The sequence below is a fragment of the Hemitrygon akajei genome, chromosome 5 (assembly GCF_048418815.1).
Source record: "Hemitrygon akajei chromosome 5, sHemAka1.3, whole genome shotgun sequence".
Lineage (NCBI taxonomy): Eukaryota > Metazoa > Chordata > Chondrichthyes > Myliobatiformes > Dasyatidae > Hemitrygon > Hemitrygon akajei.
In genome coordinates, this window is record NC_133128.1 from 86149027 (window position 1) to 86293205 (window position 144179).

Below are 144179 nucleotides of genomic sequence, written 5' to 3' on the forward strand. Positions count from 1 at the left end.
CCCAATGACCTCTACAATTTCTTCCCCTGGGTTCCAATAGCTTTACCCAAACAGTGCTATTCCCTTTATCCCCCAACTACCACTAACTTAATACTAAGTTATATCCTCTCCCTCCCATTTCTGAACCTTCGACCTGAAATATTTAACTTCTCTCCACAGGCCGTTTCCGTTTTAATTCCCGTTTTTTCTAAGTTCTTTTCAACTGGTCCCAATGAAAACTCGTCAACCAAACTTTTGACTCAGATTCTCTGCCTGAGCTGGTATTTAAATTAAAAAACGTTTCTGTTAAAATATATCTAACACCTTGTTTCTGATTGACACTCCTCGCAGCCTGGCTTTCCCGCCGTGGCCGGAGCGCCAGTCACCGGCCAGCGCATGCGCGTCCCTGGGAAAGCCGTCGCGCGGAGATGACGTCGTGACCGAACCGGGAGCTGGATGGCGTCGCGTTGGGCCGCGCGAGCCTGAGGCGGCGAGGCGGCGGCGGATTTCCCTCAGCCAAGAGGCGATCTCAACGCTCAAGGTATTACGGTTACCCGTTTCGCAGCTGTGTGCCCAGGCCGATGGCGGCACGGACAGGAGGGATGCCTCATTGCAGCATCTGCAAGGCCTGGCCGACCAATGAACCTCGGCCCTCGGTTCCGGGTCGCCAGCTGCGTCTCTCTCGGGATTGACGTGGTCGGATGGCCCCCTCAGGACAAAAGGGCAGGCCTCGATTGTTTAGATCCTCTTTGGCCAGTCAACAGCGTATGTTAACGGGAACCGGCCGAGTGTGTGTGTGTTAAAGGGAATCCAGACTCTGCTTGTGTGTGCGTTTTAATGCCAACTAGTAAACCCTCCTTCCGTTCATGCTCAAGAGAACAAGATTCCAAGAATCGTATAATTTGTCCATATTTATTGCTGGGCAGTTCTATAAGATCCGCTCGAAATACGTCTCTAAGGACACAGAACTGCTTTCCGAGTGTTTAAATCGCACTGCTGCATAATCACTGTCATTTTTATGCTACAGCTGAAGAGCTACCTCTTGTCTTCCTGAAATAAGAATATAAAATGTTGGAATTACCAAGCAGGACAGACTGTGTCTATGGAGGCAGATCGACAGCTTATTGAGTTTCTGTGAGTTTTGAATTAGTTGAAAAATTTGAGAGGCACATATTTGAACTGGTACAGAATGCTTTGTCTAAAAATCGCAGTAGCAGTTGGGGGAGTGGAGTACTCTCTTTGAGTATCAGTGTGCTGAATGAACTCAGTTGGGTTTTCCATTATTGAAATCATGCAATGATGAATACCCAACTGGATGAATTTGGATCATTTCCCCAGATTTTGGATCTGTGAACTTTTATTTCCTAAAGGAAAACACGCACCCTTCATTAGCCAGTGGCATTTGATGGATGTGTTGTAGGTTGGCTTCCTTCTGTGATACTTGTTATAGAAGCCATTTCTCAGCCAATTTGCTTCACTCAAGAAATGGCTGAGAACACAGTATTCAGCCAAGATAATGAGACTAGACTACATGATATTAAATATTTCAAAGTTCAAAATAAATTTTATTATCAAATTACATACAGTGGCATGCAAAAGTTTGGGCACTCCTGGTCAAAATTTCTGTTACTGTGAATAGCTAAGTGAGTAAAAAATGACCTGATTTCCAAAAGGAATAAAGTTAAAGATGACACATTTCTTTAATATTTTAAGCAAGATTATTTTTTTATTTCCATCCTTTACAGTTTCAAAATAAAAAAGGAAAAGGGCCCAAAGCAAAAGTTTGGGCACCATGCATGGTCAGTACTTAGTAACACCTCCTTTAGCAAACGCTTTCTGTAGCCAGCTACAGAATTCTTGTTTGGGGGATTTTTGCCCATTCTTCCTTGCAAAAGGCTTCTAGTTCTGTGAGATTCTTGGGCCGTCTTGCATGCACTGCTCTTTTGAGATCCATCCACAAATTTTTTTAGGTCGGGGGACTGTGAAGGCCATGGCAAAACCTTCAGCTTGCGCCTCTTGAGGTAGTCCATTGTGGATTTTGAGGTGTGTTTAGGATCCTTATCCTGTTGTAGAAGCCATCCTCTTTTCATCTTCAGCTTTTTTACAGACAGTGTGATGTTTGCTTCCAGAATTTTCTGGTATTTAATTGATTCATTCTTCCCTCTACCAGTGAAATGTTCCCCATGCCACTGGCTGCAACACAAGCCCAAAGCATGATCGATCCATCCCCGTGCTTAACAGTTGGAGAGGTGTTCTTTTCATGAAATTTTGCACCCTTTTTCCTCCAAACATACCTTTGCTCATTGCGGCCAAAAAGTTCTATTTTAACTTCATCAGTCTACAGGACTTGTTTCCAAAATGTATTAGGCTTGTTTAGATTTTCCTTTGCAAACTTCTCATGCTGAATTTTGTGGTGAGGATGCAGGAAATGTTTTCTTCTGATGACTCTTCCATGAAGGTCATATTTTGTGCAGTGCACCACCACTCCAGAGTCTGCTAAATCTTCCTGAAAATCTTTTGCAGTCAAACAGGGGTTTTGATTTGCCTTTCTAGCAATCCTACAGGCAGTTCTCTCGGAAAGTTTTCTTGGTCTTCCAAACCTTAACTTGACCTCCACCATTCCTGTTAACTGCCATTTCTTAATTACAGTCGGCCCTCCTTATCCGCAAATTCCGCACCCGCGAATTCAACCAACCACGAATCATGAAAACCCGTAAGTGCTCTTCCAGCACTTGTTGTTCGAGTACGTGCAGACCTTTTTTCTTGTCATTATTCCCTAAACAATGCAGTATAACAACTATTTTACATAGCATTTACATTGTATTAGGTATTATAAGTAATCTAGAGATGATTTAAAGTACAGTATACGGGACGATGTGCGTAGGTTATCATGGATCGGGATCGAAAAATATTGGAAGTCCTCTTACTAAGTAAGTCGGAACAGGTACATCCAGTATTATTTAGCGTCAGTTAGTCAAACATTTGCATTCATATATAGTATATATTTTACCTTTCTATGCATATAAAACACTTAACGTATGTTTCAGTGCCCGGCTCGGGAAGTTCCTGAGTTCGATCTAGTGACAGATCGCTATGGAGTGTGCTCTCCACCGTGCCGAGTTGATATGGAGGATCAAAAACCCAAAACCCAATAATTAATCCACTGCGTTGCTTAGTAATAATTGTAGCTTTCATCGGGGCATGGCCTTTTTCACTTTATCCTTTAAAATTGTTCTGATCGTTGACCGACTGTATCCTAACGCTTTTCCAATGTCCGATGGCGTTTCACCTCTTTCCGATCACTTTATTATTTCCACTTTATTTTCAATCGTTATCGTGACTATTTTCGTGAACAGAAACACTGGGGATTCAGATGTCTGCCGCTGGGTCCTAATGTCCACCGCACTGAACCAGGTTAAATAAGGTCTTGGGTTCTGCTGGGTACTAAGGTCCACTGCATTGATACAGGTTGAATAAGGGACTTGAGCATCCGCGAATTTTGGTATCCGCAAGGGGTCCCAGAACCAATCCCTCGCAGATAAGGAGGGCCGACTGTACATTACAAACTGAGTAAACAGCAACCTGAAAACACTTTGCTATCTTCTTATAGCCTTCTCCTGCTTTGTGGGCATCATTTATTTTAATATTCAGAGCGCTAGGCAGCTGCTGATTGTTGGATAAGGTTTGAGGAGTCATGGTATTGATAAAGCTCTGAAATTTGTATCACCTGGCCTTTCCTAACAATGACTGTGAACAAGCCATAGCCCTAACAAGCTAATTAAGGTCTGAGACCTTGGTAAAAGTTATCTGAGAGCTCAAATCTCTTGGGATGCCCAAACTTTTGCATGGTGCTCCTTTCCTTTTTTTCACTCTAAAATTGTACAAAACAAAAATAATACACCAATCTTGCTTAAAATGTTGAAAAGAATGTTTCATCTTAAACTTTATAACTTTTGGAGATCAGTTCATCTTCTACTCACTTAACTATTCACAGTAACAGAAATTTTGACCAGGGGTGCCCAAACTTTTGTATGGCACTGTATATGTCACCATATACAACCCTGAGATTCATTTTCCTGTGGGCATACTCAGTAAATGTATAGAATAGTAACTATAACAAGATCAATGAAAGATCAACCAGAGTACAGAAGACAACAAACTGCAAATGCAAATATAAATCAAAAGCAATAAATAATGAGAACGTGAGATAAAGAGTCCTTGAAGTGTGGTCATTGGTTGTGGGAACATTTCAATAATGGGGCAAGTGAGTGTAGTTAACCCCTTTTATTCAATAGCCGGATGGTTGAAGGGTAGTAACTGTTCTTGAACCTGGTGATGCAAGTCCTGAGGCTCTTGTACTTTCTACCTGATGGCAGCAGCAAGAAGAGAGCAAGATCTGGGTGGTGGGGATCTCTGATGATGGATGCTGCTTTCCTACAGCAGCATTTCATGTAGATGTGCTTAGTGGTTGGGAGGGTTTTACTCTTGATGTACGGGGCCGAATCCATTATCTTTTGTGGGATTTTCCATTCAACGGCATTGGTGCTTCCATACTGGCCATGATTCAGCAGTCAATACACTCTCCACGACACATATAGAGAAGTTTGCCAAAGTTCTAGGGGGAAAATTAGCAAATACTGGGATTCTGAAATACAAATAGAATTCTGGGAATGCTGAACAGGTCACACACTCTATGGAGTGAGTATGTCTAGCATATTTTGCTCTTTGCTTCCACTTTAGAACTAGAAAACCTTGTCCAATTCAGTTATCACTGTTACTCAATAGTGTAAAAAATTACCTTGGTATGCCCTGTCCACAAAACAGAACAAATTCAATACATCCAAATGCATTTCTGTTCATTTTCTCACTGTGATCAGCAAAGTGGTAGAATGTGTTACTGGTTTCACAGTACTGTTGTCATGAACTTACCAGTAACAGATTCTTCAGTGCTCATTTGAATCTTGCAAGGCTTCTTGGCTCCAAACCTCATTGCGCTCTTAATCGTAACAAGGGTAAGAGAGCTGAATTTCTGAGGTGAAATGTGAACTGTTGTTCTTCATATTAGTGCAGTATTTGACTCTGGCATCGAAAGGCACTGTTAAAATTAAAGTCAATGGGAAATCTCTGCTGAATTTCCTCAAGGCTTGGCCCATGTCCTAACCATCTTCAGCTGCTTCATCATTGACCTTCTATCAGTCATGGAGTTGAAAGTCAGATTGATTACTGATGAGTGCAGGAAGTACAATTCCATTCATATATCCTCAAAAAAAATGAAACAGCCCATGTCTGCATGCAACATGATCTTACAACATTAAGGCATAAACACACAATGTTCAGCAGATGCCTGAAATCCAGGGTAACACACACAAGATGCTAGAGGAACTCAGCAAGTTAGACAGCATCTACGGAGAGGAATGAAGAGTCAACATTGCGGGTCGATACCCTTCATCGGAATTCGGTCATTAAGGCATGATCTGATTTAGCAATATTTTCATTATGTATGAATTAGGTAGCAGCCACTACCAACCAGAGGGAGTCCAGCCTCCTACTCTTAACAATCATGCATTCCAGTTCTGAGGATCGCCATTGGACCAGATTTAACTTGACCAACCATACAAATACCGTTGCTATAAGTACATAGCAAATTTTGGAGATCCTGAGGAGTCACCCAGTTCCAATTCCACCCCTGCCCCCTCTTTATCATTCACAAAGCTTGTCAGAAGTGTAATAGACTATATTACATAGTGCAATTGTGACAATACTCAAGAAGCACCAGCCTGTTTAACTGACACTCTGTGTTCCAGCCTAAATATTAATTGCTTCCATGAAAACATCGTAGCATCTACAAAATGCATTTCAACTACTCAGTAGAGCTACCCACAACTGCTACCACTAAGAACTACTGTAATATTGGGAGTACTGTCACTGACAGCACAAAAAAGAGATCCTTTTGGAGACAGCTTTTACCAGTTTAAAGAGGCAGCATCATCGCAGCTCAGTTGAAGATGGACAATACTGGTTCAGTAATTTTTTTCATGAAAGTGATTGGCAAAAGGCAAACCTATGTTGTTTAAAATGGAAAAAAGAAAAAAGACACTATTTTCTTATACTGTATCTCGTGCTTTCTTTTGGTTTGTATAGCTTACAGAATTTAAAAATAGAAAGTAGCTATTGATCTTTTCAGAAACATGTTCTACAGTGTAAAACAACCATTTGGTCCATTGTGCCTGTGTTATGAGAATGTTAGATTTATTATGGTTTTCTTACTGATTCAAATATAATTCAGGCTCTTTGTTAAAGAAAAATGTTGCCATAGTGCTTGTTTTTAAGCATTTTATTCTACATAGCTATCTGAATTTTTCTTTCTTTCAACCTCTTCTACATTTAATAAATCTTTCCAGATTTGCTCCATAATTCTTTACAAAGAGAAGGCACATAAAGAAAGCTTCCCAGTGGATTAGCTGATGATAAGAGTGAATTGAAAAGTAAATAAGTTGCTGGAGAAACAGGCAGTAGCTGTTGAAGGAAATGGGCAGTTGACATTTTGGGGTTGAGACACTTCATTTAGACAAGGATCAGAATCAGGTTTATTATCACTGATGTGTATGTTGTGAAATTGGTTTTGTGACAGAAGTATGGTGCAACACAAAATATACTATAACTTATTAAAAAGTATATATAAAAAGTACATGTAGTGCAAAAAAAAAGAGCAAAAGTAGTGAGGTAGTCTTCATGGGTTCATTGTCCATTCAGAAATCTGAAACATTGAGGCTTCTGTACCTCCTCTCTGATGGTGATGGTGAGAAGAGGGCACCTGGGTGGAGGGTGTTCTGACTGATGGATGCTGCCTTTTGAAGCTGTCCTCGATAGTAGGGAGGCTGGTGCCCATGGTGAAACTGGCTGAGTGTTCAACTTTTTTCAGCTTTTTCTGATATTGTGCAGTGGCCCAGCCATACCAGGCAGTTAGACTGCTCTCCATGATATATTTGATAGTGACATCAAAATCTCAAGCACCTAATGATATATAGCCACTGACATGCTGTCTTCATAATTGCATTAATATGTTGGGCCCAGAATAGATCTTCAGAGGTGTTGACATCAAGGATCTTGAAACTGCTCACCCTTTCCACCACCGATCCCTCGATGAGGACTGGTGTGTGTTCCTTCAACTCCCCCTCCTGAAGTTCACAATCAGTTTCTTGGTCTTCCTGACATGGAGTGCAAGGTTATTGTTGCAGCACAACTCAACCAGCTGATTTGTCTCAATCCTGTGCACCTCCTCATCACCATCTGAGATTCTGCCGACAACAGTTGTGATGTCAGCAAATTTACAGATGGTGTTTACGCTGTGCCTAGCCACACAGTCATGGGTGTAGAGAGATTAGAGCAGTGGGCTAAGCTCACATCCTTGAGGTGTGCCAGTGAGGAGGAGATGTTATTTCCAATCTGCATTGACTGGACTACCAGTTAGGAAGTCAAGGATCCAGTTGCAGAGGGAGGCACAGAGGCCTAGGAGTTGAGGCTTATTTATTAGTGCTGAGGAGATGATTGTGTTGAATGTTGAGTTGTAATCAATAAGCAAAGTACAAATAAATTTATTATCAAAGAACATATATGTCACCATATAGAACCCTGAGATTCATTTTCTTGTGCGTATACACAGAAAATTCAAGAAACACAATGAAAGACTGCACCCAGTAGGACAGAAAAACAACCAATGTACAAAAGACAACAAACTGTGCAAGTACAAAAGGGGAAAGTATGATAAATAAACAAAAAAATAAATAAACTCTTCATGAGATGAAGAGTCCTTGAAACTGAGTGGAAACCGTTTAGAGTTAGGACAAGTGAAATTATTCCCTCTGTTTCAAGAGCCTGATGGTTGAGGGGTAATAAATATTCCATAACCTGGTGGTATGGGTCTTGAGGGTCCTGTACCTTCTTCCTGATGGCAGCAGTGAGTAGAGAGCAAGGCCTGTGTGGTGGACGTCCTTGATGATAGACCCCCATCACTGCAGCCTGATATAGAGTCATCCAAGTCTGAGTGTAGACCCAGTGAAATTACACCTACCGTAGACCTATTGTGGTAGTAGGCAGATTGTAGTGGGTCCAGGTCCTTGCTTTGGCAGGAGTTAATTCTAACCATGATCAACATCTCAAAGCACTTCATCACAGTAGATGTAAATGCAACTGGGTAATAGACATTGAGGCAGCTCACTCAGCTCTTCTTGGCACTGGTATAATTGAAGCTTTTTTGAAAAAGGAGGACCCCTGACTGCAGCAGTGAGAGATTGAAGATGTCCTTTGATACTCTCATCCTTTGCTTAGCTCAGGTTTTCAGTGCCCTCTTGAAAGGTGTCCTGACGTTGGCCTCTGAGGCAGATATAACAGGGTCATAGATATTGTATGGACTGGCATTGGTGTAGCTTTATTATTCCTTTCAAAGAGTGCATAAAAGGTACTGCTCATTTGGGAATCATTAAAGAGTTACTCGTGTCTGCATAAAAAATGAATAGGTTATATTCTACCTGATTTTATTTAGTGTGGTGTTAATGAAGAAACAATTGCTTTTGATATCCTGGATTGAAAGGGAAATTGGCTAGGTTATATGATAAATAAATCAATTTTCAGTTAAAATACATGTGTATGCACATGATGTGGAGGTAGGAACAGGTTAGGTTTCTGTTGTGTTTAAATAGCCTACTGACAATCTTACGATCACAAGTAGAATACAAATAAGGATAAGCCATCAGAGGGCAACAGGTGTTGTGGAGCTGCACCTCAAGAAAGTTTCATCCTGTTATAAGGAAGAAAACTTTTAAGAAAAGCAGGATTAAAATAAACTGTTGAAAAATTGGTAATTTTACTTATGCTTCTTGTAGTGTGTAAATGTTATAAAAGAAATGCAAATGCAGATGGTGATTCATGACCCACACAGTACATTCTTCAAAAAAAACCTCTCCAGCATCCCAACTATTTATTGATTCTCAGGCTTTTGTCTTGTAACTTTATTTTACAAGCTTTGTGTGGAAAAACTTGAGTTTTTAATGATTTACATGTATACTTTTATCTTGCAGATGTATTTTAATTTGAGGCTGTGTTCTGGTTTTATATTTGTCATTCATCTTTCTGGTATCATTTGTAATGCATTGCTTCTGAGATTTAATGTAATCAGACCATTTGAGTGGTCTATAAAATTAATTTGAATTGTTGATTTACCTCTACATGAAAAAAGTTGATTTAATTGATCTATAATTTGTCATTTTGATGACAGATGCAATATTTTCCTTTCTCTAATACTTTTCCACAACTCTTGTTATTTATAATTTTCCAAAACATGGACCATAATGAAGTTATGTATTGTTTGAATTGTTGAAATTAAACGAAAGGGGGAGATGTGGGAATCCGCTGTGAACAAATTTCTCTCATGAGGTGTTTGAAGCAAAACAGACTATTTTGAAAGATTTTGGTAAAATATTACAATTCACCATACTAAAAGTAAATGTTTTGCTGTTCCTTGGTTCTGAGAGCATCTTCATGGTGATCTGCCTGTAGCATGATGAAAAAATAAGATAATGGGTGTGAATATTTCATTTAAAATCTGGCACTTCTACTTGAAGCTGGTTAGAAAAACAGAACTCTGAATTTAGACTGAAATCCTGCCTTTCTGTTATGCTGTTCAACAATTCTAGACACCTTTCCTAAGTCCAACAGGCCCATAGGTTTCAATGGGAAGAAATGGCTGCAAGTACAAGTTGACTTCCTTCTTATTTGGTATTATTGAGTTGACTTAAGTAGACTTAAATGTTTTAGTTGTTCTACTATTATGTTGTTTATTTTTTTCAAAATTATTTAAATGAATTATAGTTTTTGAGTTGTTGCATGCTTATTAATCTCAAAGTTTGTCACAAACATCTAAACTCAATAACAGCTTTAAATTTTAGTCTGAAATGTGCTTTTACCAGCTGTTAAGACCATTTTGGAGCAATGTCTTCCACTGAAATGCTGGCTGTCAACTGACAGGTGAGCTCAATACAACACAAGGTATCTCTGCTTCTGGTCTCACCAGGCAACTGAGAGCCAGCTTTCCTATAGGAAGTTGTGGCCATCTGCATGAAGGGAAAAAATTGTAGACAGGTGAATGGTGAACTTGTGTGGTTTGCCAGTCATTGAAAGTTTCAGCTCTCTTTAATATGCTGTATTTTGTAAGTGAATGAGTTTCTTCACATACTGATCTACAAAATAATTATATCCTTTGTTTTGTTCTGTTGCAAAGGTTTGTAATTAATATTTTGGAACTATTTTTCTGAGAGAACAAAAGGAATCTATCATGTTCCAGACTTTTATGCAAATAAAGAATAGAACTTGATTCATAGTTTTGACAAATGTAACCTTGATAACAATCTTGTGTACTCTTTTACCTTTTGAGTTGGAGAGCTTGCCTTTCAGTTTGATAAAGGAAGAAAATTTTAATCTCTTGTTGATTGTAAATTTGAATAATGCCATCCAAACTCTACACACAAACTGTACTTATGTGAAGGGCTGGTAGAGTAGTTGTGGATAGTGTTCATGATAATAAGACACCATTCTTAAATACTTCTTGAAAGCATTTATTGAAATAAATATGTTTTAATTCTGTCATGGTATCCACTGAAGCCATCAAATTAGTCAAAGCAGTTTTCAGTCAGGACATGGTGAATACTAAGTAAAGAATGTTGCATGAGAAGAAATTGATTTTTCTCAACGTATCTTCAATACTGACACAATATTGAAAAGTACCATGAGTGGGCAAAGTTCAAATTAATCATGCATGATCCCAGTTTAGAACATCACAGAATTTTGATTTCTTTGGGTACAAATGATGGCAATTCAGTGGTAAAATTTAACTGGGTGCTTCCAAGTTCAAGTAGGTTGCTTTAGGCCTTAGCCCTAACCTTAGCTCTGACTGCAATCGATAATATTTTTGTGTAGGATGAATGGCACAAAACAAAGCTAAGTAATGTATAGGGCTACATTCCATCAGTAGAAATGTAGTCCTATACAGACTCAGAATGACAAATACTTTGTTCATTCATTAAGTACTGATTGAAATGCGTGCATGTTCATATCACAATATTTCAGTGAGGTATGGGAACGTTCAGTTATCTTGGAAAAAGAAGTAGAATACTACAATTTTTGTAACAAAGTGCAAAAAACATGATGCTGCCATTCTCCAAGTGCAGATTTTATGACATTGCTGCTGATATATTATCAGGAAATTGAACTTCAACCCAGATTCTTCCCCCTTGCCCTTGAATCTCATTTTCTTCACTTCTGTTTCTAGTGCTGTGATTGCTGAAATATCTGTTTTTCAGGTACAAGCCTGGATTATGACTAATGGTAGAAAGCTGATTACAGTAAAATGTAATGCTGCACTCGGTGACTTAGTGTTCACTTTGCTGCAGAGATCACTGGATATTAATCGAGACATCTTTCAAACTGACTCCCATACCTTTCTGCCTCAAGAGTGCTAAGGTCCATTAGATCAGTGCAGATCATAAACTAGGCCTGGGACTGTCTAGCTTGAATAGCTGAGTTAAATTTTACTTTTGGAAAAATTGAACCAGTGCACATTAATAAAGTGGTAGCATAAGTCATGTATGAGGCTCTTAAATCTGGCTTTATGATTATTACCACTACTGACAAAACTCATTACCAGAGCTTTGCCTTTGTCTGTTGCTCTAAGTGCACTATGTCGAGACCACTTTGTTTTACTTTCTAAACTAGGCATTTGTACTGATATAGGCAGTTCAGTTTGTGAACGTAACATAACTGTTTCAAGCTCTCATCAAGTTGACAAAGTAACCAATCACATTTTAAAAATGCTCTTGTAAATCAAGTGGCAAAGTGCATGATTAACTTTTCAGCATAATTAACTTTTCAACAATAAAGGTAATTAGCTGTATTCATATGATTAAAACCATGAGATGAAGATTGGCAAATATGCCAGATTCAAGATATAACTTGAAATATAGTAAATTTGATTTTTAATCCATTAAAGCATGAAATATTAATGAGGGAAAGACAATAAAAATGTGTGCCTTTTTAATGGACAAGGAATTTGGTAATCGTAATTATGGTGTAATGCACCATTTAGAAACTCGCATAGGCCTTGTGACAAAGAATGTACTAATTACATCGGTTTAAAAGATGAAACGGTTAGAATAGATTGGATAATTAGATTGAATAGTATATCAGAGATAAGCAGTGATACAAATTTAAATTAAAACACTGAACAAAGTGATATTCCATGGGGAGGGGAAATAAAAGTTCAATCGGAAATTGTTTCATCCTATCATTGCAAAGTGAAAGTGTAAGGCTAAAAGATTGAAGTATTTCAAAGATTGAAACCTGATACATTAATCAAATACTCCGTGCCTGGCTTCACAAAGGACCATCCCAGATATAGTGAAGAACCAAAGAAAGGACTGATCTTTCTCTCCATTACTCCTAAAAAACCTGTATTCTCACTGATTTGTATTCTGATTTCTCAAAGAGATGGCTACAATGATCTAGGATGGAAAATCAATTAAAGTCTCCACAGTTGCAAAACAGCAAATGATGCAGGACTACTTAAGAATACGAGAGAATGCTTAGTCTGAGTTGTTTGAAAGTGCGGAGTCTATTATTAAGAAAGCCTTAGCAGGACACTTAGAATGGAATAACATGATTAGACGTTACTTGCCTTGTACATTGTGATTATTTACAAGACAAATTATGTTTGGCCACTTGGAATCTTATCAGGATGTAACTAGGAGCATTGTTAAAGGGGAACCGGAGGATAAAGTATTTTGATTTTCAGGGTCTGCTTCTTGAGGTGACACAAGCTAAGATGTTCTGGGATTTGGGATGATACATTAGCACTGACAAGGTTTGACTAGCCAACAGAGTAGAAATAGTCATGTTCCAGTTGAGGGGTGATTAACTAGTGGAATGCCTAAGTGATCATTGCTTGTTTTTAGTTTATATTAATGACCTTGGAGTTATCAAGCATTGAGTGTATTGCGACCAAATTTGTGAATAACTGTGGAAGGGAAAGTAAAGCATCTGGTGTGCAAAGAGATACAGATAAGAAAGAAGGTGGCATGTGGAATACTGTGTAGACAAGTGAAAGAGAAACAAATTTGGATTGAGGCAGGGTCTTGATCCAAATGTTGACCATCCCTTTGCCTCCAAATATGCCTCCTGATCTACTGAGCTCCTTCAGCTGTTTCCTGACTTACAGAAAATTAGTATGCAAGCCAGTTGGAGTGCAAAATTGCATCAATAAAATAATAATTAAAACATTACAATAGTTACAATAGTTCAGGGTTTATTATTTCAGTAAAGATATACTTGGTGGTATATAGTGTTGTGGTTAAATTACTAGATTTGTGGTTGGAAACCTAGAGCTATGAATTCAAATCACACTACCACAGTTGTGGATAAGAATTTGAATTAAAGTATAATACTGTGTAGAAGTCTTAAAAATCTGTAAAGCAAAGATGCTTTCAAAATAATCAAATGAAAAGTTTCTAAATATCAAAACAATTACTATGAAGAGCAGTAAACAGTAAAAAAAAAAATGAAATCAAATCAATATTTGGTGTGACCATCCTTTGCCTTTAAAACTGCATCAATTCTCTTATGTACACCGTTGTGCAGTTTTATACGAAAGTCGACTGGTAGGTTGTTCCAAACATCTTAGAGAACTTGCCACAGTTCTTCTACAGACTTTGGCTTTTTTGCTAGTTTCTGTCTCTCCAAGTAATCCCAGACAGTTTCGATGATGTTGAGATCAGGCCTCTATCATCTAAAACCATTTAGAATCTAGGGTGCCAAAGACTTTTGCATAGCTCTGTAAATAAACAACTTATTGTGAAAATGTAATTTTGGCAATGGTATTATCATAAACTTACTATGATTCACTGATCACTTTTGAAAGATTTCTCTGCCTTTACTGATCAGACCTGAGTGTGACTAGTGCATCAATGTGGTCAAGTCTTAACTTAAAATTGTTCATCAGTTCATGAGGCAATTAGAGATGAACGTACAATTTTTTGCCCTTCGTGTGCAGTATCTATATCTTAAAAAAGAGACAAAATCTCTTTATAGCACTCTGCAAAGATTTACTAAATTGATTTATTTGATGACAGGATTGATTTGTGATGAAAGTGTGAAGAATGAACTGACAATCACTGGAGATCAGAAGAATAGAATTAAACTAATTGAAACCTGTGTAAGATTCTAAAGAGCCTTGACAGGCAGTTTTAAAAATTGTTCCCTTTAGCTGGCGAGTTGAGCGCTAGAAATTTCTTCACTTAGAGGTTTGGGAATCTTAGGAATTCCAATTTAGTTATATTTAAAGCTGAGATCAATCAGTGGTAAATTGGAGTTAAGGTGGAAGAAAATGAATGAAGAATAGCAGAACACACTTGAAGGGCCAAGAGGTCAGTCATTATTTCTTGTACTTGTCATCACTATTGTAGAAAATATGTGAGCTAGTTTCTAAAAACAGCACACTTATCAACAGATAAACTATTACAATGATGTTGGGTGAAAGATTTTAGGAAGCAAAAATCAGAGCGGGCTCCTGAGAGTTACAAAGTAGCCAGGACTTAAGAGAGCTAGATGGGGGCATGAGAAGGCCTTAGTGAGTGGGATTAAGGAAAATACTAAGGCATTCTACACATATATAAAGAACAGAAGGAAAACAAGAATGAGGATAGAACCGATCAGGGATAGAAAAGGAAAATATACCTGGAGTCGGAGGAACTAGAGAAAGTCCTTAATGAATAGTTGGCTTCAGGATTCACCATTAAAAGGGACCTTGATGTTGGTGAGGCCAACTTAAGGCAGACTGAAATGCTAGACCATGTTGAAATTAAACAGAGGATGTACAGGAACCTTTAAAAAACATTAGGATAGATAAGCCCCCGGGGCCAGATGAGATAAACCCCAGGTTACCACGGGAAGTGAGGGAAGAGGTTGCTGCATCTTTGGCATTAACCTTTGCATCCTTACTGGCCACAGATGATCAGAGAGTGGCAAATGTTATTCCCTTGTTCATGCAAGGCTGTAGTGATAACCCTGGGAATTATATATCAATAAGTCTTACTTCAGTGATGGGCAAATTACTGGAGAATTTTGTTAAAGACAGGATCTATGATCATTTGTAGAAGCGTAGTCTGATCAGGGATAGTGAACATAGCTTTGTGAGGAGTCACTAATGAGCCTGATTGAATTCTTCAAAGATGTAACAAAGCACATTGATGAAGGTAGAGCAATGGATGTGGTGTATATGGATTTCAGTAAGGTGCTTGACGAGGTTCCCCATGGTAGGTTCATTCAGAAAGTCAACATGCATGGGATCCAGGGAAAACTGGCCGCATGGATTCTGAATTGACTTGCCTATAAAAGGTGGTGGGGAGGGGGTGGGTTGTAGATGGAGTATATTCTGCCTGGAGGCCTGTGAACTGTGTGCTGTTCTGCAGGGATCTGTCTTGGTCCCTTGCTCTTTGTGAATTTTATAAATCCCATGGATGAGGAAGTGGAAGGGAGTGTTAGAAAGTTTGGAAATGACACAGAAGTTTTGTGATGTGGATATTGTAGAAAGTTGTCATAAGTTACAATAGGACATTGGCAGGATACAGAACTGGGTTAAGAGGTGACAAATGGAATTCAACCCGGAAAAGTGTGAAGTGATTCACTTTGGAAGGTTGAATTGGAAGCCAGAATACAAGGTTAATGACAAGATTCTTAGCAGCATGGAGGAACAGAGATTTCTTGGGATCTATGTCCATTAACTCCTCAAAGTTGTCACACAAGTTGAAAGAGTTGTTAAAAGTGCAGATGGCGTGTTGGCCTTCATTAGTTGACAGGTTTAGTTCAAGAGCCGTGAGATACTGTTGAAGCTCTATAAAGCCCTGGTTAGACCACACTTGGAATATTGAGTTCAGTTCTGGTTGCCTCATTATAGGAAGCCTTAGAGAGGATTCCAGATGCTGCCTGGATTAGTGAGGATAGGTTGAACAAGCCAGGGCTTTTCTCTTTGGAGCAAAGGGAAGATTAGAAGTGACTTGATAGAGGTGTACAAGGTGATAAGAGGCAGAGATCGAGTGGACAGCCAGAGGCTTTTTCCCAGAGTGAAACATATATTAACATATATGGCTTATATATGGCATAAAGTTAAGGTGATTTGAGGAAAGGATGGGGGAGATGTCAGAGATAACTTTTTACACAGAGTGGTGGGTGCATGGAACATGCTGCTGCTGCAGTGGTGGTAAAGTCAAATACATTAGAGACATTTAAGAAACATTTAGAGAGAAAATGGAAGGCTATATAGGAGTGAAGCGTTAGATTAATCATAGAGTAGGTTAAAAGGTGAGCACATCATCAAGATCCAAAGAGTCAGTACTGTACTGTGCTGTTTTGTAAGGTTCCATGTGCTATGTTGCCCAGAACCCTATTCCTCTTTGAAATTGAACCATGAAATCTTTTACATTTTCTTGAAGAGCAAATAAGCCCTTGGTTTAATGTTACAGGATTTCAATGGTCCTTTAATACCATGTTGGATTATCAGTTTTGTGCCAGCATCTCTTGAATTCGATATGAATGCACAACCTGCTGAACTAGAGGCTTTGCATTGATGTTTAACTTTCTTCTCCCACACCCTCACCCATCCTCCTCAATCCTCCACACCACATAGGCCCTTCTCAAATTGAACCAACATTAGAATCTGGAAGCATATCTGACCCCCAAAGGTCAACTGTCATCTACACTCATATGATGTTACAGTTCTTTGTTTACAGAATGAAACTTAATTTGCAACAAGTACTGAATATACAATACTCAAATGATAAAATACATACATGGAGACAGACTTAAACCCTGGAGTCAGTTTTAGTCTATATTCCTTGACGTTTAGAAGAAGGAAGGTGACTTATAAATGCATAGATATACAAATATTAGAAGAGAAGTAAGAAAGAATAAAGAATGTTACCTCAAATTGTCGTAACAGGAAGTGGGGGGGGGGGGTCATCAACCTTCCTCAGCAGGTTGGCTCATTGTGGAGCTTAATGGCATAGCACTCTTTGGAGCAGTGTGGTTGTCTGAGTCTATTACTAAAAGTGCTCCTCCGTTCAGCCAAGGTGGCAGGCAAAGGATGAAAAAGTTTGTCCAAAATTGCCAGGATTTTCGGTAGGATTCTTTGTTCTACACCAGCCTCCAATGTGCCCAGTTTGGCTCCTATAACAAAGCCAGCCTTTCTAATCAGTTTATTGAGTCTGTTGGCATCACCCATGTTGATGCCAGTGCTGCAGCACGCTACTGCATAGAAGATTGTGGTGGTGACAACAGACTGGTAGAACGTATGAAGGAGAGGCCTGCATATTCCAAAGGACCTCAGTCTCCTGAAGAAGTAGAGGTGACTCTGGCTCTTCTTGTACATAGCCTCTATGTTGGTGCTCCACCCAAGTCTGTCATCCGGGTGTACCCCCAGGTACTTGTAGGTCTTCACTACATCCACATCCTCACCATCAGTAGTAACAAGGAGCAGTACAGGCTTGATCTTCCTGAAGTTCATCATCATCTCCTTTGTCTTACTGATGTTGAACTGCAGATGATTCAACTTGCACCATTTGGCAGTCCTCCACCAGGGTCCTGTATTCATCCTTCCATCTGCCCTTTATACACCCAACTATTGCTGAGTCATCAGAGAATTTCTGCAGATGACATGACTCAGTGTTGTATCAAAAGTTCGAGGTATACAGGGTAAACAGGAAGGGAGCCAATACAGTCCCCTGTGGGGCCCTGGTGATCCTTATAACCATGTCTGACACACAGCTCTGAAGTCACACAAACTGTGGTCTGCCAGTCAGGTAGTTCATTATCCAGGATACAATGGAAGTGCCAACTTGCATTGAACGGAGCTTTTTCCCCCAGCAATGAGGACTGCATGGTATTGAAGGCGCTTGAGAAATAAAAAAAATATGATCCTCACAGTGCTGCCTTGTTTATCCAAATGGGAGTAGGCTCTGTTCAGCAGGTAGATGACAGTATCGCCAACTCCAATGTGCTCCTGGTAGGCAAACTGGTGAGCTGACCTGACCAGGGCTCGGAGGTGAGTCAGGACCAGCCTCTCTAGGGTCTTCATGTTGTGTGACGTCAAGACCACTGGATGGTAGTCATTCAAGACCCTTCTTGGGTATTGGAACCACACATGATGTTTTCCACACAGTCGGGACCCTTTCCAGGGTGAGGAGAACTCCACACAGCTGCTCAGCACACTCCTTCAGGACCTTTGGGTTCACACCATTCGGTCCCAATGCTTTGCCATGTCTGAGTTTCCCAGAGCCCTTCTCACCTGAAGGTGAGTCTGTGATGACTGGGGAATTGGTGGAAAGTGGGGGGCTGGGGGAGGTGAATATCAGGATCCGTTTCTGTAAAACTGAGGTGTATAGAATATCTGGAATTGTCTGCCCCCAAAGGGTGGTGGAGGTCATATAATAAAATAACTTTTTAAGTTGAAGATTAAATATTTGAATATTAGAGGAACTGAGAGTTACGGGAATGGCACTGAAGTGGAGCTGAGGCCAATATAAATCATTTATAATCTGTGATCAATAAATAATTTCAAGACAAATCCTAATAGATTTTTGTTATGTAAAAGTATTAAGTTTAGTTTCATATCCTGCACTCCAACAAAACAGGCATACCTTTATTGACCTTCCTTTACAAGCAGTGTTACAGTGGTGCTAGAAAGTTTGTGAGCCCTGTAGAATTTTCCCTATTTCTGCAGAAAGAGAACCCAATTAAACATATAATACAAAACATTATACTTGTTCCTTTATTTATTGAGAAAAATGATCCAACATTACATGTATTTGTTGGAAAAAGTATGTGAACCTTTGCTTTTGGTAACTGGTGTGACCCTCCCTTGTATAGCAATAATTTCAGTCAGACGTTTCTGGTAACTGTTGACCAGTCTTGCATATCAGCTTGTAGGAATTTTAGACCATTCCTCCATATTAACTTTTCAGTTCATCAATATTTCTGGGATACCTTGCCACAGCATCTCAATTTGGTTAAGGTCTGGACAAATTTTCTTCTTTTTATGCCATTCTGTTGTTGATTTACTCCTGTGTTTTGGGTCATTGTCTTGTTGCATCATCCATCTTCTATTAATCTTCAGGTAATGGATGGCTACCCTGACATTCTCCTGTAAAATTAAGTTAAAGTTACAGTCTGTCCCGAGCCTTATAGGCTCATCAGGCCGGTGCTTATCCCGGTTTCCATGGCGTGATCTCCTGTAAAATGTCTTGGTAAAATTTTGAATTCAAGCTGTCCAGGCCCTGAAGCAGCAAAGCAGCTCCCAAAGCATGCTCCTTCCACCATGCTTCACAGTTGGGATGACGTTTTGATGTTGGTGTACAATGCCCTTTTTCTTTCAAACATAGCAGTATGTATTTCTGCCAGAAAGTTCAACTTTTGTCTCATCTGTCCACAGAACATTGCCCCAGGAATGTGTTTTGGAACATCCATGTAGTCTTTTGAAAATTTGAGACGTGCAGCAATGTTTTTTTTTTGGAGAACAGTGGTTTCCATGAACACCATTCTTGTTTAGTGTTTTTCTTATAGTGGACACATGAACAGAGACTAGCAAATTTTAGAGATTTCTGCAAGTATTTTGCTGTTACCCTTGGGTTCTTTTTCATCTCTTTCAGCATTGCACGTCGTGCTCCTGGTGTTATCTTTACAGGACACCCACTCCTGGGGACAGTAGCAACAGTACTGAATTTCCTCCATTATCTACAGATGATTTACTGTGGACTGATGAACACTCGTCTTTAGATATGCTTTTGTAGCCTTTTCCAGCTCCATGCATCTCTACAATTCCTCTAAGGTCCTCTGAAAGTTGTTTTAATCGAGACATGGTGCACAAAAAGAGAAGAGCAGGCTTTGTCAGTAACCTGACTTTTTTTTATAAGGCAAGGCGCCTCTACAACCAACACAATCTACAGCCAACACAGATGCCTTGTGCAGGAAGGCACAGAGTCGACTGTACTTCCTAAGAAGGTTGGCGTCATTCAATGTCTGTAGTGAGATGCTGAAGATGTTCTATAGGTCAGTTGTGGAGAGCGCCCTCTTCTTTGTGGTGGCGTGTTGGGGAGGAAGCATTAAGAAGAGGGACGCCTCACGTCTTAATAAGCTGGTAAGGAAGGCGGGCTCTGTCGTGGGCAAAGTACTGGAGAGTTTAACATCGGTAGCTGAGCGAAGGGCGCTGAGTAGGCTACGGTCAATTATGGATAACTCTGAACATCCTCTACATAGCACCATCCAGAGACAGAGAAGCAGTTTCAGCGACAGGTTACTATCGATGCAATGCTCCTCAGACAGGATGAAGAGGTCAATACTCCCCAATGCCATTAGGCTTTACAATTCTACCGCCAGGACTTAAGAACTTTTTAAAAGCTATTATTAATGCTTTTTGAGATAGTGATTTAGATGCATATCATATTTTTTACTGAGTTAAGTATTGTATGTAATTAGTTTTGCTACAACAAGTGTATGGGACATTGGAAAAAAAAGTTGAATTTCCCCATGGGGATGAATAAAGTATCTATCTATCTATCTATCTATCTATCTACCTCCAATCTCATGTGACTGATTGGAACACCAGACTCCAAATAGCTTTTTAGAAAGCATTACCCTTAAAGTTCACATACTTATTTTGAACCTAGACTGATTGTTCAAATGGTGTAGTCAGTAATGACAAGAAGAAATACAATTGTTTATGTGTTATTAGTTTAGGCAGATAGTTATTGTCTATTGTTGTGACTTAGATGAATATTAGACCACATTTTATGAGTAATTAATGCAGAAAACTGGGTAATTACAAAGGGTTCACAAACTTTTTCATGCAACTGTGTATCCATATCTGTGGGCCTGTTGTTATGCCTTTTTGTTAAGAGGTAGTCCTTAGGCAGTCCTTTGAGATTGAAGATGACTTGCTTCCACTCCAGCTTTGTGGATGAGGCCAATATGTGAACCACAGTCTCTTCTACAGATAGGACAGGAGGTGGCTAATAGGGTGGGTGGAGAACCTCAGGGTCTTGCTTCAGGAGCGCGCCATATCTCTACATAAATGGTTGTGAAATGATGTGCTTCTGTTGCTTATGTAGAGATACTGCGTGCTTCTGAAGCAAGGCCTTGCAGTTCTCCACACCTTCACAATTGCCCCTTTTTCGCTTTGAGCTGTTAGAGGTTTCCAGGGGATCTTTGGATGTTGCACTTCAAGGTTTCTTCCCATGACAGAACACAGAATAAATAACCTGTCTCAGGAATCTGATATAGTGGAAGAGTACAGTGTAGCCTATCCAATGCAGCCAAGTGATTAAGGCCTCACTGCTAGGGTGTTAACTGCATTGTTCACTTTCAGGCATTTTCTGCATCGGCAAGATTGACAATATCACATGCATTTACTGCCATCACAGACACAATGGCGGCATGCATTTGCTGAACGTAACATCCAGTCCCGGTACTGACGCTTGCAAGTTGTTTCTAAAATATAACCATTAACATTTTTATGTAAGCCTGACAAGAAATCTCCCCCACAATGACCAATGAAAGCTTGTAAAATTGGGTAAATTTGGTACTGATCTGATGAAGTTATTTTTAAAGAGGAACTGTTATTCTGAATGGGTAGCTGTTTATTATAATGGTCAGGCCCCCTGAATGGACAATCTAAGATGTGTTGAACTTTTCAGCATTTGTGTTGATTTTGTAGCCTTTTGAATATTATGGCTGTGAAGATTGTAGAATAAACTTTGAAATATAATGCAGACAATCCCAATAAGTGTAATCAACCAAACAGCGGAACAATTTTAAAGCTAAGAAGAAACCTATTTTTATAAATCTTTTGTGTTTCAAACTGCAACTTTATGTTCCCAAAGAAACAATCTTTGGCTGTATAATCTATTTGATTCTACATCTGCTGCTTTAGTTTTCAGTTTATCATAGTTATAGCGAAACGTTCAAATAAAGAAGCTAAATTTTGTCCTTTACACTTTCATATGGTTGTCTTTTTATTTTTAGCTTCCAATGAATCAGAATGTCAAAAGTGAGACGGAAGGTTACAGTTGAAAATTCAAAGACCATTTCTGAGAGCACGTCTCGTAGACCCAGTGTGTTTGAAAGGCTTGGGCCTAGCACAGGGACAAGTGCTGAGGTCAGTATTTCATGACTGAGATAGCTTCTATTTTTCAGTATTTCTACTAAATATTTTCTTAAAAGGATGCTCAAGATAAACAGGAACAAATAACTTAATATATCATTTGATACAATTACATTTAATTGCTGCATCAGTTAATCTAACGATCTTGAATTACTATTTTCAGATGCAAACTTTAAATTAGTTTGTCCCATTTAGAAATTTATTTCTCCACTTTCATATATACCATTCTTAAGCTGAAAAATGAGCATGCTGAAATCCACATTCTAATATTTGTGTGCACACTGTATCGTATATCCTTAATTTAAAGATAATTACTAGTAGCACTTTATGCATTTTAGCTGCATAATATTCCAGAGCAGTAGCTCCTTCCATTTTTTAAGACGTTTGTACATCTTTGCTTGCCCTAAACACTATCAAACATTTTATCAGTAGCTACAGGACTGTTGAACTTTATATTCAACTAATAATTGTTCAGAAATTTATGATTTAAGGGTATGAAGTTTTTAAGGAAGTGTTGAGTGCCAGGGTAGGATAATGTTAAAATGAATTGCAAGTTTGAGCTTCTGGAAGAGGTTGAGTGAGTTTTAATCTGTAATTAATCCCTTCTGAATCTTAAAACAAATGCATGAGTACTAGAGAAATTTCCATGGAGCCAAAACATTAACCCAAACAATAAATAGGCCCAGTGGGAAATTCTCAAATATCTGAATACTTTTATGATGCATAATCAAATCCTGAAGTCAATTGTATTTGAACATCAGGTTTTAACTATCAAATGTGTTTTAGAATATTAATTATTTCATGTCTATCAGTCCTCTTACTGTACTTTATGTTCTGACACCTACTGTATCTCTGTAACTAGTTTGGTGTGCACCATCTTGATTATTTGCAGATATTGTCAATAGGTTTGGGCTTTACACCACTGTTCTTCAACAGATTGAAAACCATAGCTTTCTATATGAGAACTCCTGTATGGAAACCTGGCAACTTGAAGTAAATAACTGCATTACCTTCATTATTTAGAGAATATCTTTTGCCATGTAATTGTGGTTAGCAGTTGAGAATTAAAGAATGATCTAGGAGTTAGGTTCTGCGATGTTTGAGATATCATGAACTCCACTGTAACTCCCATTTTATCATGGCTGCGGATTTAAATAAAATAACTTCAGATCAATTGGCAGCTGTCTTCACTGAGAAAACAAGATAGTTGGTGGGAAAGGAAGTACACAAAATTCCATTTTTATCCCAGAGGATTATTCTCTGAAATGGCAATACACTTTTTTTGAACAGGCCATACTCCCCTTCTAAGGTATGTGAAATCTTGAAGTACTTGAAACCAATACCAAAATTGGGAAATGGTTCCAATAGTATATCACCTTGATGCCAAATTCACAAAAGTACATTGAGTTATACTTGTGTTTCTCAATTCCCTGGAGTTCAGATTTTAAGGTAAAATGGAAAATATGTGTTGAACATCTTATGCTTTGAATTATTTTGAAAATATTGTGTTTTTACTTTGCACTTCATGAGTAGGTTCAGATGTGACGCATTGAAATGAAGCGTGAATTGCAACATCAAAAATTATAGTGAATTAATGATTCATTACTGATATTAGTGAATCATTACTTTTTATGTATGTTGTATATTTTAATACCAATCCTTTTTTCTTAAATCCTATCACTACCTTATTGAATGATCAACATAAAATTTCTTCCCATTCTGTTATTTTTGAAAAATGTTTCCTTACAAAAATTTAAAACTGAAGGCTAAGTTTGGGTGATGGTTGTGAGGCACTACTGACTTAATGGAAAGGAGAAAGTTTTGAAATTTATATACTAAAGCTGTGTCAAGTGTCCACAAAATTTAGTGTCAAAAGTCACTATTTTCATTATTATACTCGAATATTCTGTTGCATATGTGCTTTATATATTTTCCAAAAATACAGTATGTCAAGTACTGTACAATATTGTATAGTGCCTGGCGGTTCATCTCTTATATTTAGTATGATTTTCGAAGTCACCTTCTCAGCACTAATTTTATTTGACTGCTTATTTTGTGAGTACATGAATTATACCTTCTGGCCCAAAAGCATATAGACCTTTAGCCATACCTTTATAATGAGATCAAAAATGTTCCCGTAAAATTTGTGTTAACATTGGTACACATTTATTGTGTAATGATTTCCAGTGTTTTAGAGATGCAACCAGGCTATCTCAAAATTTAGCAGTGGAGTTGTGTGTTCATGGGTTTCAAACATACTGCTTAGAAAACGACTATAATCTGTCATTGTTATTGATAGACTAGTAGTAATACGCTTGAATCTTGGCTGATGCCATGGTTTAGTATATTTTTAATTAGATTGCTAAGTGGAGTAGAGAAAGAACTGAACTAGTTAAAAAGTGAGGTAACAGAATCTGTGATTTTACCAGCTCACCTAGACTGCTACCATTGCTGTAGGTATCTGTAGCTGGCTCAGCCCTGGTTAGGCACATTGGATTTTGTGATTATTTGACAACTGATCTCTCAACTTGCTCTGGTGTCATTTGGGTAAACACTGTTGGTGGATGCATGTTCATTTTATTAACTTAATTCACTTTTTTAAAAAAACTCATCCTGCTGATTTCCAAGTAACATTTAATTGAATAAAATAAAACAGGTGTTATATATCTATAAATGATTTATTCCCATTCATTAGCAATGAAAACAAACATATGCTTAATATAAGTGTACTCTTTAATCAATACAAGATTATTGCGGAGAAATAATTTTATGAAGTACTGTAGATTAATTCAGAAAATTGGCATTCAATATTACATTAAAGATCTTTGTCTTTTTATTCACATTCAAATAATCTGTACGTGACACACTGTTATACAGCAAAGTCATCCAAATTCCATTCTTTGATATATGAAAGTTTTGCTTTTGTTAACTTTAAACCATTTTTATTGTAGTCGCTAAGGATTTCTTAATTTGTTTTCAGATCCGCATATATACTCTTTTCATAGCTATATTAAATAGTTAGGAATTTTTAATTGTACCATCATAATAATTTTAACAAAATATGGCTTTCATCAATGATTTGAAGTTTTGTAATTCTTACCTGCACAAATGATTATAAATCAGATCTTACCTCCTTAGTTTCTAAACATGCCAGAAGTTTTAATTTTCCTAGATAAGGCAGCACTCTGAATCAGATTCATTTTATATTCAAAACAGAGAAAATGTGTGAGTTGCTTTAATTAAATTAAGATGCTGTGAGGGTTGGTGGATATATTCCTCTAAAACTAGGGTTTTGTATAACACACATAGTTACTCATCACTCCTCCCCGCAAAACCTTTAGTACTGGAATATCTAATGGGTGAATGTAAATGATTCTGTATTTGCTACTTTAACTTAATGTCAAAAAATGACATAATGTAATGAAATTCAAGAAACTATTTTCAGAATATATTTATTCTAAGAGAGTGAGCCAATTCTGGGCCATTCTCATTTCTTTAGAGCAAGTATTTTGTTAAAGCTGTGTTTTTATTTCAAATGAAATTGTATGGAAGCAAAACAGCTTGTTCGCAGTATTAGTAGCCAGTTTCTGCAATACATTTTAATTAAAGTTAATAATTTGAAAAATGCTTTTATTGTTTGACAGCTATTAAATATGAAGCATGATCCAGGAGCAAGAGGGAAGCACATGTCTATTTAGTTTTCAGAATCCTATGTGAGCAGTATCTAGTTTCTAATGTTAGTTGATGAGCCAGATCAAAGGTAAAATTGGCCTGATGACTATTAAAATTTGTTTAATTCTATTTATAACAGTTGATAATGTCAGGCTTAATTAGAGCTGGAAGTTAACAGTCATTCCTTGGATAATATAAGTTCCAAGATAGCTGCAGATGATTTCTAAAAATATTACTTTATTTACCTTGGGATATAGTAATTTTTTAGGTGGTATTTTTTTCATTTTACAGTACTTTGTGGTTAATGGAATATTTGACAGCTTTAAATTTTACTATGAATTCTGTTAAAACTAGAAAATCAGCACCTGGGATGGGGAGTTTGAGAAAGTTGATGGGTGCTGTACTGACTTTGAATTCTCTTTAGCTGTGCCTTCAACAGAATTTTAATTGGCAATTTTATAACTTTATCACAGTTTGCATTGTAATTTTACATTAATTTAGAAATATTTATATAAACTCAAATTTAGCAATTTAGTTCAGATATGTTACTTTATCTTTTTGACTAATGCTTTCATTAGTTGTTTGCTCTCTTAAGCATATGCAACTCTGTGAATGTTCTATTGTATCAACACACTCAGTAAGTAACCTGTTAAATATTTGTCTCAAGAATTGTGCACTGAAGGAGAGAGACATCTGAATATCTGTAATGAATTTTAACACCTATGCACAAAATTATCTTACCATGTCCATGAGGCAGAGGATTTTGTGTTTAAAATTATAGAAAGTGCAAGCTCTGTGTACTGTATTGGGTAAACATGTTTTTAAAAATTGTTGTCAACAATTGTATGATTAAAAATTCCCTGTGTTTTAACCTAGACACAATGTCGTAATTGGATGAAAACTGGTCATTGTCCATATGGGAACACTTGTAGGTTTACTCATGGATCCTCCCCTAGAGGTAAAGGATACAGTACTACATATAGAAGGTAAAACATAACTGATTTTTTAAGAGCTTTAGTGATTTTAGTAATTCTGTTGTAAAGCTATATACATTTCCTTTCCTTGTTCTTTCTAATTTTCATTTAGCACTTTATATAATTTTTAAAATGTTAATCTTAATTTGCTTTCTGAGCTATGAGGAATAAGTTTAATGGCATTACAACTGACAGGCACCTTAAAAAAGTTAAGTTGATGGATTTGGAGATAGTATATGAGGATGGACCTGGGATTGATTGATTATGACATTGTCAATTGATGAAACAGTCTCAAAGGGTCTTTATTTACTGTGATGCTAGAAAATTTGTGAACCCTGTAGAATTTTCTCTATTTCTGCGTAAATATGACCTAAAATGTGATCAGATCTTCATGTAAATCATAAAACTAGATGACGAGAACACAATTAAATAAATAACACAAAAAAGTTAAACTCGTTACATTTATTTATTGTGAAAAATGATCCAATATTACATGTAATTGTTGGAAAATGTATGTGAACCATTGCTTTCAGTAACTGGTGTGACTCCCTTGTACAGCAATAACTTCAACCAAACATTTCTGGTAACTGTTGATCAGTCCTACACATCGGGTTAGAGGAGCTTTAGGCTATTCCTCCTTACAAAACTGCTGCAGTTCTGCGAATTTGGTGGGTTCCCGTTCATGAACTGCTTGCTTCAGGTCCTTCCACAATATTTCTATAGGATTAAGTTTAGGACTTTGATTCGGCTATTCCAAAAAAACACAAATTTTCTTCTTTTTAAACCATTCTGTTGTTGATTTACTCCTGTGTTTCAGATCATTGTCTTGTTGCATTATCCAACTTCTATTATGTGATGGACTGCTACCCTGGCATTCCCCTTTAAAATGTCTTGATACAATTTTGAATTTGTTGTTCCCTCAACAGTTGCAAGCAGTCCAGGCCCTGAGACAGCAAAGCAGCCCCAAACCATGATGCTCCTTCCACCATGCTTCACAGTTGGGATGAGGTTTTGGTGTTGGTGTGCAGTGCCCTTTTTCCAGCAAACAGCAATGTGCATTTCTGGAAAAAAGTTCAACTTTTGTCTCATACGTCCACACAATATTGTCACAGAAGTGTTGTAGAACATCCAGGTGGTCCTTTGCAAACTTGAGTCGTGCAGCAATGTTTTTTTTTGGAGAGCAGTGGCTTCCTCCATGGTGTCCTTCCATGAACACCATTCTTATTCAGTGTTTTCTTTATAGTGGGCACATGAACAGAGACTTTAGCAAGTTCTAGAGATTTCTGCAGGTCTTTAGTTGTTATCCTTGGGTTCTTTTTCACCTACTTCAGCATTGCACGTTGTGCTGTTGGTGTGATCTTTGCAGGATTCCCACTCCAAGGGAGAGTAGCAGCAGTACTGAGTTTCCTCCATTTGTACACAATTTCTCTTACTGTGGACTGACTTTTCTTAGGTCTTTAGAAATGCTTTTGTAGCCTTTTCCAGCTTCATGCATCTCTACAATTCTTCTAAAGTCGTCTGAAAGTTGCTTTGATCAAGGCATGGTATACAAGAGATCTTTCTTGAGAAGAGCAGGCTCTGTCAGTAACCTGACTTTGTTTGTCTTTTTATAGGTCAGGGCACCTCTACAACCCACATTTCCAATCTCATCTCATTGATTGGAACACTTGACTCCAAATAGCTTTTGTAGAAGGCATTAACCCAGAGGTTCACATTTTTCCAACATATACATGTAACTTTGGATCATTTTTCTCAATAAATAATTGAACAAGTATAATTTCTTGTGTTATTTATTTAATTCACAAACTTTCTGGCACCACTGTAGCTCCCTTAATACAGTAAAATGACCCAGGTTTCTTCAAAGAAGTGTTATTACATACCAAGCCGTCATAAAGGGGTAAAAGATGATCAAAACCTTAGACAAAGAGATAAGTTTTAAGAAACAAATAAAACCAAAGAACCTGGAACCTGAGGATAATACTAGAAGAACTCAGCCAGAATTTAAGCAGCAGATAAGTTTTGAGAGCATCTTAAAGGAGGAATGAGCAGTAGGTTTGTCTCAAGAACATAGAGTCAGAGAGCACTGCAGCCTTTCAGTTCATTAAGTCCGTGCCAAACTGTTATTCTGCCTACTTGCATCAACCCTCCGTACCCCCCCATTCATGTGCTTATCCAAACTTCTCTTAAGTGTTACAATCAAACTTGCAAACACCACTTTCACTAGCATCTCGTTACATACTCCTACCACCCTCTGAGTGAAGAAATTCCCTCTCAGGTTTCCATTAAATATTTCACCTTTCACCTTTATGATTTCTGGTTCTAGTCTTCCTAGTCTCAATGGAAAAAGCCTGCTTGTATTTATCCTATCTATTGGTACTCCTCTATCAAATCTCCCTGCAATCTACACTCCAGGGGTAAAAGTCTTAACCAATTCAACTCTTTTTGGCAACATCCTTGTAAATTTTCTCTGTACTCTTTTAATATTATTACTATTTTCCTGTAGGTGGGGACCAGAAATATACACAATACTCCAAATTTGGCTCTCCAAAGTCTAATGCAACTTAAATATATATCCCAACTCCTATACTCAGTATTCTGATTTATGAAAACTAATGTGCCTAAAGCTCTCTGTATGATTCTATCTACCTGAGACATCACTTTCAAGAAATGATGGATCTATATTCCCAAATCCCTTTGTTCCTCTGCAGTCCTTGGTGCCCTGGAATTCACTATATATGTCCTACCCTGGTTTGTCCTCCCAAAGTGCAACATGTCACACTTGTCTGCATTAAATTCTATCGCTATATTGCCAGCTGCTAGATATCCACTGTCCACTGTGCCCTCAATCTTGGTGTCATCCACAGATGTACTGATTCATTTTTACCACATCATCAAAATCAGTAATGTAGATAACAAACAACAATGGACCTAGCACTTTTCCGTGCACCGCTCTGAGAAGCCAGTGTTAAATCCAGTTTGCTACCTCATCCTGAATGCCAAGAGAGTAAACTTTCTTGACCAACCTCTCATATAGGGCTTTGTCAGAGGCTTTGCTAAATACCATGTAGACAACATTCACTCCCTTTCACTCATCAATTTTCCTGGTAAACTCCTCAAAGAACTCTAAAAGCTTGGTTAAATTTGATTTACCACACACAAAGCCATGTTAACTATTCTTTCTCACGCCCTATCTATCCAAATATTTATATATTCCATCCCTAAGAATACTTTCCAATAACTTACCCAATAATGATATTAGGCTCACTGGCCTGTAATTTCATGGCTTATTCTTGAAGTCTTTCTTGGAGTACCTCACCTGTGGTTAAGGACGTTTCAAATACCTCTGCCAGGGCCCTTGTAATTTTTGCACTAGCCTCCCACAAGGTTCAAGTCAGACACTTTGTCAAGCCGTGGAGACTTATCCACCCTAATTTACCTCAAAGCAGCAACCAATTTGGATATGGTTCATTACCTCACTATAGTTTTGCCACAGCTTTATAGATTCCGTGTCTGTTGCCCAAGTAAATACAGATGCAAAGAATTCATTTAAGATCTGCCCCTGTCCTTTGGCTCCAAGCATAGATGATCATGCTGATTGACCCTTTACTTTTGAAGGCCTTCCACTTACCAAGCATACCTTTCCCAGAAAACAACCTAACCTCATCCATACCTGCCAGATCCTTTATGATGCCAAGAAAATTGGCCTTTCTCAACCTGAGGACTAGTCCTATCCTTCTCCATAATTATCTTGAAACTTCTTATTTCTCAGTTCCCACCATATAGCTTCAGTAGACAGTACCTAGTTTGTCCTGTCTAAGCATTGCCATGACATTTTTCCTGACTAGTAATGCCACTCCTCCCCCTCTATCATGTCTAAAACGATGGAACCCCAGAATATTGAGCTGCCATTCCTGCAACCAAGTCTCACTAATGGCTACAGTATCATAATTCCATGTGAGTATCCATGCTCTCTTATCTACCTTACTTACAGTGCTCCTTACATCGAAATAGATGCATGTCAGAACATTAGTTCCACCATGCTGAACCTTACAGTTCCTATCTTTGTATTTAGGCTTAACATCATCTTTCTCCACAACCACCACTAGCTTCCCTGGCACTCTGGTTCCCAGCCCCCTGCAGCTCGAGCTTAAACCTCTCCCCCCCCCCCCCCCCAACCCCCCCAGAACAAACTTCTTGCAAGTATATTGATCCCTCTCGAATTAAGGTGCAAACCATCCCATCTGTACAAGTCCCACCTTCCCTGGAAGGGAGTTCAATGATCTGTGAATCTGAACCCTCCCTCCTGCACTATATCCTTAGCCACGTGTGAAACTGTATTATCTTCCTATTTCTAGCCTGTGGCACGGATAGCAATCCTGAGAATACCACTCTGCTACGTTATGGCACCAAACAGTATCCAAACCAATATACGTTTTATTGAGGGCAATGGCTATAAGGGTATCATGCACTGGCTGCCTATCTCATTCCTCTCTTCTGATGTCACCTGTCTTCTGTACCTTCAGTCTAATTACATCCCTATATCTCCTGTCAGTCAACTCCTCAGCCTCCCGAATGATCTGGAGTTGCTCCAGCTCCATTTCCCTAATGCAGTCTGTAATAAGTTGCAACTGGCTGCACTTTTTGCAGGTGTTGTCTGGGTATACTGGAGGTCTTCATGTCTTACCACATTCCGCAAGAAGAGCTTTTCACAGTCCTGAATGTCATTACCACTTTATAACTGTGCAATAAGAAAGAATTAGAAACATAATTAATAAAAACAGGAACCACCATGTGTTTGCTTTGCTATTCAGTAAAATCTTTTACTTCAGCGCCACTTTCTTGCGCCATTTCCAATACTACTACCTGAAAATCTAATGATAGATGGGACCTTGACTTTTGAATTGTGTATTAATAACCAATTTTTAGAGACTATTAAGGGAGCATTTTGCGTATAAGAACAGAGACTGCATTTTCTAATTATCTAAGACCCAGCTGACACTGCATCAGAAATATTGATTATTAAATTGGTGAGTTTATTGTATGAGAAGAGATTAAGCAGAATGAATCTATACCCTTGAACTTAGAAGAATAGGGTTGTCCTTATCCAAATGAACAAGATTCTTAAATGAATTGACAGTTTTCCCTAGTGGGACCAGAACCACTAATCATAGATAGAGATAAGAAATCTATCACCCCACAGATAGTAAATCTTTGGAATTCTCTATTCAGGAGATCTGTGGGTGCTTGAATACACTGGGTGACTGACCAAGGCCATGATCAATAGATTTTATACATCTTAAGAGAGTCAATGGATATAAGGTGTATACAGGAAAGTGGTATTGAGGGAAAATCTTATGAAAGTCATACATGAGGGGACTGCAATCTACCCCGCTTCTATTTCTTAGTGCTTCCAGTTTGGTATGGTTGCTCGACATCTTGTATGACAATGCAGCTTTAACATTAAATAAAAATTCCACATTGCAGTGGAGAAAAGACAAACTTCCCCAATCTACTAGTGTCATTGAGTGATTGGGAAATTGTGGATCTAACATTTTGAAACTAATTGAGTACAGATTACCAGCATTATCTGACAATTCAGAATGTGCTTTGGGAGATTTCTAGGAGGTAACTTAGGTGAAGGCTATCCAGTGTTATAGGTTCTTTGTTAGCATCAACTCATTGCATTTTAATACTTAACTCTTATAAACAGATGTAAGAATTAATGTTCTTGCAAGTATGTTGCAATGTATTTTATGATGTCAAGGTGATGTTGCTGTGATTTAAAAATAGATTTTATGATCTCATAGAGTCTTATCGTCCCTGTGTACAGTGAAATTTATGACAAGTCCTTGAATGCAGACCTTGCCTCTCATGTGAAAGGAACTAGTTTTTTTAAACAATCCATGAGGGTGGCTGAATACCTTGCTTTTGCCGCTGGTCCAAATGAGTTGGAGGCTTGCAATTTTGAATTTTTTTTGTTACCAGTATCCAATGTGTATGTAATATGTGCAATATATGTATTTTCATGTTGGAGCTTTTAAACTTTGTTAGAGCTATGATATCTGTTATATAAGGAACAATTCAACTTCCATGCATTAGAATTTTAAAAGCTCATTTGTGAGATATGTGATGTTCTACTTTATAGTCCGTTATCTCACTAATGATAAAATCTGGCAGATCATAAAATATTGTCATTTGGATGAAGGCTACCCAATATAAAGCAAAACAGAAACTCATTAAAATAGACCATAATGTCAGGCGAATTTATGATGAGTTGTGATTTATTTTGGTCTGGGATTTGTTAGAAGGCTTTTTAAATACAAAATTGCCTTTACACATTTTTTATCTAAACCTTGTCAGTGGTGAGCAGAGTGCCACAGAAGTTGGTGTTTAGGCCTGCAACTGTCAGAATATACATTAACAATTTGGAAGAAAAAACTGATTGTAGCATATCTAACTTTGCTGATGACATTAAATTGAATGGAAAAGCAGATTGTGCAGAGGGGGTGGAGAGTCTGCAGAGATATAGATAGTTTAAGTGAATAGGCAAGGTTGTGGCAGATGGAGTACAACATTGATAAATGTGAGGTCATCAAGACTGGTTTGCAAGCTCAACAGATTGTCAAGAAGGCAAATGGAATATTGGCCTTCATTGTTCTAGAGGGTTGAATTTATGAGTAGGGAGGTTTTGCTACAAACGCACAGGATACTGGTGAGACCGCACCTAGAGTACTGCATGCAGTTCTGATCACCTTACACAAGGAAAGGTATACTGGCTTTGGAGGTGATGCAGAAGAGGTTTATCGGGTTGATTCCAGAGATGATGGGTTAGTCTATAAGGAGGGATGGTGTTGCCTGAGACTGTACTTGCTTGAATTCAGAAGAATGAGAGGGGATCTAACAGAAACATAAAACTATGAAAGGGTTAAATAAGATAGAGACAGGAAAGTTGTTTCCACTGGTAAGTGAGATTAGAACTAGTGGTTCTAATCTCGTGGGAATAAATTTAGGATGGAGATGAGGAGGAACTGCTTTCCCTAGAGAGTGGTGAATCTGAAATTCTCTGCCCAGGGAAGCAGTATAGGGTACCTCACTAAATATACTTAAGGCACAGTTAGATAGATGTTTCTGCATAGCAGGGGAATTGAGGGTTTTAAGGAAAAGACAAGTAGGTGGAGCTGAGTTCAGGGCCAGATCAGCTGTGACCTTACTGAATGGGAGATCAGGCTGGACAGACCAGATGGTCTCTTCCTGCTCCTATTTCTTATGTTCTATATTCTTAAACATAATATTGAAGTTTTTTCACGTTAAGATCATGTATGTTATGAATGAAATGTTTGGATAAATACTCGGCATTGCTGTTTATTTAAATACATGGTTGAAACAAAATACTGCTTGAGCTGCAATAGAATCATTAGCAAGACACTTTATTGATATCAAGCAAACATACAAAACTATCATTGCACATGCATTAATTAACTTGGTTGTAATGTTAGATGTTCCAGCTTTAATTATCCAGCTTTTATTTTTATATGAATTAAAACTTCCACAAAGCATTCGCACTTCTGTGTGTCCATATCTTAATGGACTTAAATCACAGTTAAGTAGAGAAAAGTACAATTATTTATGATATGTTTAGTTATAAATATGCTTGAATTTATGGTACTCTTTAATTTTCATATTGCGTATTAAATTTTGTAGAGTATAATGATGTTCAATATTTTGTGATGGCCCAGAATGAATTAGAAGAAGTTTTAACATCAAGTCTGTATATTTGGTTGTGCATGACATTTTGGTACAGAGTTAATGTTCAATCTAAATCAGTTATCCAAATTGCAGAATTGAACTAAAAGTCTGGGATGTGCATGGGTGAATCGTACATCTGTAACTCTCTCTATGACTGCCTATTGTGTTTGTTGTATACAATCCTTTATGATATTTTGTGGAAGAATAGAAGCAAAAAAACCCTTAAAGGAATTCCTATTTTTTGTGAATATGTTACTTTTTTTTGTCAAAATGAAGATCTCCAGAAAGACCAACTGGTGATTTGCGAGAGAGAATGAAGAATAAAAGGCAAGATGTAGAATCTGAGCCACAGAAGAGATCCCAGGATGAATCCTCATCTCCAACAAGGGTACAAATGATTGCATTTTCAAATTTATAATGAAAAGCAATGTTCCAGTTAAATTAAACTATGATCTTAAGTCTGGGAATTAGTTTATGTCACAAAATAAAAATTAGCTTCAACTTGCTGAATTTTATTTTAGTTAATAAGAATTGGGTTGTTGTAACAGTTTGGGCTGTAGTTGAAGATATTTTAGTTAGTGTTTATTGTTGCTGAAGTTAGAAATTGTAGTGTGAAAGGATATGTAATTCTTTCAAAAGGATTTCAAGTAGAATAAACTGATTTACTACTTCCATACAGAATCTATGGATGAGTAGCCTCATTTAAGTGCATAGGAAATGAGAATAGGAGTAGGCCAGTTGGATCCTCCTAAGTGTGGCTGATCCAGTCTTGCTCTCAGCTATACTTTCCTCTCCCTATATTTCTCAACTCTCTTGTAGTTTAAATATCTGTAAATGTCTGCTTTGATTTTATTTAATGACTCCACTTCATAGCTCTCTGGGGGAGAGAAGTCCCAAGAGTCACACCCCTTCAAGGGAAGAAACTCTTCTCAATCTCCATCATAAGTGCTGAACCTTTATTCTTAAATTATGTTTCCAAATTTGAGATAACTCCCATCATTCTTACTGTCCATCCTGTCATTCTAAGCTTCAGACAGTATAGCTCCAACCTTTTAAATCCTCCTTTATACATTGTTGCTTTCAAACCAGAAGACAACCTAGCCAATCTTTGTACTGCCTTGGTGCATGTATATTAAACATGGTGAACCTAAATTATGTAGGTAGGTCTCACCAGTGTCCTATGAAGATACATCAAAACTTTGTGCTTTTATTCTCATTACTCTTTGCAATAAAAACAAAACATTCCATAGTTATTTGTCTATAGAACCAAAAATAGTTGAAATGGTATTTGGTATTATTAGACCAAAAAAAATTGTGTTTCAGATGAGAGTTACATGCAGAGGAAGGAGATAGAGAGAATTCAGTGTTTGTAAATTTGTTAAGACCTCTTTCTATCAGTATAGAGGTATAAAGTCATAAAGGAATAAGCAGGCTCTTTCATGCAGCATGTCCACACTGAGCATCAGAAATCTCTTAGTACTCATCACAACTCGCCAACTTAAATACAAGAGCTACATTTGTAGCAAATTTATATGAGGAAAAATCCGTAATAAATGTGATACTTGTTTTCTGCAGTACATTAAAACAAATTATTTTATTTAGAGGGATGCTTCAAGAAGCAGACGCCGGAAAAAAGATGATGCTAATCTTAAAATTACAAAGGAGCGCACTCCAGAAAGTGAGGAAGAATCAGCTGAGTGGGAAACAGGCAGGGATGGTAAATTGTGCTTTATTCCTATAATCAGATAATACTTAATTGTGAACATTGCAGTTGTAAGTTTGTAAAAGAATGAGTGACTGTCACAAAGCTAACTGTGGGTAGGTTTAACAAATATAGTATGACAGACATCATGGGTGGAAGAGCATGTTCCCGGGCTGTACTGAGTCAGAATCATATATATTATCGTTCTGTTATATAATGTGAAATTTATCTTGTGGCAGCAGAATAGTGTAAAAATATAAACTTAATATAAATTACAAAATAAATGAATATTGCAGAAAAAAAATAACAAGGAAATGTTCATGGAAAGTTCAGAAATCTGATAGCAGATGGGAAGAAGCTGTTTTTGAATCATTGGGTGTGGATCTTCAGGCTCCTGTATCTCCTCATTGAATGAAGGTAGTAACAAGAAGAGGACACGGCCTATAGAATGGTGAGGGTCCGTAGTGATGACTGCCACCTTCTTGAAGCACCACATCTTGAAGATGTCCTTGATGCTTGGGGGGTGGGGGGAGGTTGTGCCGTGATGGAACTGGTTGAGTCTATAACCCTCTGTAGCCGTTTGCATTCCTGTGTATTGGAGCCTTCACACCAGCCTGTGACACAACCAGTCAGAATGTTCTCCATAATACATTTATAGAAACTTGCAAGAGTCTTAGGTGACATACTAAAGTCTATGACAGTGTAATTAAAAGAGATTGTTTAAAAAAGCACAAAAGATTTTTTTTTCTGTATTCCCCCTAAACGTTTGTTACTTGTCTTTCTTCGGTAGAGTATAGAATGCCTTTGCACGGTGAGACAGAGAGGTAAGAATTTTGTGCTAGCTCGTTAAAGAGGAAGTAGGACTCACTGGGCTGAATAAGAACTTCAGATAGATTGCGATGGGGTCTCCGAGTGAATCTAGTGCAGAGCATTCTTAAGAATTTTCCTAATACAGTGCATTCCAGTTATTTGGGCCCTCGGTTAATGGGAGCAGCCGCTTATTTGGGACACCTCTTAAAGAACAAAAACTAAAAGAGAAAATAGCTGAGATTCCTTTTGGAATTTGAAATATGCTGTTTAATTGTTGCTGAACAGTTTCTAACTTGTGTCAGTCGTGCGCACTTGTGTGGCCATTAGACGCTGTTGTGGAAAAAAAATCTCAGGAGCAGCAGACAGAATAGATGAGGCCAACTCAGAGAATTGTTTCAGACTAAAGGGTTTTATTACATGATATCATGGAGAGCCCAGACACCTAAAGCGGAGTTCTGAGACTCTGCTCAACAATGGATTACACTTTTATTTATACTCCAGGCGTATGTGACAAGAAGCACTTAAATCTGAAAAAGGAGGGAACTTCAACTACAACTCGTTACAATAGCAAAGTTGCACTATATGTCCTTGAGCGGTTATACATTTTCTTAAGTGTTAGTTTTCAGGACAGTATATCAGGCTTTCTCAAGTGTAGACATGTGATGATTCTTAGAACAAGGAAGCACAGACATAGTTATTTTCCCATCCCATCTACAAAGCACATTTCAAGCATGCAGTGTACATTAGTCGCAGATAAGTGATTACAGACTTTGAATTCACATACTAGAAGGTGGTCATTAACCCCTTAACGTTCGGCCCAATGTCCTACTATTTTTCTTCCACAGACGCTACCCCTTGCTTTGAGCAGTTTTAAAATAAAGTCAGTTGTGTGTGTGTTTGTGTTCAAAAAGCAACGACATTTGTTACTGACATTTGGCGAAAAATAAGCAGTAAGACAATTCAGAACATTTTTGCTCACTGCGTTTTTAAGTATTCAGGCTTGGAGATGCCAGAAACAGTCAATTTAAATAGCGGCAGTTGCATGTGCTTGTGTTTTGCTATCCATTTGGGCCAATGGACACAGATTCCAAAAGCAGTGATTTTTAGTCATTTAGTTTTTTTTTAAATTTTGACTTCATTTAGGAAGACAATGTAGGTAGTCCATTGAGAGCTATTAGGAACTAACATACAGTTTTAAAATACTATAGTAGTATTAATAGTGTTCTCATTTGTTCTGTATTTCATTTAAATATATAATTTGCAATTCAATTAAGTGGTAGCTTATCTTTTTTCATACCTTTTTAACTACTTCCATGAAATTTCAGCTAATTGGGGCAGCGCTTAATTGAGCCAAAATATACTGGTCCCAGGGTGTCCCAATTAACCAGAATTCACTGTACACCTTTAGTGAGAACACCTAAATTCTCAACACGGCCAAAATCATAGAGGAACAAGAATAAGTAGAAAAATAATTAATGCCTTAGGATATTAGCAGATACAAGCCATCTGTCCACTGACTGTTGTGCTAACATAAGCAACTTGAGTGTCATCAGGAGGTAAACCTGATTATTCTTGAAAGTGAAAAAAGATATCAGAGATCTAGAAATACAAGTTGCACTTAATATTTAGCTTTTTTACAGGAGGCCAAAACTAATGGTATTTGAACATAGGTATACGTACATAACAATATTTGTACAGGCCTTTCGGTCCATGATGTGGTGCTGACTGATATAAACTTTCTCCGTGATCAGTCCATCCCTTCCCTCCTAAACTGCACATACTTTGCATTTTTCTTACATCTGTGCACCTAAGAGTCTATTAAATGTCCATATTGTGTCAGCCTATACCACCAACCCCAGCAGTGTGTTCCAGCCAATCACCATTCTCTGTGTTAAAAAAAACTGTACCTCTGACATCTTCCCTAAGCCTTCCATCACTTGCCTTCAAAGGATGTCTTCTGGTATTGGCCATTGTCACCCGGGGAAAAAGATGCTAGTTGTCTACTCTGTCTGCTATATGTCTCTCATAATCTTATACATCTCTATCACACCACCTTTTATCTTCTATTACTCCAAAGAAAAGAGCACTAGCTTGCTCAAGCTTTCCCTACAAGACTCATTATTACAACTCAAGGCGTCGGAGCTTCAAATTCAAATTCCAGCACCATCTGTAAGGAGTTTGTATTTTCTCTTGTAGCTGTGTGGGTTTCCTCTGGGTGTTCCGGTTTCCTCCCACAGTCAAAGAATTACCAGTTTGTATTACTGGCTTCTTGGTAAAGCTCCCCTGCACCTCTTTAAAGATTACACATCCTTCTTGAGGCAACCAGAACTGAGCACAGTACTTCAAGATGATCTAACCTCTTATTAAATTACAACATTACCCCTCGCAGCTCTTGGACTCAATTCCTCTACTAATGAAAGCCAGCACATCACACGTTAACCACTCGTATCAACTTACGTGGCAACTTTGTTGAAGGATCTATGATAGATAGATAGATAGATAGATAGATAGATACTTTGGCGTGTTGGGGAGGAAGCATTAAGAAGAAGGACGCCTCACATCTTAATAAGCTGATAAGGAAGGCGGGCTCTGTCGTGGGCAAAGTACTGGAGAGTTTAACATCGGTAGCTGAGCGAAGGGCGCTGAGTAGGCTACGGTCAATTATGGAAAACCCTGAACATCCTCTACATAGCACCATCCAGAGACAGAGAAGCAGTTTCAGCGACAGGTTACTGTCGATGCAATGCTCCTCAGACAGGATGAAGAGGTCAATACTCCCCAATGCCATTAGGCTTTACAATTCAACTGCCAGGACTTAAGAACTTTTTTAAAGCTATTATTAATGCTTTTGAGTTAGTGATTTAGATGCATATCATATTATTACTGAGTTAAGTATTGTATGTAATGAGTTTTTGCTACAACAAGTGTATGGGACATTGGAAAAATGTTGAATTTCCCAATGGGGATGAATAAAGTATCTATCTATCTATCTATCTTGGACCCCAAGATCCCTTTGTTCATTCACACTGCTAAGACTCCTTCCTTAACCTCATACTTGGTTTTCAAGTTCAATCTTCCAGTATTACTTAACACTTTTTCAGATTGAGGTTACTGCTACTTCTCAGTCCAACTGCACCATCTCTCCCATTGTTACCTACAATCTTATACACCATCAACAACACTTTCAAACTTCATGTCATTTGCGAACCCATCTCTCCACTTTCTCAGCCAAGTTTTATATAAAAATTACAAACAGCAAGGGTCCCAGAACAGATCCGTGCAGAATTCCATCAGTCACTGACCTCTTAGGCAAAATAGACTCCATCTGCCACCAGCCTTTCCCTTTTGTGGGCAAGCCAATTTTGAATCCCCATAGCCAAGTTTCCATGGCTCCCAAGCCATCTGATTTTCAGAATGAGCCTACTATGGGGAACCTTGTCAAACTGCTTTATAAAATCCACATACAACACATATATCAATCTACCTTCATCAACTTGTTTTGTCACTTCCTCAAAAAAGGCAGTCAAGCTTGCGAGGCGCGACCTGCCCCTCATAAAGTCATGCTGACTATCCCTGATAAGTCTGTGCTTCTCTAAATGCTCTTAAATGATGTCCATAAGAATATTCTGCAATATTTGCCCACACTGATGTAAGAGATGTATGGTCTATAATTCCCAGGATTTTCCATATTAGCTTTCTTGAAAAATGGAACAACATTTGCCATCCTCTAATCCTCCGGTACTACTCCTGTGCCCAGGGAATCAGAATCAGGTTGAATGTCACTGGCGTATATTGTGGAATTTATTGTGTTATGTAGCAGTAATCTCTTCCCTCACTTCTCATAGTAACCTGGAATATATCCCACCTGGCCCTGGGGATTTATCTATCCTAATGTTTTTCAGAAGCTGCAACACTATCTCTTTGTTAACCTCAATATGCTGTAGCACATGAACCCGTTGTTTACATTCATCAAAGTTCCTCTCCCTGGTGAGCACTAAAGGCAAATTTATACTTCTGCGTCGAATCTACGCAGTAGGTATGGTGTAGCCGTGTACCCTACGCCGTAGCCTGATGCGCACCTCCCCAAAAATGTAACTACGCATCGCAGACCACAGTAACTGTCATTGGTCCGCTTGGTAGCATCCGAAATTATTTGAAATGCTTTTCCTCGTCCATGTCTCTCAGTGGCCAGACAAGCATAGAAAATTCACCCTCCTTCTGCCTCAATCCGTTCAATGGTACACACAATCTCCTCCGACGTCTTCTCTCTTTTCTGCGTTGCAGTAATTTCAATAAAAGTAACTCTTATTCAACATTTGTTGGCTGGATCTCCAACTCCTACATGATGCGCTCAGTTTCAGTTGCCATTGTGTGAAGTACACAAAGAAACTCAACACAGTGGCATAGAAACCCCACCGCCAATTAGCATTTTGGCGGTGAATTCCAGAGCGACGCAGACACACCAACGCACAAGTATAAATGCTCACAACGGCTTAGGCCACTTGCGTAGGCTACGGCGTAGAGCCTACACAGAAGTATAAATCTGCCTTTAAAGTGAAATATTCATTAATGACCTCCTCTGCCTTCAAGCACGTTTTCCCCTCTATCCCTGAGCAACCCTACATTCCCGTTCTTCAAGTATGTGTAAAATACCTTGGGGTTTTTCCTTAATCCTACTTACCAAGGCCTTCTCGTATTCCATCTAGCTCTCCAAAGTTTCCTCTTGGCTACCTTATGATTCTCAAGAACTCTACGTTATTTTTGCTTCCTAAGCCTTAATTATGCATCTTTCTAAATTTTCCAACTCTCTTGTTAACCATCATTTTTACCATTCTTTCCCTTTCTCAGTGGGACAAACCTTTCCAGTACCCCATGCAAGTGATCCCTAAACAACCTCCATATTTGAGCTGTGCATTTCTCTGAGAACAGCTGTTCCTATTTGTACTCCCAAGTTCCTGCCTAATACCATTGTAATTAGCCCCTCCCTCAATTAATTACTTTCCTATACCATCTTTTCTTATCCTTGTCCATGACTATGCTAAAGGTCAGGGAGTTATGATCACTGTGTCTGAAAATGCTTGCCCAAGAAGTCTGTCATCTGACCAGGTTCATTGCCTAGTACTAGATGCAGGATGACCTCTTCTCTAGATGGCCTGTCAACATACTGTGCCAGGAATCCTTCCAGGGCACACCTAACAAATTCTGTCATCCCTAAACCTTTTGTACTAAGGAGATGCTAATCGATATTAGGGAAGTTGACAACACACATGACAACAACCTTGTTTGTTATTTTTGGACCTTTCCAAATCTCCCTCCCGCCTGCTCCTCTGTGCCCCAGAGGCTCTTAAGGGGGCCTATTGAATATTCCCATTGGAATAATTGCTCTATTCCTATTTCTGACTTCCACTCACACTGACTTAGTAGACAATCCCACCACAATGCCTTTTTGCAGCTGAGTTCCTGCCTAATACCATTGTAATTAGCCCCTCCCTCAATTAATTACTTTCCCATGCTGTCTTTTCTTATCCTTATCCAATACTATGCCGAAGGTCAGGGAGTTGTAGTCACTATGTCTCTTGAGTAACAATGCCACTACCTCCCCTTTTTATCTCCTTCCTTTTTCCATTTGAAACATACTAAACCTCAGAACTCACTTAACCAGAGTTAAGGACATTTTTTTTTTGCGGATAAACTAAACTTAGCTTGCCTGTGATAAATATGAAGCTCCAAAATATCCCTGGCTATTTTAAGTAATTATTTATGACTTCATAATTTTGGTAATCCTGCGTATTTGGAGAGGTGGAGAGAACTTTAGTATTTACAGAAAATTACAAAGGATTTTTTTGAGGCATAGCTGCTGTGGTTTCATGGTGATTTGTGTTACAGATTCTGATAATGGGGATGTTAACTATGATTATGATCATGAGTTGTCCCTCGAAATGAAACGGCAGAAAATACAGCGAGAGCTGATGAAACTTGAGCAAGAGAATATGGAAAAAAGAGAGGAAATAGTCATCAAGAAGGAGGTTAGTATGCAAGGGAGTTAATGTTTGTAAAATTGGTTTGACAAAAATCCAGAAATTGTAGTGAATAAAGTCATTACATTTGATCCTTGACATGTTTAATGATATTTATACTCAACAACTCTACTGAACAACTCTGAACTTAATTTATATAAATTAAGCATTAGAATAAAATAGAAGTATGGAAGTTTTATAGTTGGTATTTGTAGTGATGAGATAGACCTTTCAACTTTGAGCAAGATGTGATTACGGGTTAATTGAGGTATAGTGATCTATCATTCAGTTAGACTACTGTATAGCTTATTAAATTAATATGTCTTTTATATTGTTGCAAATTCTATTATAAAATACTGATGCCTACAGTGTATGCCACTAAATTGAAATAGTTAGATATTGCTTTGTGGTCTGTTTTCTGAGATCCTTCTTTTCACTTTGTTTCCATTCCTTATATAATTTTCTAATTTTGATGCCAGTCCACAAATCAGTATTTTCACCGATAATCTGAGTGATTATTGGATATTGGCCAAGTACACAGGAAACTGGTATGTGCTATAAATGCTATATTTTCAAGTTTTAGGCATTTTGTTTTTGTACTTATAATTGTTAATAAGAACAGAACATCACTCACAAGTTGCTCTAGTTCTAAACTATTAAGGAAATTTGATAATAGCTGAAAAAATCTGTAACAATATAAACTGCACATGGAGTAAAGTTATCATTTCTATTCAAAGCAATGTTTTTTAATATAAATCCTGTTTTTGGCATTTAATATACTTAATCAAGAAAGCCATTCATATGTATAACTGGTCCAAAAATCATATTGTTTACGTAGAGAACTGTGTGTTTGACTTCCTGTGAAATTTGTTTCAATGAGATGCTTATGGCAAACTAAATTTGCACTATGAGTAACCTACTGTATGTTAGTATGGTCCTGGTATCATCATCAGTTGTACCTCCTTGTAAAGGGACTGCTATTGAACAAGAGCTACACCAAACAACTTCATTTTGCCATAAACTTTAATGTCTCAGACTACATATGATGGTTCTCTACTCAGATATCTCCAGAACCAGTGAGAAATAAACACTCCCCATCTCCAAGAAATGCAAGCAAATCGTCTAAACATAAAACTAGCCCGAAGTTACCTTCTGGTAAGAAGGAGAAAAAAGGATCAAGATTGTCATCTCCTGTGAGTGAACAACAAAGGTTTGTAAGATGGATTTAAAATGTTGATTACATTAATATTAATTGATTTTCATAAATATCATTAGTTAAAATTAACCTTGATTAATTGCTGTTTTAATCATATCGTTGAACAATAATAAAATATAATACTTTTGAATAACCTAATGGCAATAGCTTTTTGTTTAAGTTGTTTAAAGTTAATGTTCTTATAATGGGACTTTCACTAATTTTGCAGTTGTCAGGTTTTGACTCTGCAAAACCGGAGGGTAATTTTACTCTGGAAAAAGGAAGTTGGAATTTAGAGATGTGATCCTCATAACATTTTTGGTTGTTCTTTTTAATGTTTAGAAGGTATGAACGGTAAGAGCCAGTGAGTATTTGGTGTGCTCTCCCAACCAAAAAATGGTCAGCATTCAAAACAGACTCGTAAAATTAACCTTTTGAGCAACACATGCAAAATGCTGGAGGAACTCAGCAGGTCTGAGGGGAATAAATAGTAAACGTTTTGGGCTGAGAAAAGGGGAAGAAGCCACAGTAAAGTGGTTGGGGCAGGTAATAGGTGAAATCAGGTGGGGGGGGGGATAAAGTAAGAACCAGGGAGGTGATAGAAGTAAAGGTCTGAAGAAGAGGGAGTCTGATAGGAAAGTACAGTGGGCCATGGGACCAGAAGGACATGATGGGCAGATGTGGAAAAGGGACGAGAGGAGAGCCAGAATGGGAATGGATAAAGAGAAGAGGTGGAAGGGAGAGAAATTACTGGAAGTTAGAGAAATCAACGTTCATGCCATCAGGTTGGAGGTTACGCAGACAGAGTATGAGGTGTTGCTCCTCCTACCTGAGAGTGGCCTCATCATGACAGTAGAGGAGGCCATGGCCTGATGAATGGGAAGTCAAATTGAAATTGGTGGCCATCGGGAAATCTTGTCTTTTTAGTTCTCAACAAACCCTTGTGGATACTCTTGCATATTGTTGCAACAAAAGGAAAGAATTATAATTGTTGTAAGGTAGGGCAGTTGAGGAACGCATGGTTGACTTTTATAGGAGTCATTTCATCATAGGCATTTCGTTTAAGAGGTTATCATAATGTTGAAGCTGAAACACTATTATTTTGAAATACAATCAATCAGTAGCCTTTGAACAGTCTGTGGTTCACTTCATTATCTTAACACCACCACCACCTCACCCCATTCCTATCAACCCCACAAGGAGAGCGATTATTTAGACTGCTTTCAGAAAAGTGCAAATTAACAAGTCTGAAACAATAAAGAATCTATGTAGAAGCATAGGAAATAGGAATGGGATTGGCCATTTGGCTCTTCAAGCCTGTTCGCTCATTCAAGATGGACAAAAAATGGTAACTGTTTATGGAGCCCGAAGGCATGCATACTGTTAAACTAGTATTTGCATCTGCCTTTGTGAAAGAGGAAGATTGCCATTAAGAACACAAAGTTTTGGAAGAGATGCACAGTCTTAAAACTAGATAAATCCAGAGTCAGATATAAATTTCAGACATTCAGTGGATACAAGGTAAGAAGAGGCTATTATTTTCCAATTCTCTTTGACTACAACATTGAAGAGTGCAAGAAGGCTAATTGACTTCTGGTAATTTCTCTCCCTCCCTCTTTCTGTCTTTTTCCAACTACGGTCTGGTTTCTCTCGCACCCCTTCTCTTCTCACCTGCCCATCATCTCCCTCTGGTTCCTTCCTCCTTCCCTTTCTTCTATGGTCGCGCTGTTTTTTCCTATTAGATTCCTTCTGCAGTCTTTACTTCCACCCTTCCCCCTGACTTATTCCATCGATTGCCTGCTTATTTCTCCTTCCCTTTTCCACCTCCTGTCCTTTGCAGTCCTGATCAAGGATCTCATCGTGAAACTACGACTGTTTATTCCCCTCCATAGATGCTCCCTAACCTGTTTAGTTTCGCCAGCAATTTATGTGTATTACATGAGGCTAATATAGTGCTGCTGTTTAAAAGGAAAGAGATAGACCTAGTAATTACAGGCCTGTGACCCTGATATTGGTGGTTCTTCAAGTTAGTGGAAATATTCTATTGGATAACAAAAATCATTATTTAGAAAGGTCAAGTTAATCAGGTAGAGTCAGCATGCATTTGTTAAGTCATATCTAACTTGAGTTTGTTGAGTAGCAAGGAGAATCAATGAGGGTAAACATGGACTTCAGTAGAAGTCCTGCATGGCTGATTAATCAGGAAAGTAAAATCATGTCGGATTGACAAATGACATGTCAGAAAATAACTGAGTGAAAACAACAGTGTTAATGATTTGATGTGCAATGGAATTGTGCAGCGTTCAGAAATGAACCTCTTTTTCACTTTGTGCATTAAGGATCATGACAAGATTGAAAGGTTTATTGATGATAACAAAAGTCAAGTCAAGTAACTTTTATTGTCATTTCGACCGTAACTGCTAGTACAGTGCATAGTAAAAATGAGACAATGTTTTTCAGGACCATGGTGTTACATGACACAGTACAAAAACTAGACTGAACTACGTAATTAAAAAAAACACAGAGAAAGCTACACTAGACTACAGACCTACACTGGACTGCATAAAGTGCACAAAAACAGTGCAGGCATTACAATAAATAATAAACAGGACAGTAGGGCAAGGTGTCAGTCCAGGCTTCGGGTATTGAGGAGTCTGATAGCTTGGGGGAAGAAACTGTTACATAGTCTGGTCATGAGAGCCCGAATGCTTCGGAGCCTTTTCCCAGACGGCAGGAGGGAGAAGAGATTATATGATGGTGCATGGGGTCCTTCATAATGCTGTTTCCTTTGCGAATACAGCGTGTAGTGTAAATGTCCGTGATAGCAGGAAGAGAAACCCCAATAATGATCTCAGCTGACCTCACTATCCGCTGCAGGGTCTTGCAATCCGAGATGGTGCAATTTCCGAACCAGGCAGTGATGCAGTTGCTCAGTATGCTCTCAATACAACCCCTGTAGAATGTGATGAGGATAGGGGGTGGGAGATGGACTTTCCTCAGCCTTCGCAAAAAGTAGAGACGCTGCTGGGCTTTCTTTGCTATGGAGCTGGTGTTGAGGGACCAGGTGAGATTCTCCGTCAGGTGAACACCAAGAAATTTGGTGCTCTTAACGATCTCTACCGAGGAGACATCGATGTTCAGCGGGGAGTGGTCGCTCCGTGCCCTCCTGAAGTCAACAACCATCTCTTTTGTTTTGTTCACATTGAGAGACAGGTTGTTGGCTCTGCACCTGTCCGTTAGCCGCTGAACCTCCTCTCTGTAAGCTGACTCGTCGTTCTTGCTGATGAGACCCACTACGGTCGTGTTATCAGCGAACTTGATGATATGGTTCGAGCTGTATGTTGCAGCACAGTCGTGGGTCAGCAGAGTGAACAGCAGTGGTCTGAGCACGCAGCCCTGGGGGTCCCCGTGTTCAGTGTGAGTCTAGGATCCAGTTGCAGAGGGAGGTGTTCGGGCCCAGTAGGCTCAGCTTTCCAATCAGTTTCTGAGGGATGATTGTGTTGAATGCTAAACTGAAGTCTGTGAACAGCATCCGAACGTATGTGTCTTTTTTGTCCAGGTGGGTTAGGGCCAGGTGGAGGGTGGTGGCAATGGCGTCATCTGTTGAGCGGTTGGGACGGTACACAAACTGCAGGGGTCCAGTGAGGGGGGCAGCAGGGTCTTGATATGCCTCATGACAAGCCTCTCGAAACACTTCATGATGATGGATGTAAGTGCAATGGGACGGTAGTCATTTAGGCAGGACACTGAAGACTTCTTCAGCACGGGGATGATGGTGGCAGCTTTGAAGCACGTTGGAACGGTGGCACTGCTCAGGGAGATGTTGAAGATGTCAGTGAGAACATCTGCTAGCTGGTCTGCACATCCTCTGAGCACTCTACCAGGGATGTTGTCTGGTCCAGCAGCCTTCCATGGGTTGACCCTGCACAGGGTTCTTCTTACGTCAGCCACGGAGAGACACAGCACCTGGTCATTCACAGGAGGGGTGGACTTCCTCGCCGCCACGTCATTTTCCGCCTCAAACCGGGCGTAGAAGTTATTCAGCGCATGTGGGAGGGAGGCATCACCTGCACAGTCAGGTGATGTAGTCTTGTAATTGGTGATGTCCTGGAAGTGACTGTGGATTAGCTGGGCATGTGCACGCTTTGCCCCTCTGATGGCTCGGGACAGTTTGGCCCTTGCTGTTGTTAGAGCTGCCTTGTCGCCTGCTCTGAAGGCGGAGTCGCGGAATCTCAGCAGCGCATGCACCTCTGTGGTCATCCATGGCTTCCGGTTGGCACGTATAGTGATGGTCTTGGACAGAGTAACATCATCAATGCACTTTCTGATGTAGCTGGTCACTGATTCTGTGTACTCCTCTAAGTTGGTAGAGTCGCCATCGGTTGCAGCCTCCCTGAACATGTGCCAGTCAGTGTGCTCAAAGCAGTCTTGAAGAGCAGAGATGGCTCCTGCTGGCCAGGTTTTCACCTGCTTCTGAACCGGTCTGAAGCGCCTGACGAGTGGTCTGTATGCTGGGATTAGCATAACAGAGATGTGGTCTGAGTATCCAAGGTGGGGGCGGGGCTCTGCCCGGTACGCGTCGGGGATGTTTGTGTAAACCAGGTCCAATGCGTTCTCCCCCCTCGTTGCAAAGTCCACATACTGATAGAATTTGGGGAGCACTGATTTAAGGTTGGCGTGGTTAAAATCACCGGCGACAATAAACAGACCATCAGGGTGTGCGTTCTGCAGTTCACTAATAGCCCCGTACAGTTCACAGTGTGCCTCCTTAGCATTAGTGCTGGGGGGAATGTAGACACCGAATATAAGGACAGAGGTGAATTCACGTGGCAAATAAAATGGTCTGCATCAAACTGCCACAAACTCCACTAGCAATGAGCAGTATCTGGAAACCAGCACGGAGTTCTTACACCATTCCATGTTGATGTAAACACAGACACCACCACCACGAGTCTTACCGGAGACAGCTGCATCTCTGTCCGCACGAAACAAGGTTAGCCCATCTAGCTGAATGGCAGCGTCCGAAATCCCATCAGTGAGCCATGTCTCTGTGAAGACAAACGTGGAGCAAACTCTGTACTCCCGTCGAGTATTACGTTGGAGTTGGATGTAGTCCATTTTATTGTCCCGGGAGCGGACATTGGAGAGCAGAATGGACGGGAGAGCCGGCCGGCTACGGTTTGCTTTTAGCCTGGCACGGACCCCTGCCCTTTTGCCTCACTTCTGCTTCTTCGCACATCGCTTTCAACATCTCCATCTCCAGCTCCTAGCATCAGGCAAGTCCGAGAATTGTAGGCCCGTTCCCCTCAGCCAGCCGATGTCGCGTAATTCAACCAGCAGATCTTTGTGGAGGTTTGTTTTTGGGCGATCTCTGTATTGTAGTGGTATCTGGCGATGGTAGATAGCCACTCTGTTATCCATGTGCCCTAATCGAAAATTGTGTATCAAACTTAAAATAGAAAATTAAATTAAAGTAACACCAGGTCTGAAAGGCCGCTGCTGCCGTGCCATGCCGCCTCAAGACTAGCAGAGTGATTCATACTCAGAAAGATATCAATGGAATGATTTGATGGGCATAAACATGACAAATGGAATTCAATCCAGAAAACATTTTGGTAATTCTTTTGCAAAGGCAAATGAAACAAGAAAATATTAAAAATGGCCAAATACTAAGAACTAAATAATTTACTTCTACAAATTGAAATTCAAATAAGCCTTAGTCTCATGTTGTATAGTTGGCTAAGAGAAATCCAGAAATAAGAAAATGATTTATTCTTTTCAACATTAGTTTAATTTTGTAATCATTGCTTTAGCCCAGGGGTTCCCAACCTGGGGTGCCCGCAACCCCAGGGGGTGCGACAAAGAGTGGCTTGTGTCCTTGAGTGACAAGTCACGAGTCATCACTCAGCCAGCTGCCAGTGTGCCTTGAGAAGTGGTAGTAACGTTTGTCCTAAGCACACTCCAGTCTCCCGCCGCCCAAATCAGCGTTGAGGATTCTCATCAGTGTTACCTGGGAGTTACACCTCAGAGTTGAGGAGTCTCATCAATGTTAGCTAGAAGGTTACATCTCAGAGTTAAAAATAATCTCATAATGCCAAAATCTTTATACATCCCAAATCAACCATCGAATAACGACTTTGCGTTAAAACCAAACCCGCAGACAGTAGGTAAATTATTCAATTATAAAATTTTAAAAGCAGCTGAAGTCATTAAAGAAGTTTTTGAATTTCAAAGGTTTTTTTTCTCTTATAAAGTTTTTTTTCTTGAACCGTTGATAATTTTAAATTGTGTTAGTTGAGGAGGTATCATGGTTAGCAGCGAGGACTTTGAATCGTGTGATGGGAGTTCATATCTCCGGTATTCATCGGAAATAGGTGTGTAAATTCAGTACAGAGTAGCCTAATAAGTCGTGTCGCGTTCCCGTAGCATTCCCACCTGACGATTTATCTTGGCGTAACCGCAGATAAAATCGTAATATAATATTTGAAAGCGTATTTCTCACGATACTTTGCTATAGACGTGTCTGGTTGAGTAAAGGGGTCATTCCTGACTTGGTCAGATAGTTTTTCTCATATTAGCTCATAATTTTCTCTTTACCCTTAACCCTTCATCATGTCAAAAAGAAGGAAATGGAATGATGACTATGTGTGCTTCGGTTTCACTTGCACAACAGGAAATGATGGCTTGCAAAAACCCCAGTGCATTCTTTGTAGCGTTGTGTTTTCCAACTCAAATCTGAAGCCATTCAAGCTTCAAGAGCACTTCAAGAACAAGCATGGCAGAGCTGATGTTGAAGGACATGATTTTGGGTAATTGAAAATCAAAAGAGCTCGTTTTGATTCACAAGGAACTCTTCCAAAATTAGGTTTTGTTTCTGTTGAAAAACCACTCCTTCTTGCTTCATACCAAGTGGCATATAAAGTGGCCAAATCCAAGAAGCCCCATACAATTGTGGAAGATCTCATCAAGCCATGTGCACTGGAAATGGCAACAATTATCCTGGGCAAAGAAGCAAGGAAAAAATTTGAACAGGTCCCCCTATCAAATAATGTCATTCACAATCGAATCAGTGATTTGAGTGAAGGTATTTTGGACCAAGTCATCTCAGATGTCGGAGCTAGTCCTCTTAAAATTTCTATTCAGTTGGATGAGTCAACTGATGTCTCCAGTTGTAGTCAACTTATCACATTAGTGAGGTGTGTCAATGATGGTGCTGTGAAGGAAGATGTCCTGTTTTGTAAAGATCTGAAAACAAGCACAACTGCAAAGGATGTGATGCAGCTGGTGAAAGACATCTTTGCCAAACATGATTTAGATATCAAAGTCATTGGGTCTGTGTGCACTGACAGGGCACCTGCAATGCTTGGAAATAAATCTGGCTTTTCTGCATTGATTTCAGACTTGCAAGTTACCCATTGTTTTCTTCAATGGCATGCTTTGGCATCAAAAACATTGCCTCTAAATTTGAAGAAAGCCCTTGATACTTGTGTGAAGATCATCAACTGGATCAGGGGCGTGCTTTGAACCATCGCATCTTCAAATCATTTTGTGAGGATCTGGGAAGTGAGCATTCAGTTTTGCTTTTCCACACAGAAGTCCACTGGTTGTCTCAAGGACAAGCTTTAACCCGCTTCTTTGAGATGTGGGAAGAAATCAAAGTTTTTCTGGAGGAGTGTGAATGTGATCTGGTTGGGGCAATGGAATCACATTTTCACTCATATGAATGACCTGAGTGTTTCTCTTCAAGGAAAAGGGATTAACATATTGAAGGCTTGTGAAAAGTTGAATGCCTTCAAAGAAAAGTTACGTCTAAGGATGAAAAGAGGCAGTCTCTCAAATTTTCCTTCACTAGAAGAGATGGTTGATGATGCTGGATCCATAACTCTTACTATGCGTGAAGAAATTGTGGCTCATTTGGAAATGCTGTCAGAATCATTTGATGGATATTTTGCTGCTGGAGACCTGAAGATTTCAGAAGAATGGACCATGAATCCATATTCCTACAACTTGGAGAAAATGTCAGATGATGAAGAGCTGAAGGAAGATCTTATTGATTTAAGGACAAATCGAGCTCTTGAAATGCAATTTGAAAGCAAGACTTTGGAGGAGTTTTGGTGCGCAGCACTAGATATGTTCCCAAGACCTGGTGGAAAAACACTCCGTGTCCTCATTCCATTTGCAACAACATACTTGTGTGAATCTGGATTCAGTTCTCTTTTGTCAATCAAGACAAAATCTAGGAATCACCTGAATCCACAGGCAGACCTGTGGATCGCAGTCAGCAAGAAAGTTCCATGTTTTGACAAAATCATGAATGAGAAGCAGGAGCAAAGAAGTCATTGAATTTTATGTTCACAATTGGGACTGATTTTACTGTTTACAATTTTTTCTGAATAAATTAGAACCTAATTGCTCAATTTATATTTGCATTTTATGCACTGACTTAATAGCTTATTTTTTTAAGTTCAATTTGTTCACCTGCAGTATTGTATGTGGTTCAATTTGTGGTTCAAAAATTAGAAATTAGACTTCTTCATCTTCAAATGTGATATTACTTTTGTAGGGGGTGCAAACATTAATCAAACAATTTCTAGGGGTATGGGGCATAGAAAAGGTTGGGAACCACTGCTTTAGCCATTGTTCTGTACGTGATGTTTTAAGCATGCATAGATTTTATTCCTTCACTAAATGGCTATTTCTGAAAGCATGTACCACTGTGCTCAAGGATAGTTTATATCCCATTATTATAAGACTATTTAACTTTATGATACTCTAGTAAGATAAATTGAACTCTTGACCTCACAATCTAATTCATTATAATCTCGCATCTTTTTGTTGTCTTGCACTGCCCTTTTCTCTAAAGCTGTTACACTTTATTCTGCATTGTTATTATTTGACCTTGTTCAACTTCAGTGCACTGTGAAATAATGATTTTTATGAACAGTGTACAAAATAAGCTTTTCGCCACAGTGACATTTAAAAAAAAATACATAGATTGTTTCTTGAAAGGGCACTATTCCTACTGAAGTGTTTATCTTTGAAGCTAAGACAGGCACATTTTACTTAAATTATGTGGGTACCTTTGTTATAAGTAATGTATGACTTTTCTTTCCAGAAAATCTTTAAAAGTACAGCAGGGTAAAAAGAAAGGACCTCGTACTCCAAGTCCACCACCCCCTATTCATGAAGAGATACTAGCAACAAAAAAGCATAAAGAAAAGTCAAGAACAAAAGACAGAATTGAAGAAAAAGCCCGAGAGAGTAAAGAAAGAGGAAGGGATATGGAAAGGCATAAAGAGAAAAAAGAAAGACACAGGTGAGTGATACTGTGCTTAATACCGTTTTTTGTTAAAATTTTCCTTTCCCTTTACAATATTTAGTTAATCTGTCATGGTTATTGTGCATAACTCAGCACTGGTTAAATTAGGCATTTTTTTGTTGTACATAGAGGTGCTGTTCTATTTAAACTTAATTCCAGTACATTATTTATATTGCTTTTACTTAGATACCATAAAATATCAAAGTATTGGAACCCTTTGCACATGAAGACAATTTTACTAGAAAAAAATCACTATGTTTAGCAAATTTTTGTAAAGCTACACGTTTTTCCAAAAAAAACAATAGCTTTGAAATCAACTCACTTCCAAATTACAGAAACAGAAAAAAATAAACATAGAAGCAGTCAATGAGATAGGCAGATGTGTGGATTTAGAATCCAAGACCTTTTGTTTGTATTTTTAAGGGATGTCACTGATCTGAAACTTTCACTCATTTTCTCCCTTCACAGTTATTGCCCAACAGCATTTTCTGTTTTCTTCCATATTTCTAGCCATATCTTCCTTTTGATTTCTAATTGCATTTGACTCCTGATTTGAGTTCAGTGTGCTTTGTGTGCTCATATGTAAGCAGAAGCTCAGTCTCCCAGTGCTGTACTGAAGACTGAGAACTTCAACTAAGTAACTCCTTCCTGAGCTTTCCAGTTCAAAATAAGGATGTATTTGAATTAAATGTTGCTCAAAATTAAGAAAATGTTTATAAATTTAACTTTGTATGTTTAAGATGAATATTCTCATGTTTTTACAACTAATTTGCAACAATTTAGAAGAGGTGTCCATCCGGATTGATTCTGGAAATATTGGCTTCTACTTAAGTGTCTGTTATGACCCCTGATCAGATCAAAATGCAGATAGTTTGTTAAACTACGAACCTTGGGATCAAGTGATTAATTTTCTATTTCATTAAACAATTCTTTAGGAATTTATTATACATTTGAACCTTTTACTTTGTATCATTGGTCTGCTTTCCAGTAGGCATCTTTTACATGACAAAACTTTCAAGCATAATTTGAGTTGATCTACAAGATGTTAGGACTTTTGCCCAAAAACTATCAAGGAGTTGTTTTCAGGAGCGTCTTAAAGGGTGGTTTGTTTGGGGGGGGGGGGGGGGTAAGAGGAAGAGGGATTAAAAGATTTTTTAAAAAGTTAACACAGGGAATTCCAAAATAAATAGGCAGCTAAAGCCATGCTGCTAGTAATGAAATGACTGAGGATAGAATTGAAGGAGTACAGAGATTATTGAGGGTTATAAAGCTGAAGGAAATTAAAAATGGGGAAGAGTCAGGCCTTAGAAATTTGAAAAATAACCAGAATTATATTAAAATTAAGTAATTTTGTAACAAAGAACAGGTGCCCAAACACAAGTTATTGCAGTTTATGCTTCGTATCACTGGATACAGTTATATATTAAATACCCATAAAATTTGCAGAACTGAGTGAGATGCCTACACCACAAAAATATTGTCAAAATGAAAAAAAGATCAAAGTATTAGAGACCACTTAATCTCTTAATGCAGATTGGGTACCTTTTCCTTGCATTGTATCAGAATGACCTTCCAAAGAGTGCTTTATACTTATTTCTGTTTCTCTTGATTGAATGATAATGCAAAAATGTTGAATGTATTTTTTTTTTTGATTTTCGTCACTTCTAATCGTGTTGTTATACAAGTTGTCACTGAAGTAGGCATTTAAAATCTAATATTATTTTGCACAGATGAAAGTAAGTAGAAAATTATGAATAGTTTAGTTAATGGATGGATAATGTCAACCATTGCAGATAGAATGAAGAACTGATACAGTATACCACTGCAGGTTAGGTATTTGTCTTGTTCTTCTTTCAGGGATCACTCTTCTGTTCGTAGGCAGAAGAGGTCTATAAGTCCGGAAGAACAATCTGGCAGCACCTCTTCTCGTTCCAGAGAATATTCCCCACCAGCAGCAAGGAGAAAATCAGCCTCTCCAGCTCCACCTAAGTCAACTTCTTCTTCCTCTTCTCGAAAGCATTCCTTCTCTCCACGTCACAGGTACAGAATGCTCAAAATAGTATCCACAAGCAAGTAGCAATGATGGTTCTAACAAATTATTTTGAAATATAAAAAAAGCTTATAATGTGTGCATATTATTTATTGGCAGAATTTTTTATGTATGCACAATAGCATTATTAAATAGGTTTGGATCCAAAACTAGGTTGGTGTTTATTCAAATTAGTGATTAGGCATATCTGCGTACAACAAAGAAACTAATCCTAATCAGGCTGATTGTATCAGGCATAGGTTTTGACTGGAAGATAGAATGTAGAGGAAGCAGTGAGGAACAGTTTTTTCCCCCTCATTTGTGTGATAAGGCATCAAAGTGTTCTATAATAATAAAAAAATAAAATCATAGTGCTACTCCAAAAAAAAAACAAAATTAATATTTTTTTTAAAAACTTGTTGTAATTGTTTCATTGTACATGGCTTTTCTTTAAGAAAGACTTTTCCTGAGTCACAGATCCAAGAAACTAACAGGATAAATGACAGTAGAATCAATACGATGTCACATGATAGAAATGGGAGTAGGGTCTCCATCTACACTCATCCACATATTGGTCCCCTCCAGTGCTGACAACTGAAAATGGGAGGCTGAGTTATGCTACACTGAGCTCGCTGTCTGGAATCACCGCCCACTATGTGTGAATACCCACAGCTTCCTGAATCTTAACAAAAGGAACTGGATGGCAATTGACACATTTCGATGAGGAAGGCAAAGTCATGGGTGGAGTTTCATCTTCTCTCAATGCTGTAATTAATTTTAACAAACTTAAATATCCTTGACATTCAGAAGCTTAAAAACTTTAAAACCTAAAATAAACTAAACAAAATGTATGAAACACTTAATGATTTGGATAGTTCTAAACTTAAGTAATTTTTAAAAAATATCCTTTTTCACCATTTATCACCTAAAGTCTATGCTTTACTGACTCCGCTGATGTCAGGTAATAATTCTCCAGTGTGACGCTGAGGAGTCACAAGATTTGGCCACTTTATTCAGGCAATGAACTCAAAAGTCTTCGTGCATCAAAGCAAATTCAGTCTGAGTGACTGAGGCCTTATGTTTTAATTAGCCCTAACCCTCTGACTGATGCTTCAGTAATATCCTTTCAACAATAGAATATTTTGCCAGAACACTGCAGTATAAACCCAAAAGGGTGTATGAAGTCATGTGGGATTATATTGGGGAATAGAGACATGAATTGGATCAAAATAGAAGTTAGCAGTGAGGCTAATAATCTCAGACAATGAGAAGAACAACAGGGACATTGCGTTCTTGCCCACAAATTGACAACCTAACCCTAAATATTTGAGAGTTGCTGAGATACTGTTGCCAGCTTATCCTTTCTTACTATCTTCCTGTAAAATTTCCAAGTTAGTGCTTCAGAAGGAAAATAACAGATTTATGCTGTATAAATTTCCTTTGGTGGTTAAACAAGGGTTATCATTAATTTGGTTTCAATAGTTGATTAATTCCGTAGATCTTTAAATTTAGGTATATGAGTTAAGTGCAATGCATATAGTTTTTAATCAATGATAAGGTAGTTCAATAAAATTCAATAAAAACTTTTTGCATCTGAAATTTTGGTTTCTGTGTTCTGATTAAGAAATACTGATAATGAATCTTATAGTAGGCCTCCGTTGGCTGGGATCGACAATGATTTTGAGTCCTAGCTGTCTACGTTATTGATTGGCAAGCCAGTACGCAAGCAAGGGCAGTACGATGTGGAGAACAAACTGTTGCCCATGCAGCAGGCTCCTTTCTTCATGCAGCTGGTGAATCTAAAGGAACTGCAAAGACCAATACAGTTCGGCACCATCAGGAAATGCCAGTAAACTTCAAACTCAACATAGACTGCCTTTGGGACCCCAGCTCCAGCTTTTTCCTTGTGGTTTACTCCCAAAGCTTTCCCCATGAGTGGGCACAGCAGCAAGGCAGTGGAGGTTTGAGATCAGATTTTTCCTTTTCCTAGATGAGCTGCCAACCACGGCTGATGAACCGCATCTGCCCAAAATAATAAATCCATTAAAAAATTATTTTAAACTTTTGAGAGATGGAATAACAAGTTTATATTTCTCAAGAGAATTTTTTCTCTTCGTCATTACAGAGTTAAATTTATTTTTATTTATTTAGAAATATAGCACGGTAACAGACCCTTCTGGTCCAACAGGCTCACATCCCCCAATTACACCCATCTGACCAATTAAACTACAAGGTAACCATTTTTCTTTAAAAATTCTGAAGATTCTAGAAGGGCTGCTGCACATTCAAGGGTATTAAATGTGACTCCATTTAATACTGAACATTTGAAAAATGTTTGAAACTGTTGTTAAAGATACTATAGTCGGCAAATCAGAATATTCAAGGTATTTGATGTGTTTTGACAAAAACCAATGTATTGTAGTCCTTTGAGGAAGTTGCAAGTGCTGTAGATAAGAGTGGCTGTACATAAATTTCCAGAAGAGGTTTAATAAATTGCCACATCAAAGATCATTGGCAAAAACTAAAAGGTCATGGTGTAGAAGGTAACATTTGGCATTGATTGACTGTATAGAGTAGACGAACAGTGCCTTGAAAAAGTATTCAGCCCCCAGAACTATGTTCATATTTTACTGTCTGATCATCTAAATTTAAAATACTGTATATTAAAGTAGGATTTTTTGAGTCAAATCAAAAGAAAAATTCAAAACCTGTTAACAATATACTAGAAATTAAGAACCAAAATAGTGAGGCTGACAGAATATTCAATCCCTTTGTAATTACTACACTAACTTTCCTTAGGTTCAATACTGTATATTACCTTACCAACTCACCCAATTTGTTGATATAGAAAATTGGAGGGTCACCTGTATAAATATTCTTTCTCTCTGAGGTCCAACAGTATGGTAGATTTTTAACAGACCAAACCAAAATGAAGACAAGAGAGCATTCAAGGTGAGTCAGGGAAATGATAGAGAAGCACAAATCTGAGGAAGGGTACAAGATCATCTCAAAGGCACTGAACATACCTCCAAGCTCTCTGCAGTCCATTGTGGAAAAAATATGAAACCACTGCCATGCTGTTTAGCTCAGGCCACCATTCTAAACTTACTCACCGGCGAAGAATGGTGTTTGTAAGAGAGACTACTGTGGTGTCAACAGTCACTCTGAGTGAGCAGCAGAAGATAGTGGCTGCAATGAAGATGAAGTTCATGGCTCCACAATCTCTAGGCCTTAACCTTGTCTTAAAAAAAAGCATATCCTTGCCTGTAAAGACTTTGCAGAGCGTCACTTAGGAGGTGCTGTAAAGATATGGGAGAAGGTCTTGTCAGATGAGACTGATTTGAACTCGATACTAAGCAGTATGTGTGGCGTAAATGTAATGCTGCGAATCAGCCAGCTAACGCTATCCTTACCGTAAAATATGGTGGAGGAAGCATCATGCTATGGGGAAGCTTTTCAGCAGCAGGGACTGTAAATCTGGTCAGGAATGATGGAAAGATGATTGCTGCTAAATACAGAAAAGCCAGATCCTGGATAAAACCTGCTATCCTCTGCCAAAAATCTTAAACTGGGGAGGAAGTTTGTCTTTCAAAGTTCAAACCACATTTATTATCGAAGTGTGTATATATTATACAAGCTTGAGATTCGTCTCCTAACAGGCAGTCACAGAAAAAAGAAACCCAAAAACAAACCCCATATATATGAAAAAAGACTGTCTAACACCCAATATGCAGAGAATAAAAAAAAAACATGGAGCACCCAATGTGCAATGAAAAGAAAGTATCATGTAAACAGTAACCGCAGACAAATAGTGTTTCTGAACAGAAGTCCTCAGAGTCCAAGACCCATAGTTCGTCGCAGAGCCAGGTAAACCTCGTGGAGCAGTGATCTTACTTGGCCCATACCTCACCTCAGACCCCCTCACCGTGACCCTTTCAATCTTGCCTGGTGCTTAACTCTCCATCTGAGTATCCGCTTCTGCCATTTCAAGCAGCGATCTGAACCATCTCGCTCCTCGCCACCCTGACCATTTCATTCAGCAGGGCCATGACCCAAAGCACACTACTAGAGCAACTGCTGAGTAGATTCAAATGTAGAAAATTGATGTCCTTGAGTGGCCCAGTCAGAGTCCTGACTGCTGTCCACCACTGCACCCCAACTAACCTGGCGCAGCTTAAGCAATTTTGCAAGAAGGAATGGGCAAATCTTGCATCATCGTGCTAATAGAGACTTATTGAAAAGACTACTGGTTGTAAAGGCTGCAAGAGGCTGTAATTTCAGCTTTTGAATTTTCATGCTTTACAATTTTCCCTGTTTTTTGGAATCTACTATGGGTGGGGGAAGAGCATGTGATTTACAGATTGTGGATGTAATACTCATTTATGTCAGCAAATGGTTGGGAGCTGAATACTTTTACAAGGCACTGTAAATCAGTCTCTATTTGGTTGGTAAGAAATCATGCTGGGCCTCAACTTGTCAAGTTTTATAAACATCTTGAATGATCAGCATGTTTGCAAAATTTGCTAATAACATAAAGATATATATAGAGAGAGAGAGATACAAGGAGAAAAGGAAGGGGAATAGATAGTTAGATTGAGTGGATTAAGATGTGGGAAATTGAGAACGTGTCTCTTTGGAAAACATTTTTAAGAAAATACAAAATGCTGAAGGAACTCAACAGGTCAGGCGCATCTATGAGAAGGAATAAACAGTTACCGCATCGAGCCGAGGCCCTTAAAAATGCAGCAAGTAATTGAAAATCTAACAATATTATTATTTCAGAAGAATTCAATACACAACTATCAAGATTATGCTTCAATTATAGGACACTGGTGAAATCGCATCTGAAGTGCTATGCACAATACTGATCTCCTTGCTTAAGGAAACATGTTAATGTGGTGGAAGTATGTCTTGAACATGTTTATTAGAGTAATATCTTGAAAGTGTGTGTCAAATAGGCTAGGTTTGTATCTGCTAAAATTACTATACTACAGGAACTCCCCACATATGAATGATTTGACCTCAACATGATTCTTCCGTACATTTTTAAAACATTTTTCAAGCTACAGTACTAATAATGTTTCATGTTATGACTTACTGGATACAGTGTATTTTCCCGTAGTTTCATTATGGGTAGTGTTAGGGTAAATATTTAATGAAAAGAAAGAATTATAGCAAGTGTACATAGAGTGATACAAGATTGGTTATTATAGGAAGTGGATGTTTCTGACTTGGGAGAAATTGGCTTACTGACAGTTGTTAGAAACTTACATAACCTGAAGACTGGTTGTACTTGGCAACTGTTTTTAAAAATGCTTTGTATAGATGACTCTTTCAAATGTTACCTTTCTAGCAGATCACCCTCTTCTCAGCGACGACACCAAACTCCTACTGTATCCAGACAACACTCTCCATCGTCTCAGTCAGGTTCACCTGTAACAAGAAGATCATCGTCTCCCCGACACAAATGTTCCACTTCACTGTCCTACCAGCGCTCAGCGTCTCTCACTCGAAAGCGATCCCCTTCACCATATACTCAACGTTCTTCATCTCCACAGAGAAAGCAAAGTCCTGTTAGGCATAGGTCCTCTGTTAAGGAAAAAGGCAAACACGAGCAAGAAAAATCACCATTACAAGAGCTATATCATGAGAAGAAGGAAGGTAAAAAACATTCATTTTTGTGGAAGATTTAACTGAGTGTGAGTTTGCTTTTTTAAATGTTCCAATTCCTAGTGATCCTTGACTTTTGATTACTTGCGACATTTAAATAATATGACATTGAAAATTTCTATGTTTGTAAATTTAGTAACTTGCTAATATGCAAAGAGAGACAAGTTCAAACTTGCAGTTGTCTACATAATGAACTCCTTTCTTGTTGAGGTAGGCGAAATGGACAAAGAGGAAAATGATCCTTCAATAGGATGAAGGTTGTTTCTCATAAATGTGGTAGTAAATGGATATTTTATCCAATACATTACACCCTTGTATGTATTACCCCAGCTGGTGGAGTAGTGGCATCAGTTCTGGACCAGAGGTGGATGGTTCTGAGTTTGAATCTGGCCGGGTACAAACCTGCGTAACAGCAGTATCTGTGCGGAAGAAAGGCCTGGCAATCTACTTGTCATGAAAACCCTATGAACAACTACACTATCCATAGGGTCACCATGAGTCGACGACAACTCAACGGCACTCAACAACAACAAATATTTTTAAAACTGATAGAAAAATAACAATCAGCTATAAAATAACTTGCCTACATCCTTAATTCTTCAGGCGGTACCATGAAGTGGAAGGTTGAATGCTTTATTTAAAAAGCATGTGTATTCCATGAAACTCATCCTTTACTTTAGTCTTGTATTAGGGTTTCTCACAGTTTTAGGTGAACCTTGAATGTTGAAAAGTTCATCAAAACATTTATTTATAGATTCAGCAAACTATCGATTGACAGTAGGCCCTTTAGTGAAAGACATTTTCTTGTTTAAAATCCTTCAAGTTTGTGCTTCATTGCTAGTTGATATACTTCCCTCGCCTTTTTGTTGAGTGAAGTACTTGAAAGTAGATTTCCAGTTCTGGCTTGCTGTGGATTAATTGTACCCTAATATTCTAAGTAAACATAAAATTAGCAGATTTTAATACCTTGAAGCTATAACATTAGATCATTCGACATTAAATTCATAGAATCGTATGGTGTCAATTTGTTTGTAATTAATAAGTAAAATTCACATTTTTGTCTCTGGACTTTGTGTATTTTATAAACATTAATTGTATCAATTTACTAAGGGGTGAACTGCTTCAGGGCAGGCTGTCAATTAAATCAGTGTTGCTTTATCTAAAGGCTTTCTTGCTACAGCTGTCTTAATACACAGCCATTGAGCGTATTAGGTTTTCACTGCTTCATTACTTGGTATCATTTGCATTAATAATCTACTTTGGCTTTTTCTTCAACTCATTAATATGGCATAATTTGTTTAGATATTAATGTAGATATTTTCCTCTAAGGGAACAGAGGAAAACGAGACAAGGAAAGCAAGGATAGTCGAGACCGGCGAGATTACGATCTGGATCAGAATTTACTCCATGAAAGGGACGAGCGGACAAGCAGGGAAACCCGTGATAACAGAAACAATCGGGATTACAAAGAAGTGAAAGATAACACCGAGCGCAGAGAGATCAGGGAATCTCGTGAAGTTCGTGATACAAGAGACACACGAGATTACAAAGAGAGCAAAGATTCTCGAGATGGGAGAGAATCACGATCTAGCCGCGATACACACGATTATCGAGATAGCAGAGATTTCCATCGAAAAGACGAACAACATTATGAGGACCGCAGTTATAGTCGGGGCCATGGCAGGGATGAAAATTCCCGGACTGACATAAAGAATGATCGTCAAAATGAAGCCAGGATTGATAGCAGGAATGAATCCAGGGGAGATGGCCGGGGCGAATCCAGGGGAGACGGCCGCGGCGAGTCCAGGGGAGACGGCCGGGGCGAGTCCAGGGGGGACGGCCGGGGCGAGTCCAGGAGGGACGGCCGGGGTGAGACCAGGGGAGACGGCCGAGGTGAGACCAGAGGAGACGGCCGGGGGGAGACCAGGGGAGACGGCCGGGGGGAGACCAGGGGAGACAGCCGGGGTGAAGCCAGGGGAGGTGGCCGGGGTGAGACCAGAGGGGACATCCGGGGCGAGATGAGGGGAGATAGCCGAAGTGAGGTAAGGGGTGATGGCCGGGGCGACTCAAGGGGAGATGGCCGGGGAGAGTCCAGGGGAGACGGCCGTGGCGAGGCTAGAGCTGACAGCCGTTGCGAGACCAGTAGAGACAGCCGGGGTGAGGTCAGAGGAGACGGCCGTGGCGAGTCCAGGGGAGATGGCCGTGGCGAGGCTAGAGCTGACAGCCGGAGTGAGACCAGGACTGATAGCCGGGGAGAAACCAGGGGGGATGGCCGCATTGAGACCAGGAGTGACGGCCGTGGCGAGATCAGGGGAGATGGACGTGGCGAAACCAGGAGTGAAAGAGCGGCCAGAGGAAGAGGGAGAGGACCAGAATTAACCGAAAAAGGTGAGATATAAATGCTTTCATTTTAATTATTCATGCCCAATATTCAAATTTAATGACTCCAGCACACTATTCCTGGTGGAATCTTGCAGAATTCTTTCTGGTAGTGTCTTGAGAATATGTTAAAACCTGAAATAATATGAGATGAGGTGGATTGGTGGAAGATTTCTGTCAGTGAAATAAATGAGAGAGAAATAGAAGGATATAGAGGAGGGAAGAGTTAGTTTGATTTTTTTTAGAGTAGATTAAATGGTCAGCATAATATAATGGGCCGAAGGGCCTATACTGTGCTGTAATGTTCTAAGTTTGTGTTCTAAATCATCTGGGTACATTTCTGCTTTTACAGTTGTGCTGGTGGCTGTGGGGGGAAAAAGAAATTATCTTTCATTTATGTCTTTGTGCATACCCTTAACATCAATGAATTTATTTTGGTGTTTTCCCTGATTTTTCTGTTGCCTTAATTTGGAGGTTATAAGGTGGAGATTATTGGCATAATTCAAATGAAGGATCTGTGAGCAAACTTTTATTTGCAAGTTTCACATGCATGAGTTGCATTTTGCCTTGGGTCATATCATTTTTGAAAGAATAATGATTGACAAAGAAATTGTAGTCAAATGAGATGCCATAGAGGTTTGTTCTCTCCTTATAAGGTTGAACACAACATTTTATTTAATCATTGTTTTGCCATTTCTCCAAAGCATAATTTATGGGTTAATTCACCATCCTAAAAATCTGTGCTTTGATGTTTGAGTCCCAACTTGCTTGGCTAACTTGTTCTGCTTGACCTGAATCTCTCTGATTCCTTTATGTAGTATGTGCTTAGCTTTTATATACTAGACTTCTGTGATGGTATCATTTGAGAATTTCTTCTATCAGGTATCTGACCATAAATGACTTGCTGAAGTGTACCTCTTGTTATGTTTCTGAGCTGACAGCACATCAGTCTAGAGGCCTTTCTTCCCTTGTTTATATCTCTTGATACTCCACTAAGGAATTGGATTTAATAGTGGATCTGTGTAAGTTTGGACAGGTGTACTTATGTGTATAAAGTTTGACATACATTTTCAAAAGTTGACTATCAGGAGAGTGAATGACCCAGGCTTGGAATTGGGATTAGAACTGCAACTTGGTGGCTGCTTTAACCAGTAATTTTGAGTAATTCTATGAACAAGGCAAGAATTTTAAAAGGACTCCATTGAAACATTCAACACATTCACAAAATCCAAAACAAGTGGAACACAATGCATTGTTTGTCCTCATCCTGATTGTTGCTCTATATGAGATTGCCAGATTGCCAGAAGGTGGATGATGCCAGCTTTCTGAAAGATATATTTACAACAGAAAATCTAAAAACTAACTTACTGGTGTAGGAAATCTGGGGTTCAAACACTGCATCAGGACTTTGGGCAAGTAATCTGGGCTAGTACATTGATAAGAAGCTAACATTTGCCCTCCAGCTACCAAAACATTACGTAGTCCTTTCTGTATGTGCTGTTACAACAGAACAAATTTCATTTTTCCTAGTACCTGCTGACAGGGGAGCTGAAATTTAAAAGCAATTCTGATGCTTGAAATCTGAAGTAAAAAGCGAAAATGTTGGAAACATTCATTATGTCATGCAGCATCTATAAAAAGAGAAGTTGGAAGTAATGTTTCTGGTCAAAAACCCTTCATCACAACCAGGAAAGTGAGCAGTAAGTTAGTTTTAAGCTGTAGATGAGAGTGGCAAATAGTCTAAGGGAATCCAATGACATGGTGAGGTCAGGATTTCCAATCTGATTCCAACATTTAAGGAGCTATCTAGTTTAAGAATTTATGAGGAAAACTGAGGAAAGAAAAACTAATCAAGGGTCATGTTAGAGCTGTGAAATTCAGGTCAGAACTTGCTAAAGATTGAAAGGAGAGGGGGAAAATTGGATAACCTTAAAGTACAACAGATCATTTCAGATACACACAGAAAGCAAGTTATCTGAAATTGCTGAAATTGATATTGAGACCCAGGTGGAGGTGCTGTTCCTCAAGTTTATGTTGTGCTTTGATGGAACAGAGATTGCAGACAGGTCAGAGTGAAAGTGGAATGGGTAATTACAATGACAGGTGTATACCTAGATAGAAGAAATGTGTATGTGATTGTCATACTAAAATATATTATCATCGATGAAGCTTCAGTTCAGGATTTAAAGATGTTTCAGATCTGGGAAAGAATCTGAAGAAGCAAAAATATATTTTGACTACCTCAGAGTATTGTATTCTGAAAAATATTTCTTGTCATTCATGAAGATTCTGTATAAAATAGTCGCACTCTTACAGTGATCTTTTATGGTTTTGTTAAGTGAATCTGCTGTGTTTTTGTAGTCCTTGTTTTGTACCATAAAATACACAAATGCTGTTCACTCCAGGGAGCCATGGAACAACTCGAAGTAGCCAATTTGACACACACAGCACAAGCAGTAATTACCATGAAAACTGGGACACAAGAAGTGGATATGCAGAAAGAGATCGCTATGATCGAGACCAAAGCAGAGATGCATCCTTTGACAGGCATGGCCATGCAGAGAGGGAAAGGCGTGAAAACAGAGACCGTGAAAGAGGTATGGGTAGCAATTAATGGTAGCAGTGTTATGTTGAAAGCAAACCAGGTTTCATGTTATCTGGGTTCAGAACTGAAAATGTTTTCTTTTGTATAAACTTATTGTTTGATCATTTGAATAAGGAAGACACTTGAATGCTGAAACAAAATTTGAATGTTTTGTCTACTCTGGATGTAATTACATTTCATAAGGGTAAAGATAAGAGGTATTGGAGGCTTCCTTCAGAATCTGTAAAGTAGATCATTAGAGGGTTTTTTATATTAGCAATGTGTAAATTCTGGTGTAGTCTGAGATAGTGATAGCCAAAGACAAATCGGTGACCAAGTAAACAGTTTTTGATGGCAGCATCATTTCAGAATTTAATTGGAGGTATTTCCACCTTACCTAGTGCTGAATATCATTCAAACGAAGCAACAGATAAGAAACGGTAGATGCATTTAGGGAAGTGGTGGTAGAATCAGAGTGTTATTACTAATATAGAATTTGAGGATGTTCTTAGTTGACTTCACCAAGCATTTAAAGTTGAAAATCAGTTGTCTCTTTACCTCATTAGTGATTCATTTAGTCTAATGTAGCTGGTGCAGACAATTAATGTTTACCACCAGTTTACTACAATCAGCCACTAATAATTGTTGATTGCAGGAGAGTGAAACCTGTATTGAAATTGATTTATTATTTTTTTTCTTCTCTCTCTTCCTAACTCTCCCTCCCATTTATATAAATGATAAGCTGCCTGAACGACATAGGGAAGAATTGCTAAGATCATAATCAAACAATATTGTAAGTGATAATCTGAACTGTAACATACAAAAATGAATGTTTGAGTTAGGAAAATAGGTTCTAGCCTACAAAAATTTCCATCTCTTCAAAATTGAGCATTCATTTCAATAGTTCAAAAGTTCAATGGTTCCATTTTATGTCAGAGAATGTATACAATATACAACCTGAAATTCTTACTCTCTGCAGACATCTTTCAAACAGAAGAAGCCCCCAAAGAATGAATGACAGAAATAATGTAGGAACCTCAAAGTCCGCTGTCCCCCTCCCACTCACAAGCAGCATCAAATCCACCCCCCGTGCACTTATTCTAGCGTAAAACATCAGCTTTCCCACTACCCACTATGCCAGCAACTGCAAAGTTCCCAAAGAGAAACCATGGTCTACGAAGATTCTGTCCCGAAGATAATGAGTTTTCCCTTACCAAGAAAACAATCAAATATTGTGCATATTCCATAAGATGACTTGTGTTTAAGTTCAGTAATAGTATATGTAAAATTTTACAGCAGTAGTTTTAAAATGAAATGTGTCTATTTGCATACCGTTGAATTTTTAGGCTATGATGGAAAGAGTACAACTAATGTGATAGACTTTTCAGAAGTTAATTTTAAGCATGATAGCTCTACATCATTCTATATTTTTATTTTACAGATCACACAGCTGGTACTGCTACACGGCACCCAGGGAGGACAGATGATCATGACCATGAAGAAAGAAAAGAAGAGCGGCGATCAGATCGTGAGGACAGGCGTGATGATAGACTCAGGGAAAGAGACCGTGAAAGAGATCGTGACAAAGATCGTGATAGAGATAGAGAGCGAGAAAGGGAAAGAGAATTGGATCGAGAGAGGGAGCGTGAAAGAATCCGTGAACGGGATAGGGAAAAGGAACGAGAGCGAGAGAGGGGCAAGGAGAGAGAACGAGAAAGGGAGAGGGAGAGAGAGAGGGAGAGAGAACGGGAAAGGGAAAAGGAAAGGGAGAGGGTTAGAGAGAGGGACAGAGATAGAGAGAAGCAAAAAGACTGGGATGAGAAGGAGAAATTGAGAGATGAACGCAAAGATAAAAAGGACGATCAACGAGAAGAGCGGGATTTGAGGGCAAGTCACAGTCAAAGGAAAACAAGGTATGTTGATATCAAAGTATTTTTCAAATTTAATTTGTAAGCTGTAACTGAATATCCTTGTCATTCTCAAACCTGTTTAAAAGCAAATTAAGAGGGAATGATAATCTGGAAATGATATAATGGTCAATTTTCTGAACATAAGAATTAGGAATAGGCCATCTGGCACTTAAAGCTTACTCTGTCGTTCTGTAAAATCATGGCTGATTTTCTAACGCAGCTCCACTTTCCACATATCACTTAATTCCATTAATGCCCACAAATCAGTTAATATCTGATATGAGTCAACTCAGTTCATGATCCTCCACGATAGAATATTTCAAAAATTTCCCATCTTCGGAGTGAAGAAATTTCTCTTCCACCCTATTTACTACTAATTAATTAACAGCATCAATGTTTATTAATAAGACAAAAATAAATCCAGAAGTTATCATACCTCTGGTTATGCAATACTGCAATGTGTTGATCCTTTGGCCCAGGATGATGTGGTCTCCATGAAGGTCGAGTATCAGGTTTAGTTGCTTTTAAGTTCATAGGGTTGGTTTTGGGGACAGAGATGGGAGTTAGGATATGTTTTAGAGACAGTGATATTGGGGAGTTAGAGGACAGGCCGGAGTCCAGGCCTCCACTCCATGCTTCACGTTTGAAGTCCAGTGACATGGATGTGTGCCAAAGGACATCCAAGAGCTGTGGACGAAGACCAACAAGGATAAGGGCTGGTAGACCCCATGTTAGCGGGTTCTGGGATTGGTTGTCCATTTTGACACCTTACTGAAATCCACATACACCACATCCACTGCTCTGCCTTCATAAATTTGTTTTGTCACCTCCTCGAGAAACTTAATTAGGCTTCTGAGGCATAATCTGCCAATCACAAAGCCAAGGTGATTATTCCTAATTCTCCAAGTACATAAATAATGGCCCTAAGAATCCTCTCCTGTTGTCCTGTCTTTTTTTTTACTTGGTAGCTCAGTGGAGGCCAAGAGGTTAAGTTGCTTTTAATTTCTATAGATTTTTTCTCTATTAATTTATATTAAACAATGTCACATCCATATATCAATGATACAATTAGAATATTATACAACATATTTTCTATATGGTGTAGATAACAAATATTCAAAGAGCATGTGATTTTTTCCAGCCTATTAAATTGTTAGGGTGCATATACAGTATGTGCCTGAGGCTCAGCATCCTTTTTAAAGATATTTTGTATACTCAAAATGTTACCTAGCCAAAAAGGCCAATCATAGACTGAGCTCTTCTCCAATTTGTTCTCATTCTTGGAGAAACTGGTTTTGTCCTGTCATAAATAATTTTTATTGACCACTGCTGATACATCATATCAAGATTAAAATAGATCTTTGTGCAGACATAATGAAGACGTAAGCATATGATTTGGTAAAAGCTGTTTCAAACATATAACTTGTATAAGTAAACCAGAATCGTTACCTTTAAAATTTATTGTGTAAAAGTAACAATTATATTCATGGGTTGGATAATGAAATCTGATGAGAGAATTGAGAATTGTCTTTAAATTTATCATGAACTACAGTGATTTATGACAACAATTTTTTTGTTTGCAAGAAAGGTTGTTCAAGATGAGTTTTGAATATAGTTTGAATAATATAAATGGATAATTCATTGATGCTCACTGTATACATTTATTCAAGTGTAATTTAACAAAAGTGTAACTCAAATAATGGATCTGTTTTTAAACTAAGTATTTTAACATTGTGCAACCAAAGCAAAAATAGTCCACTTAGCTAAAATGGATGAGAGATTGACAAAGTTTGGATCGATTTGGTCAATCTTAACTAATTTACATTTAGGCTACTAAGTGCTTCAGTGTTTTCATTCTGCTTAAGCAATTGGATTTTACATATTACTGTATACCCACAGGGTGAATGTTTCTGATTTTCTATTTGCTAGAAAACGGCCTTGGACAGAATGCAGCCTGAGCCCATTGGCAAAGCGAGCTCGTGATGAATCTCCTGATAGTGATACCTACAACAGTAGTGAAGAGAAAAGTAGGTCATAGCGAATATTCATTTAATAAAAGGAGTTTTAACAAGTGTTAGTTGCCTAATTGGCTTTCTTATTCCGCAAATTATAGTCTCCAAAAGATCTTTATCAGTACTACCTTTCAGTACTTGATATGCTTTAGAATGTTTTGTGACGAATCACAAGAGAACAGAAAGTTGCTCTTCCTGAAGCATTTATTATCCATGATAAATCACTGCAAATTACATACGTGATCAGAGTGTGCTGGAGTTTCAAATTAAGTGAAATTTGAAACTTAGTATTGACTTTATTCCTTCAAAATAAACAAGCCTTTGAGACAGGTAAAGGCTTGAAAAATTTGCAAATGGAGTCATACATCATGGAAATGGGCACTTTGGCCCAATAGGTCCACACTGACCATTAAGCACATGGACATCCAGTTGTATTCTCCCCATTTTCCCATTAAATCCTGCCAGATTGTACAGAATGTCTACATGTTGGGGCAATGTAGGTTGGCCAATTAACCTACCAATCTACATATCTTTGAGATGTGAAGGGAAAAATACACAGGTATATGGAGAATGTACAAACTCCATGCAGGCAGCTCTTGAGGTCAGGATTGAACCTTGGTCACTGGAGTTGTGCTACTGTATTGCTCCTAAGCTTCTTTCTATGGTCTAAGACTATGCTTCATATGATTCTCTTCCCTATCTGCTGTGCTTTGCTCTTCCTGAATTTTCTTCTCTTTTTTCCCTGTCAGCTAACATCTCCTTGAGGAGTTCTGTGCTATTTGCTTCAACTACATTTGTTTTCTAACTGTTCCCCAATAAAGATGTTTCTCCAGAATTTGCTATTGGGTTTATTAATGATGAAGCAGAGTAAATAAATAGTGATTCTGGAACTAAGTAATAGACATTGGATATGTTGGCTAGGAAATTGAGTGAATTAAACTGTGTTCGTGATATCTTCTGGATAAATCTGTATGAATGTTCCTCTTAGCTGTCAGTGTCTGATTGGAAAAGTATTGTTAATTTTTTCTAAAGGTTATTGTAAGCCATCTACCAGGGCTTTAGAGTGCTGCAACCCCATTCAAAGCACTAAAGTTATATAAAATATATAATTTAGTAAAGTACTCATCTCTTTCTATTGGTTCTATTGCCGTTGTGTTCTTTCAAATTTGTACAGCAAAAATAACTAAGTTGAAGAAATGCTGGTCCAAGATTCTATAGGAACAGTATGAAGTCCAGTGGGAATTGGTTGTATGGCTGTAGATTTTTTAACATCCTGTCTGCTTCTGACTGAGATGTATATTTCTTTCAGGTGAAAAGCACCGCTTGTTAAGTCAGGTCGTACGCCCACAAGATTGTCGAACACTCAGTCCGCCGCGTGTTATTGAAGATCGAACAAGCAGCTGGAAAGATGATGACAGGAAGTTGGACAAAAAGGAAAGTACAAGGAGGCGCGATGACCATACCATGAGAGAAAGAATAGCTTCAGGGGACAAACAAAGAGAGCATATAGCGGGGAGCGTCGAGAGTTCACGAAGCAGGGAATCTGATAGCACTGCACACCATACTGGTGATGATAGAGAAGGACTTGTTGGACTACATGAACATAGCAAGAAAAAAAGCAAAGCTCAGCGGAAGTCTCAAAAGAAGAACAAAAGAGATGATGATTGCGGGTCCAAAAAATACATTTCAGAGCCCTTAGTAGAGGAAGCAGTTTTGTCACCCAGGAAAGCTTCAAAGAAGAAAAATGTTGATAAAAAACGTAAACGCTCTAAAGGAGATTCAGATGCTTCCGATGAGGAAGTAGTCCCGCAAGCTAAAAGGTGGAAGGGTCCCAGGACTCCACCTGTAACCGTAAAGGAAGAATCTATTGAAGAAGTATCTGAGAAAAGTGCTGAAGGAAATACACAAGGAGGAGGAGATGTAGTTTTCAGTGACTGGTCAGATGGAGATGTGCCAGAACGTGAAGAAAGTATAATTTCTGACAAGAGCCTTGAAGATTCTCGAAGGAAAGGTCAGAGAACTGAAGTTGAAAAGTTAGAAGCCCCTACCGTGGCAGATAATCGTTCATGTAAAACTGATGAGCACAAACGGAGCAGCAGCCTTGGTAGCAATCGCAGTCGGACTTCAAGCCGTTTACGATCACCTTCAAATGAATCTACTCATCGCAGTGGAGATGATCAGAGTGGTGGAAGGAGACGACAGCATGGAACTTCAAGAGATGGGCAGAAGTACAGAAATATTGAGTCTTGTGAACGTAAATCCCGAATAGATCAACTCAAGCGTGGAGAGCCTAGCCGCAGCACTTCCTCAGGTTGTACGATTATCACTTTGACTTGATGTGCTAAGTGTAAACGGTAAAACATACCAACTAAAACATTATCGTTTTATGCCCAATATCACAACAAAGAGTGGGGGAAAATTACATAAGAATATAGGAGTAGGAGTTGGCTACTTGATTTCTGAAACTATTTAATATGATCATGATTGATTTGCCTCAGGCCTTAATTCCTCAATCTGTGCCAGTTCACCACACTCCTTAATTTCCTGACCTTTTAAAAATTATCTTCTTCCTCTTTAAATATCCCCAATGATCTAACTTACTCAGCCCTTCGAGGCCCAAAAATTCCTGAGTTTTATTGAGATACGTTCCAATGCATTTCAATTTTAAATGACTTCCCCTGATCTTATAACTACTGAATCTATTGAAAGAAAAGAAATCTACACAAAAGCAGAGATGGTTTGTCATTATTGCCAGGACCCAAAGTAAACCTGTATGATTAATAATGCATGAAGATATTAGAAAGAAGTGATTATATTATTCTGATAGTGATGTTAGTATTTTTTTCAAGCTATCAATAATACTGTTATACAGCAAAATCTCCCTTCCTTGCATTTCAGTTGTTCTTGATATTTTGCCAATATATTTTGTAAAGCTTCATTGAAGGTGCATTCCAATTTCCTTCTGGTTCATGTAAATTCAATCTGACATTTACACCAAAAAAGAGGAACTAAATGTTTTGGGTTGTTAGATTTTTCATTGTAATGGATATTTTACCTTCCTACATGGAATATGATGCATAGAATTTAAACTTATAGGCTGATGAGCCACACAGACCAGAAAGATAATCAGGTTTCATATCTAGTACTGATATCTAAACTCTATAAGAAGGTTAAACTTGACTTCAATACCCCAGCTGAAAATAATCAGTCTTATCCTGGCTGGAAGCTGGTATAGATACATATATCTCATTGGGTTTAAGATTTTCTCAGCCAAGCTACTAAGAAATTTGTAAATGTTGTGCTTAATCTTTTCTGTAGTGAAGATTTCATTCTTACAATCTGAACACATAACAAGTAGAAGTCCAGAGATGAAGGAGAATGAAAGAGAGACCCATGGCATAGGGATTTACATACAGTGCCTACAAAGATTCATCCCCATCCCCCTGGAAGTTTTCATGTTTTATTGCTTTACAACATTGAATCACAGTGGATTTAATATGGCTTTTTTTTTACCCTGATCAACAGAAAAAAAGATTCTTTTATATCAAAGTGAAAACAGATCTCTACAAAGTGATCTAAATTAATTACAAATGTAAAACCCAAAATAATTGATTGTATAAATGTTCACCCCCTGTAATATGACACACCAAATCATCACTGGGGCAGCCAATCGGTTGCAGAAGTCACATAATTAGTTAAATGGAGATCTGTGTGCAGTCAAGGTGTTTCAATTGATTGTAGTAAAAATATATCTATCTGGAAGGTCCAACTGCTGGTGAGTCAGTATCCTGGCAAAAACTACATCATGAAGACAAAAGCACACTCCAAGCAACTCTTCAAAAAGCCAAGGCTACACATGAAGGGCTTGAAAACAACAAAGTTAATGTCCTGGGGTAGCCAAGACAGAATCCAGACCTCAATCCAATTGAGAATTTGTGGCTGGACTTGAAAAGGGCTGTTCACTCACGATCCTTAAGCAGTCTGACAGAGTTTGAGCAGTTTTGTAAAGAAGAATGGGAAAATTGCAGTGCCCAGATGTGAAAAGCTGATAGAGACCTAACCACACAGACTCAATGCTGTAATTGCTGTCAAAGGTGCATCTACTAAATACTGACTTGAAGGGGGTTAGTAATTATGCAATTAATTCTTTTGTGTTTAACTATTGTAATAAATTTAGACCAATTTGTAGAAATTTGTTTTCACTCTCACACAAGAGTCTTTTCTGTTGATCAGTGTCAAAAAAACAAATTAAATTGGCTGCAATTCAACATTGTAAAACAATAAAATATAAAAACTTCCAAGGTGTTGAATACTGTATATAGGCACTGTATATAAGAGGTACCATCAGATTTTAATTAGTAGATATGTACCAGTGGCCACCAGCATTACCTGTTCATTGAGGTTTGACATAGAACCATAGTTTCAGTTTAAACAATCCAGCTGTTACATAGTTAGGACATGTAAGTGATTACTTAATTAGTGCTTCTGGACTATTTTCAAGGAAGCCTTTGCAATCCAGTATCAGACTTCCTTTGTCACTGTTAATATAGAAAGCTGATTGTTTACTTATGCACTGGCACCCTACATTGTGCTACTCCACAGAGCACTGATACATTGGCGCTCTTGATCCTCTAGTTCCAAGGCTTGTAGGAACGTACCTGCCAGTACTTTAAAAAAATGTCCACTCATAATGTGAGCTATTCTGTTGGGAACCTGCCCTCTGCTGACTCTTGCAGCAGAGAATCATCCATGATTTGTTGTAGAGGTGCTATCTGTGAGGAAGGGTGTTAAGCGTAAGACCTGAGATTACATTAGTTTTATTGTCACTTACACCAGGGTGCAGTGGAAGTCCTTGTTTGTATGAAACTCACAATAGTAAACAGTATGTATGGTAATAATAAATACAAGTGTAATATTAAACACAGCAATGAGTGAAAAATAGCAGAATAGTGCAACCTGAAAGAATGGATAAAGAAATTCTCAAGTGATAATAACAGTATAACTTAAAGGTATGAAAACATGTCAGTGCCATTGGGAAGGGAATAAGAGTTATGCCATGACTGGCATGCTGAGTGAAGGCCATTGCTGAAGACTAGCAGTAGTTGTTCCACATATTGATAGGCCACCTGGACCCTATGGGTGTCTCTCAACATGTGCTAATGAGAGGGACCATTAGATGTAAGTGGTCTGTCAATAATCTGAGCACTGCTGCCTGTCCACAATAATTATCTGCAGCCACTCTACCAGCCGGGGTACAATCCTGAGCTCAACCCTTAGCTCTGAGTTGCTGCACCACTTGCCCAGCCCAGCTTACATTAGCCTTCACAAGCACCCTCTACACACTGAGCCATGGATACTTCACCAATAGGAGACCACCAAAAAAAGGCAGAGGTTCATGCAACAGCTCTGTTAGTATTATACTGGGCCCTTATTCTTGTTTCTACGTAGTAGAGATAGTGTGGACTAGGTCCCTCTGGCCCTTCGAGGCACACTGCCCAGCAACCCCCCATTTAACCTTAGCCAAATCTCTGGCCAGTTTACAATGATAAGTTAACCTACTGGGAGAAATCCCGAACACTAAATGAGATCCCAGTGTGTTATCTGGAAGTTACAAAATATTTCAAATTATCAGAACAAGATATAACAGATCCCACCCACTGAATCTGAGAACGATCATACAGAAACATTTAGAAAGTCTTGTTCTGGTCAAACTTACTGTGATTAATTTTTATGTTTAAGGAACTACTTTCTCTGTTTTAATCTGTAACTTTATTTGGCATTGATTTATACCGCATCAGTAACTGGGGCTATCAAATAGGAAGACATGAGATGGTATCATAATGTCCCTGCTCATGGTAGCAGGCATCACACCTTTGTTATAGAATACATTTAAGGAAAAATAAACTTGTAGTCATTTTTGTTTTCCTGAACAGTGTAATCTTGCTATATTTTATAGATCGTCAAGATTCAAGGAGTCACAGTTCTAGAAGAAGCTCCCCTGATTTAGATCGACAAGAGCGTTCCAGGACTGGTTCTTTTGAGAGCAGGGAAAAGCTTCAGGATAGTGAACGGGACCGTGATCGAGAAAGACGGGAGAGAAGAGAATGGGAGCGGGATGGAGAACATCGGGACTGGGCTAAAAGCAGGCACAGAAATAGAGACCGACGAAGAGAGGTCACAAAGGAGAAAGAAAAGCCGTTGGCAGAAATGTCTGATAAAGATAAAGAACGAACTCAGGAACCTGCTTCCATGCTGGAACAAACCCGAGTAGAACTAAGACTGGGAAGGGAAACTGAGAAGCAACTTGACCAAACTGAAACTACAGCTGCAGTCACATGTGAAAGAGATGTAAAGGAGCCAGTGAAGGAATCAGAAAATGAAGAGCTTCATGCTGATGAACCTATTGATAGCATTGAAGGTACTGTTTAAAATGTAAAGATTAATCACAGAATATAAAATGTTTTAAAATCAATCCAAGGCCTCATTAGTTTGAGGTGCCTGCATGAAAGACATTATTGGGTGCAATATTCCATTATTGTTCCATGCACTTGCTAGTTCCTAGATATGCACTCAAAGGTTCTGAGAATGTAAGCTAAACCATTTTCTCTGGCAGAAGTTTAGTTAATCAGAGGACACAGATTTAAGGCAATTGACCAGAAATGGGTGAGAATTATTCTTTTATGTAAATGGGTTAAAGAAGCAGGTAATTTTAAAATTGAAAGAAAGGGAAAGGTTCAAAAGCATTATAGTCACCAGGGCAGTGATGCAGGGTGACTATAATGGAGTCACAGGGTGATAGTTTTGTGGGTCCTGATTATTTTTCACTCTAGTATTGCAAAGTAAGTAACCATAAGACATAGGAGCAAAATGAGGCTGTTTAGCCCATCAAGTCTGCTCCACCATTCCATCACGGCTGATCCCGGATCCCACTCAACCCGAGACACCTGCCTTCTTACCATATCCTGTGATGCCCTGACCGATCAGGAAATAATCAACTTCTGCTTTAAATACACACACACACTTGGCCTCCACTACAGTCTGTGGCAGAATATTCCAGAGATATACTACTCTCTGGCTAAAAAAATTCCTGCCCCTCAGTTTTGAGGCTGTGTCCTCTAGTTCCAGATAGCCCCACCATAGGAAACATCCTCTCCATATCCATCCTATCGAGTCCTTTCAACATTCAGTAGGTTTCAATGAGAACCTTCAAAATTCTTCTAAATTCCGGTGAGTACAGGCCAAAGCTACCAAATTCTTCTCATATGTTAACCCCTTCATTCCTAGAATAATCCTCATGAACCTCCTCTGAACTCTCTCCAATGACAACACATCCGTTCTGAGATAATGGGGCCCAGAACTGTTGATAGTACTCCAAGTGCAGCCTGACTAGCGTCTTATAACATAGCGATGAGGTTTCACGCAGGTTGGTGACACTTGTTTAAAAGGAGAGCTTCATGGGCATTCAGACATTCCAGAGGCCCAATCAGCGGCGAGAGCAGATCACAGCAAATTAAAGTACAGAAGGGACAAGCGGAGCGGCCATTGTTGGGAGCAGGCTCGCGGTGAGAGTAGGAGTACCAGGCTTCGGCTAAAGGAGGCTTCAGCTCGGAAGAGGCGTTGGCTCTGGGTAAACTTCTGTTAAAGTTCCTTTTTTCTCTCTCTCTTTTGCTGTTGTGTATTCTTCATGCCGGATGTTGGAGTTGGATGTGGGAGACCCAGAGTCTCCCAGGGAACCTCATCTGTGTGCTGCATCCAGACGGTGTTAGGGATCTGGAGCAGCAGCTGGATGACCTTCAGCTTGTATAGGAGAATGAGGAGGTAATTGATCAGAGTCACAGGGAAGTAGTTACCCCGAAGTTGCAGGAGGCGAGTAGCTGGGTCACTGTCAGGAGAAATGGAAAAGTGAATAGGCAGTTAGCGCAGAGCACCTCTGTGACCATTCCTCTCAATAATAAGAATACAGTTTTGGATATTGCTGCGGGGGACGGGGGGGGGGGGGACGGGACCTCTCAGGGGAATGCCACGGAGACCAGGTTACTGGCACCGAGCATGGATCCATGGTGCAGAAGGTGAAGAGGGGAGTGGTAGTGATTAGGGAACTCAATAGTCAGAGGAACAGACAGGAGATTCTGTGGATGTGAATAGGATACTAGAATGGTAAGTTGCCTACCAGCTGCCAGGGTTAGGGACATCTCAGATCACATCCACGGCATTTTAGAGGGGGAGGGAGAGCAGCCAGATGTCTTGGTACATATTGGTACCAATGACATAAGAAAGAAAAGAAATGAGGTCCTGGAGAGAATTTAGAGAGCTAGGCAGAAAGCTGAGGAGCAGGGCCTCCAGAATAGTAATTTCTGGATTGCTACCTGTGCCGCATGCTAGTGAGGGTAGAAACAAGATGACTTGGCAGATAAATGCGTGGCTGAGAAGCTGGTGCAAGGAGCAGGGCTTTGGCTTCTTGGATCATTGGGAACTCTTCTGGTGGAGGTATGGCCTGTACAAATGGGAGGGGTTGCACCTGAACCCGAAGGGCCAATATTCTCATGAGCAGGTTTGTTAGAGCTGTTGGGGAGGGTTTAAACTAATTTAGTGTGGGGGGGGCAGGAACCAGAATGAAGGGACTCAGGATAGGACGGATGGTTAAAAAAAAAAGGCATGGATAGCGTGCAGTTAGGCCATCAGGAAGGGCAGGCAGATGATGGGACAAAATTGCAGCCAGCAAGGTGAGTATCAGTGCATTAGAGATGCAGAATCAAAAAGGGTAGCATACTGCAGTACTCAGTGTTATATCTCAATGCACATAATATAAGAAATAAGATGGATGATCTTGTTGCAATATTACAGATTGTCAGGTGTGATGTTATGGCCATCACTGAATCATGGCTGAAAGGATGGTTGTAGTTGGGAGCTGAATGTCCAAAGTTACACGTTGTATTGGAGGGATAGGAAGGTAGGCAGAGGGGGAGGTGTGGTTCTAACGGTAAAGAATAGCATCAAATCAATAGAAAGATGTTAAATCCTTGTGGGTTGAGTTAAGAAACTGCAAGGGTAAAAGGACCCTGGTGGCAATTACATACAGGCCTCCAAACAGTGGCTGGGAGGTGGACCACAGATTTCAACAGGAAATAGAAAGGGCATGTCAAAAGGGCAATGTTATGATAGTCATGGGAGATTTTAACATCCAGGTTGATAGGGAAAATCAGGTTGGTAATAAATCACGAGAGTGAGTTTGGCCATTCCAAAACATAAATTTTGTTCTTTTTAAACCATCTGGTGTTAATTTACTGTTGGGTTTCAGATCATTGTCTTGTTGCATTATCCAACTTCTATTAAACTTCAGGTAACTGATGGCTACCCTGACATTCTCCTGTAAAATGTCTTGATATAATTTTGAATTCATTGTTCTATCAACGATTGCAGGCTGTTCAGGCCCTGAGGCAGCAAAGCAGCCCCAAACTATTATGCTCCTTCCATCATGCTTCGTAGTTGGGATGACCTTTTGACGTTGGTGTGCAGTGCCCTTTTGCCCCCAAACGTAACAATGTGCATTTCTGCCAAGAGGTTCAACTTTTGTCTCATCTGTCCACAGAACGTTGTCCCAGAAGCATTGGGATCATCCAGGTAGTCTTTTGCAAATTTGAGACATGTAGCATTTTTGTTTTGAGAGCAGTAGTTTCCTCCAAGGTGTCCTTCCATGAACACTATCCTTGTTCTGTGTTTTTCTTAAAGTTGACACATGAACAGAGACTTTAGTAAGATCTAGCGATTTCTTCAGGTCTTTTTTTTTTTAATTTTTTTTATTAGTTTTTCAAAACATTTTACAAAATTAAAAACCCCAAATCCCAGTGGGGAGCATTAATACCGTGCAAGATTACGCATACAATAACAATATGCTACAAACGAAGAGAATTTAACAAAAAAGCACCTAAATTAAAGACAAGTGAGCTTAGTGTCCTCCCCAAGCCCCACAACACAAGAAAAAAACAACAACAACTCCAGACCAACCACCACACAATATAGAGAGTATAAGTCAGGACAGTCAAACTCCCAGACTGTGAATACACTTAGTAACAGAGGCTAATGATGCCTACTACCAGAAAAAAAAGGGAGCTGAAAGCAAGGGACCGAAAAGAAGAAAAAAAAAGAAAGAAAAAAAAACCCTAGTCAAGAGGAAGGTTATGAAAGTACTTGATAAAAGGTCCCCAGACCTTATGGAACTTTAGATCCGAATTAAGAACTGAATAATGAATTTTTTCGAGGTCCAAGCAGGCCATAATGTCGTTAAGCCATTGTGCATGTGTGGGCGGGGCAACATCTCTCCATCTGAGGAGGATCAAGCGTCTCGCCAGGAGAGAGGCAAAGGATAGTATTCGGCATTTGGTCGGACCCAGACATAAATCTGGCTCGCCCCAAAAACCGAACAGAGCAATTAAGGGGTTAGGTTCTAGGTGCTGATTCAAAATACCCGATAATGTAGTGAAGACATCTTTCCAGAATTTCTCCAAGCTAGGACAGAACCAGTACATGTGGATGAGAGAGGCCACACCCCTCTTGCATTTATCACAGAGCGGACTAATGCCAGGGTAGAATCGAGATAGTTTAGATTTAGACATATGGGCTCTGTGAACAATCTTAAACTGTAAGAGGCAATGGCGAGCACAAAGGGAGGTTGAGTTGACCGATTTGAGAACTGAGTCCCAGCTCTCCTCAGATAAGAAGATATTTAAATTTCTTCAGGTCTTTTACTGTTACCCTTGAGTTCCTTCAGCTCCTTCAGCATTGCACATTGTGCTCTTGATGTGATCTTTGCAGGACCCCACTCCTAGGGAGAGTAGCAACAGTACTGAATTTCCTCCATTTGTAGACAGTTTCTCTTACTGTGGACTGATGAACACTCAGGTTTTTAGAAATGCTTTTGTAGCCTTTTCCAGCTCCATGAATCTCTAGAATTCTTCTAAGGTCATCTGAAAGTTATTTTGATCAAGGCATGGTGCACATGAACAGATCTCGAGAAGAGCAAGCTCTGTCAGTAACCTGACTTTGTGTGTCTTATTGATAGGTCAGGGCACCTCTACAACCCACATCTCCAATTTCATCTCATTGATTGGAACACCTGATCCCAAATAACTTTTGTAGAAGGCATTACCCCAGAGGTTCATATACCTTTTTGAACCTAGGCTGTGATTGTTTAAATGGTGTACTCAGTATTGACAAGAAGAAGTACAGTGGTTTTTTGTATTATTAGCTTAGGCAGATTGTGTTTGTCTATTATTGTGACCTAAATGAAGTTCAGACCACATTTTATGAGTAATTTATGTAGAAAACCAGGTAACTGCAAAGAGTTCACAAACTTTATCTTGCAATAGGTGTCTCAGGTATAGAGCAAATATGCAGCCTTCTTGATAACAAATGAGCTACAGTTGGCATTTAAGTGAAATCCATCTTATTTTAATATAAAAATATCCTAGATCCTTTGTCTTTCCTCTTTCTATATAATTCTCCATCTGTTGTGAATAATTTTTTCTCGGGCTTCAAGCCAGGTACAAGTATTAATTATAATTGATGTTTCGATGATGAACTCTGCCATATTATTCAGGGACGATGCCTGAGCATGTCTAGTCAGTTGGTGTTTATACTCATGTATTCCGTTCCTCCTGATTGGTTAGTCCTCATCCAATCAGGTTTCCATTCTAGCACTTTGTTTACAATCGAATTCCAGTCATTACTTGGGGCAAGGCCTTTGTCTTTGTTAAAATTCTTTTCCTCTAGTTATATTTCAATGGCTTCCTTTACCAGGCGGTTCCAAAAGCCATTGGTGCGACACAGTAGTTTAGTGCCATCAAAGTCAATCCTATGGCCATTGTGAGTGTGGAGTTCTGCTACCACCGATTTCTCTGGGTAACCTAAACGGATGCTCCTCCTGTGCTCTTTGATGCGCATTTCCAGTGTGTGTCCTGTCTGGTCAATATACACTGCTCCGCATTCGCCATCGTTTTGTCAAGTTTGTCATTGAAACATCGGTTATAATCGATACCTCTATCCAGCTTGAAGCCTGAGAAGAGTTTTCTCGACGTACAGTATATGCTGGAAAAGCACTAGATCCTTCTCCACCTGTTATGTTTCTCAGTCTCCCATTATATTTAATTGCATTATGAGAAACGTGACATCTTTATGTAAATATGGTTAGACGGTTTGACATAGAATTGTAATTTTAACTCTTTATATTTTGAATTTAATATTGTTTCTAGTTAGCAATATTTGCAGCAATGATGAAACAAGGTTGTTTTTTTTCTCTTCTTCCCTTCTTTATATCTGCTCAACTAAGATAGTAGAGGTGCCAGGCAAGATAGTGAATGCTCCTTCTGCAGGATGTGGGAAGGCAGGGAGACCTCCAGTGTCCAGTGATAGCTACAACTGCGAGAAGTGCATCTGGCTGCAGCTTCTAATAATACAAGTTAAGGAGTTGGAGCTGGAACTGGATGAACTCTGGATTCTTCAGGAGGCTGAGGGGGTGGTAGATAGAACATATAGAGAGACAGTTACACCTGTGGTGCAGGACACAGGAAACTGGGTGATAGGAAGGACAAAGGGGCTAAGGAGCCAGTGGCAGTGTACCCCTGTGGCCATCTCCTGCAACAACAGGTACATCACTGTGGATACTATCGGTGGAGGGGGGGTGGTGACCTAACATAGAAAACTCATAGTGGACTCGGTCTCTGGCACTGAGTCAACCTCTGTGACTCAGAAGGGAAGGGGGAAAAGATGCACGCTGTGGTGATAGGGGGTTCATTAGTTAGGGGAGTGGACAGGAGTTCAGTGGGTAGGAACGAGATTCCCAGGTGGTATGTTGCCTCCTGGATGCCAGGGTCCGGGATATCTCAGATTGAGTCCTCATCCTTCTTAAGTGGGAGGATGAACAGTCAGAGGTCATGGTCCAATGACATGGGTAGGATGAGTGACAAGGTTCTGCATAGGGAGTTAGGTGCTAAGTTAAAGGGCAGGACCTCCAGGGTTGTCGTCTCAGGATTGCTGCCTGGGCCATGTGCTGGTGAGGCCAGAAATAGGAAGACTATACGGTTTAATATGTGACTAAGGAGTTGGTGTAGGAGGGAGGGCATAAGATTTTTGGATCATCGGACTCCATTCCAGGGAAAGTGCGACCTATACAGAAGGGATGGTTTGCACCTGAACTAGAGGGGGACTATTATCCGAGCGGGAAGGTCTGTTAATGCTGCACGGTGGGTTTAAACTAGTGTTTCCGGGCGATAGGAACAAGAGTGCCAGAACAGTTAGTGGAGAGGTTGTGGAGGCAGATGTTGAAAAGTCTTCAGAGTTAGAAATCAAAAGGTTGAGCATGGTGTGACTACTGTCCTGAGCTGTATTTATTTCAATGCAAGATCAAAGGAAAGGTGGATAATAATGCTGAAGATGAGGTATCTGGTTTACAAGCAGAGGCAATGTGCAGTGAGTAGAGCTGTTGATAGGGCAAAATTGTAATCAACAGGATGAATTGCAACATAAAAGGTGGACAAAATAGAAAAGAGTGAATACAGGACTGAAGGTGTTATATTTGAATGCACACAGTATATGGAATAAGATAGATTAACTTGCAGCACAGTTGCAGATTGGCAGGTATGTTGTAAGCATCACTGAATCATGGCCTAAAGAAGATTTAAAAAGAGCTTAATGTCCAAGGATACACATTGTATAGAAAGAACAGGCAGATGCGGCGGCGTTGCTCTGTTATTAAAAAAAATCAAATTAAATCATTAGAAAGAGGTGACATGGGGTCAAAAGGTGTTGAATCATTGTGGATAGAGCTAAGAACTGCAAGGGTAAAAAGATTCTGATGAGAGTTGTATGCAGACCCCAAAAAAGTAGAAAGGATGTGGCCTACAAATTACAGCAAGAGATAGAAAATGCATTCCAAAAGGCAATATTACAATAATCATAGGGACTTCAGTATGCTGGTAGATTGAAAAATCAGGTTGGTGCTGGATTCCAGGAAGGGGATTTCCTAGAGTGCCTATGAGATGGCTTTGTAGAGCAGTTTGTGATTGAGCCCACTAGGGGATCAGCTATTCTCAATTGGGTGTTGTGCAATGAACCAGAATTGATTAGAGAGCTTGAGGTAAAAGATCCCTTAGGGAAAAGTGAAACTAAAGTCAGAAATATCGGTATTACAGTGGAGTAAAGGGAATTGAATTGAATTGACTTCATTACTTACATCTTTCATATACATGAGTAAAAATCTTTACGTTACGTCTCCGTCTAAATGTGTAATGTGCAATTTATAATTATTTATAATAAATAGTATGTACAGCAGGTCAGTCAATAGAAATACAATTGTATCAGCATAAATTAATCAGTCTGGTGGCCTGGTGGAAGAAGCTGTCCCGGAGCTTGTTGGTCCTGGCTTTTATGCTGCGGTACCGTTTCCCAGATGATAGCAGCTGGAACAGTTTGTGGTTGGGGTGACTCGGGTCCCCAATGATCCTTTGGGCCCTTTCTACATACCTGTCTTTGTAAATGTCCTGAATAGTGGGAAGTTCACATCTACAGATGTGCTGGGTTGTCTGTACCACTCTGCAGTGTCCTGCGATTGAGGGAATTACAGTTCCCATACCAGGCAGTGATGTAGCCAGTCAGGATGCTCTCAGTTGTGCCCCTGTAAAATGTTCTTAGGATTTGGTGGCCCATATCAAACTTCTTCAACCGTCTGAGGTGAAAGACACTGTACAAACCAGTATGTACAGACCACGTGAGATCCTCTGATGTATATGGCAAGGAACTTAAAGCTGTTCACCTTCTCAACCCCAGATCCATTGATGTCAATAGGGATTAGCCTGTCTCCATTCCTCCTGTAGTCCACAACCAGTTCCTTTGTTTTTGTGACATTGAGGGAGAGGTTGTTTTCTTGATACCACTGTGTCAGGGTGATGACTTCTCTGTAGTCTGCCTCATTATTAGCTGAGATGTGTAGTATCATCAGCAAATTTAATTAGCAGATTGGAGCTGTGGGTGGCAACACAGTCATGGGTATACAGAGAGTAAAGGAGAGGCTTAGGACACAGCCCTGAGGGGCACCTGTGTTGAGGGTCAGAGGGGCAGAGGTGAGGGAGCCCACTCTTACCACCTGCCAGCGATCTGACAGGAAGTCCAGGATCCAGCTACATAAGGCAGGGTGAATGCCGAGGTCTCTGAGCTTCGTGTCGAACCTGAAGGGAATTATGGTATTGAATGCTGAACTGTAGTTGAAGGACAGCATTCTCACAGAAGCATCCTCCTTCTCCAGATGTGTAAGGACAGAATGTAGAGCAGTGGCTAATGTGTCATCTGTCGGTCGGTTGTGTTGGTAGGTGAATTGTAGGGTGTCCAGTGTGGGTGGTAGCATTCTACAGATGTAGTCCTTGACCAGCCTGTCAAAACATTTGCTTATGTTTGAAGTGAGCGCAATAGGATGCCAGTCATTCAGACATGTTACCTTGGTCTTTTTAGGTACAGGAACAATGGTGGATGTTTTGAAACAGGAGGGCACTCTACACTGAGAGAGGGAGAGATTAAAAATGTCTAAATTACAGAGGCATGAGAGAGGAGTTGGCCAGAATTGATTGGAGAAGAACACTGACAGGGATGATGGCAGAGCAGCTATGTCTGGAATTTCTGAAAGCAATCTGGAAGGCACAGGATAATATATATATCCCAAAGGGGAAGAAGTATTCTAAAGGAAAGATAACACAGCAGTAGCTAACAAGAGAAGTCAAAGCCAACATAAAAGTCAAAGGGAGGGCATACAATAGAGCAAAAACTAGTGGGAAGTTAGAGGATTTTGAAGCTTTTAAAAACCAACAGAAGGAAACAAAAAAAATCATTAAGGAGGTAAAGATGGAATACACAAGTAAGCTAGCCAATAATATTAAAGATGACACCAAAAGTTTCTTCATTTACATAAGTTTAAAAGAGAGGTGAGAGTAAATATTGGACCACTGGAAAATGATGCCGGAGAAGTGCCACACATGAGGCTGCTTAACAGGCTATGGGCCCATGACATTACAGGAAAGATTCTAGCATGGATAAAGCTGTGGCTAGTTGGCAGGTGACAAAGAGTGGGAATAAAGGGAGCCTTTTCTGGTTGGTTGCTGGTGGCTAGTAGTGTTCCACAGGGGTCTATGTTGGGAATGATTCTTTTTACATTGTACATCAGTGATTTGGATTATGGAATTGATAACTTTGTTGCAAATGGCCTGCAGATGATCGAAAGGAGGGGCTGGAGTTTTGAGGAATAAGAAGGACTTGGATGAGGAGAATGGACAAAGAAATGGCAGATGGAATACAGTGTCAGAAGGTGTATGGTCATGCACTTCAGTAGAAGAAGTGGAAGGATTGACTGTTTTCTAAAAGGAGAGAAAATACTAAAACTGAGGTGGGAAGGGACTTAGGAGTCCTTGTGCAGGAATCCCTAAAGATTAATTTGCAAGTTGAGTCGATGGTGAGGAAGGCAAATGTAATGTCAGTATTCATTTCAAGAGAACTAGGATATAAAAGTAAGGATGTAATGTTGAGACTTTATAAAGCACTGGTGAGGCCTCACTTGGAGTATTGTGAACGGTTTTATGTCCCTTATCTCAAGAAGGATGTGCTGAAGCTGGAGAAGGTTCAAAGGAGGTTCACAAAAATGATTCCAGGATTGAATGGCTTGTCATACAAAGAGTGATTGATGGCTCTGGGCCTGTATCCACTAGAATTCAGAAGAATGAGGTGTGACCTCATTCATAACTATTGAATGGTGAAAGGCCTTGATATGAGTGGATTTGGAGAGTTTGAGGAGAGTCTAACACCAGAGAACACAGCCTCAGAATAGACGGGTGTCCTTTTAGAACAAGATGAAGAATTTCTTTAGCCAAATAGTGGTGATTCTGTGGAATTCTTTGCCACAGGCAGTTGTGGAGGCCAAGTCTTTATGTATATTTAAAGCAGAAGTTGAAGGATTCTTGATGGGATACAGGGAGAAGGTAGGAAACTGGGACTGAGAGGGAAATTGGATCAGCTATGATTAAATGGCGGAACAGACTTGATGGGCCAAATAGCCTGGTTCTGTTCCTACATCTTATTGTCTTATGGTAATTTTTCAGTAGTAAAGGAGTTAGGATATATAAAACTTATGTGCCATCACTGATTGGAAGTGTAATTATAATGCAACAAATTCATGCTTTTGCTATTATAAATGTAGGATAAGGATTCTTATTTTAAAAATTGACAGGAGTACTCTATACATGACCTTTGGGTTCTAGAGTATTAATGTTGAGCATGTTGATTTTGTAGTTGCAGCGGTCCCTGGCCCTGAAAGTGAGGGAGTACCGTATTTTAAAATAGAAGTGCCTCTTGACAAGTTGAATTGCTAATGCCAGCAAGACGTGTGTCACATTCCCAATGTAAGCAGTTTTTTAGACAAAAAAATAAATTTACTTTGAAAAACCTATTTTAAAAAGCAGAGAAGCAAACTACAACACTTCCTCGAAATAAAAGTCCCCCCAAAAAACTTCAATTAACATTAGACTTTGTGCGTTCTCAGGACATACTGCAAACTTTACAAATATTTGAAACATTATCATTATTGACCTCGTAAATCTCATTTGGGACAAGGGATATGGTTGGCATAACATTCTTCAGTCTCTTACTAGAGATTCTTACCTGCTTCAAAAGGGTGACAATATACCAGTGCCCAAGAAGAACAAGGTGAGTTACTTCAATGACTGTTGCTCAGTTGCACTCATGTCCATTGTGATGTAGTGCTTTGAGAGTTGGTCATGGCCAGAATCAACTCCTGCCTAAGCAAGGGCTTGGACCCACTGCAATTTGCCGATCGCTACAATAGTTCTTCAGCAGATGCAATCTCAGTGGTTCTCCACTCAGCCATGGATCACCTGGACAATAGCAATACCTATGTCAGGCTGCTGTTTATTGATTACAGTTCAACATTCAACACCGTCATACTGTCAGTACTAATCAACAAGCACCAAAACCTGGGCCTTTGTACCTCCCTCTGCAACTGGATTCTTGACCTTCTCACCAGCGCAGTTCAGAAATACTATCTCCTCCTTTAACACTGACATAGCTCAAGGATGCATGCTTAGCACATTGCTCTACTCTCTCTACACCCCCGACTGTGGCTAGGCACAGCTTAAACGGCATCTATAAATTTGTCGACAAAACAACTATTGTTGGCAGAATTAGATGGTAACAAGGAGGTGTACAGGAGTGAGCTAATTCAGCTGATTGGGTGGTATCGAAACAACAATCTTGCATTCAATGTCAGTAAGATGAAGGAATTGATTGTGAAATTCAGGAAGGGGAAGTCGAGGGAACATACATCAGTCCTCAGTGAAGGATCAGCAGTGGAAAAGGTGAACATTTTCAAGTTCCTGTGCATCAACATCTCTTAAGATCTATCCTGTGCCCAACATATTCATGAAATTGCAAAGAAGGTGTGACAATGACTATATTTTATTAGGAGTATGAGGAGATTTGGTGTGTCACCAAAAGACTGTCTCAAATTTCTACACACGTACTGTGGAGAGTATTCTAACTGAGTGCATCACTGTCTGATACTGTCTGCCATTTCACAGGATCAGGAAAAGCTGCAGAAAGTTGCAGGCTCAGCCAGTCCATCAGGCACACTTGCCTTTCTATCATCGAGCATCATACGGCGATGCCTCGTAAAGGCAGCGTGTTTAAGAACAGCTTCTTCCCTACTGCTATCTGATTTCTGAATGGACAATTTATACCACCTCATTTTTTTTTTCTTTTTTGCCCTCTTTTTGCACTACTTATTTAATTTAATATATTCAAATATATCTCTTATAGTAATTTATAGCTTTTTTATTGTTGCAATGTACTGCTGCCGCAAAACAACATTTTTCACAACATATGCTAATGATATTGAACTTAATTATGATTCTGACAATGTAGTATTAAGGGATGTTAGAGTATTATTAACATGTTTTGCAATAGCTTTGAATGGAACTAGTGAGACCCATGAACTGGTTAACAAGGGGGCTTGTTCCCAGTGTTGTTTGTTCACATGAGAGAGTGTGTCAGTTTTCTTTCCTTTTCTTCAAAGTAGTACCAAAGTTTGAGGTGTAATTCCAGAGTTATATCCTATTTTTCTTTTCAGGGGCGCATACTGAAAGACTTCAGCTGTATCACAGCTCCAATGACCCAGATGCATCTGTGTGGAGTTTGCTTGTGGGATTCTACAGGGCTTTTCACTTTTCCTCCCACATGCCAAATGTGTGCTGTTGTACACCCCTAGTGGTGAACATACCAAACAGGAGGTGGCTGGTAAAATGATCAAAGTGGAATTGATGGGCATTTGAGAGAGAGATGGGAGGGAATGTGCAGTTAAAGCTAGGAATCATCATGAATGTGCCACTGGCTGCCAATGAACTCTGCAGCTATCAGTCAAGGATTATCACTAATAGTACTGTACTGTGCTTTAAGAAGCAACACACTCAAACAAAACGATTGATTTTATTTAGTGTATGTACGTGGCATCAGAGTGATGAATGAATGTAAAAAGTCCGATTAATTTTTTCATAAATTCAACCAGAATCCTATATTTTTGCGTCAGCAGGTGAGCAAGATGGGAAAGTAGATGATGCACAGTCATCATTGTCAGGAGCTTGTGAAGAATATGAACCAATTAGTGATGATGAGCTGGATGAAATTCTAGCTGATGATGCAGGAAAAAGAGAGGAGAACCAGGATGAAGAGAAAATATCAGGTAACCTGACTAAAACACCTACATATTTTCCATAAAATATGTTTTATATTGTATCTTTAGTGATTTTCAATTATTTATAACATTGCCTGGTTAAGAAATGAGAATATTCACAATGTCTAAATTGCAACCGACAAAAGCTGCCTAAAATGCAAAACCAAATTTTCATTCTTAGCTGTTTTATAAATTATTTTAGTTGTTAAAGAATCTTACCATTTACTACATGAAATTATACTGCCTTAGGCACTGTCCCTTTTAAAGTGGCCACTTTATTAGATACACCTTGTTAATGGGAATATCTAATCAGTGATAGCCACTCAGTGCATAAAAGCACGGTGAAATGATCAAGAGGTTCATTTGTTCAGACCAAACATCAGAATGGGGAAGAAATGTAATCTCAGTTACTTTAACCGTGAAATGATTGTTGGTGTCAGATGGGGTGGTTTGAGAATCACAGAAACTGCTCCCACAAGTTTCACACACAAGTCTAGAGTTTACAGAGAATGGTGAGAAAAACCCAAAACCTACAGTGAGTGGCAGTTCTGTGGTGAAAATGCCTTGTTAATGAGGGAGGCCAGAGAATGGCCAGACTGGTTCAAGCTAGCAGGAAGGCACAGTAATTCAGATAACCATGTGTTACAACAGTGGCATACAGCAGAGCATCTCTGAATGCACAACTCATTGAACCGTGTGGATGGGTTACAGCAGCAAAAGACCACCAACCTACACTCATTGGCTTCTTGAAGGTATCTAATAAAGTGGCCACTGAGTAGAGATCTCATCACCACAGGCTTAATACCATAAATCCATACTGTTCTCAGGAACTCTCTGTAGTTTCTTTTCATTTTTAACTTGTGCTTCATCAATACTGGATTATGTCAAGAAAAATTCTTCAATTAGCAGTGACACTATTCACATTTAATTGTCATTTTCGTAATTAGTCAGCCTTTGCACAAATGCTCCACTTTAAGGCTCCTGGCATTGGCTAAATAACTGGAGTCAAGCATGGTAGAAATGCAGACCAACTTTCATGGTATGGGTATGTGAAAATATCTTCATACTCTTGCATATGAAATTCCTTTAAGTGCATTTTGAATGAAATCTATTTGAGGAATGAGAAAATATTTCTCAATATTTACAATATTTTTGTAAGATTTTGAATTGTTAGATTTAACTTATTGGTTAGTGAGCAGCCAGAAAATAAATATTGTTTAAGTATTTTTAAATATTGTTTAAGTATTTTTAACTATTACCAGATAATTGTGCACACCATATGAATTATACATCTTCATCTGGGGAGCAGAATTCAAGATCTCGGTAAAGTCATGTCCTGATCTGTGCACCATTTTCTGATGTTTATTGGACTTCTTTTTTGTGTGAGCTCTCTCACCTTTCTTTTAAGTGCTTCTGTGTTTCTCTGGCTACCTTATCCTTGTTTATGGGGCTTTTATTTGGTGAATGTGTTGTACAGCACAAGTGCCTTAATTTCCCAATCTGTGATTGCAGTTAGTCAATGATCTTACAGTTATTCAATGAAAGTCCATCACTTTTTGAATTCAAATCCATCTGAAGGTTTGAACTGATAGAAGACATCAATCATGCAATTACTGGACCAAAGGCATATTTAAATTGTAAATATTTGCATTTAAAAATCTCAGGAAATGTCAAGCAACTTATCTTACAGGCCAACTGAATCCACTCCAGGTCTGTCTGCAAGCTGTCACTTACCTTCCAGCCCAGGTGACTCCACTCCAGGACTCCGAGAACTGACCTTGGAAGCATGGTCAGAAGGGTGGGCTGCAAATGAGACTGAAATAGTATGAGTTAATGCCTCCCCCCTCATCAGCACACTACTAGCTAATGACAGGGCCATTGAGAACAAAGCTGATGAACTAAGAGCGAGACTGGCCTACCACAGAGAACTGAGAGATTGCTGTCTGCTATTTCTCAGTAAAATGTAGCTTACTCCTGATTCACCTGACAATGCCATAAAACCTGAGGGCCTATCAGTTCACCGGATGGACCATGTGACATCCTCAGGCAAAGTTAGAGGTGGAGGGGTCTGCTTCCTAATCAGTACATGTGGTGCTCAGACATGGTCCAGGCAAGTTTCTAGTTACCCAGCTTGGAATATGTATCAGTGAAATGTTGCCCTACTAACAGCCACGAGAATTCACTTCAGCTATCCTGACAGCAGTCTACATTCCACCCAGGCGGACAAGAAGTGTGCACTTAATGAATTCTGTGGTCAATAGCCTTGAAACAGGATATCCTGGGGCCCTATCATTTCTAGTAATTTCCACCAGGCTAACTTCAAGAGCGTTTTAGCAAAGTACTACCAGCATCTCCTGTCCCACTAGGGCCCAAACACCCTTGATGCACGACCATCAAAGATGTTGTCTGAACCACCCCACCCACACCCTGGCAGATCAGAACTCCAGGCTGTGCTCCTTCTTCCTGCATGCAACAGAAGTTGAAATGTGAGGATCCAATACAAAAGGTTGTTCAGTACTAGTCTGAAAAAATAGTTGAGCTTCTGTGTGACTGCGGCAGTGTCCTTAAATCCTGTGCAGATCATTTGGCAGGGGTATTTGCTGACATTGTTAACTTCTCCCTACTTCAATCTCAGGCTCCCACCTGCTTTAAGACTAATATTTATGTACCAAAAAAAAGGTTGCGTGCCTTTAGGACTACAGCCCAGTGGCTCTGACATCCACCATCATGAAGTGCTTCGAGAAGCTGGTCATGGCATGCATTATAGCCACGACCTACTGCAATATGTCTATTGCCAAAACAGATCTACAGCAGACACTATCTCTCTTGGCCCTACGCTCATGTATGAAGCTTCTGAACAGTAAAGAAGCTTATCTTGTTTATTAACCTTAACACCTTCAATACTATAATTTTGATCTGACTCCTAGACCTGGGACTCAACTCATTCCTCTACATCTGACCAACAGACTGCAACTGGTAAGATAGACAGCAATATCTCTGCCACAATTATCCACATCACTGATACCCCACAAGTATGCATCATCAGCCCTTACTCTACTCCCTAAACACACGTGAATGCATGGTCAGATTTTGCTCAAACTCCATCTACAAGTTTGCAAATGATGCCACTGTAGTGCACCATTTCTCAAATGACGATGAGTCACTACAGGAAGGAAATGCAGACATAGTGACGTGGCATCATGACAAAATCTTTCCCTCAACGTTAGCAAAACAAACGAGCTGGTCATTAACTTCAGAAAGTGGGTGGTGCATATACTCCTGTTTACATCAGTACTACTGAGGTTGAGAAGGTTGAGAGCTTCAGGCTCCTTGAAGTGAACGTCACCAATAGTCTGTCCTTGTCCAATCACATTGACGCCACGGCCAAGAAAGCTCACCAGTACTAGTAGTTCTTCAAGAGGCTAAAGAAATTTAGCATGACCTTTTTAACCCTCACCAATTTTTATTGTTGCTGAACCGTAGAAAGCATCTTATCTAGATGCTTCATGTGTTGGTATGGGAGCTGCTCTGCCCATGAGCTTAAGAAACTACAGGAACACATCCTGGAATCTAGTTTCCCTCCATGGACCTCTGTCTACACTTCTCAGTAGAGCAGCCTGCATAATCATAACCACCCAACCAGACAATCTCTCTTCTCCACCCCTCCCCTCCCACTGGGCAGAAGATTCAAAAAGCCTGAATACAAATACCACTTGGCTCAAGGTCAGCTACTATCCCACTTATTAAACTGTTTCCTTGTATAATAAGATGGACTCATGTCCTCACAATCTACATCGTTATGACCTTGCACTGCGTTGTCTGGCTGCACTGTACTTTCACTGTAACTGTAACACTTTATTCTGCACTCTGTTATAGTTTATCTTGTACTACCTCAGTGCACAGTTGGAATGAATTGATTCTTATGATCTGTTGCAAGACAAATTTTTCACTACTTCAGTATATGTGACAATAATTAGCCCATTTAATTTTTTAATTTACCAAGATGTCAGAACTGTGATATTCAGAGGAGCATAATTTTTAATTGATCATTCCTTGACAGAGGGCTTGGACCTACTGAATTTCCTTTTGCTTTTTTAGCAGAATATTATAAATTTATGTTTGCCTAATTTCCTTGCTAAATAATTTATTCAATTGTAGTGAGGGAAGTAAAATCACCTGTGAGCCAGTATGAAATAGCATATCCAACGTTGATTGCAAGGACTACATGGATAAATAGATTTGGATCTTTATGAGGTTGCCTTTTTTCATACTTGGCTCCAATTCAGTCATACCCCAGAGCCAGAAAAGCTTTCATGTCAATTATTTTGTTTGATGCATACTATCTGTTATATTTAAATTGAATATAGCCTTTTCTGGTGCATGCAATATAGTGTGCTGGTCCACACAAGCCAGTAGATTGAAGGCTCACCTTTATTTCAAAAGAAGGTTAATCATGTATTCCAGAGGTCTGTGGAGTCTTGGTCCCTGACTGCATTCAAAGGCAACACTAATAAATTTCTAGATATTAGGTGAATCAAAGGCAAAGATATGAGGCAAGTATAGGAAAATGTTCGGCTGTGATCTTGTTGAATGATGAAACACACTACCTCTATATTTTTATGTTTATTTAGGTACAAATCTACATACTCATAAGCAGAATAAACATTGATTACACTCTGCATATACTGCTTTCCTCTTTCAGGATAAGGTAGTAAATTGGATTAGACATCGACTTTGTGGGAGAGGCCAGTGAGTGGTAGTAGATGGTTGCCTCACTGACTGGAGGTCTGTGATTAGAGGTGTGCTGCAGGAATTGGTGATGCATGCTTTGTTGGTTGTCATCTTTATCAATGATCTGGATGATAATGTGGTCAACTGGATCAGCAAATTTGTGGATGACACCAGGCTTGGGGGTGTAGTGAATAGCAAGGAAGGGTACCATGGTTTACAGGGGGATCAGCATGAGCTGGAAAAATGGCAGATGGAATATAATGCAGACAAGTGTGAGATTGAAAGAGAACGAAGATAATTTACAAGGATGTTGCCAGGTCTGGAGACCTGAGTTATAAGGAAAGATTGAATAGATTAGGACTGTATTCCTTAGAGTGAAGTAGATTGAAAGGAGGTTTGATAGAAGTATACAAAATTATGAGGGGTATAGATCGGGTTAATGAAAACAGACTTCTCCAATGAGTTTGTGTAGGACTGCGACCAGAGGTCATGGATTAAGGGTGAAAGGTGAAAAGTTTAAGGGGAACATGAGGGGAAACTTCTTCACTCAGAGGGTCATGGGAGTGTGGAATGAGCTGCCAGCACAAGTGGTGCATGCGAGCTTGATTTCAGTGTTTAAAAGAAGTTTGGAAGATAAGGGTACGGAGGGCTATGGTCCTGTTGCAGGTCGATGGGAATTGGCTGTTCAAGCAGTTGGGCTGAAGGGCCTGTTTCTGAGCTGCACTTCTCTATGACTTATAAAAGTCAAAAAGCTTGTGTAAATGTAGCCTTGAGAGTAATGCTGTAACATCACCAGCAGTCCAGTTTCAATTTCACCACCATTATCAGTAGTTTGTACATTCTCTCCATGACTGTGTGGCTTTTCTCCTTGAGCTCCAGTTTTCTCCCACATTCCATAGACGTATGGGTTAGTAGGTGCAGGCTCGTTGGGCCTGTTACCATTCTGTATCTCTAAGTTAAATTTAAAAAAGGTTCAGATTTCTGCACTTGGAAAGATGGTTCCCAAGCAACATTAGATGACTTGTTCCTACCCATCTTTAATTCTTACGTAGATGGCATGTACAGTTTTACTGACAGGTGGCAGTGTTGTACGTATGGCTAAGAATCTAAGGAAACCATACACTATTATTTCCATCCATTCCTTCTCAGAGTACTCATAATCTCAATCAGACGTTCTGTCTCTGAGCTTAGATCATAAACAAATAATAGCTAAATTAGTTTTTTGCTTAATTTGCCCTAAATTCTGACTGATCATTTTCTATCCAACATGCTTTCAAGAATCCGAACAATCTAATCTTTTACAATATTGCCATCGCTCTCAAATAATAAACTTCCATGATACACATATTAAAACGGTATTACATATTCATCTCTTTTTGATCAATTTGCTCAAATATTCTAAGCCAGTGTGTGTCTGCAGTTTCTACATGTACTCTTTGCAATAATCATTCATCTATTAAATTATACATGTCTCTAATGATTAGCTAACCTCAACAAAGGCAGAATTTTGAGTTTAACTGTGGGCCTGATATACTGTGGTAAATAGATGAAGATAGGGTCAGCTATTCATGACTCTGTAAGTCCAATGGGTTAGGGTCAGATTGCCCTCTAAACCCACACTCACATTGTGAGTTTACCATTTACAACAGGTCTAGAGAAGGAGTCCATCAATGGCAGTGAAAATCAGCCAGGTGTACGACAAAACTCTGACATTGAATATCCCTATTTAACTACTGGTTTCATGGTCCTTGTATATCTTTGCAAACACAGCTTTATTTTTGAGTTATCTTCTTTATTGCCAGCTGTAAAATTAATGTAAACAGGAGCTTCCATGACATTGAAAAGGATTTTAGGAAATAACTATCTTGCAAATTTGTAATCATTCTTCAGTTGAAGGTAGTATTTTAACTAAGAATTAGCAATATTACCAGCAATATTAATAGGAAAATCTATTTAAGTTGTAGATTCGAGTTTATATTCATGAACAGGGTTTGCTATATATTTATTATATATAGCCGTGGATGAACCAGGAGGTACATTGTCTGCTGAAGGCTAGATCTGTGGCATTCATGTCTGGTGACCCAGACCTGTACCAAAAAACCAGGTATGATTTGCGGAAGGCTATTTCTAGGGCGAAGAGACAATTTTGAATGAAGTTGGAGGCGACATCAGATGTACGACAACTCTGGCAGGGTTTGCAAGACATTATAGTACTTACTACAAAGCAAAACCCAATAGTGTGAATGGAAGCGATGCTTCACTACCAGATTAACTCAGTGCCTTCTATGCCTGCTTTGAAAGGGAGAATATAACTACAGCTGTGAAGATCTCTGACTCAGAGGCTGATGTTAGGCTGTCTTTAAAGATGAACCCTCGCAAGACGGAAGATCTGATTACAGATGGCCCCCATTTTTCGAACGTTCACTTTATGACAGCTCGCTGTTACAAAAGACCTACATTAGTACTTGTTTTCACTAACCAAAGAGGATTTTTGCTTTTACGAGAAAAAGACGCCCGCTTTATACGTGTGTTTACCCCAAGAAAGACTACCATGACCATGAAGCCTTGTGCGGGCAGTTGTGTGCGTATGCGTGATTTTTTTTTCTCCAGATCAATTTTGGCTCGCTTTCCAATTTTGATCAGTGAAACTACACCGTACATACAATATTTCTACTTTATATAGGCTGTATATTTATCATATCATTCCTGCTTTATGTTCGTGTTAGTTTAGGTTTTATGTGTTATTTGGTTTGGTTTGGTAGGTTATTTTTTGGGTCTGGGAACGCTCAAAAATTTTCCTATATAAATTAATGGTAATTGCTTCTTCGCTTTACAACATTTCGGTTTACAAACGGTTTCATAGGAACGCTCTACCTTCAGATTGCAGGGGAAACCTGTACCAACCAACTGGTGGGAGTATTTAAGGACATTTTCAACCTCTCACTGCTATGGGCAGAAGTTCCCACTTGCTTCAAAAAGGCAACAATAATACCAGTGCCTAAGAAGAATAATGTAAACTGCCTTAATGACTATTGCCCAGTAGCACTCACATCTACAGTGATGAAATGCTTTGAGGGGTTGGTCATGACTAGACTGAACTCCTGCCTCAGCAAGGACCTGGACCCATTGCAATTTGCCTATCGCTACAATAGGTCAATGGCCAATGCAATCTCAATAGCTCTTCACATGGCTTTAGACCACCTGGACAACACAAACACCTATGTCAGGAGGCTGTTCGTTGACTATAGCTCAGCATTTAATGCCGTCATTTCCGCAATCCAGATTGAGAAGTTATAGAACCTGGGCCTCAGAAGGGTAAGACGAAGGAACACATACCAATCCTCACAGAGGAATCAGAAGTGGAGAGAGTGAGCAGTTTCAAGTCCTGGGTGGCAAGATCTCTGAGGACCTAACCTGGTCCCAACATATCAATGCAGTTTTAAAGAAGGCAAGACAGCAACTGTACTTCATTAGGAGTTTGAAGAGATTTGGTAGCTCAAAAAATACACTCAAAAACTTCTATAGATGTACCGGGGCTGTATCACTGTCTGGTATTGGGGTGGGGGGGAGGGGAGAGGCTACTGCACGAGACCGAAAGAAGCTGCTGAGGGTTATAAATTTAGTCGGCTCCATCTTGAGTACTAGCCTACAAAGTACCCAGGACATCTTCAAGGAGTGGTGTCTCAGAAAGCCAGCGTCCATTATTAAGGGCCTCCAGCACCCAGGGCATGCCCTTTTCTCACTGTTCAGGTAGGAAGTACAGAAGCCTGAAGGCACACAGTCAGCGATTCAGGAACAGCTTCTTCCCATCTGCCATCTGATTCCTAAATGTACATTGAACCCTTGAACACTACCTCACGTTTTTAATATATACATATTGTTTGTATTTTTTGCACAACTTTTAATGTATTCAATATATGTATAATGTAATTGATTTACTTATTTATTATTTTCTTTTATATTGTGTAATACATTGAACTGCTGCTGCTAAGTTAACTAATTTCATGACACATGCTGGTGATAATAAACCTGATTCTGATTCTATTTGAATGGTGTGTTTTAGAACAGATGACTCAGAATTTTTCTCTAGTCTTATAAAACTCTGTGTAAAGTGATTTCTGAGACATGAGAAAGTCAGTTGAGTGAGGCTCCTCAATCTCCACTTTAAGAACATGTTCCTTTCGGAGGATTTTATCATCCAGTTCAAAACGGAAATTTGGGTATTAAACTAAAGAAAAATCTTATCCTGCAGATCCCATGGATGTGATTGATGTCGATTGGTCAAGTCTGTTACCCAAGCAACCCAAAGAGCCAAAGGAGCCAGGAGCTGCTTTGTTAAAATTCACTCCTGGTGCAATCCTGTTACGAGCTGGAATATCCAAGCGTTTGGCTGGCGCAGAATTGTTTGCCAAGGTCAATGAAACTTGTCGGGCAGCTATCAACAACTCTAAAGGTATGTCACCCCATTGCTAGTGCTTTGCTGGTGCTGTAATGTAGTCCTGATAGAAGAAATGATCTGAGTAGTGGAAGATTTAACTTTAGATGTTTTTTTTTTGGAGATCTCTATGGAAAAACATGGTACTGTAGTGTTGAAAATTCACAATCCAAAGTGGATCTTCATTGTGCGGATTTTTGGATTTTTTTTTGTATATTTTTTTATTGAAGTTCATCATCAAACAAACATTTCCATAAGATGTATTTCAGAATGCTATTTGGGAAATTCTACCCTTGAATTTTTGGTGGCTTTTCATATGAGCTAGCACCTTTTACCATTGTAAAACTTCCTCAAGTAACATCAAAATTCAGTTCCCAACATTTTTTTTACAATCTGATTTTCAACTGCATTGATTTGAAAATATGACAGTTCTTACTAACTCACAATACCCAGGCTTTACTAACCTTTCTTCCCCTGAAACACTGCTGTTTAATGGGCCAACACTCAAACTGCATTTATTGCCCTCATTCAGATCCTGCAATACCAGCTGCTAGACTGCTCTCACCTTTGAAGGTCGTGGTCATTCCAGGCTGCTGCTGACCTCTGCCACATCTCACAGTTGTTACTTTTTGCTTCATTATGTAGATCACTTATAGTTAAGAGAGGAAATAATGTGTTTACTTTTCCTTCTGCCAAAGCAGATAGGAGATTTGCTAGCTTTGCAGTCTTATACCTACTGCAGGTATTCATCACTCATACAATATTATTTTTCCATCAGCCCCTCACAGAGAGAACATAGCTCTTACATGTGGTAGGTTGAAGTGCAAAGCTAAGTGCTGACAGCTCTGAGAATTTGCAATAGGCCATTACAATATCAATGAAGTGGATGCAGTGCAGTGTTAGACAGACAAACCTAACAAATCTGTTCTGGGAAAAATTCAATTGAACATAATGTTCATGGAAATTCTAAGAACAGCATTAGTCCGACACACAACTTTGCTCAAATACCATTTAAAAACAGTAAAATACTTTGAGGCCATGGTGTTTCATTAAGACGCCTACTGAAAATGGATGGTCATAATGAAGTTACAAATGTGTATCTTTTTCCAGTATTACTGTAAGTGTATGTTTAGCTACACTTTCCCCAACACTTTGTTGGATCCTGATGGTTTTGAGATCCAAAGATTCTTCAGAAGTCAAGAATGAAGCATAAATCTTGATGCTTACAATCATTAAATGTTACAAGAGCTAAGAAGGAGAGTGAAGAAGAAGCATTGCGAGACAAAGAAAAGAAAGACTAAAAGTAGTGTGGGCTTCTCATACCAGCCTTCTGATAACAGGAATTCCATTGATAATAATTAACCAGTAAGATGGCCAGATTCAAGTAATGAAATGCCCACCCCTGAAAGCAATAAGTTTCAAGAAAAATACAGAAGCAACTCTAATCACTGGAAAATTACATGTATAATAAGTGTATATAAACTACAAAATAAAATTCTAGACCCCAATCTCTCCACCTCCTTACCTTTCTGTACTCTTTAAGACATTGCTTAAACCAAGTATTTGTCCATCTATTATTTCCTTGTGTATCATGGCATTGATTTCTCTTTGCTTGCTAACTGCCTATGGAGCACCCTTGGGAATACTTTTCTTCAGTGAATATATTGTATAAATGGAAGTTGCTGGTCGCTGTCCAATAGTGAGGACATTTTATGCCAACGAAGTAGACTTTGATAAAACCACACCTGGAATACTATGTGCAGTTTTAGTTTTCATACCCAACAAAGAAGGTAATTGCTTTGGAAGAGTTTCCCTGGATTGAGTTCTGAAGCAAGGGTGTTAATTAGGAAAGATTGAGCAGAATTCACCTATGTTCTAACCTGTAATCTAGGAGACTGAGAGAGGATCTGGATACTCTCTCCACAAGGATAAATGGTGGAAATTTATAGATTAGATGTCCTTTGATTGAAGTAGGTTTTAAAGTCCATCTCAGTTCTTCAGTCTGTGTTCAACCAGCTTAATAATAACACTGGAGACACAAATGACTGCAGATGCTAGAACCTGGCGCTAAGCAGAAACTACTGGAAGCACTTGGGTTGTCAGACAGCAGCTGTGAAGACAAAGCAATGGTCAGTGTTTCAAATTGAGACCATCATTTTTTGCTTCATGGTAACACTGCAGGTGCCACAGACAATCGCAGTAGTCATCCGACAACAAGAAGAATTAAAGCCATACATGATATGTTCCAAAGGAACACTCAAGATGTGCAGTTAAACAAATCACTGAAAATTCACACAGAACCTACACAAACTATAACACCTCTTAACACTTATTCACAAGGGGAAAATGTCTGTAAGGTCAACTGGAAGTGTTATCCTTTGCAACCTAACAACCCTGATTTTCTGTATCTATAAAGTCAGAAACACTTATGATATAGTTTATATCATAAACTACTGTAATGAACTACTTTTAATACTTGGGTAGTTTTGGGCTATTGGAAAGAAAGATGCATTTATTTATTTAGGTATTTTTGTTTAATTTGGCAATTCCCTTAATGTTCTACTAAGGTTCATGAACTACATACATACATATTTTAAGTTTTTTAGAACAATCTTTAAGTTTGGCTTGTCATGTAATGAAGTGACCAAAAAGCTTTCATACAAATCATAAAGCCACCGCACACTCATTGAATATAAGCTTCAGTAAGAAAACAGTGGTAAAAGGTTTCATAACCAAATAACTAAAGCTTACAAAGAAAAAAACTTATTGAAAAATAGTTACTGTAATAACTCCATTATCAATGTAAAGAGCCTTTGACAGTGAAGCTCCAGATAACAAATTCAAACAGTAGGGTAAGGTCATATTATACTACTTCTGGGATATTACAAATGAATAAATAGACACATTTTATCTGATGGGGAATTATAGAATCATGGTCTGTATTATTTAATGTGATTTGGCCATTCTGTGTATCTTATCGAACCCTCAAAATAACATTTAATTCAGTGTCCTGCTGTCCCAGCAGTGAGCTATGCAGTTCTGCAAACAGCAGGATGAAAAATTGGTTCTGTTTATTATTCCTAATGTATGCCACCAGGAAGTGTCTTGTTCAATTAGCAATAAACTGGAAATCTGAAAAAAACCCAGGAATTTATTCATCAAGTGAAAAATCATCAGTGTAAAGGGAAACAGAGATAACATATTCTGGAGGATCTCAGCAGGTGAGGTAGCAGCTAAGGAGTGAAGTAAACAGTTGATTTTTCAGATTAAGAACCTTCATCGGGACTGAGGAATTCAGCAAGTCAGTTGTCCAGCATTTTCCCCACAAATATACTGTGGAGAGAATTCTGACAGGCTACATCACCGTCTGGTATGAGGGGCTACTGCACAAAATCAAAATAAGCTGCAGAAACACATAAAGTTAGTCAGCTCCATCATGGGTACCAGCCTCCACAGTATCCAAGACATCTTCAAGGAGCAGTGCCTTAGGAAGGCAGTGTCTATCATTAAGGATTCCCACCACCCAGGGCATGCCCTCTTCACTCTCTTACTGTCAGGAAGGAGGTGCAGAAGCCTGAAGGCACACACTCAGCAATTCAGGAACAGCTTCTTCCCCTCTGCCATCCGATTTCTAAATGGACATTGAACCCACGAACACTACCTCACTACGTTTTTTATTTTGATTATTTTGCACTACTTACTTTAACTTAACTATTTAATAGACATATATATTTAATGTAACTCAGTTTTCTCTATATTTATCGTGTATTTCATTGTACTGCTGCCATAAAGTTAACAAATTTCACGATATATGCCAGTGATATTAAATATGATATCACTGGCATGTCTGATTTTCTGTGTGATGCTCAAGATTTCCAGCATCTGCTGAATCTCTTGTGTCTCTGAGTTAGAATATCATCTGTCTTCTATGCTTCTGCTCTTATTCCCCTCCCGCTTCCTGAGCAAGGATATTCTCTTGATCCTTCTCTTCCACCCCACAAATCTCCACATTCCTGATCATCCATTGTAATATCAGTGATCATGATTCCATCCCCAGAAATGTCATTCTTTTCCCTTCCCTTTCTATATTCTGAAGGACCATTCTCTTGACAATTCCATCAACCACTCCTCGCAACACTTTCCCATTCAGCTACAAACATCCTATCTTTTACTTCACTCCTTTTCACCATCCAGAACCCAAATAATAGCTATTTACTTGCACTTCTTAAATTTAGAATCGCACTTTGGTGCTCTTGATTTGGCCTCCTATGTACTGGAAAAACCAAACACACATTGGGTGACCACTTCATGAGCAGCTGTGCTCAGTTTGAAAGAGCAGTCCTGAACTTCCAGTTCACTGACACTTAAATTCTGCATTGCACTCTCTGATCTATCTGTCGCACCCTCCACTGTTACGGAGAGGCCCAGTGTAAACTTGAGGAGCAAACCTCAGGTAACTCAAGAGTTTTCAGGTAATTGGCTTTCTCTGTATGAATCAGAATTGGGCTATTCTGCTATAGATTTTCAGGTTGTAATCTTTACTCTCTTTCTCTTTCAGCACACATAGCCTGATGTGCTGTATGTTTCACACATTACCTGAAATTCAGTTTTTACATGTCATTTTTATTTTCTACCTTCTCTCATTAACCTGCCATCCATATGGCTTCAACAATCAGTTTATCATGACCCCACACTATCAAAGATATCTATTTTGTCCTGTTTTCCTGCCCTACCCTCTCGACAACTCAAAACTTTCTCACTTTCCCAGTTCATGTGAAGGGTTTTCAACTTGAAATGTTAACTCTCTTTCCAGAAATGCTGCCTGATACACCAACTTTTCCCAGAGTTTTCTATTTATGTTCTCTCAGTTATGTCCATTCATGAAATTACCTTTAGCCTTCATAATTTAAAAGCATTTGCAATTAAACAACAATAGATAGGTAGGGTAGGCCTCCGTTAGTCTCGATAGACCATGGAATTGTGCCTTGGAAAGTTGACCAGGCTGCAAGTTTCCCCTCTCCATGCCACTGATGTTGTCCAAGGGAAGGGCATTAGGACCCATACAGCTTGGCCCCAGTGTCGTCGCAGAGCAATGTGAGGTTAAGTGCCTTGCTCAAGGACACACACAGCCTCAGCCAAGGCTCAAACTAGCGACCTTCAAATCACTAGACGAACACCTTAACTGCTTGGCCATGCGCCAACACTAAACAACAATAAGCTACAATGGAAACTAGTGGTAGATTGGAGGACCTTTCAGAATCTCAATTGTCATAATTAGGTCACTCCTCATGTTTGTAAACCCCAAAGAATACAGACCCAACCGATTTAGTCTCTCTTGAAAGGCAAATTTCCCAGAGATCAAGGACGTAACAAGCAAAAGTCAACAGGGGGAAGCCTGTGGATAAAGTGCATTTGGGTTTCCAGCAGGTACTCAACAAGCTGTACAATGCACAAGATAATAGCTCGTGCTCTCAGAGGAAGTGTCTTAAGCAGTATTTAGAACATGGTCACCATGTACACTTGAAATTTGCTGAATATAACTGATGGAGTGCCCCAAGGATTGGTTCTGCACCCTCAATTATTTCCTATTTATGTTAATCATCTGGAGAAGGAAGTAAAGTTAAGATATCCAAGTTTGACAATGACGTGAAAGTAGATGATAAGGCTTATTGTGATGACGATTTCTGCAGTCTGCAACAGGATGCAGAAGGGTTGAGTAGGTGGGCAAAAAATTGACAAATGCATTTTGATAAGATTATTCTAAGATGGCTTACTACCTAATGGAAAAAGTGAGATACAGAGATTTTTGTGCATAGATTGTAAAATGTTAGTAGGCAGGTGCAGGAAATACAAAGGCACATAGCAAGTTGACCTTTATTGCAAGAGGGTTGGAATTTGGAAATGTGGAAGTGCTGTTACAGTTTGACAGGGCAGTTACTAATTATGCCTCACCTAAACTACTGTTCACAGTTTTGCCCTTTTTGTTGGAAAGGATATATTAGCAATGAAAGCAGTCCAAAAGAGATTGGCTAGGTGAATAAGAGTTATCCAAACCAGCTAAAGAAATTCCATCTTTATTTTGGAGTATAGAAGAATGAGGAGTTTTTTTTAATGTATAAAATGCTAAAAGAGCGTAAAGGGGTAGATCTTGAGATTTTCTAGTCATGGGGGCATGTTGATCTGAAACTGAAGGTTCATAGAAACCCTTTCTTGGAAAGGTCAAATTTAATGTCAGAGAAATGTATACAATATACATCCTGAAATGCTTTTTCTTCACAAACATCCACGAAAACAGAGAAGTGCCCCAAAGAATGAACGACAGTTAAATGTGAAAACCCCAAAGTACCCCCCAGATCCCCCCCTCCCGCCTGTAAGCAGCAGCAAGCAACAATCTCCCCTCCCCATACCAGCAAAAAAAAAACGCGCATCGGTACCATCACTGAGCCCAAGCATGTGCTAAGCAATAGCAAAGACACAGACCAAAGTTACCCCAAAGGTTTTGCATTTCATCTGAAATTCGACAAACCACAGGTTCTCTCTCTCTCTCTCTGGCAACAGGGAGGGAGGTGACTGCCATTTTCACAGCGAGTGGGAGACATAACAACAACCCGCTGGTTTACAATGTTAAGAGTCCATTTAGTTGCTTTTTTCAAGCTCTGTGTCCAAAGATCGCAAAGACCTCAGGTTTGTGAATCATTGGAATTCCCACCACTGGAGGCTGGATTATTGAAGATATTTATGGAAGAGGTGAATGATTTTTTAAAAAGGTCAGGTAATTGAGGGCTATGGAAAACTGACCCAAAACAGATGAATCCCAGGGTAGATCTGCCATGCTCATAATAAATGACAGGGAGACAGAGGACAAAGTGGCCTAGTTCAGCTCTTATCTTCTTACAGAATGTCTTCAAACACTTCATTTCCACTTTGCCCATGAAATCCCGTCAAATCATTTTAAATAAATGTACAAAGCATGAGAGTGCAGTCTTTATCTTGTGTGATATCTGTGTAGAGTTTGTATGTTTTCCTTGTGTCCTCTGATATCCTAAAGATATGTTGGTTGGTAGTTTAATCAACCTCTGTAAATTATTTCTAATGTGCTTGGCCGGTGGGAAAATCAGTATTGGAATTAGTATGGAGTTGATCTGCATGTAAGCAGAATAGATGACAGACAAATAACGGGGAGAATGAATTGATGAAGAGTTGACTTATACTGGAAGGGATGAATGGCCTCCTCAACACTAAGATTATATATTTCAGAATGAAATATTTCATCACATAGGTTGAGTAAACTAAAATTTTGCATCATGCAGAACTTCATGTCTGAGCCCTTGTTTGTAGTATGTATCCTCTGCAATTTTCTTCTTGCTGCATATTCTTAACAGGCATGTGTACCTGTTTCATATAGAGATTTATGATAACAGAATGCCTTGGCCATGTATACAGTATATTTCTTCAAATTGGAAGAAACTGAAGTTTCTACAGCACAGAATTAAACGTGTTAGTGTCTAATGGGTTTAGACTTTAAGATATAGGAACAGAATTAGGCTATTGGCCCATCAAATCCACTCCACCATTCAAACATGGCTGACTTATTTTCCCTCTCAACCCCATTCTTCAGTCTTCTCCCCATGACCTTTGTAGCTCTTACTAATCAAGAACCTATCAACATCAGCTTTAAATACCCTGTGACTTGGACTTCCCAGCTGTCCGTGCAATGAATTCTACAGATTCACCTAAAGAAATACCTCTTTATCTCTGTTGTGAAGAGACGTATTCTGAGGCTGTACCCTCAAGTCCTAGACTCTCCCGCTATTAGAAGTACCCTCTCAATGTCCACTCTATCTAGGCCGTTTAATATTCAGTAGGTTTTAAAGAGATCCTCCTTTGTTCTTCTAAGCTCCTAAAGCAGGCCTAGAGCCATCAAATGCTTCTTAAACATTAACCCTTTAATTCCTGGGATCACTCTTGTAAGCCTCCTCTGGATCCCCATGAATGCAAGTGCATTCTTCCTTAGATATGGGGTCCAAAACTGCTGACAATAATACATTTGCCTAATAAAGCCTCAGCATTACATCCTTGCTTTTATATTCTATTCCTCTCTAAATGAGTGCCAGCATTGCATTTGCTTTCTTTATTACTGACTCAACCTGCAAGTTAACCTTTAGGGAATCCTGCACTAAGACTCCCGAGTCCCTTTGCACCTCCGACTTCTGAATTTATTCTACACCTTTATTGCTTCTACCAAAGTTCATGACCACATACTTCCCTACTCTGTATTCCATCTGCCAGTTCTTTGACTGTTTTCCTAATCTGTCCATTTTATTCTGCAGACTCCCTGCTTCCTCAATACTACTTGTCCGCTTCACCTATCTTTGTATCGTCCACAAACTTGGCCACAAAGCCATCAGTTTCATCATCCAGATCATTAACGTTTAACATGGTAAGTAGCAGACCCAGCCTTGACCTCTGCAGAACACCATTAGTCTCCGACAGCCAATCAGAAAAGGCCCGCTTTACTCCCATTGGCCTTTTGCCAATTAGCCAATCTTCTATCCATGTCAATATCTTTCCTTTAATACTATCGGCTTTTATCTAGTTTAGCAAGCTCACGTATGGCACCTTGTCAAAACCTTCTAAAAGTCTAAGTAAACAATATCCACTGACTCTTCTTTGTCTATCCTGTCTGTTACATCCTCAAAGAATTTCAGCAGATTTGTCAGGCAAAATTTCCCCTTAAGGAAACCATGCTGACTTCAGCCTATTTTATTGTGTGTCTCTATGTACCCTGAAACCTCATCCTTAATAATAAACTCTTAATTCCTTGCCAATCACTGTAGTCAGGCTATCTGGCCTATAATTTCTTGTCTTTTGCCTCAGTCCCTTCTCAGAGTGGATTGGAGCAATTCTCCCCAGTCCTCTGAAACCATTCCAGAATCAAATTATTCTTGCAAACGTGAGGAAGTCCTGATGAAGGGTCTCAGCCCGAAACGTTGGCAATGTTTCTTCCTATAGATGCTGCCTGGCCTGCTGCGTTCCACCAGCATTTTGTGTGTGTTGATCAAATTATTCTTACTACTAATGTCTCCAGTCTCTTCATCTATCTCTTTCAGAACTCTGGGGTGTAGTACATCTGTCCAAATGACTTGTCTACCTTCAGAACTTTCAGCCTCCCTAGCAATTTCTCCTTAGTAATAGTAACTACAGTCACTCTCTCCCTTGACTCTCAAATTTCTGGCATGTTGCTGGTGTCTTCCGCAGTGAAGATTAGCGCAAAATACTGATTTGGTTCATCTGCTGTTTCTTTGTTCCTCATCACTACCTCTCCAGCATCATTTTCCAGAGGTTTGATATCCACTCTTGCCTCTCTTTTACTCTTTATATTTCTGAAATTAATAGCTTTGGTATTCTCTTTCATATTATTAGCTAGTTTGCCTTCATATTTCATCTTTTCCTCTCCTTTTTGCTTTTTTAGTTGCCTTCTGACAGACTAAAAGTTTCCCAATCCTCTAGCTTCCCACTATTTTTTGCTATTTTGTATGTACCCTCTTTTGCTTTTATGCTGTCTTTGGTTTCTTCTTTGGAATGAACTGATCCTCAATTTCTGAATTACTCACAGAAGCTCCAGCCATTGCTGCTCTACTGTCATCACTGGTAACGTCCCCTTCCAATCAACATTGGCCAGCTCCTCGATAGTCACCTTTACTCAACTGTGTTATAGATACATCCAATGTTTACATACTACCACAATAGCATAACAGTTAGCACGACACAGCTCAGGGTGTTCAGGAATTTTGAGTTCAATTCCAGCATCATTCTGTGAGGGGTCTCTGTACGTCCTCCCTGTGGAATGTGTGGGTTTTCCCTGGGAGCTTCAGTTTCCTCCCACAGTCCAAAGACATACCAGGTAGGATAATTAATTATTGTAAGTTGTCCCATGATTAGGTTAGAGTTAATTGGGGTGGTGGAATTGCTGGAGTGGTGTAGCTCAAAGAGCCTGAAGGGCCTAATCTGTGCTGTATTGCTAAGTAAATAAATTTTAGCTGCTTCCTCTTAAACTGCAGGGTAAATTCTATCAAATTACGATCACCTCTTCCTAAGGGTTCCTTTACCTTAAGCTCCCAAATCAAATTTAGTGCATTGCACAATACCAGATCGAGAAAACGAGTTTCTACAGATGTTTGAAATCTAGAGTAGCACAAAAAAAATGCTGGAGGAACTCAGCAGATCTGGAAGCATCTGTGGAGGGGAATAAACAATCAATGCTTTGGTTCGCAACCCTTCAACAGGACTCCTAGAACCTTCATCAGATCCTTTACAGGATTTTTTATTCCTCTGCTTAAATGCTGCCTGACCTGCAGAATTCCTCCAGCATTATGTGTGTTACACCAGATCCAAAATTGCCTTTTCCGTAGTGGGCTCGACTACAGGCTGCTTGGAAAAGCTATTCTATAAATTCCTCTTCTTGGGATCCAGTACCCACCTGATTTTACCAAAAAACTACATCCTAAAATCCCCGCTACCCCATGACCATTGTAACATTCACTTTTCTATCTCCTTTTGTAATTTGTACCCCACATTCTAACTACTATTCAGAGGATTGTATACAAGTCCCAGCAAGGTCATTTTACCCTTTCATTTTCTTAACTCTACCGACAATGATTTTGCATTTTCTGATCTTACATCCCTTCTTTCTAAAGATATAATTTCAATTTTTACCAATAAGTACCCTACCCCCTCTGCCTAACTGACTCATTTCAATACAATCTGTATCTTTTGGGTGTTCAGCTCCCAGCAGTGACAGTCTTTCAACTACAACTCTGCAATTCCCATAAGTTTATACCAACATCAGCATTACTGTGAGAAGAGAGTTTGGAACATAAAAGTTGGCTTTAGAATTTTTTTCCTCATTTGGCTATGTCATTCAAAGTTAGATTGAGTAAATTAATAGTCTTTTGTAGATTTGCATATTTTGACTAGTTACTAGTAGTTGCTTACCCATTGGGTGAAAATGGAAAAATTATTTTCCATTTTTTAAAAAAAAAGTAATTTCTAGGGGTAAAAGGATTAACGTGAGTTTATGCATTTTCAAGACATTAGGATACGTAAGTCATCTGTACTGTTTTGGTTGTCACAATTTCCTTAAAAATATTAATATCTTAGTGCGAAATGATTGACAAAATACTGATCTCTGTGGATATCTATCATGAGAAGGATTTGATAGTGTGAGGTTTTACAGTCATAAATCTGTTTTCCTCACACTATCCATATTTAGCTTCTGACATAGCTATAGATTGCTGCTGTTAATACTGATACTGCCTCCTTCTCTAAGATTACCTTACAGCAGAATTTAAGAGAATAAACCATTGCTTGTCCACAGCAAACTACTTTTGCCACCTTCTAAGAATCCTTTTGTTCAGAATAAGCAATTAATTCTTTGCGTGTGAATGGTACAGTTATGTCTTGGTGTACTCACTACTGTTTTGATTGTTAATAGCAGAGGACCGAAAATGTACCAGTGACCCCTGTATTACAGGGAGGTTATGTTCCTCGAAAACTGCCGTTTTCTGTAAAAAGAAGCCCTGTTTCCCATTGAATTCCATGTTTGCAGTAGAGATGAATTCCTATGAAATGTTTTTCTCTCAAAAGTCCTGATAGTACTAGAAACTGATGGTGTGACAGATAAAGAGAAAGGAAAAATAGGCCTACCATGCAACAAGTTTCAACAAGTGCAAGCTGAAACAAAGATAGAATCTGTTGTTTCTTTCACATCTTGTTTGTTTATTTAATTTTCTCACTAGTTCTATAAAAGCAAATTTTATTCCATATCTAAGATTTTTAGGTGTGTTTTGTGAGTTCCATAAGGGTGAATTTCTGTAACCCTGACACGGGTCATCTGTATGTGAATTTGTTTTGTTTGTTTTAGAATGGTAATTACTACAATAATGACTATGCCTGCCTTAAATAGCTTGTTTAGCATTAATAATGTTCCCCAGAGATAGAATCAATAAATCAAAAGGACACCAAACTAGAATTATAGGCAGTTGGTGGTATAGAATGCTTGTAGAACAACAGTGAATAATGTTGATGAATGACATCCTTGACAGAGAAGAATTTTAAAGGTATAATTGGGGAATGTAGTGAGGAGAACAGAGCAATGATAAGAGGGATAGTGGGTTGCGTCTTTTTTATTTATTAATCTTCTGGGCATTGCTGCCAACGTCACCATTTATTGCTCTTGAGGAAGTAATGTTGAGCTGCTACCTTGAACTATTACACCTTTGGTGTTCTTGAGTGGGGAGTTTCAGGATTTAGACCTAGTGTTGATGCAGACATAGTATGAATTAGGCAAGAGGATTATGCCCTAGTAACAGAGTGTATGGTCAAGAAGTGTGGATAAAGAGAGGTATTGTGTGCATGTTCAGCATTGGGGAAATGGAGGGCAAAAGAAGACGCATTTTTAGATTTAGAGTAGGTTACAGAAGTCAAGGGTAACAAAGGCATGAAGAAATTATGTTATTTCATTTGAAGTTTCTGGGGACTAGGAGTCTGTCCAGGTTCGGAAGGCTTGGGTGATATCCAAGTAGATTTTGGAATTTACAGTAGATTTTTGTAAAAGCCCAAAGGATATAAGATTAAGTTACCCATCTGAAAACATTGGCACATTTATATCTGGAGGTGGCTGGCAGTATAATTAAAGGTTTCAGCAGTTGGAAAGGCTGCAGTCAGCATTGCTTCAGAGGTGAAAAAAGACAATAATATCAAGTTTGCAAGAAGTGTGGGCGTCTGAGACCAGCGATAAGTTGGAAGGCATGGCATTTTATGAAGAGAAATAGATCTTGTGGTAGGACTAAAAAAGTATTTTTCTCTTGTAAAGATAGGATGCTACTTGAAAGTGCCAAATTTTTAAGAAAACATTTAAGAGCACATGATGCCTCTTCCAGTAAAGACATTTAGACTGTCTGAATGCACAAATTGAAGTCAATTAACTGTAACTGAATACAGGTGTCACCCGCTTTACGAATGTTCGCTTTACGTCGCTTCACTTTTACAAAAGACCTACATTAGTAACCTGTTTTTGCGTTACAAAGAGGATTTCTGCTTTTATGAAAATTTTTCCCATATAAATTAATGGTTCTTCACTTTACGCCATTTCGGCTTAAGAAAGGTTTCATAGTCAAGTCAAGTTTATTGTCATTTCGACCATAAACTGCTGGTACAGTACACAGTAAAAACGAAATAACGTTCCTCCAGGACCCTGGTGCTACATGAAACAACACAAAACTGCACGAGACTACAGACCTGCACAGGACTACATAAAGTGCACAAAACAGTGCAGGGCAGTACAATAATTAATAATAGGCACAGTAGAGGACAAATTACAATATAATAATAAATGATGTAGATGTCAGTCTACGCTTTGAGTATTGAGGAATCTGATGGCCTAGAGGAAGAAACTGTTGCCCAGTCTGGTCGTGAGAGCCCGAATGCTTCAGTACCTTTTGCCAGATGGCAGGAGGGAGAAGAGTTTGTATGAGGGGTACATGGGGTCCTTCACAATGCTGTTTGCTTTGTGGGAGCAGCGTGTGGTGTAAATGTCTGTAATAGCGGGAAGGGAGACCCTGATAATCTTCTTAGCTGACCTCACTATCTGCTACAGGGTCTTGCGATCCGAGATGGTGCAATTCCCGAACCAGGCAGTGATGCAGCTGCTCAGGATGCTCTCGATACATCCTCTGTAGAATGTGGTGAGGATGGGGGGTGGGAGATGGACTTTTCTCAGCCTTTGCAGAAAGTAGAGATGCTGCTGGGCTTTCTTGGCTATGGAGCTGGTGTTGAGGGACCAGGTGAGATTCTCTGCCAGGTGAACACCAAGAAATTTGGTGCTCTTAACGATCTCAACGGAGGAGCCATCAATATTCAGCGGAGAGTGGTCACTCCATGCTCTCCTGAAGTCAGCAACCATCTCTTTTGTTCATATTCAGAGACAGGTTGTTGGCTCTGCACCAGTCTGTTAGCTGCTGCACCTCCTCTCTGTATGCTGACTCACCGTTCTTGCTGATGAGACAGCCCTGGGGGCCCCCGTGCTCAGTTTGATGGTGTTGGAGATGCTGCTCCCTATCCAGACTGACTGAGAATACTATACTTGAGATAGGAACGCTCTACCTTTGTAAAGGAGGGGGACACCTGTAGTTGTACCCTAAGCATTGCTACCTTTCTTCTTACAGGATAGAAAGCTAAAGGATAGGCTCTGTGAATTTTGAGTTACTGTGCAAGTGAATCAACTTCATGTGGGAAGCCAAATCTAAGCAATCATTACTATCTAGACTCATTTCGAAAAGATTTGCCCTGAGAATTGGTGTTATGAGTCCAGTAATGCTAAATGATATTCACGTGAAGATAAGAAAATATTCAAAATAAAAATAAACAATCAAATAAAATAAGTTCCATTATCAAAAATGATCATTTGCAACAATAGAATGACATAAAGGACTATGAAGTTAGAAGGACCAAATAAAAAATTCACACTCTTAGTTCATAGAAATGATGCAGATAAATTATTAGTATTAACAAAGTCAATATGATACATTGTATGTTTTGTTGATAAATGGATCTGAGTCTGACTTTCATAGAAGGCATGGACTATATCTGCACAGGTCTGTAATTTTGCAGTCCTTTAAATCAAATAGCCTTTCTTTTGGCCCAGTAGATTTGAAGAAAAGATCTGAATTGTGCCATAATTCCCACACTTCCCATTTTTGTAGTACTTTTCTCCAAATGCATTGATTTTGTGTATGTGTGAGAGAGGTTGAAACCATTACAATGCAGTGAACTACTGACAAATGCCTGGTTAGTTTGCCTAAGTATTGGGAACATTTTATAATATAATATTGGAAACCCATAAACATTGTGTAGGTTGGATAAAACTTTGAAATCAATTCGGTATTCTTTCAATGTTGTTGATTCATTCATGCATATTGTACATGTAAGTTAATAAAAATATTCTAATCAGATGAATATATTTTCCCCTGCTCCTCTAATAACTTCAGTTATGAAGAGGAAATAGAGATAAATATTTGATCAGGTCCACAAAGAAGAGGGAGTCTCCACTTGTACCATGTTCCTGTAATCCTAGCACGAGCACTGCAATTATTTTTGAACACTTTTAAGAAATGATGCATTATAGAATGAATTCTTCATTATTAGACCACTTATGTTATCATCACTGATTGGAAATTTTTGCTGAAACAAATTCAGTGGTAACTTACAAAGAAAAATTGGATAACTGAAAAGAAGCCAAAAAGCAAGGGTGTGGAGCTAATAGGAGAACTTCTAACAAATGGCACAGATACACTAAGCCAAATCAGAGTGTTCTATGCTGTATATTTTTAACATTCTGAAGGTATGGACTTTTATTTGCAACAATAATATGGAGATCAGCATTTTAACAAAAGTAGGATGAAAAGATCCAAGTGTTATTACTGTGATGAGCAAAGAAAGTTGAGAAGGTTATGTGTCAGAGTTGAGGGTACAAATGGACCTGCTAGCTGTGTTTTTGTGGATGTACTAGCAGGATAGATCAGGAGCAGTCAGTGGATGTGATGTATCTGGGCTTTCAGAAGGCACTTGATGCAATACTGCAAAAATATGTTTTTTCATATATAAATAGAAACCACGGGGTTAGATATGTCAACATGATTTAAGGTTTGTTTAAAGGATGACATGGAGACGAAAAATAAACAGGTCATTTTTAGGTTGAAAATAACAATATCAGGACTCCTGATGAAAGGTCTCAGCCCAAAACTTTGACTTATATTTCCTTCTATAGATGCTGCCTGACCTGTTGAGTTCCTCCAGCATTTTGTGTGCATTGTTAATAGTTTTAGCTTGTTTGTTAGCTGGCATTTCTATGAATGTTTCTGCTTTATGTATTCATAATGTAAATACAATTATCATGTGTTCTACACTTCTTTCCGTGTAGATGGAGACAACGTTTTTGAAGATGAACTTGGAGCCCTCAACATGGCTGCTATTCAGAGAAAGGAAGAGCGAGCCCATCTGCTGAGTAGTTTGGGACCCTGTTGTAAAGCACTTTGTTCTCGGAGGGATCTTGTTATCCGCAAACAGTTAGTAAGAAATGAAAAGGCAAGCACTTATTTTATTTCTTGAGTACAAATGTTTATTTTCTTCTAGATCTTTACCTAACACAGAGTACAGCCATTTGTCATTCTGTTATTATGTATTTACAATATTGAATCTTCATATAACATTGCTTCTCCATACCTTTTAATTATCACGTTCTCTCTTCCCTTTCCCACGTTTCTGTGACTCCATTTTAACTCCCTTGTATCTGCCTTTTTAGACCTAGCTACTTTTTCCAGTCTGTTATTCTCAATTCATTCAAATTTCAAATCTGTCCTATCTCCCAAGCCTTCATTTACCCATTTAAAACACTATTTCATCTCCTGAGCAATGTAAAATGTGCTGTTGAATGTCTAGTGTCATTCAAAGATGTTATATTTGAATGCATGCAGTATACGCAAAAAAGTAAATGATCTTGTAGCTCAGTTAGAAATTAGCAGGTATGACACTGTGGGAATGACAGAGTCATGGTTAAAAGATCACAGCTGGACACCTCACATCCAAAAATGCACATCTTATCAAAAGGACAGGCAAGTGGACAGAGGGGATGGAGTGGCTTTGTTGCTAAAAAGTGAAATCAAATCCTTACAAAGAAATGACTGTAGAATCAGAAGATGTAGAATCCTTGAGAGTAAAGTTAAACTGCAAGGATAAAAAGACTCTAATGAGAGTAATATGCAGCCCTTCGACAGTAGCCAGATATGGGGTACAAATTACAAAGAGAGGTGGAAAAGGCATGTAATACGGGCAAAGTTATAATGGTCATGGGAGATTTCAAGATGCACGCAAATTGGTAAAATCTTGTTGGTGCTCAATCCCAAGAGAAGAAATTTGCAGAATGCTTACGAGATGGTTTTTTAGAGGAGCTTGTGGTCGAGCCCACTAGGGATTCATTCCAAAGAAGAAGAAATGTTCTAAACAGAGGATGAGGCAACAATGGCTGACAAGGGAAGTCAAAGACAGCATTAAAGCAAATGAGATAGCAAACAATAAAGCAAAAATTAGTGGGGAGCTAAAAAATTCGGAGTCTTTTAAAAACCTAAAGCCAGAAATTTGAGAGAATCAGGAGGCAGAAGTGAGTGTATTCACTATTACTGAGGAGAAAGTGCTTGGGAACCTGAAAGGTCTGAAGGAAGATAGGTACCTGGACCAGATGGGCAACACCCCAGGGTTCTGAAAGAGGTAACTGAAGAGATTGTGGAGGCATCACTAGTCATCTTTCAAGAAACAAGAGCCCACAGTGTTACAGGAAAGGTACAAGCATACATGCATGGCTAACTGGCAGAAGGCAGTGGGAGTAAAGGGTGGCTGGCTGCCTGTGACTAGTGGTATTCTGCAGGGGTCAGTGTTGGGACTGCTAAGTTTTATGTTATATATTAATGATCTGGATGATTAAATTAATGGCTTCGTGACCAAGTTTGCCGATAATACAGAGACAGTTGAGAGGGCAAGTAGCGTTGAGGAAGCAGGAAGTCTTCAGAATAACTTGGACAGATTAGGGGAATGGTCAAAGAAGTGGCACATGGAATACAGTGTGGGGAAGTGTATGGTCATGCACTGCAGCAGAAGGAATCAAGTTGTAGACTACTTTTTAAATGGAGAGTGAATTCAGAAATTGGAAGTGTAAAGGACTTGGGACTTCTAGTACGGGATTCCCTAAAGGTTAATTTGCAGGTTTGAGTTGGTAGTAAGGAAGGCAAATGCAATGTTAGCATTCATTTTGAGAGGACTTGAATATATAAAAGACAGAATGTAATGCTGAAGCTTTATAAGACACTGGGCAGACCACCATTTGAAAATTTGTGAGCAGTTTTGGGCCCAATATCTAAGGAAGGATGTGCTGGCATTGGAGAGGGTCCAAAGAAGGTTTGCGAGAATTGTCCCAGGAATGAGGGGTATCTCATTGAAACCCGTCCAATATTGAAAGGCCTAGATAGGGAGGACATTGAGAGGATGATGATAATAATGGGGAGTATCTAGGGCCAGTGGTACAGCCTCAGAATAGAAGGATGTCTCTTTAGAACAGTTAACTCTGGAGGCAAAGCAATTGGATACATTTAAAGCGTATGTTGATAGATTCTTGATTAGTAAGGGCAACAGAGATTTCAGGCAGAATGGCATTGAGAGCGAGAATAAATAAACCATGGTCAAATGGTGGAGTAGACTCAACGGGCTACTCTACAATGGCTGCTCCTGTGTCTAAAGACATTAAATTTGATTGCAAGCATCTGACACATTTCTTCACTGTTTTATTCCTAGGCATGTGTTTGCCTTGGGACGTACAATATCGATGTGTTGTGTTCCAAGTCCTAAATACCAAAATTCCAGTACAAAAATTATATCAAAGTAGAAGCCTTTACTGCCCCTTGTTTGCAATTGATTATTCATAATACCTCTGTTTCCTCCTCTTCTCAATGATCAAGCTTTTGATTGCTCTGTGGAACCAGTAGGTTTGCTAAATGATATCACCTTTCCAATAAATGAAATGAAAATCTGCTATCATATATGATTTACATAAAAGTGCCAATTTTCCTGTGAAGCCAACAAAGATGGGACTTTTTGCTTTGAAAGCACAGGCTACTTCCAACTACTTAAAAAGAGCTGCCGGTGATATCAAATAGAGGTGTGATCAGGACCGTAACTGTGGAGGCTGTCCCTAGGGAGTCTGTCACTGTTGCCAATTTTTAAACATTTGGGAATTTGAGTGTGTGGGTCTGTTTCTGTTCAGATTCAGACGTAATTATTGTATGTACATTGAAACATACAGGGAAATGTGTCTCTTGCATGAACAAACAACACCTAAGGATGTGCTGGGAATAGCCTGCAAATGTCACCACACATTCCAGTGCTAACATAGCACGCCCACAAGACTAGGATCTAGTACAGCTAAGTATTGGTCTGTCACTTTAGATTCATGGAGTTAAACTGCACAGAAGCAGGCCCTTCAGCTTGTGTTGACAATCAGATGTCCATTTATATTCATCTTGTTTACCAGCACTTAGTTTCTTGCCTTCTATGCTTTATAATCCAAATACTCAACCAAATATATGTCTCTCATTTTCTCAGACACTGCATTCTAGTTGCAACCACCTGAATAAAAAAAACTGTCGCCACATCTCTTCTAACCTTGTAATTCCTCACCTTGAACCACTTCCCTTTAGTTTTAAGCATCTCTAAAACCTCCATCATAATTTTATGATCCCATGTTAGTTACTTTCTCACTCTCCTCTGTTTCAAAGAAAACAACATCAACTTATCCTGTCTCTTAACTGAAATGTTCCATCCAAGCTAACATCCTGGTTAATCTCCTCTGCACCCTCTCAAGTACATCCCTGTTTTTCCTATAGTGTAGGGACTATATCTTCCATTGCCTCCCCCAATTTATCAGCCTGTAAATAACATTCTGTAAACTAAGTCTATCTTCCTATCTGCACACCACTAATGTCTGTGTCATTTCATAAACGCAGTGTTCTGTGCTTTGAGTATAATTCTGTCACTGTATTTCTATGTGATACAATACTGGTAGGCACGTCTGTCATTTGTTTAACTCCAGGATACATCTATATTCAACCAACTACATCTCTGAAGCACTCTGCACTGTGTCAATATGCTCCTCGAAGAGACCCTTTACAGCAGTGTTCACCAACAAATCTGTGTTATAAATTGACCATTTGTGAGATTTACAAGAGAACTTTTTTTTAATATTGATGGCAAATCTGGCTATTAATGGTGGAATGTACATTTTTGTTTTTTTTTTATCAGGGTGCAACCAAGCATATGTATACAAATCAACCAGTTGTGGACAACGATCTTCTAAGATCAAGTCTTCGGTTATTCAAACGCAAAGCACTATGTCATGGTCCCATACAGGAAAAAAGTGATGACAGTAAGATTTTGCGACCTAAAGTTAAACAGGAAGTTTGTGTTTCATAACTTTTGCAGCATCATGGATTAATTTTGACTTTGATATTGGAGAATCTGTATCTAAGGAACTGGATCCCACACCTGAATATTTGGAAGAATGTCATTTGTTTATTGACAAACCTAATATTGGACCTGGAATGGTCAAACTTAATTTTTCAGCTTTCAAGACTATTCGTTTTAGGAATTTAAATACTGTTCTATGTACTGGATAAGTGAATATATCATTTTTTGAAGTACAGATTTGAAATCTTTAATAAAAGTCTCAGCTTTGTTTTAAAGTGTCTTTTAATTATATGTAAAAGGAAATATTTAATAGGACTTGTAGGTGATTACAGTTTAATGATTGCTGTTGTCATACTCTGCAAAATCACTTTCAGTCCGATACCAACTGGGATTTGGCATCCAGAAACTTTGAAGCTATCAAGTGCGCTGATCAGACATTCAGACTGAAAAGCAGGAAGTAGGAAGCACTTACTAGCTGTTCCCAAGATTGACGTCTTCCTATCCAGTCCTGAGGAAAGGTCTTGACTGGAAACCTCGACTGCTTATTTCCTTCCGTAGATTCTGCCTGACTTGCTAGTTCCTTCAGCATTTTGTGTGTGTTGCTGTGGATTTCCAGCATCTGCAGAATTGCTTGTGTTTAGTTATTAATTTTATAAAAGGTGAAATAGTGAATGGGGCATGCAGAATTATTCTGAGTTATGATCACCAAACTGTTAAAATGTTTTATTTTATTTAATAACTCTATGAACTAGAGGAATGGCATTCCACACACAAAATTAGTTTCTCCCAGGCATCCAGCTAATCCTGTAATTGTGACCTGTTATATTACTAAAAAATACATTTTTGCACTTCATTCAATAAAACACTGCATTTTCATTATTTTGTTTTAAAGACAGAACAGTTTCTAAAATGAAGATGATGAGAATGTAATGATTGTGTTGGGTGCCCCAGCTTAGATACTAACATTGGCTCTTGTGGAGGAGCAGGGTGTCATTGACAGAAACTTCCTCATTTAGTTGCATATGTACAGATGCTGGAAGTTAATGTCATAGGAATGGCAAGTTTTCCATCATTACAATCTTAAATTTCAAGCCAGTAAAATTGTTGTTTTTCAGCATCATAATGTTGGGTCCTGATGCTTTTGCGATCCAAAGGTTCTTCAGAGTTTAAGAATGAGACATAAAACTTGTTTTTTATGTTTGTTTTATTAAGAGTTACAAGAATAAAGAAGACAAAGGGAGAACAATATGAGAGAGATAAAAAGGAAAGAAAAGACAGACAAAAGTGTCTGGTCTTCTTTAACAGGCCACTGATTCTACTGAAACTCCAGCAGATATTAGTTAACCAATTACAAGTTCAAGTTTATTGTCATTTCAAACATATATATGTATACTGCCACATGAAACAATGTTTCTCTGGACCAAGGTGTACAACACGGTATGTAAAATTCACACACAACATAAAGTAATATTAACACAAATAAATTAACAAATAAAGAGCATTTACATTAAAAGCTTCATACGCGGTGGGGTCTGGGTGGTGGCAGGGAGTTCAGTGGTCTCAACACCTGCGGGAAGGAGCTGCTTCCCATCCTAATAGTCCGAATGGTATGGTACATCTTGTTGGTAAGGGTTTAAAGGGGTTGTTGATGATGTAAGGTGTCATTGACAATGCTAAGGGCCCTGTGTATGTAGTGCTCCTGGTAAGTATCTTGGATGGGTGGGAGATCCAATGATCCTCTCAGCAGCCTCACAATCAGGTTTTACGGTCAGATGCCTTGCAATTCTCATACCAGATGGTGATGTAGTTAGTCAGTGGTGCTCCTGTAAAAATTGGTTAGAATGGGGGCGAGTGGGGAGCCTCATTCACCTCCACTTCCCCAGGAGACTGAGATGCTGCTGTGCTTTCTTGACTAACGAGGTATGTTCAGAGACCAGATGAGATCGTCGTTCATGTGCACACCCAGAAACTTAGTGTTCCTAACTCTCCACGGACATCCTTATGTGCAGAGAGGAGTGATCAGCTTGTTCTTTCCTAAAGTTTACAATCATCTCTTTAGTCTTGTCCACATTGCGACTCAATAGTCAGATTCAAGTAATGCGACACCTTCCACCAAAACTAAAGAGTTTCCAGAAAAATAGAGGCAACTGTAGCACTTATCACATGTCCAGCAACAATGAATATATAATTGACTCAAGTTTTATAAACAAACATAAACATTTATTAAACAACTAACTGCTATACGGCAACTCTGGAACAGTTCTTAAAGTGGTAAATTCGAACACAGGACTAAAGTGGTAAATGCGAACACAGTTTTAAAGGGGTAAATTCGAAAGTCCAAGTGATTTATACAGTCAATTAGGAGAGACTTTCCTGAAGTAAAGAATTCCTCGACGATGTGACGTTATTTTTCCCAGCCAAAATATGCCTTGTCCAAAGGATTCACAACGAAGGAAATAAAATGGTTTAAAGGAACGGACCTTTTTATTCTGGAGGATAGACACTGCATCAAACCTTCCTGCTCTTGCAGAGGTTATCTCAGATGCAGGCCACTATTCTTGAACGAAGATTCAATAGGGTCGATCCTTTATAAAACCACCGAACAACACCAACTTTCCCCACTTCTTTCTTCACTCTCCAATCTGAACTGTAAAGGTAAATCAAAGATACCCCAAACAAAACTGGCAGCGATTGGTGAAACTGCCAGCACAATGATTTTACCTTACAATAGAAAGTAAAACTCCACTTTTAAATGAAACTGCGTCATGAGACGAATACACTGCAAAACTAAAAACTGACCAACCAACCAACACATAACTCCTGCGTCACAGCAGGCAGGTCTTTCCTGTTTTATACCTGTTGGAACAGGCTATCACATGACCTCACAGCAGAGGGGAAATTAAATCACCCCACCATCATAAGACAATTACATCATGCTCATAAGACAGTCGCAAAATACCCATAGGGTATGTAACACACTCAAAAATTCATCAAACAATTATATGTATATGGGTGAGCATGAGAAAGTTAAACTACTAGAAAAATAGCAATTCTACAGCCCAATCTAATATCTCCCCACCCCCCATGATTCTAAATCATGTATTTAGAATCATCACATCTGAAACTTAAGAGGAAGAACAACTTGTGCTACATATGTTAAAGTATAAAATTGGTAATGTTACAATATCAGAATAAACTTAATGTACAGTAGTTATCAACTCTGTTCAATGTCTTCTGGCTGATTATTGATTTGTTCACTGTAGCCCAGCAGGATAGGCACTGAGGGAGGTTACTAGCACGTTAACCTTAATGCCTTAAAGAAGGGTCGACTATTCATTTTCATAGCCTGGCTGACCTGCCAAGTTCCTTCAGCATTGTGTGTGTAATCTTAGTGCTTGTTGCCTTTTTCAGATATTACCTCAGCTCACTTGCAGTGGCTAGGGTGTGTTCATTTACTTTTACCTTATTACTTTTGCTTTCACTGTCCAGTTGGTAAGGACTTTCCCATTGAGCTCCCAGTGCCTTCTTGTGTGGTTTTTAATCAGGATCCACTCACTAAGAATCTTTTTTGGATCACTCCAAGCGGCAGGAATCTGTTGAGAAGCAGACTGTACAGCTTGGGTTAATTTCACACAAGTAGTTAAGCTGTCTGCCATAATATGTATATCAGCCTCTCTGAGATCAAGAACTCCTGGTGGTGACATGGGTCACCCAGTTATTACCTCAAATGGACTTAATTTAGTTTTCGTATTTGGGGTTGTTCTGATGCTACATAAGACCATAGGAAGAGCAGCGGGTCAATTGGTTAGAATGGGAGCGGCTCCCCACTCACCCCCATTCTAACCAGTTGTTACAGGAGCACTGCTGAGTGTACTACTTTGTGATACTTAGTTTTTTTGATGGTTCCTTTCATTTTGTCGACTTGTCCTGATGAAACATAGAAAACCTACAGCACAATACAGGCCCTTCGGCCCACAAAGCTGTGCCGAATGTGACCCTACCTTAGAACTTCCTAGGGTTACCCATAGCCCTCTATTTTTCTAAGCTCCATGTACCTATCCAGGAGTCTCTTAAAAGACCCTATCGTTTCCACCTCCACCGCTGCCGCTGGCAGCCCATTCCACAAACTCGCCAATCTCTGTGTAAAAAAAAAACATTTACCCCTGACATCTCCTCTGTACCTATTTCCAAGCACCTTAAAACTGTGCTCTCTTGCTCACCATTTCAGCCCTGGGCAAAAGCCTCTGACAATCCACACAATCAATGCCTCTCATCATCTTGTACACCTCTATCGGGTCACCTCTCATCTTCTGTCGCTCCAAGGAGAAAAGGCTGAGTTCACTCAACCTATTCTCCTAAGGCATGCTCCCCAATCTAGGCAACATTCTGGTAAATATCCTTTGCATCCCTCTTATGGTTTCCACATCCTTCCTGTAGTGAGGTGACCAGAACTGAGCACAGTACTCCAAGTGGGGTCTGACCAGGGTCCTATATAGCTGCAACATTACCTCTCGGCTCTTAAACTCAATCCCATGATTGATGAAGGCCAGTGCACCGTATGCCTTCTTAACCACATAGTCAACTTGCTCAGCAGCTTTGAGTGTCCTATGGACTTGGACCCCAAGATCCCTCTGTTCCTCCACACTGCCAAGAGTCTTACCATTAATACTATATTCTGCCATCATATATGACCTACCAAAATGAACCACCTCACACATATCTATGTTGAACTCCATCTGCCACTTCTCAGCCCAGTTTTGCATCCTATTGACATCCCGCTGTAACCTCTGACAGCTCTCCACACTATCCACAACACCCCCAACCTTTGTGTCATCAGCAAATTTACTAACCCATTCCTCCACTTCCTCATTCAGGTCATTTATAAAAATCACAAAGAATAGAGGTTCCAGAACAGATCCCTGAGGCACACCACTGGTCACTGACCTCCGTGCAGAATATGACCCGTCTACAACTACTCTTTGCCTTCTGTGGACAAGCCAGTTCTGGGTCCGCAAAGCAATGTCATGCTATGCTTCCTTACTTTCTCAATAAGCCTTGCATGGGGTACCTTATCAAATGCCTTGCTGAAATCCATCTACACTACTTCTATGGCTCTACCTTCATCAATGTGTTTATCGCATCCTCAAAAAATTCAGTCAGGCTTGTAAGGCACGATCTGCCTTTGACAAAGCTATTCCTAATCATATTATGCCTCTCCAAATGTTCATAAATCCTGCCTCAGGATCTTCTCCATCAGCTTACCAACCACTGACTCTGGTTGAATCGGACAATGGAACGATCATTCAATGTCCATAAGCTGCCATTCCTGACACACACTCCCAGTGAAATGTGTCCCTTGGTCAGAATCAATATGACATGACAATCCCCATCTAGGAATATAGTCTTTTTGCTGTATGTGTGGCAGTGGCTTTCCTTGCTGGAAATGATCTTCTTTTACTCCTATTATTTACTTTACCCCTTCCCATGCTGCCTTTTTGCAATTCCATCTGTGAATGCATTTCTATGGCTTTCCAGTGTATTCATTTTGGAGTGGCTTTTACATTTTAATACGGCCACTTCTGACTGCAGTTGCATAGTATCCATTAGTTTTTGTACTAACTGGCCATTTTTAATTGAAGTTTCTACAGTCAGTACCATCACCATTGTGATTAATTAATTAATTCTCCTTTGTTTCTATAAGTTTCCAGTCATGAGCATCGTGAGCAACTCTGAAAATATGTCAAGAATCTGTGTAGATCTTCCTTCTGTCATCTTACAGGCTTCAGTTGGGGCTTTCAGTTCTGCCTGTTGTGCAGAGGAACCAGGAGTCATGCTTTCTGATGCCCCTCCTTCGGTTTCAGGAACAATGGCCCATCAAGCCATTCGAAACCCTCCCTTTATCATTGAGGAGCCTGGTTCAATACACATTTCCTTGTAATAACTTGCATTTTCATGGCATGTTATTATCCCTTGCACACTCTTGGTCATAAATGGTTTTCCATATCCAATAAGAATTTAGCACGTTCATTCTCCCAATTAGTAAATTAACATGTAAGTCATCTGGTTTTTGCTCTATCAAGGCAAATAAGAGCTGCTGGGGAAGGCCTAATCACTGTTTTGAATTCAACAATACGTCCATTGCATCCAAAATTGCATGTTGAAACTGTTTCATGTCACAGCTTCCCAACATTTGTGAGGCTGAGCTTATTGAGTTTGTCTCTGTTATCTGTTATGCCAACAGTTTGTAGCCCAATGCCCTCCTTTACCACAATAGTGACATTTTGTTTCAGGGGTCGGTTTTGGTGGTGGTGTTCAGACCGAGGTTGCTGTGGTGCGCAGGGTGAATGCTACACCATCATGCCACATTCTTAATTTGCCTTGTACTGGAACCACTTAGCTATAGACCTCATCACAACATGGGCCAGAAGTTAGGTGAGGCTAGCTGCTCTTGACACCAAGGCAACATTTGACATGTGTGTGCTAACAAGATACTGTGGTAAAACCGGTCAATAAGCATCAAGGGAAAAGTGCTTCTGTAGTTGGAGTTCCATCTCAAGCTGAGGTAGATGGGTGAGTTCAGGACAATCACACCAGCCCCAGGACATCACTGCAGAAGTCCCTTGGGCCCGTTCACCTTCTGATGCTTTCTGATGACCTTTCATTATTAGGTCATGTTCTCTGGTTATTGCAGAATGTTATTCCTTAGCAGTCCGCACCTGCGTGCAGCAAGTCTGAGACAACATTCAGGGTTGAGCTGCTGAGTGGCAGGTGTCATTCATTCCTCAGAAATGCTGAGGGGTCGACTTGCAGCAAGAAACTAACTTCCTACCCTTGGCATTCAAAGGCATTATTATTGCTGATTCCATCGACCATCGATCACTAACATAACCAGACCAGAGATGTAAATATTGTGGTTACAGGAGCAGATTAGACTGGGTGACTTGAGGCAAGTGACTCATCTCCTGGCACCACAGAACGTTTCCATTGTCTACAGAGCACCCATTGCAACATGGTACAATACTGTTCACGTAACTGGATGAGTGCAGGTATATAATGTTAAAGCAGCTGAAAACCATCCAGAACAAAGTAGCCTGCTTGATTGGTACCATATTTCAAAGTAAAATTATTATCAAAGTATTTGTATGTCACTATATACAACCCTGAGATTAATTTTCCTGCAGGCATACCCAGCAAATCTATAGAATAGTAGCTATAACAGGATTAATGAAAGATCAACCAGAGTGTAGAAGACAACAAACTGTGCAAATGCAAATATAAATAAATAGCAATAAATAACAAGAATGTGGGATAATGAGATAGTCCTTAAAGTGAGATTATAGGTTGTATTGTGCCCTTGCTCAAGAGTTTTCCCCATTTTCTTAAGCCAGACAGATAAATAACTCCAGTCCCAGCATAGTTGTAAGTGGCTTTATTATTCACCAGTGTTTTACAGTATGCAAGGAGCCAGTCTAGAAAGACTCCTTCTTGGCATTCCTTCAAATATTGATTGAAATTCCTTCGACTTCTAAAACTACTAAATGAAACGTACAAACGATTATATAATAGCCAACTTAATGTCGAAAGCTAATTCTTAACAGTGAGATAATGAGTAATCAACAACAACTGTGAACTTACAATTAAGCAATGAGATCTCGTAATTAGAAATAAATAACAACCCAAATCAGGAGGAACATAACATTCCTCGGCTGATACCTGTAAAAGATGCCAACAACTGAACTCATAGCTTTCATTAAAAAAATTAAACATGTTAGAGTCCAGGTTCCTGATCAAATGAATAGCACAGTTAAATACTAAAGAATAATAAGACCATGAAATGGATTCAACATACAGGAGTAAAATTCTGCCTTTCAAGAGGGATCACTTAGAAATAAACTAATTAGATAGTATCAAATATACAATAGAGAATCCAAAGCAAATCTAGAATCTGTATAAACTTAAGATATTATCGTAGCTTCTATACATTTGTAACCAGAGTTAACGCTTTAATAATTTTCTGACAGTCTATTTTTGAATTTATACTGTTTGTTTTCTTCCCAAGTAATTTCAGGATGTTCCTTCACCATGCGTGCAAGCGAAGGAAAGCTTGCTCACGGTTGTTTGAGAGGTGTTGTCGGGCCATGATGGAACCCGGCAGTGCCACCAGCATTTTGAGCTGTCTTGCTGGAACCCTCACCCTCAAGAAAGTAAGATCATCCATTGAAGGAGCTGATTTGTTGTCATCCTTTGTATAGACAAAGACAGATTCACCCATACTTGTTGTGTTGCTTGTCGATCATCTTTGGTACAAGGTTGAGGCAGGAGGCTGGCAGACTGGCCAAAGCTCTCCTTGATGTGGATGATGCTAAGATCATGAGGCTGGGGTGCCCGTTTTCTAGAATGCTAGTTCTGAAGATGTTTACGAGTGAGGGTCAATGTGCACTCCCTAGGCAGACATCTCCTACCGTGACCTACCCCAGTGCTGACCCTTGTGCAAAGGGAGTATTTGGAGGCCCATTACTTTGTCCCTTCCTAGCAGGAGCAAGGTCTCAGCTGACTGGCAGTATCTTGCTGGCTGAAGACTTGAGGTGAGGGTGTTGAGTCGTCGTTTCTGGAGTGGGGATTTCCTTCCTATTGTCTGAAGTTGTCATGCACAGTGAGCTTTGGCTGAGCTAAACAAGTCTTTTCAGGGCCGCTAACAGGTTTCTCTGATTTAGAGGGTGCTGAGCTACAGGTGTTTGTGATCATTCCTCATTTTTGCTTCAATCTGATGAAACTAGAAAAGAAGAAGGGTGGAAAGCTGACACCATTTTCTAGTTTGTGTCTAGTCCCCTCTGACATCCACTTCCCCTGCAGACTAAAGTGGAGTTTCTCCAACATGGGACAAACTTCTCGTGCAGAGTCGAGGTAAGACAAGCCTTTGTCCTTGGATGTCTCCAACTCCAATAGCAGCTCTCCTGGCTCTCGTAGACGTTGGGGAGGGACTGGAGTTTGCTGAAGAGATTGGTTTCTATTGCCTCTGTGGATCTGTGACACTCTTCCAGTCTTTTTCAGACTAAACTGAGGGCAGCACTGGGGTGTTTGATGTGAACTGACCTTAATCTTCTTGCACGCTCAGCAGACTTCAGTCCATGTCACTTCACCAGCAGAACGAGTTCTTCACTGGGCCTGAGCTTGAGGTCTTCAGTGGCACTGGAGAATGTGGACTTCCAAGCCCAGTTATTTTCTGGCTTATCATCGAATTTGCTGAGTCCGTCCGTCGGCAGGTCATAACAGGCTAGAAATCTCACAAGGACTGACACATCGTGATTAGCTCGGGGTTCACTGGGGGTGTGGTGCACCTTTGCAGGAGGCTAAGCAGCATCACCACCTGGGTTATGCCATGGTGTGTAGGAGGCCGGAGTCTACTACTACATAGCTGCATGTCTCCTTCATATCGATGGGCGAGTGAGTGGCCAGTCATTGGAGACACCTGCCTGTCCGGGTAAGCATCTGAAGGAGGCAGTCTCTGTTCTGTCCCATGTGTCGAGTTGCGGGGTGTTATCCTGAGAAAGAGGAGCCCTGCTTTCAGCCTTGATTGGCTGGCCGAAATCTTCAGTGTCTGCTGTTTGGGGGTGGGGGGGGGGGGGGGTATGAGCATAAGCTCACTGGGATGATCATACTTCATCGTCCTCTCAGCTGAACGTCAAGGTGAGTTTAATCTAACATCATCATTGTCAGCTAGCTGCTCCACGCCTACCTCAAAGACTTCAGCCGCCTCTGCCTACTTGTCATGCTGCCGTGCCTCTAATGTGGCTTCCAGTTCAGCCTGTCCCACTTTAGCAACAGTGAGAAGAGAGCATAGCCTGGGTGATGAAGGATGCCACTTTCCCACGACAGCATTTCATGTAGATGTGCTCAGTGGGTGGGAGGGCTTCTTCAGCAGTCATTCCCTCCTCTTCAGGAGCACAATCGTGCCTCACATGCCATGTAGAAGACGCACTACTGTTACTTGTTCAGGCTACTCAAACAGGATCACACAAGCCTGTGATCACTGGCACCAAGAAGGCAAGGGGAACATTACCACTGAGAATTTCAGCACCAACAGAACTTGTTTACGAATGTTATATTATTATAGGAATAATCCAGTATTCATCCAGTAAACAAGCGGATACAGCACTTATTCCCAAAAAACCTGGTAATGCATTTCTACAGTGATCAATCTGATGCATAGCATGTTGCATGACTTAGAGTGGTCGCATTTCTGCGCAACCCTCCTTCACTTGTACAGCATCCTGAACACCTCGAGCATTGGCAGTCATTCCAGACGGTCTCATGCTTCTGCCTTTAAATTTGCACTCTGTATTGTTTAATCCTCCTAAGGTCTTTGTCTTGTTGCTTCAAGGCCTACTTTAGTTTTATTTGGAAATACTTGCGTTATATAGACACCACCTGGATATTGCAGACACCTTGAGCATGAAGGTGTCCCAAATTAACATTAATAATATAAAATTTAGGAATAAAGCGGCAATGAATGGAAGTGCATGAAGCACACTGTTCACAAAGCTGAGTATTCAGGCTTATAGACAGACTGTTGTGGAAGATTTTATGCAGCTTCATCTCTGCCTGACTATCAATATCAAAATTAATGGCAATTTATCAAGATGATTTAGTGGCTCAAATATCTCATCTTGTTAATAGGATGTTTTATTCATAAACTGCTTCTATTGATGAATGGTTGAATTCAGTGTATTTTTTAGACTGACGATCCTCAAAGCTATTGCATATTTTCACAGACAGATCCAGTTTCTATTGATTTTGCTGAGGGATCACTTAGGATAGTTCCCTTGTGCTTCACAGTGAAAATAAATATCTTTGATTTTACCCTTGGATCTAAAGCTAAAGGCAATACAATCTTTGAAAGCCATGCCTTTCCAAAGTTTTGTGGTTCATCATGACTAAACAAGGCAGATAGCTTGAACAAAGCAATCACTCTGTGAACATATGGGGACATTCTTTTAAGACAGAGATGACATAAATATTTTCTCTCAGTAGGCCATGAGTCTACTCTCCCCCTCAGGGCAGTAGGCTTTAAGGCAGAGGCGCTTTCACAATAAGCAAAATTACGGTGACAGGTGAAAATGTAGAGATGCATTCAAATCAGATTGAATTGCAGAGCAGGATTGAAGAGAATGTTCCTACTCCTAATTCATCTTCATGTTATTGATAATATCAGTGAAGTTAAAAATACTTTGAAAGGAGGAGGAGAAACCAGCAGCTTGGTTCTCCATACTGGGGAACAGTGTTCTACACCTGAGTAAAACGTGAAGCTCAAAGAAATTTTGTTCATTTTCTCTTGGTCATTTTTGGACAACACCAATATAAGAACAGAAAATACTTGGAAACACTCAGCAGCTCGGACAGCATCTGGAAAGAAAGAAAACTTGAAATACGCAGTTCTTTAAATTTCCAATTTTCAATTTCCTGATGTGTTCTTTGAATAGCCACCATTAGAGCCATTGCAATTTATAATCCCGTAAAGTGTCTACATTCCCTCCAAATCCTGACTTGGAAAAACATTGCTGTTTCTTCATCATCACTAGGTCCATATCCTGTGGCTCAATCCCCAACAGCACTGTGACACTTCACCCTTCACCAGAAGGACCATAGCAGTTCAACAAAGTACCACCTTCTTCCTAGGATTGATCCTGTGAAGGAAAGGTTTGATGTATGAGGAGCATTTGATGGCTCCTCTATCTAAAACTGAGACAAGGAAGCAACACACACAAAATGCTGGTGGAACACAGCAGGCCAGGCAGCATCTATAGGGAGAAGCGCTGTCAACGTTTTGGGCCGAGACCCTTCGTCAGGACTAACTGAAAGGAAAGATAGTAAGAGATTTGAAAGTAGTGGGGGGAGGGGGAAATGCGAAATGATAGGAGAAGACCGGAGGGGGTGGGATGAAGCTGAGAGCCAGACAGGTGATTGGCAAAAGGAATACAGAGCTGGAGAAGGGAAAGGATCATGGGACGGGAGGCCTAGGGAGAAAGAAAGGGGGAGGGGAGCACCAGAGGGAGATGGAGAGCAGGCAGAGTGATGGGCAGAGAGAGAAAAAACTAAATATGTCAGGGATGGGGTAAGAAGGGAAGGAGGGGCATTAACGGAAGTTAGAGAAGTCAATGTTCATGCCATCAGGTTGGAGGCTACCCAGCCAGTATATAAGGTGTTGTTCCTCCAACCTGAGTGTGGCTTCATCTTGACAGTAGAGGAGGCCATGGATAAATTCGTCCCCAGCAGCTGCGTGACAGAGGACTCTCTGATCTACGGGCTGTTCCCGGGGACGCACACCGAGACCAACATCCGGTGCAGCTGGCAGATCATCAACTCGGTGAAAGACGCTCTTTGGTCGGCCCGAAACTTGATGGTCTACCAGCACAGGGAGATGTCCGTGGGGGAATGCTGCCGACTGGCACATTCTCGGCTGCAGGAGTACGTGCTGAGGGACGCACTCAAACTCGGTGCAGCCACCGCAAGGGCCCGGTGGGGAAGGACCACAGTCTGGGGTTCTTCTCCCGCGGGAGTTGAGGGGTGGGGAGGCGGGGTGTATACCCCTAAACAAGTGTATGTAAATATGGAATAACAGAGTGCCACGTGGGTGGTGAAAAGTGTGAAAATGTAAAGACTGTAATGGAAACAGTTGTAAAGGATTGAAAGTCATTGAAGGGTTTATTGTATATAATTTATTTTTGAATAAAGTATATTTTGTTTAATAAAAAAAAATCAGAATGGGAATGGGACGTGGAATTAAAATGCGTGGCCACTGGGAGATCCTGCTTTCTCTGGCGGACAGAGCTTAGGTGTTCAGCGAAACGGTCTCCCAGTCTGCATCAGATGTGTCCGGTGCTCCCGGTGTGGCCTTTTATATATTGGTGAGACCCAACGCAGACTGGGAGACTGTTTCGCTGAACACCTACGCTCTGTCCGCCAGAGAAAGCAGGATCTCCCAGTGGCCACACATTTTAATTCCACGTCCCATTCCCATTCTGATATGTCTATCCACGGCCTCCTCTACTGTCAAGATGAAGCCACACTCAGGTTGGAGGAACAACACTTTATATACCAGCTGGGTAGCCTCCAACTTGATGGCATGAACATTGACTTCTCTAACTTCCGTTAATGCCCCTCCTCCCCTTCTTACCCCATCCTTGACCTATTTAGTTGTTTTTTCTCTCTCTCTCTCTGCCCATCACTCTGTCTGTTCTCCATCTCCCTCTGGTGCTCCCCTCCCCCTTTCTTTCTCCCTAGCCTCCCATCCCATGATCCTTTCCCTTCTCCAGCTCTGTATCCCTTTTGCCAATCACCTTTCCAGCTCTTAGCTTCATCCCATCCCCTCTGGTCTTCTCCTATCATTTCGCATTTCTCCTTCCCCTTCCTACTTTCAAATCTCTTAGTATCATTCCTTTCGGTTAGACCTGACGAAGGGTCTCGGTCCGAAACGTCGACAGTGCTTCTCCTATAGATGATGCCTGGCCTGCTGTGTTCCACCAGCATTTTGTGTGCATTGCTTGGAATTTCCAGCATCTGCAGATTTCCTCGTGTTTGAGACGAGGAAGAATTCTATCGGCTGGAGGGTGGTGAGTTTCTGGATTTCATTGACACAGGGGGGCATGAGGGCAAGTAATTGGGTGTATTTAAGGCAGAATTTGGATTAAGAATGACAGGGAGAAAGCGGGAGAATTACGTTGAAAAATAGCAGAGGAGACTCAGTGGGCAGAATGGCCTAACTCAATTCCTATGTGTTATGGTTTTCAGGGCAATAACATTAAAAATGGCCCATTAATCCTGGCCTTGCCCAGATCCCAAGCAACGTAATTAATAAAATGTTTTAACATAGCTTGAATTCCCAGATGTTTAAAAGGCTGCCCATCACTTGGTAGGATATCTAGAATAAGGCAGTCATTGCTCTTTCTTGCAAAGTATAATGGAAATCCCTGATTCTGTGTTACCGATTGAAATCATTATGATTGAGATCAATATGCGGTACCTTGGTGGGAAAGATATCAAGTCCTGCAGATTGGAGGCAGGTAATCCTGCTGAGGTTCAGATGGGATCTGATCTAAGTGAATGACAGATTAGACTGGTTCTGTTCATAAGCTGTCACAGTGATTATGTGATGGGTGAAGGGTTGAGGGTGGGGGTGGGGGGGGGGGCACAGGTAAAGCAGAGATATAGCTGTGCCTGTTTTTGTCTGAAAACCATATCTGAATTGCCTTTGAAATAGAGCCACAAGACACAGCAGCTGCAGGAAGCTGGGGTGATGAGCAAACTTCTCAGGGAAGCTGACCCGCCAAATTCCCCCCACTGCTTTCGGCTTTGAAACATGCAGCTCTGGAAAATGTAATTAGATTAAAAGACTTACAATTTCAAATCAAAAGTGTTATTTTTTAACATAAAAGGGCACTTCCAAACCCCCATCTTCTTCTTGAGAGAAACAGCAGAGTATTGAGTTCACCATATCTTAATAACAAAATTAGACCAGAACAAAATTAGAAATGCAACGAAATACCTAAGTTTCTTTCTGGGAATGTCACTGGTAAAGATTGTGCCTTAAATATCAGTTCAGTCTCTGAATAGCACCGACGCTTTTTAGACAAGGGGGAAAAAACTCAATTTTTATCTCGTCTTGAAAGCCAAGATAATTTTGACACAGGTTCTGCCACTCACATAGAAACACACCACCCTGGAGAGCGGTTGCTAGGTTACTATTACTAAAACTAATCTGATGAAACTGATGATGAGGTTGAGATGTCAGAGAAGGAGCCTGAACCCATTAGTTCACCACCCTGTTCTCAAGTTGCAGTCCATTAAATAATGCCTTAAGCACCGCTACATTTCTATTTTAGATTTACTGTTATTTTTCTTATTTTGTGCTTGAAGTATTGAGCTGTTTGGTGCCTTTTACATTTTACTTCTAGCTACACTTATTGTGTAAGCTCTCACATGGGCCACAGTTCTGATTTTCTGTTGTTCAACCATTGATGTATACTCTACATGTAGCTTGGATATGACAGCAATGAGGTTCACACCAGGATTGTGTCCATCATCACAAACGTGACCAATTTGTACCAAACACTCAAAACATTGTTCCATCTGTGGCTATCCATCACTTTCAGATAAGTTAGTTGGTTCTGGGAACCAAATGACTTCTGCTGTCTCCTGCCATTCTCTGGTTGCTGAAGTTGAGATTCTTGTTTCCAGTGGTGACGTTCAATTCTACCCTTACTCCTAATAGCAATGACTCAAGAATATCTTTAAGATCCGATGACCCATTCCTAAATCTGTTTTTTTTTTTCAGAATCAGGTTTATTATCACCGGCATGTGACGTGAATTTTGTTAACTTAGCAGCAGCAGTTCAATGCCATGCCCAATCTAGTAGAGAGAAATAAATAAATAAATGGACAGATAGGCAAGTACATCAATTACATATATTGAATAGATTTTAAAAACATGCAAAACAGAAAGACTGTATATGAAAAAAGTGAGGTAGTGTCCAAGGGTTCGATGTCCGTTTAGGAATCAGATGGCAGAGGGAAGAAGCTGTTCCTGAATCGCTGAGAGTGTGCCTTCAGGCTTCTGTACCTCCTACCTGATGGTAACAGTGAGAAAAGGGCATGCCCTGGGTGCTGGAGGTCTTTAATAATGGACGCTGCCTTTCTGACACACCGCTCCCTGAAGATGTCCTGGGTACTTTGTAGCCCGGTAGCCAAGATGGAGCTGACTAGATTTACAATGTTCTGCAGCTTCTCTCAGTCCTGTGCAATAGCCCCTCCATGCCAGACAGTGATGCAGCTGATCAGGATGCTCTCCATGGTACAACTATAGAAGTTTTTGAGTGTATTTGTTGACATGCTAAATCTCTTCAAACTCCTAATAAAGTATAGCTGCTGCCTTGCCTTCTACATCGATATGTTGAGACCAACCAGGTTAGATCCTCAGAGATCTTGACACCCAGGAATTTGAAACTGCTCACTCTCTCCACAGAAGGCTGAGGAGGGGGAAAAAATATCAGCCATGATGGAATGGTGGAGCAGACTCCATAGGCCAAATAGCCTAATTCTGCTCCTATGCCTTATGGTCTTATTAGTAATCGATTCCAACACTTTCCCAACCACTGAGGTTAGGCTAACAGGCCTATAATTTCCTTTCCTTTGCCTTCCTCCCTTCTTACAGAATGGGGAGTGACATTTGCAATCTCTAGTCCTCTGGGACCATGCCAGAATCGAGTGACCCTTGAAAGATCATAACCAATGCATCCATTATCTCTTCAACAATCTCTCTCAGGACTCTGGGATGTAGTCCATCTGGTCCAAGTGACTTATCCACCTTAAGACCTTCAAGTCTGCCTAGCACTTTTTCTTTTGTTTATCAAAGCAGACATGCCAAATTTCTTGAGCCTCTTGAAGAAATTGAGGTGCTGGTGAGCATTCTTAGCTGTGGCGTTTACATGGTTGGACCAGTACCTATTGGTGACATTTAGTCTTCGGGACTTGAGGTTCTCAAACTTCTCGACCTCAGCAGATGAGATGATTTTTTCTTCTTCTCTCTCACAGGATCACAAGCCTTTAGGAGAGCGATGGAAGGAGTCTCTCAGTACTTTTTATTATAGAGTTGGGTAAATATATGTTAACCAAGGAGGTGAAAATCCATCACAGAAGATGGGGACACTGAATACGGATACAATCAGAGCAGCTCTGATCATATTAAGTAGTAGAGCAGGCTTGAGGGCTGAGAGACCCACTCCTGCTCCAAATTTATATGTTTGTTTAAACTTTCTTTTTATCAGATTTCACTGAAGTAGTGAACAATTATATAAAAATATCAGTTTTTATAAAAGTTCAGCATTTCTTCCTTTTATACTTCGTGCCTTTATTGATAAAGTTTGGTTTACCACTTTCTCAGCCTGCTCAATAACAGTGCTCATAAAATACTGATCAAAACTCTGCTTGTTGAATCATTTGCTATTTTCAGAGTTAATGCTATTGATTGTATCTCTCTCTCGGATAACTGAGCCCAAGGATGAGCTTGAATCCAGATAGATACACTTTCTGCTTCCACTCGGGCTGTTATCTTCACGGAAATTGCCCCAAGTTTGAGTGTGTTCATTTTTATGTGTAAATATTCCACTCTCGCTACAGCTGGTCTTTGACTTGGAGTATCACAATACTCAAATTAACATTCAAATACAGCTTTTAAAATTTGCTGCTGCTTCTGCATTGTTCTCAAAATCTGTTTTAAATTGTCCTGCACATTTCCCAAATCAGTCGCTTTATCTGGCCGTTGTGACTTCACCTTCAAGTGAAAGTTTCAGTAGCAGCTCATCCAGGGCGGGAGAGGTTACAGACAATCACAATGTGATGATCACAAACAGTTATGAGATCCTGGTAGTGGTGTGAGCAGAGCAAAGGACAATAGATAGGATGTATTTAATAAGGATATTCACACAGTGTGCCAAAAGAAAGATCTTTGTATCTGCATGTAGTATACATGGCATGCTACACTTGATTACTAAGTAGCTCAAATGTCTATCAGGCAGGCAGAAACATAGAACACCGTTCTGCTGTATGAATCCATATAACGTCAAGCTGGTATGTATTGAAGTACACAAAGTGGGTTTTAACTTGGGACAGAGAATGAAGTCATTAATTTTGTTTTGGCACTCAGATCATTCCCATCAGCCCCACTCTGCCACTCATTCCCTTCTCGGTCAGTCTCTCTCCATTCCCATCAGCCCCACTCTCCCACTCATTCCCTTCTCGGTCAGTCTCTCTCCATTCCCATCAGCCCCACTCTGCCACTCATTCCCTTCTCGGTCAGTCTCTCTCCATTCCCATCAGCCCCACTCTGCCACTCATTCCCTTCTCGGTCAGTCTCTCTCCATTCCCATCAGCCCCACTCTGCCACTCATTCCCTTCTCGGTCAGTCTCTCTCCATTCCCATCAGCCCCACTCTGCCACTCATTCCCTTCTCGGTCAGTCTCTCTCCATTCCCATCAGCCCCACTCTGCCACTCATTCCCTTCTCGGTCAGTCTCTCTCCATTCCCATCAGCCCCACTCTGCCACTCATTCCCTTCTCGGTCAGTCTCACTCCATTCCCATCAGCCCCACCCTGCCACTCATTCCCTTCTCGGTCAGTCTCTCTCCATTCCCATCAGCCCCACTCTGCCACTCATTCCCTTCTCGGTCAGTCTGTCTCCATTCCCATCAGCCCCACTCTGCCATTCATTCCCTTCTCGGGCAGTCTCTCTCCATTCCCATCAGCCCCACTCTGCCACTCATTCCCTTCTCGGTCAGTCTCTCTCCATTCCCATCAGCCCCACTCTGCCATTCATTCCCTTCTCGGTCAGTCTCTCTCCCTTCCCATCAGCCCCACTCTGCCACTCATTCTCGGTCAGTCTCTCTCCATTCCCATCAGCCCCACTCTGCCACTCATTCTCGGTCAGTCTCTATCCATTCCCATCACCACTCTGCCACTCATTCCCTTCTCGGTCAGTCTCTCTCCATTCCCATCAGCCCCACTCTACCACTCATTCTCGGTCAGTCTCTCTCCATTCCCATCAGCCCCACTCTACCACTCATTCCCTTCTCGGTCAGTCTCTCTCCATTCCCATCAGCCCCACTCTACCACTCATTCCCTTCTCGGTCATTCTCTCTCCATTCCCATCAGCCCCACTCTCCCACTCATTCCCTTCTCGGTCATTCTCTCTCCCTCCCATCAGCCCCACTCTGCCACTCATTCCCTTCTCGGTCAGTCTCTCTCCATTCCCATCAGCCCCACTCTGCCACTCATTCTGGGTCAGTCTCTCTCCCTCCCATCAGCCCCACTCTACCACTCATTCCCTTCTCGGTCAGTCTCTCTCCATTCCCATCAGCCCCACTCTGCCATTCATTCCCTTATCGGTCAGTCTCTCTCCCTCCCATCAGCCCCACTCTACCACTCATTCCCTTCTCGGTCATTCTCTCTCCATTCCCATCAGCCCCACTCTGCCATTCATTCCCTTCTCGGTCAGTCTCTCTCCCTCCCATCAGCCCCACTCTACCACTCATTTCCTTCTCGGTCATTCTCTCTCCATTCCCATCAGCCCCACTCTGCCACTCATTCCCTTCTTGGTCAGTCTCTCTCCATTCCCATCAGCCCCACTCTGCCACTCATTCCCTTCTCGGTCAGTCTCTCTCCCTTCCCATCAGCCCCACTCTGCCACTCATTCCCTTCTCGGTCAGTCTCTCTCCATTCCCATGAGCCCCACTCTGCCACTCATTCCCTTCTCGGTCAGTCTCTCTCCCTTCCCATCAGCCCCACTCTCTCACTCATTCCCTTCTCGGTCAGTCTCTCTCCATTCCCATCAGCCCCACTCTCCCACTCATTCCCTTCTCGGTCAGTCTCTCTCCATTCCCATCAGCCCCACTCTCCCACTCATTCCCTTCTCGGTCAGTCTCTCTCCATTCCCATCAGCCCCACTCTCCCACTCATTCCCTTCTCGGTCAGTCACTCTCCATTCCCATCAGCCCCACTCTACCACTCATTCTCGGTCAGTCTCTCTCCATTCCCATCAGCCCCACTCTGCCACTCATTCTCGGTCAGTCTCTCTCCATTCCCATCAGCCCCACTCTGCCATTCATTCCCTTCTCGGTCAGTCTCTCTCCATTCCCATCAGCCCCACTCTGCCATTCATTCCCTTCTCGGTCAGTCTCTCTCCATTCCCATCAGCTCCACTCTGCCACTCATTCCCTTCTCGGTCATTCTCTCTCCCTCCCATCAGCCCCACTCTGCCACTCATTCCCTTCTCGGTCATTCTCTCTCCCTCCCACCAGCCCCACTCTGCCACTCATTCCCTTCTCGGTCAGTCTCTCTCCATTCCCATCAGCCCCACTCTGCCACTCATTCCCTTCTCGGTCAGTCTCTCTCCATTCCCATCAGCCCCACTCTCCCACTCATTCTCGGTCAGTCTCTCTCCATTCCCATCACCACTCTGCCACTCATTCCCTTCTCGGTCAGTCTCTCTCCATTCCCATCAGCCCCACTCTACCACTCATTCCCTTCTCGGTCAGTCTCTCTCCATTCCCATCAGCCCCACTCTGCCACTCATTCTCGGTCAGTCTCTCCCCATTCCCATCAGCCCCACTCTGCCACTCATTCCCTTCTCGGTCAGTCTCTCTCCATTCCCATCAGCCCCACTCTGCCATTCATTCCCTTCTCGGTCAGTCTCTCTCCCTCCCATCAGCCCCACTCTACCACTCATTCCCTTCTCGGTCATTCTCTCTCCATTCCCATCAGCCCCACTCTGCCATTCATTCCCTTCTCGGTCAGTCTCTCTCCCTCCCATCAGCCCCACTCTACCACTCATTCCCTTCTCGGTCATTCTCTCTCTCCATTCCCATCAGCCCCACTCTGCCACTCATTCCCTTCTTGGTCACTCTCTCTCCATTCCCATCAGCCCCACTCTGCCACTCATTCCCTTCTCGGTCATTCTCTCTCCCTCCCATCAGCCCCACTCTGCCACTCATTCCCTTCTCGGTCAGTCTCTCTCCCTTCCCATCAGCCCCACTCTGCCACTCATTCCCTTCTCGGTCAGTCTCTCTCCATTCCCATGAGCCCCACTCTGCCACTCATTCCCTTCTCGGTCAGTCTCTCTCCCTTCCCATCAGCCCCACTCTCCCACTCATTCCCTTCTCGGTCAGTCTCTCTCCATTCCCATCAGCCCCACTCTCCCACTCATTCCCTTCTCGGTCAGTCTCTCTCCATTCCCATCAGCCCCACTCTCCCACTCATTCCCTTCTCGGTCAGTCTCTCTCCATTCCCATCAGCCCCACTCTCCCACTCATTCCCTTCTCGGTCAGTCTCTCTCCATTCCCATCAGCCCCACTCTACCACTCATTCTCGGTCAGTCTCTCTCCATTCCCATCAGCCCCACTCTGCCACTCATTCTCGGTCAGTCTCTCTCCATTCCCATCAGCCCCACTCTGCCATTCATTCCCTTCTCGGTCAGTCTCTCTCCATTCCCATCAGCCCCACTCTGCCATTCATTCCCTTCTCGGTCAGTCTCTCTCCATTCCCATCAGCCCCACTCTGCCACTCATTCCCTTCTCGGTCATTCTCTCTCCCTCCCATCAGCCCCACTCTGCCACTCATTCCCTTCTCGGTCATTCTCTCTCCCTCCCACCAGCCCCACTCTGCCACTCATTCCCTTCTCGGTCAGTCTCTCTCCATTCCCATCAGCCCCACTCTGCCACTCATTCCCTTCTCGGTCAGTCTCTCTCCATTCCCATCAGCCCCACTCTGCCACTCATTCCCTTCTCGGTCATTCTCTCTCCCTCCCATCAGCCCCACTCTGCCACTCATTCCCTTCTCGGTCATTCTCTCTCCCTCCCACCAGCCCCACTCTGCCACTCATTCCCTTCTCGGTCAGTCTCTCTCCATTCCCATCAGCCCCACTCTGCCACTCATTCCCTTCTCGGTCAGTCTCTCTCCATTCCCATCAGCCCCACTCTCCCACTCATTCTCGGTCAGTCTCTCTCCATTCCCATCACCACTCTGCCACTCATTCCCTTCTCGGTCAGTCTCTCTCCATTCCCATCAGCCCCACTCTACCACTCATTCCCTTCTCGGTCAGTCTCTCTCCATTCCCATCAGCCCCACTCTGCCACTCATTCTCGGTCAGTCTCTCTCCATTCCCATCAGCCCCACTCTGCCACTCATTCCCTTCTCGGTCAGTCTCTCTCCATTCCCATCAGCCCCACTCTACCACTCATTCCCTTCTCGGTCAGTCTCTCTTCATTCCCATCAGCCCCACTCTGCCACTCATTCTCGGTCAGTCTCTCTCCATTCCCATCAGCCCAACTCTGCCACTCATTCTCGGTCAGTCTCTCTCCATTCCCATCAGCCCCACTCTGCCACTCATTCTCGGTCAGTCTCTCTCCATTCCCATCAGCCCCACTCTACCACTCATTCCCTTCTCGGTCAGTCTCTCTCCATTCCCATCAGCCCCACTCTGCCACTCATTCCCTTCTCGGTCAGTCTCTCTCCATTCCCATCAGCCCCACTCTGCCACTCATTCCCCTCTCGGTCAGTCTCTCTCCATTCCCATCAGCCCCACTCTGCCACTCATTCCCTTCTCGGTCAGTCTCTCTCCATTCCCATCAGCCCCACTCTGCCACTCATTCCCCTCTCGGTCAGTCTCTCTCCATTCCCATCAGCCCCACTCTGCCACTCATTCCCTTCTCGGTCAGTCTCTCTCCATTCCCATCAGCCCCACTCTGCCACTCATTCCCCTCTCGGTCAGTCTCTCTCCATTCCCATCAGCCCCACCCTGCCACTCATTCCCTTCTCGGTCATTCTCTCTCCATTCCCATCAGCCCCACCCTGCCACTCATTCCCTTCTCGGTCATTCTCTCTCCATTCCCATCAGCCCCACTCTGCCATTCATTCCCTTCTCGGTCAGTCTCTCTCCATTCCCATCAGCCCCACTCTGCCACTCATTCTCGGTCAGTCTCTCTCCATTCCCATCAGCCCCACTCTGCCACTCATTCCCTTCTCGGTCAGTCTCTCTCCATTCACATCAGCACCACCCTGCCACTCATTCTCGGTCAGTCTCTCTACATTCCCATCACCACTCTGCCACTCATTCCCTTCTCGGTCAGTCTCTCTCCATTCCCATCAGCCCCACTCTGCCACTCATTCCCTTCTCGGTCAGTCTCTCTCCATTCCCATCAGCCCCACTCTGCCACTCATTCTCGGTCAGTCTCTCTCCATTCCCATCAGCCCCACCCTGCCACTCATTCCCTTCTCGGTCAGTCTCTCTCCATTCCCATCAGCCCCACTCTACCACTCATTCCCTTCTCGGTCAGTCTCTCTCCATTCCCATCAGCCCCACTCTGCCACTCATTCCCTTCTCGGTCAGTCTCTCTCCATTCCCATCACCACTCTGCCACTCATTCCCTTCTCGGTCAGTCTCTCTCCATTCCCATCAGCCCCACCCTGCCACTCATTCTCGGTCAGTCTCTCTCCATTCCCATCACCACTCTGCCACTCATTCCCTTCTCGGTCAGTCTCTCTCCATTCCCATCAGCCCCACTCTACCACTCATTCCCTTCTCGGTCAGTCTCTCTCCATTCCCATCACCACCCTGCCACTCATTCCCTTCTCGGTCAGTCTCTCTCCATTCCCATCAGCCCCACTCTACCACTCATTCCCTTCTCGGTCAGTCTCTCTCCATTCCCATCAGCCCCACTCTGCCACTCATTCTCGGTCAGTCTCTCTCCCTTCCCATCAGCCCCACTCTGCCACTCATTCTCGGTCAGTCTCTCTCCCTTCCCATCACCACTCTGCCACTCATTCTCGGTCAGTCTCTCTCCATTCCCATCACCACTCTGCCACTCATTCCCTTCTCGGTCAGTCTCTCTCCCTTCCCATCAGCCCCACTCTGCCACTCATTCTCGGTCAGTCTCTCTCCCTTCCCATCAGCCCCACTCTGCCACTCATTCTCGGTCAGTCTCTCTCCATTCCCATCAGCCCCACTCTGCCACTCATTCCCTTCTCGGTCAGTCTCTCTCCATTCCCATCAGCCCCACTCTGCCACTCATTCCCTTCTCGGTCAGTCTCTCTCCATTCCCATCAGCCCCGCTCTCCCACTCATTCCCTTCTCGGTCAGTCTCTCTCCATTCCCATCAGCCCCACTCTGCCACTCATTCCCTTCTCGGTCAGTCTCTCTCCCTCCTATCAGCCCCACTCTACCATTCATTCCCTTCTCGGTCAGTCTCTCTCCATTCCCATCAGCCCCACTCTGCCACTCATTCCCTTCTCGGTCAGTCTCTCTCCATTCCCATCAGCCCCACTCTGCCACTCATTCTCGGTCAGTCTCTCTCCATTCCCATCACCACTCTGCCACTCATTCCCTTCTCGGTCATTCTCTCTCCCTCCCACCAGCCCCACTCTGCCACTCATTCCCTTCTCGGTCAGTCTCTCTCCATTCCCATCAGCCCCTCTCTGCCACTCATTCCCTTCTCGGTCAGTCTCTCTCCATTCCCATCAGCCCCACTCTGCCACTCATTCCCTTCTCGGTCATTCTCTCTCCCTCCCATCAGCCCCACTCTGCCACTCATTCCCTTCTCGGGCATTCTCTCTCCCTCCCACCAGCCCCACTCTGCCACTCATTCCCTTCTCGGTCAGTCTCTCTCCATTCCCATCAGCCCCACTCTGCCACTCATTCCCTTCTCGGTCAGTCTCTCTCCATTCCCATCAGCCCCACTCTCCCACTCATTCTCGGTCAGTCTCTCTCCATTCCCATCACCACTCTGCCACTCATTCCCTTCTCGGTCAGTCTCTCTCCATTCCCATCAGCCCCACTCTACCACTCATTCCCTTCTCGGTCAGTCTCTCTCCATTCCCATCAGCCCCACTCTGCCACTCATTCTCGGTCAGTCTCTCTCCATTCCCATCAGCCCCACTCTGCCACTCATTCCCTTCTCGGTCAGTCTCTCTCCATTCCCATCAGCCCCACTCTACCACTCATTCCCTTCTCGGTCAGTCTCTCTCCATTCCCATCAGCCCCACTCTGCCACTCATTCTCGGTTAGTCTCTCTCCATTCCCATCAGACCCACTCTGCCACTCATTCTCGGTCAGTCTCTCTCCATTCCCATCAGCCCCACTCTGCCACTCATTCTCGGTCAGTCTCTCTCCATTCCCATCAGCCCCACTCTACCACTCATTCCCTTCTCGGTCAGTCTCTCTCCATTCCCATCAGCCCCACTCTGCCACTCATTCCCTTCTCGGTCAGTCTCTCTCCATTCCCATCAGCCCCACTCTGCCACTCATTCCCCTCTCGGTCAGTCTCTCTCCATTCCCATCAGCCCCACTCTGCCACTCATTCCCTTCTCGGTCAGTCTCTCTC

The 144179-nt window shown here is 40.4% G+C and overlaps 1 protein-coding gene across 6 annotated transcripts; it reads left to right on the forward strand.

Annotated features, from left to right (window-relative positions):
- Positions 1 to 387: 387 nt before the first annotated feature.
- LOC140727954 (zinc finger CCCH domain-containing protein 13-like) lies at positions 388 to 119532 on the forward strand. Of its 6 annotated transcripts, XR_012098975.1 has the most exons (21): positions 388 to 520; positions 22093 to 22225; positions 26780 to 26889; positions 34900 to 35011; positions 36226 to 36340; positions 43022 to 43161; positions 44214 to 44362; positions 53463 to 53663; positions 55524 to 55706; positions 61049 to 61356; positions 62695 to 63753; positions 66150 to 66341; positions 67770 to 68241; positions 70168 to 70265; positions 71560 to 72561; positions 76207 to 76668; positions 89881 to 90033; positions 99008 to 99208; positions 107521 to 107630; positions 115170 to 115333; positions 119093 to 119228. XR_012098975.1 is itself a non-coding variant. In XM_073045961.1 (20 exons), exons 2-20 carry the CDS (start codon positions 22109 to 22111, stop codon positions 119261 to 119263), a joined length of 5409 nt encoding a protein of 1802 aa, XP_072902062.1. In that variant the 5' UTR covers positions 388 to 520; positions 22093 to 22108; the 3' UTR covers positions 119264 to 119532. The 6 variants fall into 6 exon arrangements, 5 of the variants coding, with proteins under 5 accessions (XP_072902062.1, XP_072902064.1, XP_072902065.1 ...); XM_073045961.1 differs by lacking the exon at positions 107521 to 107630 and having other exon boundaries at positions 119093 to 119532; XM_073045963.1 differs by lacking the exon at positions 107521 to 107630 and having other exon boundaries at positions 89884 to 90033; positions 119093 to 119532.
- Positions 119533 to 144179: the final 24647 nt, after the last annotated feature.

Coding starts and splice junctions, on each gene's coding strand:
- LOC140727954 (XM_073045961.1), top strand. CDS start 22,109: ATGTCAAAAGTGAGACGGAAGGTTACAGTTGAAAATTCAAAGACCATT. Junction 26,890..34,899: donor TACAGTACTACATATAGAAG/GTAAAACATAAC, acceptor GTCAAAATGAAG/ATCTCCAGAAAGACCAACTG. Junction 43,162..44,213: donor AAATAGTCATCAAGAAGGAG/GTTAGTATGCAA, acceptor TTCTCTACTCAG/ATATCTCCAGAACCAGTGAG.